The following is a 144,179-nucleotide window of genomic DNA, read 5'->3' as shown; positions in this document are numbered from 1 at the left end:
AATTCTCGCCCTTCTCAGCTCTTACAGTCTTCGTACTTGTGTGGATGAAGGTTTTCCGAAGTTCGTATGGCATATGAGCAGACCTATACAGTCTACAAAACAACGTAAATAGTCGTTTTGTTGTTATTTTCTCCAATGATTTTAGAAATTGTGATGGAGCGTGAAAGCTACAACTTAATGTCTAACCCCTGTCATTCATTCAAGAAAACGGCAGCCGAACCACTGAGAGCGTCAAGACGAGGCGATGGACCACTCAGCAGATCTTATCCTCTGATTCATTTTGAATGTCAACAGTAACCTATGCCTATGATCTGACAGGACACACCAAATCTTGACGGTCCCATGTGATACTTTTAAATCCGGTTTTTAACTCCGTTCGATTGACTCTTTAAGTGATTAAACGTGTAAGGGGAGGCCTATTGCTGTAATGTTTTTGCATTCCACGTGATGTTCTAGTGATGATATCGGTTGAATAATGTAGTTGATGCTTGGTAATGATTATGATTATTGAACTTCGTGTTTAGCCATGGACTGCTTGATGTAAACTTGTAATGGAAGAAAATGTATGGAATGTTATAGTTGACTACAACGGTAAATACAACTAGAATCCGTGAGGTATGATGTAGGTCGGACAGTAGACAAACCATGTACCGTATGTTTATCAATTAGAGCACATCGAATCATTTTTAAATTCGGACATAATTTCACGACTTTCTCTTAGACGTAGAACTGTGCTATCTAGGGAAGAACCGAATGTGGACTACTATACCCCAGTAATTTTATTAAAATCATAAAAGCGATTACTATTAAAATAGACCGAGTGGCTACAATTAAATAGATAGCTACACCTGGAAGTCTAGTGTGGGACTAATTATCGTACGACAGTGAAACTAGGTAGATATACTAATATTCTAATGCAGAACCGATTTAGGCTGAAACATTTAACCGCAGTTTTGGCCACTAGGTCCAAACTGGCCCTGCGTACCACCTTGTCGACGTCTCCGGTGCTCAGACCAAACAAGTTGTGTAACCGGCTATGCTCAGATTGAAGAAGCTGTGTAACCGGCGGTTAATAATATAATCAACGTTATGACTTTCTGGTATACTTGACCTTTTCTGCCCGCGTTCCGATCGTAAGCCATTACATATGGAAACATTTCTATGCATAATTCTCGCATACACAGTGCCATATTTGCACCTGGTGACCAGCCTAAATGTGTCTTGCATTAGCGTATCAGAATGTCTAAACAGGTTTCGCTGCCACAGAACAGTTACTGAACACCCTGGAACTATGTCTGTGAGCAGAATTTTAAAGTTGTATGACGTGTCTGCCGCGGGTTCAGGCCCTTGCACTACTTTGAACATTGATGTATATATCCTGAACATTTCCCTGAAACGTAATATGCACAAGGATTAAAAATAAGTCAGTCTGTAATGTTTTCTAATTCAAACAACTATTTTTAATAGATTAGTAACCAAGATATATATTTCCTACGAAATTTGGATTTTTGTGTGTGACATGCAATTAGAAATAAGAGTGCGGCCGTCTTTCATAAAAACATCAATCACTTATATATTAATTAGGAAACATTTGATTAATATTTTATTTAAATGACCTACATATTCGAAATGAACGAAGAAGGACGAAAGAAAATAACTAACGAAACGAGACCTAAACCAGCAATTACGTTTTTTTTTCCTTCTTTATATACAGTGTTTTAAATTTTACTGAATTGCTGGTAGCAAGCGCTACATTTTCGAAAATTTTGCATCATCTGGGAATCGAACCGAAAACTCCAGCATTGTAACAAGCATTGTACCATACAGCCATTAAGCCTGTCTATACAAGCCGACCTCACATCAAAATGCCACATTTATGACATTTACGTTCTAGTTGAAATTGGGTAACGATTTCCAAAGAAATAAACAGAACAATTATACTGCAATCCCGACTGCAAGTTGTAACACATTAATAAGGAATAGATTAAAAACAGACATTCCTTGTTCATGTGACTGCTCAATGAAATCTGGAAGCATACAAATTAAATTTCGTACTACGCTGCATCATGTCATAATTTGTCTTCATATCCCAAATACAAGCCCGTTTACTTAGTAACATTATTAAAATTACGGTATCTACTTTCTGTATATGTCGAAGATCCATCTTATTAGAAATGTGTAGATGCTAACAGGAAGCAACGAGGTCGTATCAGAGCCTGCTTTCAGGTGTGCCACGCTGACCCTTCGTCGCTCCGTTCGTGTGAACCAGTTATTTCCTGTGGACCGCGGGACCGCAGAACTTACGTTCTGCTGAGTCACTGCGACGTGCCGAAGTCGCTTCGCTCAGCTCTCTGTAGCCTGGTTTTGGCTGCTGGGCGCTGAGTTCATTCCCTGGGCAGCTGCCGCTCTCTTACCATTTCGCTCGAAAGCGCGTGTAGCCGATCTCTACACTCCACGGCTGTGGCCCCTGTATCTCTTCATCGGCGAACAGTACGTGCACGGAAATATGACAAAATTCTATATGTCTATCGAAAGCGTGACATTCGAAGGTCCGAACGTAATGACAAGAAAAATAGTCCATTCGGAAAGGTTCGAGACCCGGTCACCCCAGGATTCTTTCAGTTATTGCAAGGTGCAAAGTACTGAGTTACGCAGTGGTGCGGAATTCAGGTTCAGCTGTAGGATTTTTCCATAACTCGTCAGGATAGTAAGTCCAAATGTCGAAAGAATGCAAGGCTCCTCCTGCAATAGGACTATGCCTAATAAATCACTCAGGTTTAAGAATAATCCGGTCGATAATAGATTTTTTTTAGTTAATATGTGAATAACACACCTATTATTGATGTCATATCCCACGGTGATACACTATGTGATCAAAAGTATCATAAATCTATCAACCAATCAACTGAAGCTCATTCTCCTTTCAGAGGATTTTCTGTAAGTTTCCATTTCGTGTTCTACATTCTTAGCACTCTTCCAGTAAGAAATGCGTCTTTACTTTTCGGTGTTATGTATACGCTGGCGCTTTCCGTGAGAAGATTCCTCGGAGGTCAGATTGTGACCATCGTTTATTGACTCCAGACGTTCCTTTGTCCTAAAAGGATGTCTTTTCGCCTTGTTCCAACCCCTACGCTCTTTCTCCTGGTACGCTACTCTGAAATTTTTTCCACCCTCTAAGGAGCAATCTCCTGACCATTCGGTCTGCACTACGGGGTTCCAGCACCCCCACGATTGTATACCGCCTTCTCTATGGCCTGCTCTCTCACAGGGCACTAAATTTCCGTCCCTGCAGAACATAGTGAGTCTTTTACTAGCCCTTCTTCTGCTGATAGCGGCTTCTGAGGAACATGTTACCCGCTTTGTCCTTTCCGTTAGTGGTCAGTTCTAATTAACGCCCAGACATACAGTACTATATAACGGTTACTATGTGGTGCTCGCCAGTATCAGTCAATGAAATTATTAACAGTAACATTGTGCACTGTCAACAACTATCTAACAGAAATACAAATGTAAAAGAATGTAAAATCTTGCCTCCTTAGAACACCTCTTTCGCCATGCATAGTGGTTTAAGTGTCGTAGAGCAGCTTCTTCATGTGAGCTGTATTTTCCTCGAATTGCGTTTGTGATAAAGAAGCTTATTTATTTGCACTAATTACCAGAAGACTGGTGCAAGTACCTGGTGCATCTGACACCAACGATCGATATAGATTTCCTCTCACCACCTCCTCCTTGTTACAACAAATTTTAACTTTCGTTATACAAATGCAGAGTACCTCACAGCTCATGTCTGCTCGCACGGAACACCAAACACCAGCAAGCCGTCTTATTGCCGCAGTCTACTCAATACAAATTTGTCTTCTTAGGTCTAAGACGCCGAAAAGTAAACAGACACACCTTCGTTATAATGACTTAGAGTTGCCTGATATCCGTGCTTGGAGGCAGCAGTATTTTATTCTATCCATCTGACTCTGGAATTTAGCACATTTTCAATTGCATTTTCAGAAGTTTTGATGCCTGATTTGAGAAGCGTTCTATAACTCAGGCGCTTTATACTTCGACCAACAAACAATCGCCGTTCCATTAAAAACACAATACTCCTTCAATAGTTCTTTACAAGCAGTAACGAAGATTATGAACTATAGAATAAAATTACTTGTTTCTGGGGGAACTTCCTTTTCTCAAAAACCACGTTTAGATATCTTGAAACCATCACGAAATGACTGTTGGATATGAGCAGTCATGAAATGGCTGAGTACCTCCACAACCTGATCCTGCTGAAGGTTTTGCTTGTTTTCAGATAGATATTTCAGTCAGTTAATTACGTAATTAGTTAACCACATACACATGATAAGCTATTTTATCTCAGTCTTCATTGTATATGCATGCAGTGAAGACTGTGATGAAGTAGCCTTTCACGCGTGTGTGATTAACTATTCTCGTAATTAATAGGCTCAAACAGCTACCCGGAGACTCACAAAACCTTAATTAGAATCTAGTTGTAGAGTTACTCAGCCATAACTAAAAGCTATAAACGTTGTCGTGCAGCTGCTTGTATCATTAACCACCACTTTAGTACCTATTCAGTCATGTCGCTTTTCATTACCCTAACTAGCGGTAAGGGATCATTTCTGCGAGCAGCAGTGATTTTGTGGCAGGCTATTTTCACTTCTTTGTTAAACACTACCTAGATATCTCTGCTCCCTGACTGCCCTCTTGGCCATATGCTAGTCTCAGTAGCAATTTGTCTGCTCTATGCTGACTAGCATCTAGGTACGAAAAGGATATCAGATACCTCAGTCGTAAAATAAAATTGGTAATTATTCTCCACAGTGCTTGTCGGTTGCTATCAATATATCTGCTGTACTGATTGTACAGTCATAATGGCTGCATGAGAGGACTCGTTCACTGACAACTTTCACTGTGTGTTGCGCCGCTGGTAAAGTGCATTTCATCTGGAGCAGTCCATTGGCTACATACATAATGGTTTCGGCAGGCCTTTGCGACCAATAAAATCTCATTATTATGTGTCGTGTCTAATGTAAAATACGAACAGATGGGTTTAGATGCACTTTTAGGAATTTCAATGCATTTGCATGTATACGCTTCATACCATGGAGGTGTTACAGCCATGACTGACTGTGATCAAAATCGAGGTACAGGACAAACCACCATTTGGAATTCAGTTAATTCAGCAAGAGAAAAAGGCAAACAGATTTTATATAGCTGACATACAACTTTTTGTACCATACCATCCCATCCCACCAACAAGGTCAGCTGTAGGTGGCATACAACTGTTGTAAGACTAGTAAAAGACGGAATACCGAAATGTCGTACTCTAACAAGGAATACTGAATTTGGAATGTTATCTATGGTAAATACTATCCATTTTGTTATAATAAAATGAATGTTAAAATGCTGTCCTAAGGGAAGGCATTCTCCTGGGTGAACTGGCTAGTCAGCAATTCGATGTCGGAACTATCATTCAACAAGCAAAGTGCACAAACACACAGGGGGGCACCAACGAAATGTCCATTGGGGTGGTGCACTGATGGTGACATATTGCACTAAATAGCATCATATGCTTCTCGACAACCAAATAATACTGCTGCAAAAAAAGTTTGCACACTAAAATACTTTTGTATCTCTGTTTCCAGTGGGTAGAATTCGTCAACTGTGCGATGATATTTTCAAAACTCAGAACGAATTCAGCTGATCATATCTCTTTTACGATAATTCACATTCGCTCAAGTGTATTTACAGCACATGATCTTACTGGATCTCCCCACTGCCCGTAGTAGTCACTCTTAGGATATTCAATAGACATAGAAGAGCTTCTTTTGTTCTTTGCCCATTTGCAGTGAGGTTATGACGTGAATGATGAGACCAGACAGCCTGGACCGAGGTCAACATTATGCAGGTGGATTCTCCTCATCTTGGTAGAATTATATAATTACACTTTCGTGGTGGAAGTGCATTATAGATGGTGATTTTAAAAAAAAATGGTTTCAATTGTTTATTACAGGCACATTGTGAGATGAAGACATACATTGCACATGTCAGTGGGTAGAGGAATGTTCAAATATTTATAGTAGCACAGACATTCTACCATACACCATGTTCACCATGCATTGCTCGAGAATCATCGAAACGGTGGTTCATTTCATTCCAAACACGGATCAACGGGTCTCTGTTTTTTAAATTTAGAGTTTCATCCATTCAGTTTCTCTGTTCTTGAACAGTAGGTTCCATAGGTGGGACAAATGTGAAAGCGGGACTGGGTGCCGCCATGCATCAAAATCAAGTTATCGGAATTTTCATGAAGTTGAGGATACAACCATTTTTGCAGCATGTCCAGGTATGGCACTCTTGTCACAATCTCATTCGCTTAATAGTACGGTCCATAAACTTTGTGAACTGAAACGGCATAAAACACACTCAGTTTCGGCGCCAGTATTTTGTGACCCCAAATTCTTACTTTATGACGATTTACTTTACCCGACAGATGAAACGTCCATTCGTTCGAAAAGACGAGTCGTTCGGAAAAAAAGTTCTCAGCCATACTTGGAGAAATGTAATGGTAAATTCTTACCTTTTGTTACGGTCGCCAGGACTCAATTCCTGCAGTAATTGCAACTTGTAAGCTTCATATGCAGCCGTCGTTCCAGACAACATCAGACTCTTCTATGAGGAAGTTGAAGCGTGGCCTACCCGTCTTACGGGCTTCCGAGGACCCCGTTTGAATGCATCTCGGATACGCTCGACATTCAGATGTATGTGGCCGACGAGTGCTCTTCCTTTGCATATGCAGCCAATATCTAAGAATTTTCTATGCCAGCCATGAATCTGGGTGTGCAGAGGCGGTGTCTTACTGAATCGACGGTGGAATGTCCGTTGCACTTGAACAGTTGATTAATTTCGCGTGAATTCCAACGCACAATATGAATTCTCTTGTGATGTAGTTCATTGGAGTACAAACAAATAACAGCGCAGCTGCATCAAAACGTTGAACCTTCATCTCTCCAGTGACATGCACGATGTTTTCCTGTCTTTTATAATTTGTCTGTATTAAGCGATTAAATACATTCTTTTTCTTGACCACGCTGTGTACTCTTTGGACACCGAACGAAATCTAAGAAGTATGCACCAAACCTTAACGTGCTGGGGAAACTTGGGTGATGAATATTTGAGTATCAGTGCAGTTTCGTTTCTTGAGTCCGGCATTAATTCGTTCGACATTGTTCCTGATCTCCGCTTACCCTCAGTTTCGGCATTTTTCTTGTTGTTCTTTGGGATCAATTTATTGAGGCTTCGACTTGATACGAACGCTTTCCAATATCTGTGTGGTATATTTCAACAATAATATGATATTCGCTGAGTTTTTAACTCTGTACTTATTTAGGCACTTGACGGAATGGTTTTTATGTACTACCAAGGTACCATCGCCAGTTGATTTAGAAGCATTATCAATTCCCTCTGAATAGATTCGAGAATTGATCTCAAATTTATACTTTATCCTGTATATAACATTGAACACAGTACGGTCCAGCGGCGTTGTACGTTGTTCTGTTTGCGTTCTCGTGGAAAGTGAGTGTTATACAGCTTCTGTGATCCACGTGTATCACTTAAGACTGACTGTACAAAATTTGTGTCATTAAGGTCTTAACGATAATAGTAGTTGACACAATGACTATACCTACAAGGAGCGTCTGAAAACGTCGGTGAATGATCTGAGAAAATAAAGGAAATTACCTATATTTACCTTCAAAATATTCGGACACACCACTGACAGGTGTAAGAAACCATCAGCGAATGCTTTGTGTGGAATCGCCCGAAGGACCGTCGTCCTTCGTTGTTGGATATCCTAATCGTTACAGGAGGTGAGACTAGATTCTACCAATACGATCCGAAGGTGAATTTAAGGAGACTGACTAGAGCTGTAGCGGAAAATCTAATGAACAGTATTCTTCTGCAACAGTAGTACAGTGTCAGTTAATAAATGCCCAAAAAAATCACTGAATCTAAATATTCACAACGGGTGTTCAGAACAAGGTAGCCTCATCAAAAGTGTAAAAATCTGTTTACTGATCGATATGGAAGCTAACGTAGAAATCGTACGTTAACTCACACATTAATATCAACACTCACATTCCACACACGTATTCGGGAGCACTCAGCTATTATTACTGTTGCTATAGAATTAATCTGAACAGCGCTTTAAATAAACGTTAATGAACTGGCTGTTGGTATGCAATGTAGATGTGGAATGCGATAATGACATTTGATATAGAAAAAGGTTTCTACAGAATGAACTGGCTACATGCATTAACTAATATTATAGAGACCACAGTCGCATTTGATATCAATTATTACATTACTGGTCCAGTAACAGGAAAGAAAAAAATTATCAATGTGGGTGGGGAGTAAGCATAATGATGAATGCTTTTAAATTTCATTTATCTCAGTATATTTCACAATTATAATGGAACTCTATGTCTAACGACCGGAATCTGGACCTACATTTAGCAGCGGCGGAACAGCGGTGGCAGAAATCCCTAAGTAATTGAAATGGTTGTATCTGTCGTCCCTAACCATAAAAAAATGAGTATATCTGGTCAAAGCAGTTAGCACTGCATAATTCATTCTCATGAGACTAATAACGTCAACAATTACACCAATCACCTCATTTTCTATCTAGCTCCATAGACACTTTTATTTCGTGTTTTAATATTTTTGTGGTATTCAAAAAATTTAAAAATCTCTCTCACACCGGCCTGATTTAGCTTCACTGATCAGGATAGTAAAAAGATGCGTATCTTAAGGGAATTTTCATTGACAAAGCAGGTTTATCACATTCACACAGTTCAATACTGTTCTATCCTGATTAAATTGAGCTTAACTTAAATTCTATGAGGCAGTGAAGAAATTTCTGAGTCTCGGTGGGACGAAAATTGTCAGTCGATTTCCTGAAAACATTTGTAATAATTATTAACTTTCGGTGAACACATGGGGAAGACCGGAGAGCTGCTGGTATGACCGTGTTAGCCTATTTATTTGAAGTAACTGGATATCTTGAGCATACAAAACGGCAGGTTCGTCCAGTGTAATTCAGATTTTCCCCACTGATCCCGTGCAACACAGCGTAGGAAGCAGACACTGTCAATAACAATCAGTTAAATAATACGCGAACACATTTACTTTAGTTTAGTTAATGTATTAAATGCCTTCTCATACAGAATCTCATCAAGATGGCGACTAGCTCAACAATACATACACTTCATTGATCATTATACGGCCTAGGGAATATAGGCCTTAGTGTTTGACATAAATTTCAACTTGATATGTTTAGTCGTTTCTCAGAAAAAGGGGGCTCAACCGATGAATGGACAGTCAGATAACAAATGAATAATAATCGTGTGTACAATAACAGATTCACAACTTTCGAATTCTTCTCTTTGATTGTAGTATGGAACGGTGCTTCTTGTAAAATTTGGTGGTTCTAGGTAAATGTGAAGTACTCTGTAGATTTTGAGTGAGTTTGAGAGCATCAAAATATCTGACATATGGCTGTATCATTTGACTGCATTGACTTAGAGGCTTCGTATTTTTACCCCGTTAAGGAACTGTAGATCTTCATATACGGTATAAGTTTCAATTTCATACGTCAACCTGTTCTTGAGAAAAAGAGTTTTGAACAGTCGGAATGACAGACAGACAAACGGACAACAAACTGAAACTGTAAGACTTCCGTTCTTACCGATCGATGTACGGAACCCTAAAACCTATTCGTTCTTGTAAGGTACCGTTGGAGATTGAATTCACCCACATCTAAATCTATATGCTGCAAGCATCCTTACGGTGCGTGGCGGAGGTCATTCTTGTACGACTGCCACTTTCACCATTTTCTGTTTCGGTCGCGAATAGTTCGCGGGATGAACGACTGCCCGTAAGCTCTCGTGTGATCTCGAATCTCTGATTTTTACCTTCATATTCTATACATAGGAGTAAGAAATTGTTGATTATTCCAGGATCGTAAGCTCTCGGAATTATAACAGCAAACCATACCGTGATGGAGAATACCTTTCTCGCGGCATCTGCTTCTGCAGTTGGCTGAACATCTTCCTGACTCTTTCGCATTTCGTTAATGAGCCCGTAATAGAGAGCACTGCTCTTCTTTGCATGTTCTTTATTTCTTCTACCGATTCCAGACAGGCAAACCAGTATTCAAGCATTGTTCGAGCGAGGATTTTGTTAGCTACCTTTCTAAGGATTCTTCCAATGAATTTCAGCCTAGCATCTGTGTTACCAGATATTAGTTTTAGTTACAGTTTAAATCGCCCCCTTTATCCCAACGAAACCTCACAGTTTTGCACAGCACGAGGCATATTGTACAATACTCAAAAACGTTTCTCGTTGACGACCAAATTTTCAGTCCTGGAGATGTACTTCTTGTGCTGACCTGCAAGGTGGTCTGAAATCCGTTTTTTGTTTCACTTGAGTAGCAGAAATATCTTACTGGATGTCTTTAGATTCCGGTTTACAGGGGTATACAATGATGCTGTAGCGCCCTTGTGATCTCTGATTCCCTGCTCTACGTTGAGTCAAAAATCACTGGCTTGTTAGTGACCAGGAGACCTAATATGTTATTTTCACGATTCGGTTCTCTGATCAGCCGCTGGCGGTAATTTTCTGATGAGGCATGTAGAACAATTTCAAGTGATTCTTTGTCAATACTAACCGCATTAACCATATCAGTCTTTCCGTGTATAGCTAGTAAGTTGAGATACCTGGCTAATACTGTAACATGACGGGGAAATTTACTGGATATCTTCCAGTTTCCCCTCCACTACTGTCCGTGACGCAGAGAGTGTATAAAAGCACCCAATGACCATGTTTGACCCAAATTTAACACTTGACTTCAACCAAACAATTCACAGTCTGAATCTGCAGTAACATCACTAGGTTATATAAATACGCCTTCCCCATCAGCGTTTGAATTATCTTAGTGACATGCATTCCACTGGGATTAAAATTCCTTTACTAATAATATCCGGTTTCAACCACCTTTCTCTCTTTATTACTACGTCGACATTGTTTCCATTTGTAAGTGACTAGTTCCCAGACCTGTCCATAGAGGCTGAGGTAATTAACTAATACTATATTAAAATTTTCTCCGATCCCGTGTGACGCATGCTGTTCTCTTTATTTCATAGGGAAATACTCCTTCGTGTATGAAACCGAAAACATATTGTGGAACTGCGGAGGGATTCCTCTATCCTAACAATCACACATGTGTATGACAAACGTACTCTTCTACCTTAGAAGCCCGTTTTTTAGTGCAGTGCACATCTGACTTATTAAGAGACTCCTACAGTTCTCCACTCGTCAGCGCAGGTCGGGAAAACACGATCCAAGAAGGTCACAGAATGGTTTGAGTCTCTGGGTTAAACCTGTCAGACGGATCCAAGCCAAAGAACCACGGTTGGTTCTGCAAACGCTACTGTAAAACTCACTCTGCTCCCACTTCGTGACCGAAGTTAGTTGTCTACTCCGAAACAACCAGCCGTCAGGGATGGCCTCTGAGTCTATGGATAAGGCTTCATTCGCAGCGACACGAGCCACGATTTGGAGCCGGGTGCACCCAGCGGGCTCAGTCGCTCCTCGTAGAGGAAACAATGTGAACATTGGCCTTCTCTGCCGGCTTGCCATTTATTTTACCAAGGGCCTCCATCACCTGCTCTCGTGACCAAAGAAGCCCTAGATCGGCGCCTATCCCGAACTTCAGACCTAGTCCTACCAGCCACGGAGTTCCCTACTGACTCAGTGATCAGCAGAGAGATATATCTAGAACTTGTTTTCAGGCCACAAAGGGACAGCCGTGCAGCCTATTTCACTGTCTTCCGTTCACACATTCACTACTCCGTCACCTTTGTCATTCACCGTGTAAGTAGGCTGTTTAGGTAGCGCTGTGCATGAAAATCACTGGCTGCGCTGTGTGCAGTCTTTGGCTGGTTGGCATTGCTGTAATACTCACCATTGTAGCGTTGGGCAGTTGGCTGTTAGCGGCGCGTAGCGTTGCGCAGTTGGAGGTGAGCCGCCAGCAGTGGTGGACGTGGGGAGAGAGATGGCGGAGTTTTGTAATTCGTAAGACTGGATGTCATGAAGTACCATATATATTATGACTATTAAGGTAAATACATTGTTTGTTTTCTATTAAAATCTTTCATTTGCTAACTGTGCCTATCAGTAGTTAGTGCCTCCCGTAGTTTAAATTTTTTATTTAGCTGGCAGTAGTGGCACTCGCTGTATTGCAGTAGTTCGAGGTACCAAGATTTTTGTGAGGTAAGTGATTTGTGAAACGTATAGGTTAATGTTAGTCAGGACCATTCTTTTGTAGAGATTTTTGAAAGTCAGATTGTGTTGCGCTAAAAAATATTGTGTGTCAGTTTAAGCACAGTCATGTATAATTGTTCAAAGGGGACGTTTCATAACCGTCATGTACGGCAATATTCATATAATTGGGTGAAGCTCATATCTTACAAGAAATTGCACGTGATAACCGGTAACCAGTTTTATCCGCCAAATTGTTGAATTCTTGGCGGACTTATGTTGCCTTGAGTATGAACAGCACTAGCACGACCCCCTCCAAGTCAGCTGAGTTCTGGAATGTGTAGCAACATCGTTTGCTATTTCTGTTTTCTCCACAGAAGAACTTTGTGTTTGAGTTAAAATGGGCTTTTCCTTTAAGAAGAGAGTTACATAGTTCCTCTTCATGAACATACGAGACATTACTCTTTTGTTGCTGGTGTGGGAAAAATGTAGTATTTCGAGGTTTAGCAGGGCATACTGTGACACTGCTTCCTTGTCTCCAAAGAGCAAATGCAGATATGGATGAAAACGAAGAACCACCCTAGAACTGGCAAATCTCTGCTTAGTACATCTCATCCTCGAGAGACAACTAAGATTTATTGGCTAATGGGATTGAAAGTGACTCTTCAACGCTACTAGATAAGTATCTTCAGTGTGGACAAGAGGCACAAAACCGATTAAAGAAGCAGTTGTTATCACTTGCCATGAAGAAACGCCGGTGGCCATGTGACAAAATATAAAAATCTTGGACCTCCAACGACTGGAAACCTGTGTAAATTCAGTGTTGAGTAGCATTTTATTGTTCAAGGATACAGATCAAGGTTTGTGAGGTGAAGCAGTAAGAAATGAGCATCTTGGACGGAATTTAAAACACACTCCAAAAGATGTTGTGGGTTTTCTTCAGTGCAAGGGGCCTGGAGCACAAGTTACAGTTGATTAATTCAGCCAAATACGTGGAAATCTATAGGCATGTGATTGTGGAATTCTTACGGACCTTTTCAGATGATAGAGGAACATTTAAACATGATCTGGCTCTATGTCACACTTCTAAAGCAGTCAAGACATTCATGGAAGAAAACAACACTAATGTGCTTTGGCGGGTAAAATGGACTTTTCAACAACAACAAAATGCTCATAATTTCTTAGACTTTCCCGGTGGTTCGTTGTCACCTCGTAGAATCGGGTGTACTGCCGGTGGTCCGCACTTTCCCAACACGACATTCCGACGTCTACATTGAGCGTTCACGGATAACGGATATTCAAATGGTTCAATTGGCTCTTAGCAACAGCTGTGGTCATCAGTCCCCTAGAACGTAGAACTACTTAAACCTAACTAACCTAAGGACATCACACAACACCCACTCATCACGAGGCAGAGAAGATCGTTGACCCCGCGCGGAATCGAACCCGGGAACCCGGGCGCGGGAAGCGAGAACGCTACCGCACGACCACGAGCTGCGGACAACGGATATTCAACAAGGGACATCCGCAAATCTTTACATTGCACCATATGACTTGACGGAACGGAAGAGGAACAAGAAGAAGAGCCGAAAAAGACAGCCTTTCTACAATATGCAGGGCTTGTGTCTGCTAAGATCAGTGAAAGTTTGTTCTGCCCGCTCAACAAGATCAGGACGCGCCTCAAGGATGGTGTGGGGCTAAGAAAACCTGGTAGTTACCCCAGACGTTGCGAATGTGGTATGTCTTACATCGGTCATACCACCAGAACAGTGGACGTAAGACGTAATGTGCACCAAAGATATACCACGCAACGGCAGGCCACTAAATCAGCAATAGCAGAACATATCCCGGACCTTGAACACACCATGTATTAAGGCAAAAGCAACATCGTGGCTCATAGCCCCAGATTCTGAGATAGTGCCATCAACGTTTCTGTTGAAATCAACATAGCGGGAAACCTCATCAACCGGAAAGCATGATGCCAGCAGTACGGAGCGGAACAAGATGTAGGAAGTACTACAGAAACACGAGATAAAGTTTCCCTTCTCCAGTAATGAACTTCAGACGACTGGGGACATAATTAACAGGATCACCAAGCAGCAACTGCTTCCTGGAGAGATAGCCACAGCGGTCACGGACAAGATGTCGAACAACATAAACGTCCTGAAACTTCAGGCCCCGTACAGTCTGGGGGCAGACGTAATATGGAACGCCAGACGGTGACTAACGCCATAAGAGATTGCTGCAGCGTGCGCGGACGTTAAATGCAACTCCAACAGTGGTTAGATGCAGCTGGTAGTCCACCTCGCAGGCGCGCACCGAATTCAGAACGCCAGAAGGCTGATTGGGGGCCACGATTGAATGCCATAGCAGTCGCGAGCAGCATAAGGAACGTCGAAGATAGTGATCTAAGCACTCCTGGCGGGCATGGACTCAATACGAAAGGCCGTGGGACGGTCGTCACTGCGGAAGACGGCCACAACGAGAGCGGACGGAAGAGGGACGCTTGGAGACGGGTACGACAGTAGAAAACAGCTGCTGCTAACCACGCAGGGATAAATATGGGACCCGGTCAGCAAAGCGACCAGTCTCACAAAACACCTGATGATAATGCCAAGCAACGACGTCAAACTAGCGTGTCAGCAAGGCACGAGCACCTTAAGTGCAACCGTTTCCGCTATATGGAAAAGTTCTTCATGACGATGAATTACTAAACACTCGCTCTGACCTGGTCCAATCCGTATATCAATATGTTCAGAAGCTCACTGAAGCAAAAGGAGGACACCATTATTTATTAAAATTCTGTAAGCATCATTATTACGCATATAGTAATAAGCGTGCGGTTGTGAAGTTTCATCGTCTAGTCAAAATTATTTTACACTCTACTGTAGAGTGTCGACCGGCCAAGATGAGGGAACAGGAGGACACAGCGTCATTAAGGATATCTAACACGAAGACAAGCAGCCGCTGGACTCAGGATAACTTTCACTGCCACCCTACTTCTGCCTTTTACTACACTCAACTCACACAGTTCAAATGAATTAAAATATCATGCAAAACTTAGAATAAGTTAGTATACGCTTGTCAACACAGTTCAATGCACAGATATAATTCTCACCTTCGCAGAAACACATGACAACAAAAGCTAAACTAAATACAGTGTATCAGCAGAAACTTCTGCTGCTCGAGCTGCGTCCGGTGGGTCCGCTGGGTTTGGTGGTAGACGCTACACTCATACTCTCTTGAGACGATCTACGTGAAAGGCGGCGAGATTAATACACAAAAATCGACATAATAAAAGAAGGCTGTTATAGTTGGACTACATTTGTCTCACTATTGATTCTGGAATCGTAAGCGAGCTAAAGTATAGCTACTGTCTTATATCGTGGCACTTCAAACCAAGTGTAAAATGCTTGTGGCTCGCTTCATGGGAAAAAGTAAATGTCTGTGCTCAACGGAAATTTATAACTATTCATATTAATCAATCTGCTTGCATTTTTAATGAGATAGCTTCAGCGACATGCTAACAACTTTGTCATAATGAAATATCTTTAAGAGTTGTCCTATTCGTGTGGAGAGTTATATGGTAAATGTTGTAATTTAAATACTGAGCTCCTTTTTTCATCGTGAAACGATGTGGATCTGTCTGGGCTGCGTCGCTATTTTCTGTATGCAATTTAGTTGTCGAAGAGTTTGTACGAAATGAGAAAAATCTACAATCGTTTCTTTTATTTTTATCACCCATCGTCACTGTAGTGTGACAGCAGCCGAAACTAGATGCTGTTACCTGTTTCACCAATTCTCAAAATGTTCACGTAGTACCAGATCCTGCAGTCACTGTCTTTAAACTGTTAACTAACCTGTTAGTTCCTAACAAAAGTCGATTTTTTTTGAGTCATCGGTCCGACTGATCGCCACAAATTCCTATTTTAAATAACCTCTTTATTTCAGAGCAGCACTTGCAAGTCATTACTTGGATATATTCCAATGTTCGTCTTCCCCTACAGTTTTTAACCCCTACCGCTCGTTCTAGTACCATGGAAGTAATTTCTTGATGTTTTAACAGATGAACTACCATTCTGTCTGTATTGTTGTCAGCGTTTCCCATATATTCCTTTCCTCGCCGTTTCTTTGGAGAACCTCCTCATTCTTTTCCTTCTCGGTCCACCTACATTCAACATTCTTCTGCAGTACCACATCTCAAACGCGTCGATTCTCTTCTGTTCCTGTTTTCGCCCAGTCCATTTTCCACTACCATACAATGCTGTGCTCCAAACGTATATTCTCAGAAATTTTTTCCCCAAAATAAGGTCTATGTTTGATATTAGTACATTTTTCTTGGCTTGGAAAGCCATTTTTGCCACTGCGGCATTGCTTTATGTATCCTCCTTGCTCCGTCATTGATGGGTTATTTTTCTGTCTAGGTAGCCGAATTCCTGAACTTCATCTACTATGTGATCACCATTTCTGATGTTAAATCTGTCGCATTTCTGCTAATACTCACTGTTTTCAACTTCCTTCGACGTACTTTCAATCCATATTCAGTACTCGTAAGACGGATCCATTAATTCTTCTTAACTTTGACTGATGATAGCAAAGTCATCAGCGAGCCTGAACATAGATTTTAATTCGAGCACCTCTTTCTTGGCCTTAGGCTCATATTGTTCCATCTTGGCTATTATATGTTCCCCGTCTTCCCCATAGGTTACCCCCATTTTCCCAGAGTTTCTAACATCTTGCACTATTTGGTATTTTCCAACGCTTTCTCGAGGTCAACAAAAGCTGTAAACATATCTTGATTTTTGTTCAATCGTGTTAGCATTATCAGTCGCAACGTCAGAACTGCCTGTCTGGAACCGTTACCTTCCCTAAAGCCAAAATGATCATCATCTGATCGATTCTCAGTTTTCTTTTCCAATCTCTGAGCTATTCATTATCGCAATATCTATAGCCTCACAGTACTCCATGCATATCTGTTCATTCCACTTCTTTGCACATTGACTCTTCCTGACTAGTCTCTTAAACCACAGCCGCGCGGGTTTAGCCGAGCGGTCTGAGACGCTGCAATCCTGGACTGTGCGGCTGGTCCCGGCGGAGGTTCGAGACCTCCCTCGGGCATGGGTGTGTGTGTTTGTCCTTAGGATAATTTGGGTTAATTAGTGTGTAAGCTTAGTGACTGATGATCTTAGCAGTTAAGTCCGATAAGATTTCACACACATTTGAACATTCCTTAAGTTTACGTCTACTCTGCATCAATGCTAACATGTGATCTGATATTAAATCTGTCCCTGCGTACACCTCACAATTTAATGTCTGGATTCAGAATCCCTGCTGACCGCAATGTAATCTAATTAAAATATCGCCGTATCTTCTAGCCTTTTCAAGCATCCATCCTTCTCCTCTTGTGATTATTGAACAGCGTACTCTCTATTATTATTGTATTGTACAGTTTTGTGTGGAACTGGGGACCCAGAAACGACGGAGAGTCTTCGTTCCCGCCATACCCCGTAGTGGTTCACAACCCCACAGCAGGCTACAGCAGTGCACTTACCCCACCCTCACCCCACATTGCACCCAAGGTTATTGTGAGGTTCGACCCCCAGCAGAGCCCCAGGGAACCTCTCATACCAGGCTAGTGTGATCCAAATTCTTGCGTGGTGGAGTAACTATGGTGTAAGCGTACGTGGAGAAAGTGTTCGCGCAGCAATCGCCGACATAGTGTAACTGGCTGAATAAGGGGAACCAGCCCCCATTCACCAAGGCAGATGGAAAACCGCCTTAAAAACCATCCACAGACTTAGCGGCACACCGGACCCTGACACTAATCCGCCGGGCGGATTCGTGCAGGGGACCGTCACGTCTTCCCGCCCAGAAAGCTGTGCGTTAGACCGTACGGCTAACCGGACTGGTGGCTATTATTAACCGATATTTGTTGCAGAACTCAATTACTCTTTCTCCTGACTAGTTCCTACTGCCAGTCTCATATTCTTCGCCTACAACTGCATTCCACTCCACTATGACTATTACATTTTCCACTCCCTTCACATACTGAATTAGCCGCTTAATATCGTCATAAACTTTCTCTATCTCTCGTCTTCGCCTTGCGACGTCGGCATGTCTAGCTGAGCTACCGTTGTCGGTGTTGGTTTGCTGCCGATTCTGATGAGAACCACCATATTACTGAACTTCTCACAGTACCTCAATCTCTGCCCTAACTTTCAGTTAACAAAGAATCCCACTCCTGTTATATTATTTTCTGCTGCTGTTGATATTACCCTATACTCACCTGACCATAAATCCTTTCCTAGTTTCCATTTCACTTCAACGAGCGTCCTCTACATCTAGATTGAGTTTTAGTATTTCTGTTTTCTGATTTTCTAGCTTCCCTACCACGTCCAAACATTTGACATTCCACGCCTCTACTCCTAGAACGTTATCCTCTCGTTGGTTGTCCACTCGTTTTCTCATGGTTGCCTCTCCCTTGGCAGTCCCCTCCAGCAGATCTCAATGGGGGACTATTCCGGAATGTTTTGCCAACTGAGAGATCATCATGAGAATTTTCAGTTACAGGCCTAATGTCCTGTGGATACATACTAAGTGTCTTTAATGCAGCTGCCTTCTGCAGCATCATGCCCTTGGTCATTCTTCGTCCTGTAAGGCTTCTCTTGCAGTTGCTGTCGAGTCTCTGTCTCTGCTTCTGGATGTATATCTTTCGGATGGTGTGGTTGGGTAGTGCCCTGATGCTATCGGTGTCGATGACTACTTTTTGCACCACACCTGGTATTGTGACCTAACGATGTATTACACAGGGCTCTTTCCTTACAACTGTCCGTTTATCTCTCGTCTGCGTTTGTTTTCAGATTTCCTTTTGATCCTACTTCACATGCATAAAGTTCGAGTGATCTGCAATGATTAAAATGTAATTAGACATCACAGTTTACCGCAGATACCGTCACCTTACACTGTGTACAGTAAGCAAATAACGTACATTATTTTTGTGTCCTAGACAGCGATCCTCGTAAGCGACGTCTCCCACAAATTTCGATGTTTCCACCAACTTATCGGCAACTTTCGCTTCAGCAACTTGTAATACACTACCTAACTTAAACTTTACTTTACTTACGAGAAGAAGTACAAGTAATTTTCAATGGAAAGAGGATACTAAATGTGATGCGTTTTCCTAATTATTACTTCTTAAACCTTTTTGTGCTAAAGCTTCACACACCAGTTTCTGATTCGCCATTCTGTAAAGCTTCACGGGCCCCAGGGCGGAGGAGGTCTAAGTCACTAAAGGTAAAAGGAAGAAGGAAGATCGATATTTAACACCCTGTCGGAAAGAAGGTCAATCGAGACAGAGCACGAGATCAGAATAGAGAATGCTGAGAAAGGGAATGTCTGATGTTATTTTCCAAGGAACAATCCCAAATTTGCCTTTAGCAATTTAGACAAATCACGGAAATCCTAAATCTGCCGTCCTCCAGAATCTGAGTGCAGTGCCTCAACCACCACGCCACCACATACAGTACCACAGTTTGCATTATCTGAAGAGCACAGACTGGAACTGTCGTGACTGCCTTTAGCTGCGTCTCCTCCCGGTTCCCCATCTCATCTATTGGCTCATATCGACATGGGACGTACCAGAAACTTATTTCGTTATAATTTGCTTACAACGTTATAGAAGCAATACAGGAACACGCCTAGCATTACTTTCTAGTTGTCTTCGTTGCGTCCTACTCTGCACCTCTTTTCCTATTGTGAAATCAGGAGCATCTTAGTGAAGGTCATACTCTAACGACTACCGAATCTTGTTCCAATACAGCAGTGTCAGGCTTCACAAAATAAGCAAATACGGAATGTTTCATCTGTTGGCCTTCCCAATCGGACGACGGGAATTGTTTGAGGTCTTCAATTTTCGTTGTTTCTTTCATGGGAAGCTGGTAATAGATTACAATATTCTTGAGACTTTCGTGCTCCATTGTTGACATACAAAATGGTTCAAATGACCCTAAGCAGTATGGGACTTAACATCTGAGGTAATTGGTCCCCTAGACTTGGAACAAACCTAAATAACCTAAGAACATCACACACATCCATGCCTGAGGCAGGATTCCAACCTGCGACCGTAGCAGCAGCGCAATTCCCCACCGATCGCCTAGAAACGCTCGGCCACAGCCGCCGGCTGTTGACTTATAGTATGATGGCTTCGGTCATGGGATGTTCTAGCGTTGTCTGCCATCAGGAAGAGGGGGTGAACTTTGACATACCCTCACACTTGTGCTGCCGACATTTCAGGGAAGTTGTTAAACGAACGACTCAAGAGGATCCCGAAACAGAAATAAAAAGGCGTCATGGCGCTCTAGTGTTCATATTTGACACATTTGTGTAGAAAATATCACAAATTAACCTAAGGAAATACGTTAGAATCCGTATATTTCGCAAGATAAAGTTAGACGGACTTCTACCATGTCTTTTGTGTGAGAGACCTTGTATCAGGTAAGTCCGATTCAAAATTCTACACCCTAATATCTGACATTTCCTGTCATTTTAGCATAATCGTTGATTGATGGAGTCACAGCTTATATTTAACACAGTATACTGCGTATTTTAGAAATTCCGAGGAAATCTTTCCATCAAATTATGTTGACACATAACCCACATGTGGGACTACCAGTACCTACCATTGTAGTCTCACTTACTTCCTCCACTTCAGTATAAATTTTAGGGTCAATTCTATCTATAGTAATGTGTTCCTCTGTGCCTTGCGGCATTTTATCACATGAACTGATCCACAGTAACTCTGCACACAATTTAACCGGTTATTCCTAATGTTGTCTCTCAGCCCCTCCACATTTAGAAGGAGTGCTGCTTCTAGCAGTGTCCATAACTACGGCGCGTTTCTTATGACTAAATGTGCATACCACCCCTTTATCCAAAACATTTGTAACGTAATTAATATCGTGAGTGTCTATAATAAAAACGTTTTCTGCAGCTACACTGTGCAGGACACCCGAATCTTTGGCACATGTACCTCTATGGAAATGGTCACCCAGCAATTCACCTGCTTCAGAATGGTTAAACATGGGAGGCTGACTATCGATGAGTAGGGAGACTGGCTGAAACATAACGGCGGGGAGAAATTAAATTACGGTGGTAATTGTACTAGAGGAAAAAAGCTAATATACTGTCACCTCCTACAGACTCCACTGCCTCCATATAATACCCATTAACTTCCAGGGAGGAGATACCACTGCAGCTAAATCAAAATCATTCATACTGCTAGTCACACTCTTATTTATCTCATGAGGGAACGAAATGGCAATCGGATTTTTGTACTTTATGAACTGTAAGGTACATCAAATTTAGATGACAAGTGTATATCTTTCAGAGACTATCGACATGAAGTTTTTCGAATAATTTTAGTATGCCATAGTGAGATACATGTTACTCGACAGACAGTTTTCTCCTTGGTAGACTGCAGGCTTACTGTATTGGGTGTGGTGGAGAATTCGGAATAGGGGGGGGGGGGGGAGGTGGGAGTTCTGGGCTCTAATACCTGCAGAATCTAATTTTTGTCAAATGTGCGTGTTCTGTGAGCGTTTACGTGAAGTGTAAAATACCAAAAGATAGGAAAATATTTAATTTGTATTTTTTTAATTATACATTCAGAATTAATTCTCTTTGATATGGGGTTGTTAGTGCGCTTTATGTATTCTACACTTCACGGAAATGCTTGTAGGGCGTACACCCTTGTTTAAAAGTATGATTCGACCTTGAATCGACACAATCGACCCTCCTCCCCCTCTCCCCCTGCGCCCTTCCCAACGACAAGCATTCTGGCACACAGCTACACTGCTTGACATAAATTATATACCTTATTTTAAAACATCAAACGTGCTCAGACAATTTCAATCCTGAGTTCTCAAGAATGTTTCAGAGATACGTCATAATTAAGGAGAGGTATGTTTGAAATCTGATGGTCACGACTACAAATATAAATAAATAAAAAACTCCTGTTGCTGTGTAATCCATTTGTCAGTACAGCACAGCTGGTAATAGAGCCGATTTAAGCTCTGATTTACACAAGATATCAGAGATGCTAATTCCACATCCCCTGCATGTAATAATTCCATTTCACACACTTTAAAGTCCAGATATTAACTTCTTTACCCTGAATATCAGCTCCTGTGCAGGGATTACCCTGTCGTTGTGCTTGAATAGTCAGTCTTCCATAATTAACCACTCGCTTCAGTGTTTTTCCGTATCCTATCTGGGGTTGGCAAGATCAATAGTACGAGGGTCAGTCAAAAAGTAATGCCTCCTTTTTTTTTCTACGTTTAATTGTCAGGAAATTTAAATGCAATTACATAGGTTGAAAACCACAACGTTGAGGATCATTTTGTCATTTTTCAATGTAATCTCCGCCCATCTCTACAGTTTTGGTCCATCTTTGAACAAGGGCATGTATCCCAGCACGGTAAAAATCACAGCTCTGCTTCCTAAGCCATTGACGCACGGATGTTTTGACGGCCTCCTCATCTTCAAAATGAATCCCACGATGAGCTTCTTTTAGTGGCCCGAACAGATGGAAGTCTGATGGTGCCAGGTCAGGGCTGTATGGGGGATGAGGCAAAACTTCCCATCCAATTTTGACAATCTCGTCAGAGGTGTGACGCCTGGTGTGTGGTCTTGCATTGTCATGCAAAAGAAGAACATCTGCCATTGATTTTGTTGGGCAAACTCGCTGAAGACGTGCTTTAAGTTTTTTGAGGGTTGTGACGTATTGAACAGAATTTATTGTGCATCCCTGCTCCAAAAAATCAACCAGAATCACACCCTCTGTATTCCAGAAAATTGTTGCCATAACTTTCCCTGCCGATCGCACAGTTTTGAATTTTTTCTTCCTCGGCGAGCTTGTGTGACGCCACTCCATTGACTGCCTCTTTGATTCGGGTTCAAAAAAATGCACCCATGTTTCGTCCCCGGTCACAATTTTTTTCAGAAACTCATCTCCCTCCAAACGGAAGCGCTGCAAGTGTTGGGAGGCTATTGTTTTCCTTGCCTCTTTATTCTGATCGGTTAACATTCTTGGAACCCACCGTGCACAAACTTTTGAGTACCCCAATTGTTTACTCGTAATAATCGTGATCACACTGCCTTTACTAAGAGAAATAATGCAACACACTTCATCTGCAATCACCCGACGGTCACCACGAATGATGTCATCAACTTGCTGAATGTTGTGTGGAGTCACTGCACTCACCGGCCTGCCCCTCCGCTTCTCGTCAGTCAACGGTGTTTGCCCTTCAGCTTCCTTACAACGACGAACCCATCGTCTAACAGTGCTGACATCCACTGTCACAACACCATACACATTCTTCAGTCTTTCATGAATGCGTATGGGCGTTTCACCTTCTGCATTCAAGAATTCAATCACACAACGCTGTCTCAAACGAACATCGATGTCGGCCATCTTACAAACTTCTGCTGTGCTGCCACCTGTTGACACAGAAAGTTACTACTGCAGTGGATTGCAGAAGAAGGTTTGAGGAATGGCGCCAAATTCAAATTTTTCACTTAACTTAATTTTTTTAAGTAGAAAAAAATGGGAGGCATTACTTTTTGACCGACCCTCGTAGTTGAACTGAAGGCGGAAGCAGCAAAAATGAACGATTCTCTTTTCTCTCTTACAGCAGCTAACTGCTTATGCAGTTCTACATTATCTGTTTTCATCTGAGTTACCTGCTCCAGTAGGGACTGCAAAGCTTTCTACTTGGTTAACCCTTTCGTTCTCGTCTCACACATTGTGATCCCTGTATCCCATAAGAGAACAATAACTGAAGAAAGAACAAAAAAATGAGAAAAACGAATCTAGCTGCACTGCTAAAAAAATGTCGCTTAATCTTTGCGCCTAATCATCAGCCATTTGGATATATGACACTGCCTAGGATTGCGTCCATACCTACAGCATGTGGAACATGTGTTTGGGACTCATTCTGTTCAGGTCACATTACGGCCTAACAGATTATCCTTTCCACACCTTACTGGATGCAAAGGTGCATAGTCTTCTTTCTGTTCTCTCTAAACTGTCTTAAGGTTATTTCCCCATATGGATTAACAGAATTAACCATAAAATTCATATGCTAGACTATGCACTGGGCGGGCTCCAGACAAGCGACCAGCATACAGCATCGGTGATCCCAACAAGTAGACATAGCTACCGCAATTGCGTCAGCTTGTGGTGACAGCCGTCCAGTGGCGCGGCCATTGATTAGAAACGCCAAGCTGCTAATCAGGGGCCCAACAACACCGATGGGTAATCACAGGACAGAGCAAGAGTAGAAAACAGTTAGGAAAGCGATAGGTGAAATATGTACTCTCATATCTAGGATGACCTTATTCTTATTATATGCATCACGGACGTATACAGTATAACTCTTCAGGTTTACGGCAGCATCGACATATCACACCAGCAAATAAGAAATGCATATTCATTCTCACTGTTTAATCTAACTAGCTATGAAATCTTGGTACTGGCAAAACATCATCTCACACCCACAAAGTGACAACCAAAAAAAAAAAAAAACTCAAAACTATGTTGTCAACAGACAAGATTAGAATCACAGCTTCAGCCAGTCAAGGCAGTAACTGTACGGCTAGGATGGATAATTCATGAAAACATAAACATTCACAGTGTGTTATGTAATATCTCTCCGCGATAGTTTCAGAAATTTTATAAATTATGTAACTCAGTACATATCTCGAAATATCTCTTCTTATCTTACCAACTCCTAAACTTTAATATACGATGATTATCAATGCATAGAAGTTTCAAGCCCTATTATTACTTGGAGCGTGCATTTACTCCATTGAATAGCTTCTCTGCTATCTACGTTTTCTCTTATGAAAAGAATGATTCAGATCTTGCCGATTAGCCGTGAAAGAACGAAGATGTATATGTATGTATTGTTGAGGTAGTCGAAATCTTGGTGAGATTCTGTATGAGAAGGAATTTAATACATTAACTAAACTAAAGTAAGTGTGTTCGCGTATTATTTAACTGATTGTTATTGACAATGTCTGCTTACTACGCTGCGTTGCACGGGATCAGTGGGGAACGTCTGATTTACACTGGACGAACCTGCCGTTTTGTACGCTCAAGATATACAGTTTATTACTTTCAATAAATGGGCTAACTTACCAGCAGATCTCCGGTCTTCCCCATGTCAACATCGAAAGTTAATAGTTATTAAAAATGTTTTCAGGAGATCGACTGTCAATTTGCGTCGCACCGAGAATTCGAAATTGGCCTTGCTGCCTTATGGAATTTAAGTTAAGCTCCATTTTAATCAGGATAGAATAGTATTGAACTGTGTGAATGTGATAAGCCTGCTTTGTGAATGAAAATTCCCTTAATATACGCATGTTTTTTTACTATCCTGATCAGTGAAGCTAAATCAGGCCGGTGTGAGACAGGTTTTTAAATTTCAGATCCCACAAAAAAAAAATTATTAAAGTTAGTTCATGTTCAAAATATTTCTCGCAAAAGTACTGGTCTCTATTAAGGAAAATTGTCACTTAGAGAACACTCCATTCCAGAAAATAAGAAAGCATCAGGTAAACATCAAATACAGCTTGCACAGATCCTCCTACGCATCATTCATAACACGCAGTAGACTTCACTGTATAGAAAATAGCCATTCATAAACCGATGTCACAGTTTGATGATCACAAAATTTCATAATCGGCATCCAACTCCATCTCACTAACGAACAGTATTCAATAAATTCAAGTATCACACTATCAAAATTTTTGATCAAAAGCAAATGCAGAAGCATCTGCGACAGAAGAAAGAAACTCAGAACACTATCTTACGCCCATCTAGCAACAGAAACAAACACATTTTACGCTTGAGACAGACTTGAACTGTTTTGAAGCTTTGTCCCTTGTTGACATAGCATTTACAAAATTCCCTTAGTGTTCAACAGAAGCACCCACACAAGGTGTAAACTTACTCCCACTTTTTAACACTTCATTCACTGTTTCCTTAGTTATCGTTAGCTCCTTTTCAGCAATGTCCCTGGAAGGCTCCAAATGCGGTTTATCATCTCTTTTCTCAATCACATTAACGTATATACCACGCTGCACCATTTCTGTAAATAATCTGAAATCAGGTTCATCTCGTCTAATATCTGTTGTGTGGTCAGCAGTTTCAGCCACAAGCACTTCCTGAACAGCTGTGACGCTATCATTAACTATCTTATTTTGATTACATATTTTAGAAACATTGTACTGCCTAAGCTACTTTCTACACTGCTTCAATTAATCTCTTAATCTATGATTCTCTTAAAAGCTTCTTCATACAGGTAGTATGCAATTTAATGCGGAGGTGCACTCAGAGTATGACGCAACAGTCAGTGTATTCCCGCGCTCTTGCTCCATTTTCACACAGCAGAAGAACAATACAATAGACTAGTTTCAGAAAAAAATAGAAATTAAATCAACAATCATGTTAAAAATGAAAACAGACAGTCAATACTGGAAGAAAAACTTTCACAGTTTCAAGAACCAATGCTGAGAAGCACGTCATGCCTAAGTACGCCAATTTTTTTTAAAGTTCAGAATGCTTTTCACTAAATGAATAGAATAAGGAAAATCACTAATACTATTAACCGTAATGTGTTTACCACTGTGAATTTGTGTGAAAATGGGCATGTACTCTACTGTAGATGATTCATAATATCAGAAAGAGAAATACACTCTGCTGTGGAAGGTTCATACTTAAGACCAGCAAGATTTGGGGAGGGGGGGGGGGGAGGGGAAGTTGTGGAAGGTCAAACGACGATCACTTCTCAAACGCTGCCAGAACTGCAATTTCTCTCCACAACCGAACAGAAATGTGGAATTATTACAAAGGCGCCTATTACAAAAGCCCATAAGAGCTCCAGTAGTAAACTTCACTACGAATTTTCAGAACACCAGTTGGTAACAGATATACGGCATAGCTAAAATCTATAATGCAGACAAAGCTCCAGTTAACTGGTAATGAAATTCTCATACGCATCCATAAAGTCAGATGAATAAAAAAACAATTTCGAGGAAAACGTAAACGCTAACTTGCACACCACACTCCAAACCGGAGCTTCAAGCTCCAGTTTCAAAATCAAATGAGCAAAACAATATACCAGTGTAAAGTCAAATTGATATTCACTCCGCCGGCCGATGTGGCCGAGCCGTTCTAGGCACTTTAGTCCGGAACCGCGCTGCTAACACACTGATAGGAACATCAACATGTAGTTTTACTTATGGAATTATCTCAATGTAAATCCATAGAATCTTTTGCATATACCAGACCGCCAATCAATACAGTGTCATTCAAAGTTCCTTTATAAACAAAGACGCATAATACATTGATAATATTTATTAATGTAATGAAGAAAGCATGAAATTTATTATTATTAACATGTGCACGTCACTGTCACTACGAGTCCTTTTCCTGAAAATCCTTCCAAAATCTGCCACTAAAACGTCGGAATACAAAAAATTTCAATTTCTCACCACAATGCTTAAAATACTTAATATTAAGTCTATTGAGTCATGGTGTAAGTCATATTCCTCCTGCAAACATGCAATTCTGTATATCTACTTTGGAACAATATGTGTTCTGTCTGATTACACAATTAATACAAGAGCAGCAAAATATACACAGCCTGAACAACAGAAATTAAGCTCCCAGAAGCCATGGTCAGAAGTTAATGCAACTTCATACACATATACACCAGTGATGTGAACGTAAATGACTTGAGTTGCAGTTCTGTCTAACAATTCGAACGATCACCAGGATCCATTAGTGCTGTTCATGTGTAATGTTGTTACTGGGGTATATAAGGGGTGCAAATAGCGTCAGATCTTGAGCGATCACTGATAAAGACATGAAGATTCTTAAAGATGTGAAAGGCACTGTTATCATTCGGGTGTGACAGCTGCTCAGTGTTAAAAATTTTCAAACGTGTGTGAAATCTTATGGGACTTAGTTGCTACGGTCATCAGTCCCTGAGCTTATACACTACTTAACCTAAATTATCCTAACGACAAACATACACACCCATTCCCGAGAGAAGACTCGAACCTCCGCCAGGACCAGCCGCACAGTCCATGATTGCAGCGCCTCAGATCGCTCGGCTAATCACGAGCGGCTGCTCAGTGTTCGACTGGGCGATGGCACAGGAGCAGGTACACTCGTCATCAAGGTTCTGGTCGATTACGTGTGAGGATCACAAGGAAGGAGCACTGTATTATGCAACAATGACATAACCCCTCCATTGAGCGGATTCTCTACATGTTCTGTGCCATTCCTCACCATTGTTTGTACACAATTAGCAGCCACATTAGGATATTACAATCCCCTACGTACATTACCATTAACAGCACCATACACACTGCTGCAATTTTTACTGGCGCCTTGGCTGGGAAGCGTGGGCTGCTGATGAGTGGTGTCACACTGCAGTCAGAGACGAATTCTAGTTCTGCACTACCATGACCATTTTTGACTAGAACGATTCCAACCTTGGGACATGTCCCATGCTTCCAGTGTTTTCGAGATGCATTATCTTGTGAGGAACCATCTGAGTAAGAGAGCCCAGTTGGCTCAATAGTATGTCACAGGTACACTGATGGTAAGTCTTTCTACGAACTGTCAGCGAGATTTGAAGTCTCACTGTGACCTGCAACTTTCCCAGGTCTGTCCCTGATAGACCATGTGAGTGACCAGCTCGGATGGCAGTGCCATCCCCATTGTCGATACCAAAGATGTAAAGGACCAGTGACACTTGTAGGATAACATGCTTCAGGCTACTACAGCTTTATAACACGGTTCCCAACTGAGTCAGTACAAGCATCTGGGCCAGATGGGGTCGAAAATTCTCCTGACATGTGGAGTTCTAATGTAAATGTTTCCGTACATCTGACGCGCTTTTATATCCACTCAGGAAATGTCACATACCCTCTCAGCCAACTAAATGTCATTCAGTTTTTCTCTCCTTTTCTGAGTGGTTCACGTTTTTGGTCGGGCAAATATGTATCAACTTTTTACTAGGCAATAAAAAATTGATCAGACATTAAACATACGAATACTTGTAGTCGAAGAAACAACACATAACCACATAAAATTTCTTGCACCCAATTCATGCCATGAAAGCAGAAGAAACATTATAAAATAAAGTATAAAAGAAGTATGGTGTGGGCTCAGACCAATAGTTACTTGGAAATAACGCAGGACTCACACAAACGAAATTCAATACTCGTAGTCACAAAACCTTTTCTAGCAAACATAAAGTGCATCTTGTATATAACACGTAAGGTGCTGTATAGTTGTCAAGTTCCCAAGTTCATAAAATAATTTTCTCATTAGCAAGACCAGAACGTACAGAGTAATTCATACATTTAGCAACATTTAAGCACACTAAAGCTTCAATCAGATGAACCAAAATGTTCAGTGTTCTCTACTTTTTTAAGTTAATGAGTTATCTCTTAAATTAATGATGCATAATTTTGAACTGTCATTACATTTAGGACGTTAATATCGTAATGCAGTTAAGAGAAGCATGCCATATGTTCAATTATCAATACATTTAGGAAACAGTATTGGCCTGCGAAGTGATACAAGCACTACACCAATTTTAGACTCTGCTATGTATTTCTCTCTTTCACATTGCTATTCTCAATATAATGTTGTTTGTAATACGATGTGTTACTTGAAGTATGAGTTTTACTAACTCTGTTAAAAATACTCCTCATGGCTACATACACAAGAAAAATATTCATAATTTAACTGGAAATATCATCTAAGGTAGACTGCGTAATACGCTCATCAAGATCCCCAGACACAAGACGTCCTGGCTCAGGATCAACAAATTGTTTGATTAAACTGAATACATAGAAGATTACCTTAAGTTAAAAGGCCCTCAGTATCTCCTTTTTTTGTTTCAGAAATTGGTCCAAGAACGAAACTTAATACTACCTGACTTCTAATTTATGTCTTCCGAAGTACAAAATGATTCCATAGTGCAGTGAAGAATACAAGGGAAGCTCTTACAGTTATTTAAGTCAATTTAATCTTACAACTACAGCACCTACTTTTCTGGCACACCCTTTTGGTGCATTTGTGACCTTTCTTGTATACAGATCACGCGCAGTGAAGATGCGAGACCAACTTCATGAGCAGAAAGACTACCAAAAAAGACCGGGAAACACAGTAGTCATGTCTAACACGATCAGGATCAACAAGATATTTCGAATTTTTCTCCAAAATTGACTTACCTTACTGCCTGTGTTATTCGCTCTAAACATTAAAGGTATTTATGCTCAAGGCAGCTCGTTTCTAATAGTGTTTCCACTGAAGCCAACACCAGTAACGCTTCTGATCAAAGGATACATGCAGCTGAGGGGAATATCTGGTGCATTTCAGAGAAGTGAATTCGGTTTAGAAAGTTGTACTGAGAGCTTGTTGTGTATGTTGGGGTGCGAGATTAAAGCAGTATTACAAAAACCATTGTGTCGTTTCCCTTGTTGTTATGACCCCTGCATTTAGTAAAGAAATCTAGTATACACTTAGTATCTTGTGCCCAGGTGAACTAGTGATTTATGCAAAAACACAAGTGCACGTGGAGACCACAGAGTACATTTTACATGTTTCACTAAGGAGTGTTGGAGAGATATCGATCGAAGACACATTAGAGTAACTACATATTGACACCTTGAAATGTCACCTGATGAAGAGAACGATTCGAATTGTTAAAATATTCTGCATGGATGGCACTGATAACCGGATGAACGCCCGACACGTCATGGCGTCAAAAGGTCGTCGGTAAAGACTGAAGAACTATATTCATTGATGAAAAGAGAGGTAGCAGAACCAAACTGCACCTGTCTCAGAATGGACCATTTCGAGTGCAGCTGGATAAAAAATGAACATTAGAACGATAGGAGACTCCTTACAGTCTAAAATCCCCATATCAATATTTAAAAACTGGGACTTTAATTAATGCTGTACATTAATCATACTTAAGGATAACTGAAATTTGTATATGTTGTGCAGCGAACCCCGCCAGGTTATCCGAGAGCTCGAATGCGCTGCTTCCTGGACTCTGGTAGACACGCTAGCAACGGATCGAGTCCACCCGTCGGATTCAGGGCATGGGCCGGTGTGCGAGCCAGCCTGGATTTCGTTTCCAGGCGGTTTTACAAATCCCACTATGTGAATACCGGTCTGGTGCTCCCACCCGCCTCAGTTATAGAACTCGCACACTTTTGAACGTTCACACTGTTTCATGGTTTACACTAGATGCAGACATCTGGGGTACACTGATTCCGTCCTAGGGGTATGGCGTGGCGGCAGGAAGGGCATCCGGCCACCTCCTTACTTTAACCGTGCCAAATCCGATTGTAACAATGCTGACCCTGCGCAAACTGCGGGTCAAAGGCACAAGCGATAGAAGCGAAGGAAGATATGTTGTTCTGTGAACATGGAACAAACCCCTCTCTTAGAACAACGTATGTTAAGCTTTGATACACCGGAAAATACATATGACACTAACCTTTGCTTGCGTAGCAAAGGTCTCACCATATATTCTTTTTCTTGCTGCAAAGAAATGACCACCGACATGTAAAATCGTCTTAGTACATGCGCTGCCCCCACGATAGATGTGGTGCCAAAGCCTCTGGAAACAAGACGGTCCAGAACAGATTGTAGAGCCAGCACTACGAAAAGTAGGAAACAGTCTTCGTCCAACAGCTTAGAAAGGCACGCTCACTTAGAACTCTGTCATGATAACATGTGTGTGGTCAATAACCTATACCTCCAGTGGTATCGAGTATACACACTGTCCAGTCACATTAATGTGGCCATCTGTCAAAAGCTTGAATAACCTCTCTTTTCTGCGCGGACCACTGCGAGACGTGCACGAAGAGGTCAGTGAGGATCGGAGCGGTACCGACAGGGATATGGAGCCAGTGACGTGTTGATTCCAGTCACATGACAGCATCACTAGGTTTCTTCGTTGAGGATCCATGGTGCAATCATCCGAACTAGGTGGTCCAACATATTATCGATTCGGTTTCAATCCAGCGAGTTTGATGGCCATGAGAGTACGATAAACTCATCCTGGTCGCTTTGCAACCCACACACCTACACTGTCAGCTGTGTGATACATTACATCGTCTACTGGGAGATGTCATCATGACGAGTGAAAACAAATTGCATGTATTGGGTGGCCATGGTCCCGATGGGTATACTTGTGTTGAACCACCGCGGTTTCCAGAACGGCGAAATCACTTTGGGAAAGACACGAAAACATTCCTCGAATCATAAGGCTCCGTCCTTGTTTTCTTGCAGATGTTTCACACCATACACAGCAAATGTCATCTGTCCTCTACAGCATAAAAACTGGTTCATCTGAAAGAGCCACCTGTCACCACTCAGAGGAGGTCCAGTTTGGTACTCGCATGCAGACTCCAGCCTTGATCCCCTGTTAAGAGCAGTCAGCCTGGTTGTATGAACCAGGTGCCTGCTGCGAAGGGCTATACGCAGAAACGTTCAATTGAACGGTCGTTGAGGGTACACTGTAGGTAGCCCATTGGGTAACTCGGGAGGTTAGTTGCTCAGCAGTTCCACGTCTGTTTGGCCATTTACATTTACACAGCCATTGTTCACTCCTGTCATCTACGATCCCTGGTGTCGGTTTAGTGTAGCGGTGTTTTGCTGTGTACAGTATACTTCAAACCGCAACGTGAACGCTTTACAAACATAGGCGTTGCGGGAATGTTTCCGCTCTTCACCCGAAAACCAAAGGCCATGCCCTTTTGGAGTTAGGATAAATTGTTCCATATCCGCATTACGACAAAGACAGCACTGTTTTCTACGTTCCCCCGAGAAGATATACGTACCCTCCATTGCTAGTGCTGGCACCTGCCGTCCGTGAGTGTTTGTTGCACGTTGACGTCGAAAGTAGGAGGCAATCATATCACTTTTACATCTTCATGATGATGGTATGGACACCCAAATTCTCCAACTCGACAACAATCCTGTTCAAAAGGCTCCTTGTCGAACATTCAGACACTTTATCGCATCTCGACTGCCCCTCTAAATTACCGGTTCTTAATCGCATAGTTAGTGTATGGATCTACTGTTCTTGAGTCAATAGCTGGCTTCAGCCACAATTTCTTGGCGAGTAAGAGCCACTATCAACCAACAGATGGTGTTATACAGTATTGGGGTGGTTTGTTCTTATGGCGACTAATCTACTGCCCGATGTGTTTATATGTACCCAATAGGGTAAGACGAGTAAATGTGATCAATAGGATTAGTATAAGAGACCGGTCGCATTAAGGAAGTAATGAAGCAGACATGGAAGTTCATCATCTACTGTGCAACATGCATATCGAAGGATAATCGAAGGAAACAAAAATATGGTCAGAGATAAGATTAAAATTTTAGTTGTAAAGTACACCAATGATAAGATACGCTGATAAGATTGCTACTCACCGATAGAGAGGAAGGAAGAATTACAGGACCTGTTCAATGAAGCGAACTATTGGCCGAAACATGAGGAAGACGAAGATTTTGAGCAATGAGCACCTGAAATTAGAGACAAACTTAACTCTAAAACAGAACATCCTGTAACAGAGGAACTGAAAAGATTCTTCTAGCTTGGATCGACTGATATGGTGTAATGGATGTACACATGACTCGTATTCGGGAAGCTCGCGTTAAAATTCCTGTTCGGCTATGTTTTCCATGATTTTCCTAAATGTCTTACGGTGCTTAGAGAGACTGTTCCTTTGATAGAGGATCATGGATTTTCTCCCGTATCCTTCTCGAATACGAGGCTCTGCTCCGTCTCGAATCACCTCTTCATCATCGGGGAATCTAAAGCTCTTATCTTGTTTACAACTTTGGAAATGAAAGAAAACGTTACGAACGAAACAAGGAGAATACATCAAGCACACTGCACAGGAAAGGAAATTTTAAGTAAAGCCTAACATTGTTGGGGAGGCGTCCGGCGGTCAAAATGCACTTTAAGAAACGAAAATTTACAAACAAAGTCAGTGCTTAGATCACATACGTTTTTCTTAAACAATTTAAGTCTACAAGATGTCTACACCCATCTTAAGATCGTCCAAACATTTGATGACAGGTGAATATGCAGTAGAAACTATCATCGTTAGCTATAATCATTCATTCGTATTATGAGCCAACAAAACTATTATGTTAGGTATTAATAGTTACAAATTTCATCGTGAGCGAACCAGGATGTGAATCATAATGTCCAAGACTACGGTAATGAGGTAAGCAGTTGTCATATGCCTTCCTTGTTACGTCGTCTCGCAAGATTATGGTTTACATCCTGGCACTCTCAAGATGAAGTTTGTAACTACATAATGTCGTAGTTTTGTTGCCCACAGTACGAATGCGTGTAAATGTATAACACTAGCTAATTACGACAGTTTTTATTGCATAAATAGAACTAATGTTTTAATGGTTTTAGAAATCAACCGAAACTAGGTACCGTATTTTAAAAAAGAAATACTCATACATGCGTTCTACGCATTGAAATATTTTTTTATATATTTTTATTCCATGAAGAAATCATACGTCTGTGAAAGAAGTCTACTAGTGTGAAACATAAATCTCAAGCTGAGAAAGAAATTCCTGATAAACAACAAAAGGAGCACAAGATTGAGCGAAAGGAAACCAAGCACGGTAGGAAAATCGTAAAAGTTGACAATGGAAGCTTCTGGAACCTGGCTTTACAAAAGGAAAGGGTACAGAGCGATATTACTTGTGGGAAGTCTTTCCGATGTACGACATGGAGCTATTGACCTCAAAATTTCTAGAAGTGCACTGAGAATGGAACTTCTTCATCAAATAACTGACGAAATTGAGTGTAAATGTTGTTGCAAGATGAAAACACTGATACTGCCACGGTAAATGTTATGCCCAGCCGCATGAAAGCAGTCATAATACTAGTGACCCAAAAGAGCCGAATTATCATAGCTCTGATGAGTTTTACTACTTTTCAAGTATCTCCTCAGCTTTCACTGGTGACTCAGTTGTTACGCTAATCATTCCCAGTTTTCTTATGTTGTTGTTTCGATGTACCTATGCGGTGAATCCCAAATTACGATTTTGAGTTCGGAAGCTCCTTGGAAAGCTACGTGCACGCGCTCTGTCTCCGATGCTTTCCCGTTCTTTCTTCTTCTTGATTCTACTTACTGCTCCCTGAAAAGACAAAGCCAACATCACCCTTGAGGCATTGTTACCCTAACTATGAACACTTCCTGCAACTGACAAACAGTTGTAAGGAATCACGTGCAGCGATATCAAAACAAACTGATATGTTAGTTCCAAATTATGAACACACGAGTAGTTTTGGCTATGTAAAATTACAGAAAAACATTCTAGATCGCAATGGTTACTTTATTTAAACGACCGCTTTCGGTCTAGTCATTGCAATCTACACTGTTTTTCTCTAATTTTATATAGCTTACAAGATCGCTGTTCCGTGAAAATTTATGAAAAGTTTTGTGTAGAACTTTCTATCCTGACGCTAAAGTAACCACCTTATACCTTTCTCCGCACACCGAAGTTAAACCAACACAACTTGCAGGCACAAATACAAAGTAAGCGCAGTACTCAACGCGCATAACAGATCAACTTCGTCCTACTTGGAAACGACCATAACTTGTCAGATACTACAAATAGTTGGACGTACTATCTGTCACGCCTTATGATGGATCTTTCAACCACATATTTATGACGCCTAATGCTAAATAAATGGTTAGCGTGTGGTGAGTATCTGTTACAGAGTGGGCGGATGAAGAGGTACACGAGAATGTTCCTCCGTTGAGAATAAAATTCGAACGTCATCAAGACAATGCACCTGCTGACACGATGAGGTCCCCTAGCATAAAAAATGTGGAATCTAGAGAAATCTCTGTTAAAAGGTCATTGAGCCAAAGTTCACTACACCGAACAACGCTGCACGCAATAACAGAATTTCGAGCCTAGTCGTAATACCATCTTCCTTGACTTCGTATCGTGACAAATGTCAGAAAACTGTCGTTATTTTCCCATATTGGAGCCCCTTATATTACGCCTTATGTGAATTTGGCGCCTTATACATTTTACAACTTTGCATTCCGTTAGTGATACGTATAGTACACTATTAGAAGCTGGTGATATACATTCCCTTCCTACACAGCGACTTCTAACGGCACATGCACTGTCACAGAAAGTATCCTGATTAAGCAGTTACCACTTGTCCGCTGTATAGTTTTTAACGAAGTCTCTTAATTACTTTCTTATGCGGCAATCAAGAAAGTGCAGACTTTCTTTACAAAGGCAAAACTTTGGTACAATATACTTTAGTGTCATGGTAAGTCTCTATGTAAAGGAACTTTAATAACCTTAAATCCTGCTGTCACCAAATCGTTATAGTGCCTCTTCGATTTGCAGTACTTCAGCCTGTCTCCAACTCGCCAATCTTTCTCTCGCAGCAGGGGAATGGAATCGGTACAGAAGTCACGTTCGGAAACCACTCTCCTTGATGCCCTTTGTTGACAGCGAACAAATAGGGCAATATCCTTACGACTACGGAGCTTCATCGTCTAAGTCTCTTCCGACTGTCTCTGCCGTGACAAAGCCTGTGCGGCGCAATACCTCTACAGGTGATTCCGAAACCTCATCTTCTGCAAAGAGAACCTCACCTGTGACTTGACGACCAGACAAACGTTCTTACGATTGTATATCATTTGCTAAATAAATGCTCATGTTCGTATGTTTGTGACTGTCGGAGTGTATTTATATCAAATCTTCCTACGATAGAATGAGCGTTAGAGCCAGAGATCGCGATTCTCTTCTACATTTTAAAATTGAAGTAAGACATCTGGAAATTTATCTCTAACGTAACCAGTAGATTATTTATTGATTCTACAACTTAAGGAAAACACTACTCACACGACACCAACGTGTGCAGGGAGCTATAGAGGGGAGGAACAACAAACATGATGTTGACGGAACTTCTTCATCGGTCACTTTACAGTTGAGAGGCTAGTCGCCGATAACTGCTTTGTATGATACCGACTGTTAACGTATATTTGGCTACGTCTGTATCATGCATTCACACCACCCTGGTAGACTGCTTTAAAGAGGAGAAAACTGTAGGGTCCTGCAGTCGGCAGGAAAGAACTAACGATCAAGTTTGAACACGCTTTATTATAACTGAAACTCCATCTTGGCATTTCCAAACACAAGAACAACAACTAACATAACTATTCCTGTCATGGCAAAAACCAGATAAGAGTACAAGACAATGAAAAGAAAATAATAACCCAAAAACTACTCTACACAATTACAAAGATACAACTTTCTACTGAAGGTTACGCAGAGTATCTTCTACGCTACAGCCGGAGTTGGCATTGGCAAGAGATGTGCTACCTGTAGGTACACACTGCCGGTCTGACGCTGCTGGCGTCCTTATACGCCGATTCGGCAAAGTACTACACGTAGTCACATTAGTTACAATTGGTGGACCTCTGTCACATGGCTTTTCATGAAGTAATTCCGTGTTTAAGCAGAAAGTCTATTGTTGTTTACACGCACTATCTGTGATTAAATCTCAGCTCTTGCGTGTCGGAGATGGGGATGAAATGATGATAAGGATAACACAAGATCCATTCCCTGAGCGAAGAAAATCTCCTGCCCCAGCCAGAAATCGAACCCGGGCCTCTAGGCGTGGCATTCCGCCGCGCCAACTGGGGCAGACGCAACTATCTGTGACTGGTAGCGAGAGCAGACAAGATGCTGCATAAAACTCTAAGAGAAATTGAAACCAAAAATAGACAGGTGTGAATTATGTTACAACAAAGAAATTCTAGAGTGAAGACTTCCAAAACGGAACGCAAGAGTAGTAACATGAAGTGCCTGCATAGAACAAATAGGAGGTACGTACTTCTGGAGGTCCCTTCCTTACAACTCGCTGTTGCAAACTGACGTTACACCACGACACATATACAAATCATAAATTCGAATACAACGTACAAACTCGTCAACGACGGGACAGACAGTTGACAATTTTGAGAAAAAAAGAAAATATATATGTTTATATGGGGCGCAAGGGAGATTTCAACATAGATTTTCGTCCTTTCCGCGAGCTATACGAGACTAGAATAACAGAGGGTAGTGAAGGTTGTTCTATGAACCCTCTGCCAGAAACTTACCCATGTAGATGTACATGTCGATGTAGATCTCCCCCTCCGCTCTCCAAGACCTTAGTCACATAACCACGACGATATGTCTATTCAAAATTGCTCTATGTGGACATCTTCACCTTCGACCATTCACTGTCTTTATTTTGCTTCTTTTTTCACGGTTCAGTACACCTTCTTCCTGTTTTTACGTTTTATGTGTTCAGTTTTCGTCGGGCGGTCAACTGGTCCATCTTACCACTAAATCTGAGTGGGGTGCGAGGGCGAGTTTCCCTATCCAGTAACTCTTGAATTCACTCTTCAAACACTTACTACTTCCCACACGTAGAGTAGATGATATCCACCTATACAGGAGTTTTAGAGGCCATGTACAAAATTTCCAGTAAATTTTATGTGGGTGGTATAGCTGCCTTGCTTCCTCGTCGTCCGGCACCTAAATATAAATGGTTTGAGAGATTATATCTTCTTCCAACAACAACACTAGTACCATGAATAAAATAATTTCCGGCTTCTTCGCACTGTGACAGCAGTAGGTGTCAGCCAAACAGCATTCGGCTGTGGTCGCCAGTGGAAACAGGGTAATTAGTCACAACCAAATTACCGGTTGCCCTGTGTTAGATATAATGCGCGGAACACACAGTACACTGTCTCTGATAGTGTATGAGTACACAAAGATGCCATTTTTACGGTGTCATAAGCTGTATTTAGTGAGAATTGTAGTGCTTACAACAAGTGCAGGTATTTCTGTAACAACCGTACTGCTTTCCAACCGTGTCAACCTTTAGAACTGTAGTCAGTATCACCAACTGCTAGAACATTACATAAACAATCTTTCATTAACCATCATCTTTAATACTGTATTCATAAACAGAACACTAAGTGGTTCGTGACCAAGAGAGAGTGTGTGCTTGTGTAAGGAGACATTGAGAGATATACATCTTATGACAAAAATAATGAAGCACTACGGATGAATTATCCAAATGGGACGGAATTAGCTATATGTGATATACAGGTACAGTCAAACAAGTGATTACAGTTTCAGGAAAACTGGATGATTTATTAAAGAGAAAGAGCTTCAGAAACTGAGCTAGTAAACAACGCGGTGGTCCTCCTCTGGCCCTTACCCGAGCAGTTATTCGGCTTGGTACTAGTTGGCAGAATTATTGGACATCCTCCTGAATGATATAGCACCAAAAATCCGTCCAGTTCCGAGCTGGTTGGAGGATCCTGCCCGTAATTCTTCAAACGTTCTGAAGAGAGGAAAACTCTGGCGGTCTTGCTGGACAAGGTACGAGATTGGCAAGCACGGACCCAGGCAGTGGTATCCCTCGTCTTGCGTGGGCGGGCATTATCCTGCTGAAATGTAGGCCCAGGCGACGAAACGGGCAATACAATATCGTCGACGTACCGATGTGCTGTAATGATGCCGCGGATGACAATGAAATGGATGCTGCTACTAAATGAGATAGCACCCTAATCCATCACTCCTGGTTACTGGGCCGCATGGCAGGCGACAGCCAGATTAGTACACCACCGCTGACCATGGCATCTTTGGACACGTCTTCGCTGGTGATCGGTGCTCAGTTCCAAGCAAGACGAATCAGTGAAGACAACTGTACTCCAAAAACTGAGAATCAAGGCCGAAGAGGTATCTGCAGGTGCGGTGGACAGCGGTTGGATATCAACCTGACTATTGCCCGCCATACGTCCTGAGAACCAGGAACAACCGCGCACATACGACAGTTTGTGGTTGGGGCCCTAGACCTGAGATATAAAGTGTTTTTAATATTTCGGAAGGTAAATGGTGATTTTTAATTAGCTGTAAATAAGTTTCGTTTCTGAACGCATTAAAAAACTGAGCAACAATTTTGGAAAGAAAATACCTGGCTACACTACATGCTTCTGCCTGTCTTCATGCTCGCCAAACGCTATCCTGGTATTAATGTCTCATAATATTATGGCGGCCAGGTGGAACGCCTAAATAGTGTGTGACGATGACGTTATGACCGAGACTCGACACTAATATCATCAATTACAACGCCCGAAAAGTTTACAGGGCCACAAACGCTATCTTGCCCAGTAAGGACGCCGAAGCTCTCCCCAGGTGGTAACATCTGGAGTATTAGGCGCAAGGCCCCTCCAACAGGTTCAGGAGTTTGACCATCTAACGCACCAATTGGACAGAATTTGGCACGATATTCTCCAGGAGCACATACAACAAATCTGTCAATCAGTGCTAAGCTGAATAAATGTTTGCATAATGACCAGAAGCGGACAAACGCATTATTGACTTGCTCACTTTATGAGACTCTTTCTATTGAATAAATTATCGAATTTTTCTGAAATTGTAATTTTATTTTTGTCTGTATCTGCATATCACATCTGCCAATTTACGTCTCATTCGGCTAATTCCGTCGTGGTGTGTCTTTTTTTTTTCTTAGGATGTTATTAACATTCAAAGCTGATACTGCAGTGGACGGATCACACAAGCATCCTCGAGAAATGATGGACTTGGGGGGACTGCACATCGGTAACAGTCGTGAGAGCAAAAGCTAAAGCTTTGGTTATCGTCATCTTCGGTCTGAAGCCTGATTTGATGCAGCTATCCATGAGAAACAAGCCTACGCAAGCCTCATCTTTGCGCAGCTTGTTCAGCGAACATGCATTTGAACCTGCCTACTGTCATCTAGTCTTAGATCTTCCTGATCAGAGTTTGTCCCCCATGTTTCCCTCATGACACAATTCACCATTCCTTCATTTCCCAAGATATTCCTTCCCGCTTTTCCCTTATTTTATCCTGGCTACAGTTATTCGAATGAAACAGTGCCAGTTTCTAGGATGAAGATGTAATAGCTGGAATGAGTAACACAACTAGAAGAACTAGAGATAATATACGTCCTGTGCCATCTACTTTAACTGAGATCACAAAATGGAGATATTAGCATGATGATCAAGTTGGTGGCTGCTGGGTTCTCATTATGTTAGCTTGGATGCACCATGTCAGGCAAGTTCAGCTGTCAGTGTACGTTGGTTAGGTATGCACCTTGGACAATTTGGGATTTATATATGTTGTAAAAAAGCTGTTGTGTCTATCTTTAGGTGATGTTATTTACACGAGTAATACAGCTCATCCAGCATTTGTGTGAGGTGCGTCAAGTGCTGCACTCTGGACGACGGCACTTTTCCATCAACCAGCTTTGAGTTTGTTTGTGACAGGACCAATTTCTCAGAGTTTCGCGAGAAGCTGTTGCAGAAGCTAGATCATAGGGCGACAGGCAGTGGTGAGTGCTTGACGCCCTGAGGAAGCTAGCCAGTTCGCCAGGGGAGGTGAGTACGGCAGGTGAGAAAAACGAGGCATTCATGTGCCTGAGCGCCATGTACGGGCTCTTGCTGAAGGCCAGACTCTGCACAGTGGTTGAAGGAAGGAGACGATCGAGCGACATACAAGACGGAGAAACTGAGAGATTAATATTACATAAATTAGGCGACAGGAACTGCAAACATGATACAGAAAACCAAGTACACAAAAGAATTGCGGTGGTGAAGTGAGCTCAGTATTCCTTGAATCGTGATTCAAGGATGATTGCGAAATCACTATTGTTTTCAGTTTCCTTAGATTATAAAATTAGTAACCATTAGACCACTGTAGTAGTCTGATGATATGTTGTGTCGTATGGAAGCTGGTGATTTCGGTAAACACCTCAAGAAACAACTTTTCAGATTAGACACGTGTGTAAAGAATTACATATGAGTCTTTTATAAGATGATATACACGTGTCCCAATACCGTGAAAGCTCCACTGATCGTGTTGTAAGAATTCCGCAACAGTTTACCAGAGCATTGTGTAATATTCCTAGTGGATTATATTATCTCATAATATATTTTCAACTCGTGAAACTTCATGTAGACATAGTAAATGCACTTCGTTAATAATTTGCGTGGTAGTGTTTTGTTATTGTAATGAGAGTTCACATAAAGAGAGCAACAATTTTCTTTGTAATGTAATGCATTATTTCCATGTTCAATTAGCTTCAAATTTTAATGGTGGTCTGTAGTTGTCTTAGTTGGATTGTGATGTAAGAGAAATTACTTAAGGGGTGGGGGGGGGGGGGGGGAGGGTGAGGGCGGTGCTGTGCACTTCATCTTTATTTTTCCTGGTCGCTATTGTTTTGTGTCAATTGTATCTGGTTGTAGTTTTTAACATTCTTTTCCTGTATGAATGTGCACCTGGGACTTGAACTCATAGCAAGGAGAAAGTGACAGGACAGGCTTTTGTGTGAACGGATGCCTAGGCGCCAGACCCCAGCCAGTCCTTGCATAGGGCAGTGCGATCGGGTGGAGCTACCGTGATAAAAATGCGAATTCAATTAGCACACTCAGCGGACAGCATCAGTTATCCCCATGTGGGTGAGAAAGCCTAAACGACAGCATAGGAACATTCGGAGAACTGTTATCCCCAGAGTGCAGATCAGGATGTAAGTCCGCAGCTAATGGTCGTGCGGTAGCGTTCTCGCTTCCCACGCCCGGGTTCACGGTGAAACGTCCCCTTAGAAAAATTATACAAGACTGTGCTTAAGCTAACACACAATATTTTTAGCGCAACGCAATCTGACTTTCAAAAATCTCTACAAAAAAATGGCCCTGACTAAGATTAACCTATACGTTTCACAAATCGCTTACCTCACAAAAATCTTGGTTACTCGAACTACTGCAATACAGCGAGCGCCACTACTGCCAGCTAAATAAAAGATTCAAACTACTGAAGGCACTAACTACTGACAGGCATAGTTAGCAAATGAAAGGTTTTGATAGAGAACAAACAATGTACTTACCTTAATATTCATAATATATACAGCAGTTCATGACATCCAGTCTTACAAATTACAAAACTCCGCCATCTCTCTCCCCACATCCACCACTGCTGGCGGCTCACCTCCAAATGCACAACGCTACGCGCTGTTAACATCCAGCCGCCCAACACTACAATGGCGAGTATTACAACAATGGCAACCAGCCACAAACTGCGCCCAGCACAGCCAGTGATTTTCATACAGAGCGCTATGTGGCGTTACCAATAAAAAAAACTAAACAGCATACATACATAGCCTCCATGCTCCCCACAAAAATATTTACAAATTTTTTTGGGCCGTGGCCAATACAGATTCGAATTTTTTTTTTTTCATAATCACAATAACAAAGAAATGAAATGCACCCACTTATCGATACAATGTTGGTCAAAAGCTAAAATTTTTCACAGTCCATAAAGACAGTCCTGATCATTCATCACAGTAAAATAGCAGTACTTTTCCCAAAGTCTGAGCAGTAAAAGAAAATGCACACGGAAGTAGTCGATTTCCATGCAGTCAGGAAGAAGTAGTGTTGTCCATACAACGGAAAGACAGTGCTGACTCTTGACATGCAGACAGGTAATGGGCCACAACAGAGCAAACCCACAGCAGAGTCAGGCGAAGGTTTGAAAAATATTGGTAGGTAGGTCATCACAGACCAGACCCACTGTAGTCGTAGTAGAGATTATGGTATTGGTGGGCCGCCAGAGGTGCAGACCCACTGCAGTCCTTGTAGAAATAATGGTATTGGTGGCCCATCAAAGATGCAGACCCATTGTAGTCCATGTAGAGACGGCCAGCAGCCAACTGGTGTCTATACAGTTATCAATTTACAGAATAAGAATACAATTACAAAGGTACAAAATATATCATTAATGAACATAATAGTACAGACAACATTTGCTGTAATACAGGCTTTACAAAAGAATCGAAATAACAAATACATCAGTGTTACAGAAATTATGACATAAGTACATACATAGAAGATCAGAATAACTTTTGAAACATCAACTTCACACATGACCATTAGAACAAAACAGAATAAATAATATGTAAACATCTTTACGAAGTAAATAACATGTTATTAATGCAAATTGTATTTTAGGATAACAGTATTCCTGATCATAGTGAATGTAGCTTAGTATTAGAAGAGAAAAATTCTATGAAACAGTACACAGAGACAGAAAGAAAATAAATACACAAGGGTACACAAACACATAGTGGGATACACAAAAGGAAAGGACAAGGTTTGTTTTCCTTGTAACATTGGTACTGCAGTCCAACCCAAAACTTCATTCCATAGATCTTTCGTCTTATTTCAACATTTGTTTCCACCAAAAAAATCCTATCCAAGCATGCTTTTTGTATTTATATGTTCACATATTTCTTACCTCATTGTTTATTTTCCAGTATCTTACCTCATCATTTATTTCCAAGAAAATCCTACCTATACCTGCTTTCTGTACATTTTTTGTATAACCTCTCAGTGCATTTCTTCCAATTCATCGCAACTCATTCTTTTATATAGGCTACCCCCTCTTAAGCTAACTTAAATCTACTGAGCTCAGATGCTAAACTAAGGGACGAGGCAATGCAGCAGCACAAAACAATTAACACAAACAGCAATGACAAAAAAATGCAAGTAAGCAAAGCAAGCAGCAATAAATGTAATAACTTATACCTAAACATGACAAAGCTCAAGCAGAAAAAATAGTACACTAAAGACAACAACGCAGATAAGGGAAATGTATATTCACACATTAATGTCTATGTAATGAAAGTGGTGCACCACAAAAACGTATTGTAAAAGAAATATTACCATGTACTTGAAAAGCAAATTCTTTATGCAATTCCTCTGAAGGGAAATGTCTTTTTAAGCTCCTTCGTTTTTTTAAGTAGATCATTAAGTTATTATTTACTGAATCTGTAGGCATGAAATATTTATATTAGTACATCCATTAAACTTTATTGTAACCAATGCAGCAGCGCAGCTAGAAACTAGATATTAAACAAAATAGGCAAAGCAAGGCGTTAAACGTCATTCACTAGCCATATGGCGTTTCATAATGCAGTAAACAATCTTTCAACTAGCAAGACAATAGACGTGAAATGTTTCTCGTCGTTTCATTAGGCATTTTAATAAATATCATCAATTAAGAGCTCCACAGTATAATCATATGTTTTCAAGTTTGAGCGTGTCGTATTTGCGATGCTTTCTACAAAGGAATGAATGTCAATAGCGAGGATAATGGCCTTTTTTTCACCTGTGTCTCTGAAAGGCACACACTAATGGCTTTTTCTCCAGGCAGGTGGCACAGCTGGGCCCCACGACACATTACATGCAGGTCACTCAACTTTCTTACCCAAATATTTACGACAGCAGTTTGCACTACAGTGGCAGTCTCATATAAAAATTTCACAGATCGAGAATTTGCGTTTCAAATCTGTAGAAACAAAATCCTATTGATATAACAGTGTCCAAAAATTTTCACCAGCTTAGTGATACATTCAAGCATATACACACATTTCATAACTCTTAAAGTACGATTCTTGGTTTCCAACATCCTTTTCCACAAATCAGAGTCCCTAACCACTACTCATTATTCTTTACCTTATTATACATATACATATTCGTCGACACTTCTTCAATATTTCATCATAAGAAATACGTAGCATAATCAAATTCCTCATATACGGTAGCATCATCTTATTGATCATAAACATATCTCAACAGCATAATACACATCGTCGTCGTAATAATATCATAACATCTCAGTCAATTCTCAAAATCGTAGTAGCTTCCTCCAATAATTTAAAAACCTAAAAAAATTCTCTGCTCATGTCAAAAGTGTCATCTACCTCAAACGTACTTTAAAAATCATGATCCCACACCAAATATGTCATTCAAAGCTCTCATAGTATCACAATGGTTCCGAAAAAAACATGAACAGTTCACAAAGTACAGATAAAATACAATTTCATAAGTGTTAAATTATCCAACTGTGTAATTGCGTAAACATGTGTCACTGAAGATGTAGTAAAAACAAAATTATCTCTCAGTTAAATGATCTGATAGCTGTGTAATTTATGTGTTAGAGAAATATGGTACCGATGTGTAAAGTTGTATAAGCAAATACCATATTAGCTAGGGCCCCTTGTGCTTGCCAAACACATGATACAAAAAGTAAGCGTGTACCCCCCTGAGGATTAATGTAATTATATCCTCAGTGTTACAGATTACAGCAAGGGAATGAAATGTATCGTAGAAAACCTTTGTATCATTGTACTTCAAATATCTTTAAAAATAAATGTTTTAAGTACAAAATTAATCACTCAAATACGTGTACTGTAGCGATAAACTGTGCGGCTTGTTGTAAGATAATCTCTGTGGAAGTGTCATAGTTATCGTCCTCCGAAAGCTAAGTTCTGCAGAAGTCAATATACTTACCTCATGATAAACAAAAGTGAAATGCTTTGCGTATAGATATCGTAGTTACTACGCTTATTGCCGTAATGATGTAATTACTGTACTGTAACATATTGTTGTGCTACAGAAAAGGCTGTCTCATTGTAGCTATACCACAAAGTTACTACTAAAACATGTTTTCCTTTCCAGAAGAATTCAGAAAAACTGTGCACATATAAAAGAGATACACCGCAAAAGCTCAATGTAAATTGTGTCTCACATCAGTAGCGTCGTGATATAATCGTGTAGCTATCAAAGAAACCAAGTGCTAAGTCATCTTTAATTTCACAGAAAGTACTTCAAATAAAGAATGTCTTTTCAACTAAACCAAAATGTTGCATTAAAATCTCATTAACAGTATGTGTTCTAAGTATGTAAGCCTTATAGAGGTTACGTAATCGTGCAACTAATTAGCATGAATGTACAAATAAGAACACTGTGTCGTCTGTTCACTATAACAATGCATCCATAATTTCTGTGTAAATAAGTTCTCTTGGTTCTTGACTATATATTTAACTTCAAATATTGTTGCATATTAACAGACTCTAAGTCTGACAAAGCATACTAGTAATGTAAAGTGAAAAAGTTTATGGCAAAGACAAAAGTTAAAAAGCAGATTATCTTTCAATAAACGGTTTTACCTGTGAAATGTGGTGCCATCATTTACCCTTTCTAGTTCACAGAGTTTTAACTTCAAAGCAATTATCATGTTGTGTACGTCGGTAAGGAATGCTAAAATTGTTCTCAAGGTTAGCGTCTTATGTTATTTTTCTCGGAGCTTGCCGGCGCACGTGGCTGCCTGCGGTGCTAGTCACTGTCTGTTACCTCTTTGTTGGCGCGCGTCGTTACTGGGATTAGGAGACCTAACTTCTACAAATTCACCTTGTCGAGAGGGCCCAGCTCTGTTTGAATCCCGGCAATTCTGATGAAATTCAGGTCTGTCGTTATGATTATATCGTCTGTCGTCATGTTGGTAGTTCTTGTAGTTTCTTTCTTGTCGGTTAAGTGGTGGAGAATTACTCCCTGAATGGTAACTGCGCGCTGGACCGTTGCGTCTTAAGTTATTCTGTCTCCCTTGATAATAATTATTTTAGTTTCCATATTCTCTGATTCTCTGATTGACTCTGTGATAGTCATTACTACGGAAATCGATTTTTGTCTGGAACTATTATTACTCCGCCAGTGGTTGTCATATTGGTGGTGCCTTTTTAGGCCACGGTTTTGCGTTGTAAGAATAGACTTGTCGTGTCCAGTTATTGTTTCTATCGTCACGGAATTGACGGATGTGAACTGTAGTGATTGTTTTCCTGTTTTCGCATCCCGCGACTGTCTGTGTCAATTTCTAATTCTTGTAAGAGTCCCTGAAAAGCTTCAATGTCGTCTTCGCAACGCCCTGCCAAAATAATATTCCTTAAATGTTCAGGTAATTTCATTATGCAAATGCGGATTTGTTCTGAAGGGCTATATGGGTTTGAAAGATATTGATTCTAATGCAACATGTCTTCAAAATATTTGACAAGACTGGAAAATTCAGATCGTTCAAAGTGTTTCATCATCATGATGCTATGTTTTACTCTGCCTTGTGTAGCTTGAGACCAATATGCTGAGAGGAAGGCATGATAAAATTCTCCTTCACTGTGACAATCGTGAATGACCGATCGCATTCTTACAGCTGGTTCATTCTCCAAGTAGCCACACATAAATTCTAATCTGTGCTCTAATGACCAGTTGGGAGGAAAACAATGAGAGAATTGATGGAGCCACGCTTGTGGATGAATGTCTTTGCCAGAATTCTTAAATGTTTTGAATTTACGTGCAGTAATGAACAGCTTATAGTCAAAATCATCGTGTCGGCGAGTAGCATATCGGTCATTGTTACGTCGTGTCGGCGGTTCCATTTCAAAATTCGGTGCACCTTGCCACTTTCTTTCATGATTTCCGAAATGCCCTGTGTTATTATTTTGTGGCTTTTCCGTATTTCTAAGTTCCTCTTCACGTGTAGGAGCGCGAGTGTCCTTTCAAATATGTAATTTTTGTATTCCCTGTGTCAACTGATCTTGTACTTCCCGGATTTCTCTTTTCTATTGCGTATTAATTTGATTCTGATTTTGTTTGAATTTCTTAATTTGTTCATACTCTTCTGTGTCATTCAGATCATCATCTACCTTTGCAGATAAATTAGTGAAGTGATCAGAAAGTTCGGCTACTTTCTCCGATAGTGAACACATTTCCTCAGTGTGTTTTTCTGAACCAAGTTTCAGAGTGTCCATTTGTGTTGAAATCGAATCTTCTGTGTCCTTTAAGTTTTCCTGGGTTCTTGCAAGTTGCGTAACCGAATCGGTGGATGCAACTGAGTCCATTTTAGCTTGCAAGGTGTCGTGATTTTCACGAACAATAGTTTGCAATTCTTTTATGGCTGCTTCGTGATTCTGTAATGCGTTTTCATTCCGCGAAAAAATAGGTTGAAAATGCTCACAAATTTGTGTTTTTACGTCATTACAGATTTTTTGACATTTCGATTCAAGGTTATGTAACTCAGTAGTTAAATCTTCACATCTTTGTTCAAGTGTGGTGTCTAAATTCCGAAGATTTTGTTCCATTGTGTCTAACTTTTGAAGATTATGTTCCATTGTGTCCAAATGTTGCTGTGTTTGTCTCTGGTGTAGTTCCATTGTATCTAACTTTTGAAGCTTTTGCTGTGTTTGTCTCTGATTTTGTTCCATTGTGTCTAACGTTTGAAGATTTTGTTCCATTGTGTATAACTTTTGAAGCTTTTGTCCCATTTGTTGCATTAATTGTAATAACAACGCACTGGTGTCTGGAACTTGTTCCTCAGTACTATTCGGCAATGCATTTGAACCGGCAATATTCGCAGTTTGAAAAACAGAAAATGTGTCTTGACTTATTTGAGAAAACGGTGAGGACGCAAAACCTGAATCTACAGTATTTGCCAGATTGTGTCCTGTCATTTCGGAATCCTGAGGCGAGCTGTTGCCGACCGATCGATCGATAATGCTTCGCTGTTCACAAATTGTTTCACTGCCAACACTATTATTTGCAGCCTGCTCCATTTCCCTATGCACAATTACCAAATTACTACTTTGAACATTAGTTAATTCATTGCATGGTGGCGCTAACACACTGCTTTCGTCTTCACTGTCATTTTTCAGTTTACTTTGGAGCCTAGTATTACGTTTTTCACACGCCATTATTGTCACAATATTTCACAAACAATATAACACAAAAAATCACAATTTGAAGAGCAAAAATAAGAGAACACATTAACATAGCACTGAAAATAATATCTAGTTAATTGCAAGAGCAGCAGCGAAATACTTCGTGCAAAACTACATGCATGCCACAACTATTTTACTGTACAACAATGGATGACTCCAACTACAAAGGAAATTCTCTCTATGATTACGCGCTAGCAATATACAAAAGCTACACTAATTACACAAACTACAAGAAAAAAATCTGAAGATTCCAGTGAGGTATCCTCGGCTAAGGGTCGACATATGAAACGTCCCCTTAGAACAATTATACAAGACTGTGCTTAAGCTGACACACAATATTTTTAGCGCAACGCAATCTGACTTTCAAAAATCTCTACAAAGGAATGGTCCTGACTAAGATTAACCTATACGTTTCACAAATCGCTTACCTCACAAAAATCTTGGTTACTCGAACTACTGCAATACAGCGAGCGCCACTACTGCCAGCTAAATAAAAGATTCAAACTACTGAAGGCACTAACTACTGACAGGCATAGTTAGCAAATGAAAGGTTTTGATAGAGAACAAACAATGTATTTACCTTAGTAGTCATAATATATATAGCAGTTCATGACATCCAGTCTTACAAATTACAAAACTCCGCCATCTCTCTCCCCACATCCACCACTGCTGGCGGCTCACCTCTAACTGCGCAACGCTACGCGCTGTTAACATCCAGCCGCCCAACACTACAATGGCGAGTATTACAACAATGCCAACCAGCCACAAACTGCGCACAGCACAGCCAGTGATTTTCATACAGAGCGCTATGTGGCGTTACCAATAAAAAAACCTAAACACCCTACTTACACCGGGTTCGATTCCCGGTGGGGTCAGAGATTTTCCTTGCCTCGTGATGACTGGGTGTTGTGTGTGCTGCCCTTAGGTTAGTTACGTTTAAGTAGTTCTAAGTTCTAGGGGACTGATGACCATAGATGTTAAGTCCCATAGTGCTCAGAGCCATTTTCCAGGATGTAAAAAATATCTGTACAAAGCTGACCAAAACACACCATAGTCAGTAATGGTGATTGGGGTACTCTAACCCTATGATGAACGAGTGGAACCTGGTACTGCATTTTTGTTTTCGCTTGGTAGGGAAGTGACGCTGCTCATACGTGGATGGACTGTGACATCCGTCCTATGTTTCACTTTTTCAGGAGTGATGAGCGCTAAGGAAGCGATTTGAAGCTCGAGTTGTTAAAAAACTGATGTAGGGAGTACATGACACTCTATAAATTTATAAAATTTGCCAACGTTGGCGGAAAAGCAAGACGCTGGAAATGCTGTAGACCCCCATGGAGGAGGGTACTTCTTTTAGGAGAGAATATAATTCGAAAGTGGAACTCAGAGAAGAATGAAGGTCATTGACATTCGGAAAGTATACATGGAAGAGAGCAGGGATGCATCATTCCTATGGTGGCAGAGGAGATCAGCGTGGGCACACACGATTGGCAGTGACGGAGGGCCACCTACTATTCGATGGCAGCAATCACGGATAATGTTAAGAATTGTGTTGCTCCCGCACCATTCCAATGACCAGTAGGCATAATTATACATTTGTTCAAACAGAAACAGCGGCCTGTAGAACGGTCTTTCTCTCACAGTAGGAGAGGTATCTAAATTCTCTGTCAGTTCCTTACTGTGCCATCAGTGCCTACATACTGAACAACTGCATCTACCACATCCTGATTGACATCCTCATCCTTCTCAGAATCTCGCAAACCGATAAAGATGATTTACAAAGTGAACTTTCATAAATTGTTTGAGATGTGAGTGTGAATTATAGCATTTTTCAAGGGCATCAAATTCGCCATTGAGTAGCAAACATATTTCACAATTGCCATTTTGGCCTTCGGGACATTTTCAAGTAGTAATGCAAAAGAGTTTGCTTCAGCAGAGGTCATAGTTGAAGATCCTTCAAACTATAAACATGCGATCCTAAAAAAATAAGCCTTTTCACTGTAGAAATGTAGTAACATCACACAAGCGCGAGGCTATGCACATCGTGAAATTTAGTAAATTATTTCAAATATTGCTAGTGTCAACATGCTCCATATAAACTGCTAAAAACCAACACACTATTAGCATGTAAACGTGTAAATTACATGAAATGTTGCCATTGGTAACACCCTTCATAGAAATGACGAATATATGACCACAACGCGATGTGTTAAAAACTTCGCAGCGCGGAAAGATGTAGAACATATGAGATTCTGCCCTATGAAGTATCGTTTTCATTCTTCTCTGGTTGCAAGTCACCAAATGTCGAAATAGTAAACGTTAATAATAGTTCTTTTTTATCATATGCTATCCAATGAGTTCCAGGTTCTCCTGCTACATCCAGATCCATAATTCGGCATTCTCCAGATTTTCACACAGCCTTTGGTAGTATATTCTGCGTAAACAAACCTCGAAATTTCGTCATGTTGAATTTCTTCTTAGCAAACTTAAGAAGATCTGTATTTGTAAGCGCCCTGTTTGGTAGGACTGCAAGAGGACTTTTTTCTCGTTTATCAAGAAACATAGTCCTTTCTGGTATGGTTTCAAGTATAGCCCTTTTCCTATGGCTGCTGTCTCCTTCATGCGGCTATGTCTTCGTGTCTCCTGCAGTTGCTCCTGAGAGATTTGTGCATTCTTGACTGTTCAGGTAATAGCCGCAGCACCCCCTGCCAGTGAACTCATAGCTGAGAGACCCGACATCTTCGGTAGTGGCAGAAGCCTGGTTGGTTTAATCGATGTTTTTTGTTCCTCTCTCCTTTCTGCTTCACGTCGCTTTCAGCGAAATACAACACTATCAGGACACAGTTTTTCATGCACCCTTTGGTTATCATCTTCTTCCTTAGCACCTAACATGTAGCCTCATAACTTGGTTGAACTTCTTCACACCCAAGCGCAGCTCAACTTTACCTTGCATAGTTTTTTCAACTGCAGATGTTAAAATGCATTAATCTATACCACTATCCTTTCTCGCACGTATTGCCTTACCTTTATTAGTTAAAATACGATTGGCGCTGTGACGATCTTTATTTGTTGCGTATGTGATGGCGTGTCCCATACACGCTTCTTCGAACAGATTTACTCCTTATCACAATGTGACAATCGATTATGAACGTTTGATCAACATCCACGGTAGTTATATCCAGTAATGTGTAATTCGAAGGGCATTTTGTCGAGAATACCGCCTCCTCCTTTAATGCTTCTCCTCACATTCATGTTACGCTGCTGAGGTGGTTGTGGTTTGCGCACCCTGTTATACAGAAAATCGTCAGTAAAGATCCAGCTGTTTTGTGAGGTGGGAAAACCGAGCCATATAACTAACGCTCTATTCCTTCGACGCCGTATGACCCTCTCCATAAGACGTTCTGGAGAGGTTCTGAGCTCTTCTGTGTAAGAGCATCCTGCAGTTGCAGTACCACTACTGTCCTTTAAGAGGCCGGTTCTAGAATTCGTTCTCTGCACTTTGGAAACACTGATTATCTAAGTTGACCAAGAGTGTGTTATTTCGCAAATCCTGTCTTGTGTTTTGAAATATGCAATAAATCACCTACATTAAATTGCTGTTTGCGAGATGATAATACTGTATACTGTATCTGGAGGTCTGTTATCACAAACATCGTTTGGTTTTAGTTTTATTGAGTGGCGTTCAGTTTGATTATACTGTGTAATTATTTGCGGGATCAGACCAATTCAATGAGCTACCATTATTGAACGGCATCCACATTTGAGCTTTCACTGTTCTTTTCAGACGTTTCATGATGCTCGCCTTCAGGTGGGTGGATGTCGAGTAGTGATGTATTCCATTGTTGTTGTTGTGGTCTTCAGTCCTGAGACTGGTATGATGCAGCTCTCCATGCTACTCTATCCTGAGCAAGCTTCTTCATCTCCCAGTACCTACTGCAGCCTAAATCCTTCTGAATCTATGTCACAGATGTCACAGAACATGTCCTGCCAACCGATCTCTTCTTCCAGTCAAGTTGTGCCACAAGCTCCTCTTCTCCCCAATTCTATTCAATAAATCCTCATTAGTTATGTGATCTACCAATCTAATCTTCAGCATTTTTCTGTAGCACCACATTTCGAAAGCATCTATTCTCTTCGTGTCTAAACTATTTATCGTCCATGTTTCACTTCCATACATGGCTACACTCCATACAAATACTTTCAAAACGACTTCCTGACATTTAAATAAATACTCGAAGTTAACAAATTTTTCTTCTTTAGAAACGCTTTCGTTGCCATTGCCAGTCTACATTTTATATCCTCTCTACTTCGGCCATAATCAGTTATTTTGCTCCCCAAATAGGAAAATTCCTTTACTACGTTAAGTGTCTCATTTCCTAATCTAATTCCCTCAGCATCACCCGACGTAATTCGACTACACTCCATTATCCTCGTTTTGCTTATGTTGATGTTCATCTTTTGCCCTCCTTTCAAGACACTGTCCATTCCGTTCAGCTGCTCTTCCAAGTCCTTTGCTGTCTTTCACAGAATTACAATGTCATCGGCGAACCTCAAAGGTTTTATTTCTTCTCCATGGATTTTAATACCTACTCCGAACTTTTCTTGTGTTTCCTTCACTCCTTGCTCAATATACAGATTGAATAACATAGGGGAGAGGCTACAACCATGTCTCACACCCTTCCCAACCACTGCTTCCCTTTCATACCCTTCGACTCTTATAACTTCCATCTGGTTTCTGTACAAATTGTAAATAGCCTTTCGCTCCCTGTATTTTACCCCCACCACCTTCAGAATTTGAAAGAGAGTATTCCAATCGACATTGCCAAAAGCTTTCTCTAACTCTACAAATGCTAGAAAAGTAGGATTGCCTTTCCTTAACCTTTCTTCTTAAGGTCAGTATTGCCTCACGTGTTCCAACATTTCTACGGAATCCAAACTGATCTTCCCCGGGGTCGGCTTCTACTAGTTTCTCAATTCGTCTGTAAAGAACTCGTGTTAGTATTTTACAGCTGTGACTTATTAAACTGATAGCTCGGTAATTTTCACATCTGTCAACACCTGCTTTCTTTGGGATTGGAATTATTATATTCTTCTTGAAGTCTGAGGGTATTTCGCCTGTCTCATACATCTTGCTCACCAGATGGTACAGTTTTGTCAGGACTGGCTCTCCCAAGGCTATCAGTAGTTCTAAAGGAATATTTTCTACTCCGGGGGCCTTGTTTCGACTCAGGTCTTTCAGTGGTCTGTCAAACTCTTCACGCAGTATCATATCTCCCATTTCATCTTCATTTACATCGTCTTCCAATTCCATAATATTGTCCTCGAGAACATTGTCCATGAATACACCCTCTATATACTCCTTCCGCCCTTCTGCTTTCCCTTCTTTGCTTACAACTGGGTTTCCATCTGAGCTCTTGATGTTCATACAAGTGTTTCTCGTATCTCCAGAGGTCTCTTTAAGTTTCCTGTTGGCAGTATGTATCTTACACCTAGTGAGATAAGCCTCTACATCCTTACATTTGTCTTATAGCCATCCCTGCTTCGCCATTTTGCATACCACTCTATAACAGTCTTGAAATGTGTGTTGCAAAACTCGCTGCTATGACCTGTTTAAAAATTGTTTGGGCTTCGAATCGTCCCTGTCTGCAGTAATAGGTCAAACACAAGTGGGACATGCTGACCTGTTTTCAGTTTCACGGGTTATGCCAAGGCAGATTTAGAATAAGTATCAACGAGCAATGAAATATATTTGAATCCGTTATTCAAGCGTGAATGTTCCCTCATGTCAACAAGATCCACCTGCCACAGATCGTCCACACCTTTAATCATAACGTATCTTCGAGGATATGTTTTTGGTGCTGTTCAGTGCAGCTCTCAAACTACAGTCGCCATACTTATTCGATGATACCTCTCTCTCTCTAAACTCAGAAATTATTGAAATAATTTCATTCGACTGAGCTGTATTGCCAGCAACAGCGGATGTCACGTGCAATCGTAGCCCCCTCCCCCTCTTAACTCACTGTGGTCATATATATTGGAGAAGTCGAAGGCTCACTCTTTTATGTTGAATATCAATACAACCACCACTGCTATTTTTCTGGCGGTTCAATGTAGGCTTTTTTCAAATCTTAAATGAGACATATCACGATATATTTCCAGATCTTTAGGCGAATAATTTACAGTTTTTGTGGGTTCTAGGAAAGTCAGGTTGCGTAGCCCGAGTGTTCTTTGATACTGTCCATGAACGATTTGTATTGTTTTGTCATTTCAAGTTATAGACTGGGTGCCCATCACTGACATCAAATGTTTTGTCTATCCTAGAGTCACTGTGATTGTTAATTAAATCGGTAATAGTGTCACCGACGTTGTTGCATAATTTCTTTGTTTGTTCATCGAGAGATTCAGTAACTGGTTGAAAAGTTTCTCACAGTGTCAGCTCACACTTCAGATGCCCTCACCTCAGCAGCCGTAGCTTCTCTCATATGACCTTCCGTGCCTCAATGACATTATTCTTAATCGACATCTCGTTGTATACTAATTAGACTTCTACACAGTGTGAGGTTTTATATATCCGATCTTCTTCTTCTTATGCTGCTCCCCCCTTCTTGGTAATAACTATTTTCCATTCAGTTAAGTCGCCTGCTTTCTTTTCAATTCCTTGACCCCTTCATACAATGTCCCTTACTGTTAAGTCCTTTACTTTCTTTTCTATTGCATTAATCAAATCAGTGAGTTTGTTGTACAGTCTAAAAAGGGTGTAACAATACGTCTGTAGATCGTCACGTATGCCCTCAACCTTAGTCTCAAAATTTTGATTTTTCGCGTCCAAGTGAATGTTTGCCTAAGCACACCAATCCTATTAGAATGAGCTTCTGGCACGCATGCATATCGATCCATGGTGATACATATACTCATTCAAATAACAAAGATTATTACACAACTTATTCACAAAGTGTATTGGTTAGTCATCCGCTAAGAATATTAGGTAACTATCTGCAACAATGTTGCTGCATTCTTATCACATGCAACTGTGGAGGATTTACAGTATTACAACTTTTAAATCACCTTATAAGTACACTACTGGAAATTGAAATAAGAACACCGTGAATTCATTGTCCCAGGAAAGGAAAACTTTATTGACACATTCCTGGGGTCAGATACATCACATGATCACACTGACAGAACCACAGGCACATAGACACAGGCAACAGAGCATGCACAATGTCGGCACTAGTACAGTGTATATCCACCTTTCGCAGCAATGCAGGCTGCTATTCTCCCATGGAGACGATCGTAGAGATGCTGGATGTACTCCTGTGGAACGGCTTGCCATGCCATTTCCACCTGGCGCCTCAGTTGGACCAGCGTTCGTGCTGGACGTGCAGACCGCGTGAGACGACGCTTCATCCAGTCCCAAACATGCTCAATAGGGGACAGATCCGGAGATCTTGCTAGCCAGGGTAGTTGACTTACACCTTCTAGAGCACCTTGGGTGGCACGGGATACATGCGGACGTGCATTGTCCTGTTGGAACAGGTTCCCTTGCCGGTCTAGGAATGGTAGAACGATGGGTTCGATGACGGTTTGGATGTACCGTGCACTATTCAGTGTCCCCTCCACGATCACCAGAGGTGTACGGCCAGTGTAGGAGATCGCTCCCCACACCATGATGCCGGGTGTTGGCCCTGTGTACCTCGGTCGTATGCAGTCCTGATTGTGGCGCTCACTTACACGGCGCCAAACACGCATACGACCATCATTGACACCAAGGCAGAAGCGACTCTCATCGCTGAAGACGACACGTCTCCATTCGTCCCTCCATTCACGCCTGTCGCGACACCACTGGAGGCGGGCTGCACGATGTTGGGGGCGTGAGCGGAAGACGGCCTAACGGTGTGCGGGACCGTAGCCCAGCTTCATGGAGACAGTTGCGAATGGTCCTCGCCGATACCCCAGGAGCAACAGTGTCCCTAATTTGCTGTGAAGTGGCGGTGCGGTCCCCTACGGCACTGCGTAGGATCCTACGGTCTTGGCGTGCATCCGTGCGTCGCTGCGGTCCGGTCCCAGGTTGACGGGCACGTGCACCTTCCGCCGACCACTGGCGACAACATCGATGTACTGTGGAGACCTCACGCCCCACGTGTTGAGCAATTCGGCGGTACGTCCACCCGGCCTCCCGCATGCCCACTATACGCCCTCGCTCAAGGTCCGTCAACTGCACATACGGTTCACATCCACACTGTCGCGGCATGCTACCAGTGTTAAAGACTGCGATGGAGCTCCGTATGCCACCGCAAACTGGCTGACACTGACGGCGGCGGTGCACAAATGCTGCGCAGCTAGCGCCATTCGACGGCCAACACCGCGGTTCCTGGTGTGTCCGCTGTGCCGTGCGTGTGATCATTGCTTGTACAGCCCTCTCGTAGTGTCCGGAGCAAGTATGGTGGGTCTGACACACCGGTGTCAATGTGTTCTTTTTTCCATTTCCAGGAGTGTATAAATAACTCTCTACACACGTCCCTGATTAGAAAAGTAGTTTCCTATGTTGTGTACTAACATCATCCGCTCTTACACAGTCTTCATAAGCTCACATTGCTCCAATGGTCTAGCAGTTTGGAATTTCGCAATCTACTATAGTTTAAAACAATAGTGACCGTGTAATAATAATCCTAGAATAACGTCACAATGTTTCTGGTGCATCTGGGTTTTCTGTATGATGTTTGTTGGGTCTGTCACATATTTTAGTTGAAAATATATATTTGTCTTTTGTTATGTCCTCTAGCGAACGCAAAACAAAGTTCCGTTCTCACTTAATGACACTAGCACGAGGATTAAGTATCACGTAGAATAATGAGATATACCAGACGGATATGTAGATATATCAATTTAGAAGACTGAGTACTAAGTTGTTATCATAATTCCAAAATTATAACACTGTTCACTGGTTTATTTTGAGTTTAAGCACACTGAAGACTGGTCCTGCGGGAAACTGACTGTAACTGATTATTAATTAACGACTGAAAATAGCTAACAGAATATTAATACTTAAAATAGACTGTCCGACGTTTACTGCAAAATGTCCGACTAAATATAACGTTGAGTGCAGATTTATGTGTTTTGGATGTGACAGACCTACAATCAAGTCGAACAACTGATGCCCAATTGAAAGGATTTCACCAAACAGCTGAAAGCATAATTATTATTATTATGGAGTGATAGCCTTCATATCTGTCCTAAAGGGGCGCCATTTGTGATGGTTATTGAGGAAAGTCTCTTGCTTTCTATTATCCTGCGTACTATATCGGATACCATAAGCCGTTATAGTGAACTGCTTAACAAAGCGATCTTACCCACACATGTTTAATCGCTAAACCACTCCCCAATTTATTAAATTACTATAAAGCAGAGAAGTAGCGTTAAATACAGCATTGTACTGTTATTGCAGGCCAACCTGACATCTTCGTGATGCTTAACGTTGCAAAGTTTCAGGAACGCCATGCTGTCACTGGGCGTCACAGATTAAAGTTTGGAAAGTTTTTAATTATCTGGAGACTGAAGTGACAAACTCACCGCTCGGCACACAATTAACTCTCGTGGCAACAAAGCAAAAAGAAAAGCCGAGAACGGGGCTTAATTTGTTTCCTGCTGCGCCGGCCCCTGACAGCAGACGGCTGCTGACGTGATGCGACGCCATACATCACCTGAACAACAACCTGCTCATTGCTCATTAGGCGTCAACAGGTACGTCAGGGATTGAGTATAATTATATCACCAACTTAAAAGTACTGAAATGTTGTGAAACACATATACTCGTAGGTTTTTTCTTTAAATACACTGGTGAGCAAAACTGAAAGTGAGAAAGTCACTTTCGCATGATCTGTCACTGCGAAGTAACATAGCTCGATGAAACATGGACCACACACAGAAAGAACTGCTACAGTGTGGAACAGGACGTAACTGAAAGGATTATGCAACGAGACGAAGAAGTCTAACACTTCCATTCAAAGACAACAATTACACTGTTGTCACAGCGATTTATGATAGTCCCCTAGGTATTCCAGGAGACGGATGTGTGATCACCACAGACAGTGATGCATGCTCAGCAGCATCCCTCTCTGGTGGCCATAACGTCGGTAAGAGTTTCTGGTGACAGGCCGCCCAATTCCTCTACCATTGCAGTTGCAAGCTGTTGAATGGATGTTGGGGTATGTAGACGTGCTGCAGTACTCTCCCCAAAGCATCCCACACGGACTCGATGAGATTTACGTCGGGGTAACGGGAGTGCAGTCTCTTCTTCTCGTTCTAAGAGCTCCATTTGTGATGTTCGATGAGGTCGCGCATTGTCGTTCATAAAATGAAGCCATGGCCGAATGCACCGCTCAAAAGACACAACTGTCACCATAACACTGACTTGTGAGTGAATCGTGGTGAAAGACTTCGACATCATTACGCCCATGCAATATTATGTCTCGCCACACAAAACATCTTGGCCAATAAAACGATCACGTTCGACAGTAGTTATGGATGCATTGTTTTTACTTACCTCTCACCCTATGAGTGTATCCCTTCAAGGATGCATTTGGCCCTGTCTTCATTCTGGAAGAATATGAGTGTGTCACAGGCGTATGTTTTAGTTTCTTTTTTAGCCTTTTCATTCCGTTGACCGTTAGATTCTACTAAATTACAAGCATTATAAATAGGTAGGTAGCTCTTGACAGGTTCCGATTATACCAGCAGACAAGGTGGTACTAGAGGTATCATATATTCAAATAGCCCTAAATTCTCAGTAAATCATTTATCATAAGCATAATACGTAAAAATTTTTAAAAATTCTCTTCCTGATATACATTACTGCCATCCCCAGTAGTATCAATTACGGAAAAAAAATTCTCTTCCTGAAGATAAAAATATTATAGTGTCAGAGAAAACAAGAATTCTCCTTACAAAGAAAGGAAAATGGACTCTGAGGGAAATTTACAACTGATCTCTAAGCAGCAGAGTTGCTTTGGAAGTAATGAAGAGTACAACTATGAATTTCAGTTTCTAGAGGGAAAATGACCCTGTTAAGTGCGTGTGAAACTTCTATACGGCGTGTAATAATGAAAAACTTCTATTAACGAAATTTGATTCTCAGCTGCAGTGATGTATACACAAAAAGATACTTGCAAACGTCATGACATGATTATGCTATGCCCTAATAGTCATGCCATCAGTCTCTAACAGCCATTGTCTTCTCTTACTTACTGCTCGTATGTACATCAAATTTTCCACGAAACAAATCTACAAAATACGAACACACTGATCAGACTGCAGAAAACGGCCAAAGAATAATAAGCAACTACGGTACTCGTACTAACTGTAAGGATCTGTTCAGAACACTGTGATTTTAACTGCATAGTCTCAGCACATTTGCCAATCAGTTGTACACATAAAAAGTAACGTAATTACCACACAAACGGCTCTGCCCAAGACGAGGTAACGAGATTTAGTCTTAACTTACATTTACCAAGAGAGTCTGGACATAAAGTCTCAAAACAAGATATTATACCTTGGAATAAACTTTACTACAGAATGCCTAAGGAGATTAAAGAAATTAATGCGTTGACTGCAAATTCCTTGAGATCTGCTATGTTACATACAGATCTATTTTCCAGTTGTTCCTTATGAGAATATACGCTGGACTGGGTCTCAAACCCAGATATATCGCTTTTCAAGAGTAGCCACCGTAACCGTTTCGGCTGCCTTTGGAATCTCCGCCGATCGACCCAACTTCCGTGTATCGCACTGTCTACAATCTATGTCGTGGTCCACTAATTGCATTACCTAATGCTCGCAACATCACTTTTACTTCCGAAACACGGACAATGAGACACTGAGGAATCTAGACGAGTAATGTTATCGTCCTCTGACGGCCTACGCTTGTAATAGTTACGTGCGTGTCTAAACGAACAGACTCTGTAGACGATCCACAGCTGAAAGAAATACATCAAATTAATTCGCAGCCAGAGAATTACTTAAAGTCAGTTGTAGGTAAGTCCTAGTACGAAATACTGGCATACGAAAATTAGTGCCAGAGCGGAACTCGAACCGAGATTTCCCGCTTATCTGCAGCAGTTCCCTTAACCACTTTGACCTTCCGTGCACAATCCGGAGACCGACTCAAAATTTCATGTTACATGGTCTGCATGTCATTTTATATATGACACATAAAGCAGTTTAAATTGCAGAACTTCACCATTAGCGTAGGAACATAATTACTATGCGTAACCTGATGCAGTGCCCCTGGGCCCACTGAGGATGAAGAAATAAGTGGAAAGATATAAAAATATAAATACTACGTATGTTGATGTACTTGCATGTAGCATTTTGGCGCCGTCTGGGGTGGCCGAGCGGCTCTAGGCGCTTCAGTCCGGAACTGTGGGACCGCTACGGTCGCAAGTTCAAATCCTGCCTCGGAGATGGATGTGTGTGATGTCCTAGGTTAATTAGGTTTAAGTAGTCCTAATTTCTAGGACACTGATGATCTTAGAAGTGAAGTCCCATAGTGCTCAGAGCCATATAGCGTGTTGGTGGTGAACAGCTGTTCTCAGGAAACATTCTGTTCGGAACTCCTTTAAAGATTAAAATATTTAAGTTATTTTAACTGATTCAACTGTTGGTTTTCGGCGAAGTATTGTATATTGTACGATATAAACGAGACATTTTCTTCTTTGTTTCGGAAGTAAGTTAACGTTTTTATGTCGGCGGCTCATGGTCTTGCGGTAGCGTTCTCGCTTCCCGCGCACGGAGCCTTGGGTTCGATTCCCGGCTGGGTCGGGGATTTTCTCTGCTCCGTGATGACTGGGTGTTGTGTGTCTTTCATCATCATTGACTCGCAAGTCGGCGAAGTGGCGTTAAAGGACTTGCAGTACGACGGCCGAACTTCCCGCATTGGGCCTCCCGGCCAAACAATGCCTTACGATTATTTTATTTCATCGTTTTTCTATGACCATTGCCTGATGTTGTAAGTCCATTTCGTAGTAGACAGTTCAGTCCAAAAAAAAAATTAGAAACCGAAAACAAGTGTGTTATCCTCACATTTACTACTGAATGATCCAATTCATTTCAGTTATTCACCTTTTTTCTCCCCCCAAGAACCATGGACCTTGCCGTTGGTGGGGAGGCTTGCGTGCTTCAGCGATACAGATAGCCGTACCGTAGGTGCAACCACAACGTAGGGGTATCTGTTGAGAGGCCAGACAAACGTTTGGTTCCTGAAGAGAGGCAGCAGCCTTTTCAGTAGTTGCAGGGGCAACAGTCTGGATGATTGACTGATCTGGCCTTGTAACAATAACCAAAACGGCCTTGCTGTGCTGATACTGCAAACGGCTGAAAGCAAGCGGAAACTACGGCCGTAATTTTTCCCGAGGGCATACAGCTTTACTGTATGATTAAATGATGATGGCGTCCTCTTGGGTAAAATGTTCCGGAGGTAAAATAGTCCCCCATTTGGAACTCCGGGAGGGGACTAATCAAGGAGAAAGAAGACTGGCTTTCTACGGATCGGAGCGTAGAATGTCAGATTCCTTAATCGGGCAGGTAGGTTAGGAAATTTAAAAAGTGAAATGGATAGGTTTAAGTTAGATATAGTAGGAATTAGTGAAGTTCGGTGGCAGGAGGAACAAGACTTCTGGTCAGGTGACTACAGCGTTATAAACACAAAATCAAATAGGGGTAATGCAGGAGTAGGTTTAACAATGAATAGGAAAATAGGAATGCGGGTAAGCTACTACAAACAGCATAGTGAACTCATTATTGTGGCCACGATAGATACGAATCCCACACTTGCTACAGTAGTACAAGTTTTTACCAACTATCTCTGCAGATGACGAAGAAATTGAAGAAATGTATGATCAAATAAAAGAAATTATTGAGATAGTGAAGGGAGATGAAAATTTAATAGTCATGGGTGACTGGAATTCGGTAGTAGCAAAAGAGAGAGAAGGAAACGTAGTAGGTGAATATGGACTGGGGCAAAGAAATGAAAGAGGAAGCCGCCTGGTAGAATTTTGCACAGAGCACAACTTAATCAATTGTAAGGCATTTCCAGGGGCAGATGTGGACACTGACCACAATCTATTGATTATGACCTGTAGATTAAAAATGAAGAAACTGCAAAAAGGTGGAAATTTAAGGAGATGGGACATGGATAATCTAAAAGAACCAGAGGTTGTACGGAGTTTCAGGGAGAGCATAAGGGTTCAATTGGCAGGAATGGGGGAAATAAATGCAGTAGAAGAAGAATGGGTAACTTTGAGGGATGAAGTGGTGAAGGCAGCAGAGGATCAAGTAGGTAAAAAGACGAGGGCTAGTAGAAATCAAGAGCTCAGGTGGAAACCCAGTTCTAAGCAAAGAAGAAAAAGAAAGGTGGAAGGAGTATATAGAAGGTCTATACAAGGGCTATGTACTTGAAGACAATATTATTGAATTGGAAGAGGACGTAGTTGAAGATGAAATGGTAGATACGATACTGCTTGTAGAGTTTGACAGAGCACTGAAAGACCTGGGTCGAAACAAGGCCCCCGGAGTAGACAACATTCCATTGGAACTACTGACGGCCTTGGGAGAGCCAGTCCTGACAAAACTCTACTATCTGGTGAGCAAGATGTATGAGACAGGCGAAATATCCTCAGACTTCAAGAAGAATATAATAATTCCAATCCCAAAGAACGCAAGTGTTGACAGATGCGAAAAATACCGAACTATCAGTTTAATAAGTCACAGCTGCAAAATACTAACACGAGTTCTTTACAGACGAATGGAAAAACTGATAGAAGCCTACCCCGGGGAAGATCAGTTAGGATTCCGTAGAAATGTTGGAACACGTGAGGCAATACTGACCCTACGACATATCTTAAAAGAAAGATTAAGGAAAGGCAAATCTACGTTTATAGCATTTGTAGACTTAGAGAAAGATTTTGACAATGTTGACTGGAATACTCTCTTTCAAATTCTGAAGGTGGCGGTGGTAAAATACAGGGAGCGAAAGGCTATTTATAATTTGTACAGAAACCAGATGGCAGTTATAAGAGTCGAGGGACATGAAAGGGAAGCAGTGGTTGGGAAGGGAGTGAGACAGGGTTGTAGTCCCTCCCCGACGTTATTCAATCTGTATATTGAGCAAGCAGTAAAGGAAACAAAAGAAAAATTTGGAGCAGGTATTAAAATCCATGGAGAAGAAATAAAAACTTTGAGGTTCACCGATGACACTGTAATTCTGTCAGAGATAGCAAAGGACTTGGAAGAGCAGTTGAACGGAATGAATAGTGTCTTGAAAGGAGGATATAAAATGAACATCAACAAAAGCAAAACGAGGATAATGGAATGTATTCGAATTACGTCGGGTGATGCTGAGGGAATTAGAATAGGAAATGAGACACTTAAACTAGTAAAGGGGTTTTGGTATTTGGGGAGCAAAATAACTGATGATGGTCGAAGTAGAGAGGATAAAAAATGTAGACTGGCAATGGCAAGGAAAGCGTTTCTGAAGAAGAGAAATTTGTTAACATCGAGTATAGATTTAAGTGTCAGAAAGTCGTTTCTGAAAGTATTTGTATGAAGTGTAGCCATGTATGGAAGTGAAACATGGACGATAAATAGTTTGGATAAGAAGAAAATAGAAGCTTTCGAAATGTGGTGGTAGGGAATAATGCTGAAGATTAGATGGGTAGTTCACATAACTAATGAGGAAGTATTGAATAGGATTGGGGAGAAGAGAAGTTTGTGGCACAACTTGACCAGAAGAAGGGACCGGTTGTTAGGACATGTTCTGAGGCATCAAGGGATCACAAATTTAGTATTGGAGGACAGCGTAGAGGGTAAAAATCGTAGGGGAGACCAAGAGCTGACTTCAGTAAGAAGATTCAGAAGGATGTGGGTTGCAGTGGGTACTGGGAGATGAAGAAGCTTGCACAGGATAGAGTAGCATGGAGAGCTGCATCAAACCAGTCTCAGGACTGAAGACCACAACAAAAACACCTTTTTTAGATAATGGACCAACTTCTACACAGGAGAAGAACCTTGTTGTCTTCGTTCGTAAATTGGTATTCACGAACACCCACTCTTGTGAAAATACGTAGCTCTAATCTAGTGTAAATTTATTCACAGTTGAGGGTAAATTCGGTAGTACTGAATGTCATAAGTTTGTAGAATACAGTTAGTGTAAATTGACTATACAATCGAAAATTCTTAGATTACGAAGGGACATGCGTTTGTGTTTGCTTCATTGTTGTGCACTGGAAAATGTGCTTACAAACTAGGTCAAATTTAGCGATACAAGAGCAAACTTGTTTCATTTAGTTGATACGATATATAAATCACTTAATTTACCCAGGATAGATCTGAATTAGGAGTTAAATCTTAGATAATTAATTCTATGGCTTAGATCTGAGCAGATGTTGCTATAAGGCGATGCAGGAGGGGCGTACACCGCGATCTACAAAAATAATCAAGAAACCAGAACTTCACCATAATTCGTCCACATCTACAAGTCAGAATTTAAATTCCGTCTTAATATACATACAAACGAAGGAAGTCTTAATCTCTGCCGTAAGCTGCATGTATCTTACGCAAATATTTTCTCTTGTGAAGCCTATTGCATGATGTGGTGTAATATGCTCAATACTTCTGAAGAAGGTCTTTCTACAGATATCGAAACCATGGTCAGTGGATAATAAACCTTTATTTGCAACTGGTTCGCTGATTATTCAATCTAGTCTGAATTATACAGCTGCTGATTGACAGCCATGTTTAAAATTCTGAAATGAAGGAAGTATTTTTGAACATGCGAGAGCATCCACTGATCTTACAGCACAGTATACCACGGGGGCACCTTTTGAAAACTTACTCGGCCTTGCGTCCTCAAGGCACCGGTAAGTCAATTACGCTGAACGCGTTGGTCTTGGAGGTCCGAGACCATCTACGACGTTAAAGAGAGTTTCTGTGGCTTTCTTAAATCTCTAACAAGCACCACTTTCAGGAGCAGGAGGTGTAACGAACGAAGTGTAAGAATAATCTTAATAATTAAATTTCAAATCTACAGCTCTGTTACCCTTTTAATAATCCAAACGGAAATGATTCAGTAAAGCGCCTGAGGTTTACAAATGTAAAATTATGGACGTTGGAGCTGCATATGACCTGTTAGGAAGGGACCCGTCAGAAGGGAGGTTTTGATAAGGTGCTGATGAAGCTTGCAAAAGAAGGACATCGAGTTAATGTTGCCAGAATCGCAAAGAATAGCGAACAAACTATTCGACGAGCTCTGAAAGGACGAAAGGCGTACAGTAGTAGATCCATAATGACCAACTTACATCGATTGTTGACGCAATTTGTTGGTAAGTGAAAACTCAAAAACCGTTCCAGGGAATTATTGATAGAAACGACGTATGTCGAGCAATACTATTTTCCTGCACTACAGCTGATGCTGATGAGAACTGCTATTAAAGTACATAGTGTGTCGTACAAGATTGATCGTTGATGTTATTATTAAAAGTCAGCTCTCTGGTATCTATCGTCCTCGCCTGACGTATCCATAGACGTCATGTGACTGACAGACATTAGCTGTCACTTTTGCAGAAGATCATCATATTCTTTCCAAGAAAAAAATAATTTAAATAAGCAATTTAACACTACAGTGAATTACCTGGTTATCTGCCTTGGCTCTGCTATCAATAGAAAACGAAAGAGAGCAATATATACACACTCCTGGAAATGGAAAAAAGAACACATTGTCACCGGTGTGTCAGACCCACCATACTTGCTCCGGACACTGCGAGAGGGCTGTACAAGCAATGATGACAGGCACGGCACAGCGGACACACCAGGCACCGCGGTGTTGGCCATCGAATGGCGCTAGCTGCTCAGCATTTGTGCACCGCCGCCGTCAGTGTCAGCCAGTTTGCGGTGGCATACGGAGCTCCATCGCAGTCTTTAACACTGGTAGCATGCCGCGACAGCGTGGACGTGAACCGTGTGTACTGTTGACGGACTTTGAGCGAGGGAGTATAGTGGGCATGCGGGAGGCCGGGTGGACGACAGGTCGAATTGCTAAACACGTGGGGCGTGAGGTCTCCACAGTACATCGATGTTGTCGCCAGTGGTCGGCGGAAGGTGCACGTGCCCGTCAACCTGGGACCGGACCGCAGCGACGCACGGATGCACGCCAAGACCGTAGGATCCTATGCAGTGCCGTAGGGGACCGCACCGCCACTTCCCAGCAAATTAGGGACACTGTTGCTCCTGGGGTATCGGCGAGGACCATTCGCAACTGTCTCCATGAAGCTGGGCTACGGTCCCGCACACCGTTAGGCCGTCTTCCGCTCACGCCCCAACATCGTGCAGCCCGCCTCCAGTGGTATCGCGACAGGCGTGAATGGAGGGACGAATGGAGATGTGTCGTCTTCAGCGATGAGAGTCGCTTCTGCCTTGGTGCCAATGATGGTCGTATGCGTGTTTGGCGCCGTGCAGGTGAGCGCCACAATCAGGACTGCATACGACCGAGGCACACAGGGCCAACACCCGGCATCATGGTGTGGGGAGCGATCTCCTACACTGGCCGTACACCTCTGGTGATCGTCGAGGGGACACTGAATAGTGCACGGTATATCCAAACCGTCATCGAACCCATCGTTCTACCATTCCTAGACCGGCAAGGGAACTTGCTGTTCCAACAGGACAATGCACGTCCGCATGTATCCCGTGCCACCCTACGTGCTCTAGAAGGTTTAAGTTAACTATCCTGGCCAGCAAGATCTCCGGAACTGTCCCCCATTGAGCATGTTTGGGACTGGATGAAGCGTCGTCTCACGCGGTCTGCACGTCCAGCACGAACGCTGGTCCAACTGAGGCGCCAGGTGGAAATGGCATGGCAAGCCGTTCCACAGGACTACACCCAGCATCTCTACGATCGTCTCCATGGGAGAATAGCAGCCTGCATTGCTGCGAAAGGTGGATATACACTGTACTAGTGCCGACATTGCGCATGCTTTGTTGCCTATGTCTATGTGCCTGTGGTTCTGTCAGTGGTATCAGGAATGTTTCTGACCCCAGGAATGTGTCAATAAAGTTTCCCCTTCCTGGGGCAATGAATTCACGGTGTTCTTATTTCAATTTCCTGGAGTGTATTTTAATTTATATACGTAAAATTTATTACAATAATTAGCTACTTACCTTGCTTAAATTGCTAAGTCAAATCTCTGATTCCGGTTCATGTAAGCTAAGAAGAATTGTTAATGAAGAGCAGGTATTAACAAGTTACAGTATTAATAATGTTCAAATTTCAACTATGCAATGAAGATACCACTTCAAGATTTTTGGTAAAGACCAAAAGCACTTCTTGGTGTGTCTCTTGCTAGCAGGCCATTATAGTGTGTTACATAGGTTGTCTATTAGCTGCGACATAACACTGTGGTTATTAGAGGTAAATGAATACTGACTGAGGCCTTTAACCACAATAAAAGTACTATTTAAAATATATGAAAGTACATTCGGTTGCTTGCCTTAACACATACAGGGTGCTTAATTTTTTTCTGTTATTAACTAATTATGTAAATTCTGAGGCATTTCATAATATAATTTATAAGGCTATTGAACAATATATAACAATTTACTTATGTGTTTTTAGTTTCATTTGTGAAAATATGTGAAATACATAAATGACATACTTAAAAGAAGTGAAATTTATTATCATATTTTACCGTCCTCAGCATACAAGGCAACGTCTAAAATTACTGGATAATTACATTTTTATTGATACCTCTCAATAAAGAAATGCATCTGTCAAACGACAATGTTATTAACTTTATTAGAGATATGGTAAAATACACTCCTGGAAATGGAAAAAAGAACACATTGACACCGGTGTGTCAGACCCACGATACTTGCTCCGGACACTGCCAGAGGGCTGTACAAGCAATGATCACACGCACGGCACAGCGGACACACCAGGAATCTCGGTGTTGGCCGTCGAATGGCGCTAACTGCGCAGCATTTGTGCACCGCCGCCGTCAGTGTCAGCCAGTTTGCCGTGGCATACGGAGCTCCATCGCAGTCTTTAACACTGGTAGCATGCCGCGACAGCGTGGACGTGAACCGTATGTGCAGTTGATGGACCTTGAGCGAGGGCGTATAGTGGGCATGCGGGAGGCCGGGTGGACGTACCACCTAATTGCTCAACACGTGGGGCGTGAGGTCTCCACAGTACATCGATGTTGTCGCCAGTGGTCGGCGGAAGGTGCACGTGCCCGTCGACCTGGGACCGGACCGCAGCGACGCACGGATGCACGCCAAGACCGTAGGATCCTACGCAGTGCCATAGGGGACCGCACCGCCACTTCCCAGCAAATTAGGGACACTGTTGCTCCTGGGGTATCGGCGAGGACCATTCCCAACCGCCTCCATGAAGCTGGGCTACGGTCCCGCACACCGTTAGGACGTCTTTCGCTCACGCCCCAACATCGTGCAGCCCTCCTCCAGTGTTGTCGCGATAGGCGTGAATGGAGGGACGAATGGAGTCGTGTCGTCTTCAGCGATGAGTGTCGCTTCTGCCTTGGTGCCAATGATGGTCGTATGCGTGTTTGGCGCCGTGCAGGTGAGCGCCACAATCAGGACTGCATACGACCGAGGCACACAGGGCCAACACCAGGCATCATGGTGTGTGGAGCGATCTCCTACACTGGCCGTACACCTCTGGTGATCGTCGAGGGGACACTGAATAGTGCACGGTACATCCAAACCGTCATCGTTCTACCATTCCTAGACCGGCAAGGGAACTTGCTGTTCCAACAGGACAATGCACGTCCGCATGTATCCCGTGCCACCCTACGTGCTCTAGAAGGTGTGAGTCAACTACCCTCGCCAGCAAGATCTCCGGATCTGTCCCCCATTGAGCATGTTTGGGACTCGATGAAGCGCCGTCTCACGCGGTCTGCACGTCCAGCACGAACGCTGGTCCAACTGAGGCGCCAGGTGGAAATGGCATGGCAAGCCGTTCCACAGGACTACACCCAGCATCTCTACGATCGTCTCCATGGGAGAATAGCAGCCTGCATTGCTGCGAAAGGTGGATATACACTGTACTAGTGCCGACATTGCGCATGCTTTGTTGCCTATGTCTATGTGCCTGTGGTTCTGTCAGTGGTATCAGGAATGTTTCTGACCCCAGGAATGTGTCAATAAAGTTTCCCCTTCCTGGGGCAATGAATTCACGGTGTTCTTATTTCAATTTCCTGGAGTGTATTTTAATTTATATACGTAAAATTTATTACAATAATTAGCTACTTACCTTGCTTAAATTGCTAAGTCAAATCTCTGATTCCGGTTCATGTAAGCTAAGAAGAATTGTTAATGAAGAGCAGGTATTAACAAGTTACAGTATTAATAATGTTCAAATTTCAACTATGCAATGAAGATACCACTTTAAGATTTTTGGTAAAGACCAAAAGCACTTCTTGGTGTGTCTCTTGCTAGCAGGCCATTATAGTGTGTTACATAGGTTGTCTATTAGCTGCGACATAACACTGTGGTTATTAGAGGTAAATGAATACTGACTGAGGCCTTTAACCACAATAAAAGTACTATTTAAAATATATGAAAGTACATTCGGTTGCTTGCCTTAACACATACAGGGTGCTTAATTTTTTTCTGTTATTAACTAATTATGTAAATTCTGAGGCATTTCATAATATAATTTATAAGGCTATTGAACAATATATAACAATTTACTTATGTGTTTTTAGTTTCATTTGTGAAAATATGTGAAATACATAAATGACATACTTAAAAGAAGTGAAATTTATTATCATATTTTACCGTCCTCAGCATACAAGGCAACGTCTAAAATTACTGGATAATTACATTTTTATTGATACCTCTCAATAAAGAAATGCATCTGTCAAACGACAATGTTATTAACTTTATTAGAGATATGGTAAAATACACTCCTGGAAATGGAAAAAAGAACACATTGACACCGGTGTGTCAGACCCACGATACTTGCTCCGGACACTGCCAGAGGGCTGTACAAGCAATGATCACACGCACGGCACAGCGGACACACCAGGAATCTCGGTGTTGGCCGTCGAATGGCGCTAACTGCGCAGCATTTGTGCACCGCCGCCGTCAGTGTCAGCCAGTTTGCCGTGGCATACGGAGCTCCATCGCAGTCTTTAACACTGGTAGCATGCCGCGACAGCGTGGACGTGAACCGTATGTGCAGTTGATGGACCTTGAGCGAGGGCGTATAGTGGGCATGCGGGAGGCCGGGTGGACGTACCACCTAATTGCTCAACACGTGGGGCGTGAGGTCTCCACAGTACATCGATGTTGTCGCCAGTGGTCGGCGGAAGGTGCACGTGCCCGTCGACCTGGGACCGGACCGCAGCGACGCACGGATGCACGCCAAGACCGTAGGATCCTACGCAGTGCCATAGGGGACCGCACCGCCACTTCCCAGCAAATTAGGGACACTGTTGCTCCTGGGGTATCGGCGAGGACCATTCCCAACCGCCTCCATGAAGCTGGGCTACGGTCCCGCACACCGTTAGGACGTCTTTCGCTCACGCCCCAACATCGTGCAGCCCTCCTCCAGTGTTGTCGCGATAGGCGTGAATGGAGGGACGAATGGAGTCGTGTCGTCTTCAGCGATGAGTGTCGCTTCTGCCTTGGTGCCAATGATGGTCGTATGCGTGTTTGGCGCCGTGCAGGTGAGCGCCACAATCAGGACTGCATACGACCGAGGCACACAGGGCCAACACCAGGCATCATGGTGTGTGGAGCGATCTCCTACACTGGCCGTACACCTCTGGTGATCGTCGAGGGGACACTGAATAGTGCACGGTACATCCAAACCGTCATCGTTCTACCATTCCTAGACCGGCAAGGGAACTTGCTGTTCCAACAGGACAATGCACGTCCGCATGTATCCCGTGCCACCCTACGTGCTCTAGAAGGTGTGAGTCAACTACCCTCGCCAGCAAGATCTCCGGATCTGTCCCCCATTGAGCATGTTTGGGACTCGATGAAGCGCCGTCTCACGCGGTCTGCACGTCCAGCGAGAACGCTTGTCCAACTGAGGCGCCAGGTGGAAATGGCATGGCAAGCCGTTCCACAGGACTACATCCAGCATCTCTACGATCGTCTCCATGGGAGAATAGCAGCCTGCATTGCTGCGAAAGGTGGATATACACTGTACTAGTGCCGATATTGTGCATGCTCTGTTGCCTGTGTCTATGTGCCTGTGGTTCTGTCAGTGTGATCATGTGATGTATCTGACCCCAGGAATGTGTCAATAAAGTTTCCCCTTCCTGGAACAATGAATTCACGGTGTTCTTATTTCAATTTCCAGGAGTGTATACAATCAATGTGAATCGTAGTGACGTTTCCTCTCTTAGTGTATATTTTTATTTGAATTTATTTTATGTACCATATTTAAGAGTGAATTATTGTATTAACCTTACTTGGTCGGTGGTGACGTGCCCCGAATTTCCTATTATGATTTACATACTTGCGCGTTTGGCGTGTGAAAACAATGAAATGAATACAGTGACAAAGCACAGAAAATGGCTTGCTTTTGTCACGGCTAATAATTTGACATTACGTGAACAAATGGTTTTGAAATGTTATTAAAATTAATCTCGGGAACCAATATGTCTGATAAAGCTTCGAGAGTATGGCGTCAAGATTATGAAATTGTTTAAGTTTGTCCGACATACGTCGTATACTACGGAGAGGGATTGTCAATACAAACACGAAAAATTATTGTACTGAAGTAATTGTTATTATTTCAGCACCCAGAATGAAAAACATTCGAGTTTAGTTATCTGTTCTGTATGTGTCTTCCAGTTAATTCTTTGATGGAAGATTCTCTACTATCAGATTCTGTGAAGCGAAATCGATAGATTCACAGCATTTTATTACATAGAGGAAAAAGCTATTTCTGAGCACTCATGTTTTATAGTTACATTAAAAGACTAAATATTCTACTAATTTTTATTCCTGTAATACTATTCAAGAAGAAGGGGAAAGCCCACAAATTGTTACATAAATATAAAGCTATTAGCGGTTTATGACTGCGATCCAGCAATGATCTGCAATGGTTTATGGCCGTTAGAAAACTCTTACGTTTACTTAATAATGCAAGCAGAGGAGATTTTCAGAAAGGGATCAAGTGGTTTAATATTTTAACTATTGAATTATATTCTAAAATTAAGCAGAAGGTAATACATTTATAATACAGCCTCAGTGAGGTTATCACACAACAACGTTCTTCTGGTACAGCGAGAAAAAGACAGTTAGTCCATTATTCTCTCTGGCGGCGCTGTATACTTTTATTACGACAGAGAGATTGCTGGGTTTATTCTTTATACACTTCGTATGTCGCGGACGCACTGTGTCGGCTTTTATTTCTCACTTCACCATGCTTTAGAACGCGACACTATTTACTGCTTTATCGTTGTGGCCCATATAAGACTTACACAGCGATGCACAGCATATATATGGTGACAAGAAGGAATTTAATACATTTTTATGCAAGTGTTTTACGTGGATGAGAGGAATCACAGCCTCTTACTAGTGCTGATTTCGGTTGCAAAGAAAGTTTAGAGGCACTTGTGAGTGTGATACCAGTGTGGGGACGTCATTTATCCACTGCGCCAAAGACAGCGGATGAAAGCTGCAGCTGATAGATATTTATCTTTGCCGTAGTCGGCTTGGTTACGAGTTGTTTATTCTTGTGAGTTTTTGATCTGTGCTTAAAAAATAAAATGTTTTTCTCATCTCATGAAAAAGCTGTTACTTCATAAAATATAAAGGCTCCGATAGTGGCGACCCCGAAAAATCGTAGCAGAAGCATAAAGAAAACATATAAACCGACGAGAATAATGAATTCAGAGACAAAACCTTGGGGCAGTGAAGTCAAGATTGAAGACTACAGTCTGTTTGACCAAGGATCGCGGTCCACGCCCTTTGATTCGCCTCAAAATAGAACGACAGATGTTAACGCAAAAGGTGGGAGCACCTACGCGCGACACGGAAATGTGAAGCTTCCCGCGTTCTGGCCGACGCGCCCCCAGCTTTGGTTTACGCACGCTGAATCCATACTTCGGCAGCGTGGGATGTCTAACAACATTGACAAATTTAATATAGTGGTTTCACATATAAATTTAGAAGTGATAGAGCAAGTAGAAGAAACCTTGTCGCAACAAAATTACTTTGTGCTAAAGGAAGAGCTCATACAGCATTATACGTTGTCACCAGATTTGGGACTACAAAAAATTTTCGCATACGAAGATTTGGGCGACAAGACTCCGTCACAAGTACTCAAAGCCTTACGTACATTAGCCAGCCCGGAACTCCTACCTGAAGAGTCTTTACGTCTAATATGGCTTCGCAAGCTTCCTGCCAACATCCGTGCCGTAATTGCAGCAGAAACAGACTTACCATTGCAAGTCTTAGCAAAAAAGGCAGACACCATGGCAAACACCTTAACCGAAGTTTCTGCGTGTTCCTAATCCAACTACAGCCAGGATAGAGGCCCAAGAACGTGTAGTGTGATGGAATCTAACACCAGTGAGCCAGGAACATGCAAAAATACTTCCCAACAGCAGTGCTCATCGACCGAGCCCACCATACAGCAACTGGCAGCACAAGTGGCAAAACTCAGCGTGCAAGTAACTTCACACCACCAGCAGTTACGAAGTCGCAGTTGGAAAAGACGAAGAAATGCTATCCAACAGGATTTGACAGATCAATGGTGCTGGTACCACAGACGCTTCGGTAACACTGCCCGTCAATGTATTCAACCCTGCGGTTACCCACACTTAAAAGGCGGGCGTTAAAGGGCTCTAACGTTCGTCAAGAACAACATAGGCACCCGAGTCATAGCGTGATTCAAAGAGGTGAAAACGCCACCGTATCTGCAGTCAACCAATCACACCGATTGTTGGTGTTGGACCTCTCTTCAGGTGAGAAGTTTCTCATTGACACAGGTTCAGAAGTCAGTGTTTATCCAAGAAAGAGAGGTGATATACTCACGCGGCAAACAATTCCAGAATATCTACCTATGGTGAGAACCAGTTGGCATTACATCTGAATTCTAACTTCCATACAAAATGGACTTTTGTGGTTGCTGATGTGCCGAGTCCTATAATTGGAGCGGACTTTTTACGGAACTACCAACTTATGCCCGACCTGGTTAACCGTCGTTTGGTGACAGTTCCCACAGAAGGGATATTGCCTACTGCGTCTTACGCGTCGGTTCAAGTGTAGTGCGATGAGCCCGTGTCTTTCCGCATGAAGATTTCCGGCTCCTCTACCGCGTCATCCGCGTCGGGATATGGTGATACGATTTCGTACCCGCAACTAAGCGGGGCGCACACGTGTGCGTCACGCAAGAAGACACCCGACAGTCGTAACGATTCGTATACTGTACGCAATATCAGAGCACTGTCGGAGGAATCACTTTTTCGTAAACTGCTTCAAGACTTTCCAGCTCTTACCGAACCCGTCAACGCAACCAGGAAATGCAGACATAGTACTCAACACCACATCAGCACGACACAAGGTCAACCCGTTGCCTTCCGCCCGCGGCGTCTGCCTCCAGAGAAGCTGCTCGCGGCGCGAGCTGAGTTCGACAGACTTCTAAAAACAGGTATTGTAAGTAGGTCTGATAGTTCATGGGCATCTCCAATTCACATGGTCCGTATTCCCATGGCTCCATCTGACATTAAAAAAACAGCAGTTATCACACCATTCGGTTTGTTTGAGTACAATTTTATGCCATTTGGCCTCAGAAACACTGCCCAAACATGGCAAAGATTCATTCATGAGGTGCTTCGAGAATTACCATTTGTATTTTGTTATATGGACGACATTTTAGTATTCTCTGGTTCTGTATATCAGCATGTCGAACATCTGCGGCAGCTTTTCCGCCGTCTGGCAGAGTGTGGAATAATTATTAACGAAACAAAGTGCACGTTTGGAAAACGCGAGGTTAAGTTCCTGGGATATTTGGTTTTAGCAGCAGGCCTGTCACTTTTGCCTGAGCGGGTTGAAGGAGTACTATAGTTGCCCCTCCCCAAAACTTACAAAGGACTTCGCAGCTTTTTAGGCATGCTCAACTATTACAGACGTCACTTACCTAAATTAGCTGCCGCCAAAGAGCCACTCACAACGTTACTTGTAGGTAAAAATACAACAGGAAATCGTAAAATTCCATGGAGTCCAGATGCTGAAGAAGCTTTCCATGACTTATAGAAAGGTCTTTCTCGGGCAACACTACTGGGACAACCAAGATTGAGCGCTCCTTTAGCGCTCATGGTTGATGCGAGCCAAACAGCAGTGGGTGCAGCGCTACAGCAAGAAGTTGATGGCAGATGGCAGCCTGAAGTAGAGAAATTTGTTAACATCGAGTACAGGTTTAAGTGACAGGAAGTCGTTTCTGAAAGTATTTGTATGGAGTGTAGCCATAGTATGGAAGTGAAACGTGGACGATAAATAGTTTGGACAAGAAGAGAATAGAAGCTTTCGAAATGTGGTGCTACAGAAGAATGCTGAAGATTAGATGGGTAGATCACATAACTAATGAGGAAGTGTTGAATAGGGTTGGGGAGAAGAGAAGTTTGTGGCACAACTTGACCAGAAGAAGGGATCGGTTGGTAGGACATGTTCTGAGGCATCAAGGGATCACCAATTCAGTATTGGAGGGCAGAGTGGAGGGTAAAAATCGTAGAGGGAGACCAAGAGATGAATACACTAAGCAGATTCAGAAGGATGTAGATTGCACTAGGTACTGGGAGATGAAGAAGCTTGCACAGGATAGAGTAGCATGGAGAGCTGCATCAAACCAGTCTCTGGACTGAAGACCACAACAACAACAACATTATGTTCGAGTATAATAACTTTTCTGAAGACTAGAAATCTACTCTGTAGGAATCAGCGTGGGTTTCGAAAAAGATAGTCGTGTGAAACCCAGCTCACGCTATTCGTCCACGAGACTCAGAGGGCCATAGACACGGGTTCACAGGTAGATGCCGTGTTTCTTGACTTCCGCAAGGCGTTCGATACAGTTCTCCACAGTCGTTTAATGAACAAAGTAAGAGCATATTGACTATCAGACCAATTGTGTGATTGGATTGAAGAGTTCCTAGATAACAGAATGCAGCATGAAGAGAAGTCTTCCGAAGTAAGATTGATTTTAGATGTGCCGCAGAGGAGTGTCGTAGGACCGTTGCTATTCACAATATACATAAATGACCTGGTGGATGACATCGGAAGTTCACTGAGGCTTTTTGCAGATGATACTGTGATATATCGAGAGGTTGTAACAATGGAAAATTGTACTGAAATGCAGGAGGATCTGCAGCGAATTGACGCATGGTGCAGGGAATGGCAATTGAATATCAATGCAGACAAGTGTAATGTGCTGCGAATACATACGAAGAAATCCCCTTTATCATTTAGCTACAATATAGCAGGTCAGCAACTGAAAGCAGTTTTTCTCTAAAAATCTGACTCGACAGCAGCTCAAATGGAGTGCTATTGACCGTGAGTTGCTTGCTATTTACTTAGCCATAAAGCATTTTCGCACGTCTGTCGAAGGGAGGCACTTTGCAGTTTTTACCGATCACAAGCCGTTAGTAGCTATATTTCAACGAGACACAGAGCTCAATTCACTACGTCAGTGCAGGCAAGTCGAGTACATTGCACAGTTCACAACTGACGTGCGTCACATTTCAGGAAAAGGCAACCTGGTCGCAGATTGCCTGTCCAGGAATTGTGCCAGTTTAAATTCAGATCGTTGGACCGAGTTAGCGTCTAAACAAAGAGAAGATCCTTTCTTGCGCCGTCTAATAGAGGAACAGAGAACTGTGCTGAAGCTCAGACGTGTGTCTGTCCCAAATGTTCCAGACGGAACTTGGTGTGATGTAGCAAAAGGAAAGGAGCGACCTTACATACCAGAACAATATCGTCGCGAGATTTATAATGCACTACATAACCTATCACATCCAGGAGTACGAGCTAGAGCCAAGTTAGTTTCCTCCAAAGTAGTGTGGCCTGGAATACAAAACGATTGTCGTGCACGGGCGCGTGCATGCCTAACATGCCAGCGTAATAAAATCAGCAGACATGCTTTTGCACCTATTGCTGACTTCCGACGCCATCCGCAAGATTTTCACATATACATGTGGACATTGTGGGCCCACTATCATGCTCTTCAGAACAACGCTATTTGCTCACAGTCATTGATCGTTTTACCAGGTGGCCAGAAGTAGTTGTAATACAAGACATTTCTGTGGAGTCGATTGCAAAAGCACTGTTGCATTCATGGTTCTCCAGGTTTGGCGTTCCGCAAAACATAGCAACAGATCGCGGAAGGCAGTTTGAAAGCCAACTTTTCAAAGAACTTTTACTACTGTACGGGTGCAACCATCTACGCACCATAAGCTATCATCCATCTAGTAATGGAATTGTGGAACGATTACACCACACGCTCAAAGCTGCATTAATGTGTAGTTCCACTTCATTGTCTGAAGCACTACCGCTGGTCCTACTCGGATTGAGAACGGCCGTGAAGGAGGACTTAGAATGCTCTTCCGCAGAATTGGTTTATGGCGAGCAATTGAGGATTCCTGGAGTATTTATCGTTCCAGCCCTTCTCCCCTGAGCTATGCACGCAATTCGCGAGACAACTCAGCGGTAGAATGAGAAACATCAAACCCACTAACAATGTCAGACATGGAGACCGGAGAGTGTTTTTACATAAAGACCTGCAAGCAACGTCCCACGTTTGGCTTAGGGATGATACGGTGCGCCCGCCGCTTGTTTCGCCTTACTCTGGACCATACAGGGTAATCACAAGAGGAAGCCACAGCTTCAAAATCGATAAGGATGGTAAAGAAGAGACAGTCTCAATTGAGCAGCTTAAACCCGCTTACACTGAAGAGAGTACACTCCTTCCTCGGTCTGCAAAATCACCCTCAAACGTGGAGGCCAAATAAACAGCAGATAGTCTCGCCGAGCACTCGGTTTCAGAAGAGGACAATGAAGCAGCAAGTGCAGAACAGGAGCAGCCATTGCCTGCACCAGATGTTTTCACAAGAGCTGGTAGAAAAATCTAGTGCAAGTTTCCCCACATACCTGTTGCACCCGGTTTAAAAAGGAGGGGGGCTGATGTGGCGACGTCATTTATCCACTGCGCCAAAGACAGCGGGTGAAAGCTGCAGCTGATAGATATTTATCTTTGCCGAGGTCGGCTTGGTTACGAGTTGTTTATTCTTGTGAGTTTTTGATCTGTACTTAAAAAATAAAATGTGTCCTCATCTCATGAAAAAGCTGTTACTTCATAAGATATAAAAGCTCCCTTACCAGATAGTTTAATGGTTTTGTATATAGCGGAAGTTGATTAGATGTAACCAAAATGGCTATGTGATAAACATAAAGATACACCATTAGCAGCTGAGAACAAGATTAAAATTTTAATTATATTATATGGCAAAAGTAAGGAAGTTGTTCATTATCAGATTGTCAAAAATATTTATCTGTGATAGTGGGACTAATAAAATTGTGTCATATTCAGAGTATCAAACACTGTATACTACGTAACATATAGTTCTGCTGAGAAAGGTATCATTATTTCCACAAGATGGTAAAAGGTATAAGAAATAGAATAAAATAGATATACTGCCTGGGGTTATCATATTTTACTATGAACTAATCCTCCATGGAATATAAAGCCATACCATCCATGGATTATTATTTATAGTGAGTCTTTATACACTACTGACCATTAAAATTCCTACACTAAGAAGAAACGCAGATGATAAACGGGTATTCATTGGATAAATATATTATACTAGAACTGACGTGTCATTAAAATTTCACGCAATTTGGGTGCATAGATCATCAGAAATCAGTACCCAAAGCAACCATCTCTGGCAGTAATAACGGCTTTGATACGCTTGGGCATTAAGTCAAACAGAACTTATGTGCAGGTGCAGCTGCCCATGCAGCTTCAACATCATACCACTGTTCATCAAGAGTAGTGACTGGCGTAATGCGACGAGACAGTTGCTCGGCCACCATTGACCAGAGGTTCTCAGTTGGTGAAAGATCTGGAGAATGTGCTGGTCAAGTCAGCAGTCGAACATTTTCTGTATCCAGAAAGGACCGTACAGGACCTGCAACATGCGGTCGATCATTTTCCTGCTGAAATGTAAGGTTTCGCAGGGATCGAATGAAAGGTAGAGCCACTGGTCGTAACACACCTGAAATGTAACGTCCACTGTTCAGAGTGCCGTCAATGCGAACAAGAGGTGACCGAGACATGTAACCAATGGCACCCCATACCATCACGCCAGGTGATGCGCCAGTATGGCGACGACGAATACACGGTTCCAACGTGCGTTCACCGCGATAACGCCAAACACGGATGCGACCATCATGATTCCTTAAACAGAACCTGGATTCACCCAAAAAAATTACGTTTTGCCATTCGTGCACCCAGGTTCGTCATTGAGTACACCATCGCAGACGCTCCAGTCTGTGATGCAGCGTCAAGGGTAACCGCAGCCATGGTCTCCGAGCTGATAGCCTATGCTGCTGCAAACGTCGTTGAACAGTTCGTGCACAAGGTTGTTGTCTTGCAAACGTCCACATCTGTTGACTCAGGTATCGAGACGTGGCTGCACGATCCGTTACAGCCATACGGATAAGACGCCTCTCATCTCGACTGCTAGTGATACCAGGCCGTTGGGATCCAGCACGGCTTTTCGTATTACCCTCCTGAACCCACCGATTCCATATTCTGCTGACAGACATTGGATCACGACCAACGTGAGCAGCAATGTCGCGATACGGTGAACTGCAGTCGCGATGGGCTACAATCCTACCTTTATCAAAGTCGGAAACGTGATGGTACGCATTTCTCTTACACGAGGCTTCACAACAACGTTTCACCAGGCAACGCTGGTCAACTACTGTTTGTGTATGAGAAATCGGTAGGAAACTTTACTCATGTCAGCATGCTGTAGGTGTCGCCACCGGCGCAAAGCTTGTGTCAATGCTCTGAAAAGCTAATCATTTGCTTATCATAGCATCTTCTTCCTCGGTTAAATGTCGCGTCTGTAGCACGTCATCTTTGTGGTGTTGTAATTTTAATGGCCAGTAGAGTATTTAACACAACATACAAGACTCTAGGCAGAGTGCCATGTAAGCAAGTGAGAATGTACATAGTATTTGCCCTTATTTCTTGTAGCCTCATTTCCTTGACAAATGTTGCAGAATTCTGTAATAAACATAGTTCAGCTCCCGCATGTTATACTTAGTTCGAGCCAGTGAAACACTTCTGCAACTCTAGATTGCCATGAGCGTTCGATGAATTTCGATTCTCCAGTTCGGTTTCTATGTGGCCTTAATGGGAGACATTGCATCGTCCGTTACTTCTGTAGAATGAAAACAATAATAGGACGAGTTGAATTTGATTCTCTGTCTACTGTGAAGAGAAATCCAAAATTCTCCATTGGAGCCTGTGTCTTTGAGTAAAGTTGATGTGGGTCCAATACCCTTTGACCAGGTACCAAAAGAAAAATTTTGACAGCACGGATGTGTAACAGTGAGCAACATTTTGTTCATAACTAATAATCGTGGTGTGAACTGTTTTCCCTACTGTAGCCCTCATGTGTTAAACTAACGCCAAGTTACTCTAGAAAAAATCCACTGAAGTTACCTCTAGTAAAAAAAATGAAATGAAATGTATATAACGTAAATAGTTTGTAACACGGAATAGAAATTTTAATACAGAAAACGAATATCTGTCTAGTAGGACATCACGATGGAGAAATAGTTGCCTGTGAATACAGCATTTATGCTGAAGAAACAATCGTTCCACTGGTGCATTCAGTTTGGATGGATTAATGAAGGGCCGGCCGCGGTGGTCTCGCGGTTCTAGGCGCGCAGTCCGGAACCGTGCGACTGCTACGGTCGCAGATTCGAATCCTGCCTCGGGCATGGATGTGTGTAACGTCCTTAGGTTAGTTAGATTTAAGTAGTTCTAAGTTCTAGGGGACTGATGACCTCTGAAATTAAGTCCCATAGTGCTCAGAGCCATTTTGAACCATAATTACAGAGCGCGATTCAGCCACCACTATCTATGTTATAAGCTTATATATCTTCAAATTTTATTTATTTTGTAAATTCTATACTTACATACAAATGGCATCCCAGTAGGCATGCAAAAATATCACAGATATACAATATAGATCAAACACACACATTATTATTAATGTGTGAGTAGATTACCCATCAATGTAAGTGGACTTCCATGGATAAAGGAACAACTAAATGGGTGTGTTAAAGGTGCAGGGAGTTTATCATAACTCTTTTATTACTTCAGGCAATTACTCCAGAATTTCTTCCATTAAACCAGTTGATGACCAATTACTTAATTTAAATGTGTAAGATGCACCACTTTTGGAAGGACTAACAATCAGTGCACTTAGCGCTGAACAAACAATGACAGAATTGATGCTAATGATTACAATTTCAATATCTGGCTATTCAAAGGGGATGCTGTCAGAAAATAATAAAATCCCATTTAACAAATTGAGCGCTACACTAATATTAACACTATTACGTTAAAACAGAAATTTCAAACAGGGAAAACAGAAAAGCTTGGTACAGCTGGCCAGGTCAGAGTAAGATGGTTTCAGATAATGGGAACTTCAGAGAAAACTAACGCCCGATTGTTACGAGATAGAAATTAAACTTATGAGAGACGCCATAGCAAGCCAGAGGGCCGCAGTGTCTCAGAGGCGATGGCGAGACCGGAAGCGGCGTGCCAACCACGCGTACATACACAGCCGGCTCAGACAGGCAACGCCAGATGAACCGGTGGGTAACAGATAACACCCAGTAGCAGCGCCTCCAAACACTACAAACTGCTCGGAATACCAGGAGCAGACAAGCAGAAATATAATTCATGTATAATAACCATAGAGGCTGTGAAAATGCTCAAACCAAGCGAAGGAACTCAATGTGAGCGTGCCTGCAAGCCGCAACCAAATCTTATATACTACAACAAGAATATTACAATAGGAATTACATAAACGAGTAATCAGTACATCTTACAATACAATATAACAACAATTTATGTTATAACCAAGATCAGATGGCTACTCTAACATATTAACTTAAGGAGTGGAAAGGTAACAGGCAGATGTTGATGGCTAACACTCAAACAACAACACCAGTAATTTTTTTTAAAACGATAAGTATTAATACTCTTTTGAGAGGGGTAGATATCACCAGAGTTATGGAACTTAATAACCACAATTTTACAGTTGTTACATCAGTCAGGAAGCAAAATTTTTCAATATACATAAGACTTAGTTTCGACCTCAGAGTTTGTTAATAACGTGGCGGCCTAGAACGTAAGAGCCTAGAACGTAAGACACAATTAATTTCAGGCCTGGATGGCAAAATAAGCCGACATTGAACAAATTGCAATTAAGAGAAATTTGGAAATCCCTCATATTTGGCACTCAGATATTTTCAAACAGAGTCAGAAGAAAACAAACTTAATACTTGAGACAGAGTGATGGAGAAGCACAGACAATCCAGTATAGCGTGAGCAACTTCAACACTGGAGCACATATGTCAATCAAATAATGAGCACCTTACCCCTAAATGGTGCAACAGTCAGCACTAGAAACTGGATAGCGCTCCGACACCCACATCAATATTTGTGCCTCCTTAATCCTGGATAAACCGGCTGCGTTGACATTAGGCTAATTATTACGCACTAACACAACTCCACTGACCACCAGACGCTTACATGATCATAAGAGCGTAAGCTCTGTGAACAGCTGACTTCACGTCACATGTTCCTCTAGTCTCTCTCTGCTGACTGCACAAGTTGTCAACAACTGGCTCGAAAAAACTGCTACCAAAGAGTCAACTAACATGTGACTGAAGGGCCACCAGGCAACTACACAGACACAGATCGCGCCAGTAGGCAAGATGTAAGAACATAGAACCAGCTGACAAGCCCCAACCTCCCCCACTAAAGACAAACATCGCGCCTCTGTACAGGCGTCCAACAGCTGGTGCTGATTAGCACTCTGTACTTGGCTAATATGCACCCTCAAATTTCCCTGGTCTGGGGGTGACACACCATAAGGTTTACCAGACTCAAAACCCTCAAAACAGTACAAGAATCCAGAAATCATGGGGTGAGCTTATTAGAGCCAGCCCTTCTCGAGCCTCCAACAGTGGTGAAATTAGGAAGTTGGTCCTGTTAAGTGGCTTAATCTGGAAGGACCTCTTCCCCTGATTGTAACGCTTCTTCAGCTAATTATACGCAAGTTCAGAATTCTTACACGCCCATCCTCCAATTTGATTAAAAACATCGAATCGATAGTTTGGGGAAAAAGACCGTGGACGTTCCAAATGTTGGATAAGGAGGGTTTAAGACGGTTGAAAGGCATCAGAGTGGCCGGGACTACTCTAGAGGCTTTATGCTGAATGTAGTTAAAAGCGAGGTTGTTCCACTGAATGGAACTATCCCACTAGGTTTGAAACCTTGCTTGATATATTATAAGGGCGGCCTTAAGGTTTTTCATTTACCCTTTCCGCATAGAAAGGCTGCAGGTAATAGGGAGTGGTCGGGAGATGCTTGATTTACTGCCAAAACAAAACCGCTTAAAATCACTGGAAATAAAGGTGGGTGCGCTGCCACTGACTAGCACCTTAGGATTGTCAAACAGAAAAAAAATGCTAGTCGAATGGTAGATAGTTACATATGCTTTCATCACCCAGGTAGGAAGAAGCCAAAGAAAACAAAGGGAACGTCCACGACGACTAAAATGTAATGGTTCCCGGCCTTAGTATGGGGCAGGGGACCGACGTAATAAATAAACAGGTGAGCCATGGGTTGTTGTTCTACTTCCCACGTGAACTGGGGCTTGGCTTGGCGATTTTACAAAGCTGCCGCTGACTGAACGACCGATTACAAGTGACTATGTCGTCTAGATAGATATAGACACAGTGGAGCTTTAAATCCCTCACCAATAATCTAATGACCGAGAAAGGACAGCCGCACCATTTGACTGGCCGGAAGAGACCTTGTTGAAGTCATACAGGTTCCAGTCAGTACAGAAAGCGGTGGCCAGATTGGAACCCTCCTTAAGGGGTATCTGATAACATGTTTCGTTTAAATCTAACACCGTGAAATAAGAAGCATCGAAAAACAACGTAAAGAGATTGTGAAGGTCGGGAAGTGGCATGCACTCAAGTACTGCCATCTTATTGAGGGCTTGAGAGTCGATCACTGACCTACAATCATTGTCTCGATCCCTAGGGACCATGTACACACCCCGAAAATTTCTTGTACAGTGAACGTCGGCAAGTACCTGAGACCATCTGCGAACGAGGGCCTCAATTCTTAGGGCTTATATGTGAGCTGACTTGTTGATATTTCAGCAATGACGGCACTCCAAACCTGAAACTCATAGCAGGCATGAGCGGCAGTGCATTGCTATTAGGTCGTTCATTTGCTCTGGTTTCCTTGTTTGGACAGCAGCTCCGTAATCGTGTCAGAACTGTAAGATTTCTGCCTTTCAGAGGCTCTGGTTGGCGTATTCATGTTGTAATTCAACTCAGTAAGTACTGTTGGAGAGTATACTTTCTTGCATAATGGTGTCTGGACTTCAGGCCGCCGCATGCTTCATCCTCTATGAAGTCGTCCTGATGATTATCGACAATCCATAGCCTCTGCAAAGTTGTGGCACGATGAGACATTCGTAGGGTATTCCGACCCGTAGAATGCGTCTGGCAGTGTAAAACGCTGCAAAAATTTCGATATTATGAGAAAAATTCGAGCAAGCACTTGAGCCACGTTGCCTTGTTCTATGTTTCCAAGTCCTTGCTTCCTGGCGCGATCCGTCTCTGTGTACTAGCCTGGTGGCGCTCCAATCACTTATTACTCGACTCTATGGTTGCAGTTTCTCGGAGCCGTTTGTTGACAACATGGGCTGGCAGTCAGAGAGAGACAAGAGGCACATGTGACGTATGGTCAGATGTTCACGGGCTCACGATTGTCTAAGCAGCTGGTAGTCAGTGGAGTTGTGTTGTTCGGCAATACTTGGGCCTAATGTCGACCGAGCCGGTTTACCCTGGATTATACTGATATTGGTGTTGGAGTGCTGTTCAGTCTCTAGTGCTGTCTATTCTGCGCTTTAGAGATAAGGTACTCAACACTTGATTGACGTATGTGCTCCCGTGCTGAATTTGCTCCCGCTATACTGGATTGCCTGTGGTGCTCCATCACTCTGTCTGAAGTATTAAATGTATATTCTTCTGCTCTGTTTGCAACTATCTAAGTGCCATTTATGACGTATTTTAAAATTTCTTTTAATTGGAATTTTTTCATTGTGTGCTTATCTAGTCACTAAGGCTTGAAATTAATTGTATCTTATTTTCTAGGCCGCCACGTTACTTACAATCACTGAGGTCGAAATTGCCACTTTAAAAATTTTCCACTGCCATGGTAAGCAAGAATCTTTGCTCATTTCGGTAGTTAAGTTCCAAACCTCTGGTCAGATTTTATCCCTTTAAAGAATATTATTATTTTTTTCTAAATAAAATCGCTGATGTAGTTGTTTGAGTAGTAGCTCTCAAGACTTGCCAGTTACGTTCTAACGTTAATGTGTTACAGTAGCCCTGTGATTTCATCGTTATTACGTTAACTTCTTGGTTATTACAATTACTTGTTTTCATATTTTATTATAAAGTGTACTCATTAATCCTCTCGGTAATTTCTTTTGTAACATTTTTGATGTGCAAGCAGCGGTGGACGAGCGGTTCTAGGCGCTTCGGTCCGGACGGGGCGACTGCTGCGGTTGAAGGTTCGAATCCTGCATCGGGCATGGATGTGAGTGATGTCCTTAGGTTAGTTAGGTTTAAGCATTCTTAATTTCTAGAGAACTGATGACGCCAGCAGTTAAGTTTCATAGTGCTCAGAGCCATTTTATCATTTTTTGTTGTAGTAAGGTAGGTTTGGTTGCTGCTTGCGGTCACTCTCACAGTGAGTTTCTTCAAAATGGTTCAAATGGCTCTGAGCACTATGGGACTTAACATCTGAGGTCATTAGTCCCTTAGACTTAGAACTACTTAAACCTAACCAACCTAAGGACATCACACACATCGACGCCCAAGGCAGGATTCGAACCTGCGACAGTAGCAGCAGCGCGATTCCGAACTGAAGTGCCTAGAAACCGCACGGCTACAACGGCCGGCTGAGTTTCTTCTCTTTATTCAGAATTTTCGTATGTTCTATGATTATCATATATGAGTTATATGTCTGCGTGTTGGTTCTCGGCTTTTCGGGCTGTTCTTGGCCCTTAGAGGCGCTGCCCGGGGGTGTTAGCGGTTACCGACCGGTTCATCGGGGCATAGCCTGTCCGCTTCGGCTGTGAACATGCACGCAGGCGGGACGCCGCTTCCCGTCTCACCGTACCCTCTGAGATGTTGCGGCCTCCTGGCTTGCAATAGCATCTCTCATAAGTTGAACTTCTATCTTGTAAATTTGAAGTGTCCGTTATTCAAAACCATCTTACTCAGACCTGGCCAGCCTTACCTTCCCCTTTAATGTCTCCCCTGTAATAAGTTTGGTTTTAACATAATACTTTTAATATTGGTGTAATGCATAATCTGATTAATGGATTTTATTTTTATTTTTGCATGGCAGTGTCTTGATTAGACCCAAGAGATTATCAAAGACTGGATATCTGCCTTGAGAATTGTTCGTATGCTCGCTCCATAAAATATTGTTATTTAACGGCCCTCAACTCGTCAAATACCAGTCTGTTCAAATTACATGTTATTCCACTTCTTGTAAGTTATATTCACTAATGTAGGCAATCCCGCTGTCTAGCCAAATCTTGGAATCGTTATCTTTAGCATCATTACTGTTTTTGTCTGCCCAACGCTAAGTGCATGCTGTGATGTATTTGATTACATTACTTGCGTGTTAGTTTTCCTAAACTGGTGCATCCTATTCATTTAAATTAACTAACTATTTATCTGTTGAGATTAAATGAAGAAATTTTGGTGCAGCTGTGTGAATGCCTTTCCTTAATTATTTGACCTATTTTTCTGCTGAAAACTGAGCTGCTGTTAATATATTAAATCTGTTACAAACGCTAATTATTGTCACTCATTAGTTGAGCCTTCTTAATTACATTTATTGCAAGCATCTACTATCATTTCTTTTTTATTAGTGTTTTGAGTATCTGTGCAATGAAAGATTGTTGGACTCTTGTGACATAACAAATGACTCGTGATAAACAGCGTGCACCTTTCCCACACCCGTTTAATTGTTCCTTTATCCTGGAGCGTTCACTGGCATTTCAATGGTAGCAGAGCGAGGTTGTCCTCTGACAAGTAATTACTTGGTGTTTATCTTCTATATTGTGCCTGGTAACCTGCACTGTAGCTGTTCCAGATATGTGTCATCGTGATGGAGAACAGGGCCTCCGTTGGGTTATCTTGCTTTCCTCACGATAAACATCAATGTTCATTACGACTAAGGAATGTAGACGACGGCGGCTGCCCCGAACCCGTGCCTCGTTTCCGATCATGGAGGACACTGTGGGTGACGTAGATGTCGCAATTTCTACCTGTTCTTCCGCCTTCCAGGAACTTGATCGAAATTAGGACTTTCTCAAAGATAGCGACAAAATGTTCAAATGTGTGTGAAATCTTGTGGGACCTAACTCCGAAGGCCATCAGTCCGTAAGCTTACACACTACTTAACCTAAATTATCCCAAGGACAAACACACACACCCATGCTAGAGGGAGGACTCGAACCTCCTCCAGGACCAGTCTCACAGTCCATGACTGCAACGCCATAGACCGCTCGGCTAATCCCGTGCGGCAAAAGATACCTCCCCTGCCCATAAACAATTGCTGAGGATACAAGATCAACTTTGTTATTGGAAGTTAGGCCAAGTCAGTCTTAATGAGTCGCAGTAGGAGGTTGTTGATAAATTGCAGGATGAAGTTCAGAAATTGTTAATTACAACTAGTACCTTAGGGTTGGAAAAAGATAATCTGGTGGCTGGTTCGGCAAAGACTAACTAAGATCGGGAGATTCGACGTGGCGGTTCTCTTGAAAGCCCATGTTTCCTCCACATTCGCCAGTTTCCCTAACCCCACTATGTATTAGTTAAAGGAAGTATCAGAGTTGTCAGTTGATAAATGATATCAGGTCAAGCGTGTGTTGTGGTTAACTGTGCGTTTCGGACGACGGTTATAAGGAATCTGACACCGTTTTCCTTCGTTTTTATACCCACTAGCCCGTTTATGCTAAGGTGAAATTATGACTGAGGCTCTTCAGATTCGAGGCAGTTCAAATGATTCGAGACGGCGTATTCTCCAAGAGATCCTGTTTTCTTTGCAGATCCAAAAGGCAATTGATGCAAGCATGTCCCGTTGATAATCTACCTCGACCTGGTAGTGTACACATTAAGGAGCGTTTAGGGGCCAAACGAGGCATTGCCTCCCTATATAGACCGTGTCCGCCATAGAGATGAGCCGGCCGCGGTGGTCTCGCGGTTCTAGGCGCGCAGTCCGCAACCGTGCGACTGCTACGCTCGTAGGTTCGAATCCTGCCTCGGGCATGGATGTCTGTGATGTCCTTAGGTTAGTTAGGTTTAATTAGTTCTAAGTTCTAGGGGACTAATGACCACAGCAGTTGAGTCCCATAGTGCTCAGATCCATTTGAACCATTTGAGCTATAGAGATGACAGTGTGGAAAAAGGAGATCTTTTCTAGAATCTTAGAACGGATGATAACCGAGGACCAGACACGCGTACTTTTTGCCAGTAGACCTCTATCACCCTTTCCGAATTAAATCTGTTAGTGGGTTCAGCTGAAGCCTTAATTTCTGCTGATGAGAAGCGGGGTCCGGATAAGGGCGAGCGAATTTCATTTCCTCCCTCACTTTCGTCCTTCTTTATTTGGCGCGTTTGCCGAGGTGGTGTTTTCTTTGCAGATCCAAAAAGCTGACACCATCAGAAAATGGTAGGGTGAGATTGAGGGGGGGGGGGGGGGGGCGTCGGCGAAGAGGTCCAGCCGGTGGCGCCCATATCGTTGCTGCTACAGATTCTTCTCTCTCCTTTTTTTGTGCCAGCCTGAACGAAGAACCTGTCTGACCGCGGTTGGATTCTGGTAGCGACGTTCCTCTGCTTGACTGCAGGTGGTATTTGGAGTTCAGGGACCTGTGATAATTTCCTCCCCTGCACTCTCGAACTCAGAGGTGTACTTCTAATTGGCAAGAGTTACCTCTGCTTGGGGAAGTGAAGAGGAAATTGGCTACGAGTGTTATCTTGAATAGTTCGTCTGTTACGGTAATTCTTGAGCGTGATTTCATACGGAGGACTGACCTTTTGTTATACATTTTTCACCTTAGAGGAAATAGCGCTGTGGGGGAGCCGTTATGCCGGGAGAGTTAATACTCTTTATCTTCAGAATCTCAAATTTGACTTTGGCCATCTGACTGTCAATCAAGGGCCGGAACTGTTAAGCGTTTTTTTACGAGTTTTCTGATGTATAGTAATTTGATGAAGTATAAGATCCGGTTCACTGACGACGTTCTGGGGCTAAGGCCTGCTCTGCTGCTAACCAGCTTTCGTGGGTCCTTACTCCCTCCATTGCGCTCCCCCTCCCCCCACCCTCTCATGTGCGCCTATGTCCTCATGTGCGCCATGGGGGCCACAGTTTAAGGACTGCCCATTTTGGTGATGTATGCAGTGACTATGGGGCAGCGAGTTCTCCTGCGTCTGTGCCTGTCACACATTTCTGGTGAGATACATCTGTCGTCATCCCTCTGTGGCCTCGGTGATGCCAGTGCCTATTTGTTGACAGGGCATACTGCCTCCATGGCTGGCAGTTACTGACGTCAGCACACTCTACGTCTTTGACCAACTACAGTATCGTGGGGCGACAGCCTGCCCACTATCTGTCATCCCTTCTCTGTACCTGACAACGGTAAAGGAGTATTACATTCAGGGATGTTGTGCTAACGGCTCACCAAGAGATTCCACTCACAACTACCTCCTCACTCCGCATTTATGGAAGCTAGTGGTGCATCGTACTAACCTACAAACGGCCAATATCTGTTCAACACTGCGCAACAACAATATTCTGGTATCGGAAGTGGCCACTGTGACTTCTACAACCGCCATCCATTGATGAGTTAGAGATGTGCCTGTGCCAACTAATGCAATCTGTTGCGATGTCAATCCTACTACGATATCATATGATACGGAAATTTGCTGTTTCGACGGTACGAATATGATGAGCGAGTTTTACTCTTTTGTGACTTCTTCTGTCCTTGTAGGTGGCCATGGTAAGGAAAATAAATGTGCAAAGGAATCTGCAAATGTGGTTTCTATGGGCCGACGGATCTGTGGTCCTTATCTCGGGTGAAGGGCATTAAAAGAGAGCGCTAACTACAGCAGTTTAATTTGTCATGTCACTGGCCACACGCAGTACTTGCTTAAGTTCTGGGCATGAGGTGCATCAGCATTTGAAATAGATGTAGTTATCGATTGCGTGTAATCATTGAAAGAATTTATTTTTGGCGTGTGATAGTTCTTTTAGTGGCTACGTTCGTTTCTTAAATTTTTGGGTAATTTATGTGCTTTATACCTTCTGGTCGATATAGTTATCCGAAGGTCACAGACATGAGCGACAACTACTGCAAGAGTTATTGAATTTTTTGTAGGGACACGTGATATGCCAATACAGGGTTAATAATACCTTCATGCAGCACTCACACTCCTTCGTTTAATTTTGTGCAGCTTGTCTGGTGACCCCTTTTTCAGGTAAAATACTTATTTAGCCTGGTGTTTATTGATAATTTGAAGACTGCTACCAGTCGGGGTGTTGGTCATACAAATTATGTTTGCATATGGAAAAATTACAGTTAGTGGAAGAGGCAACGATATATATAATGTACTATGATGGTTCAATAAGTCACGTACATTTGAGGTACTCAAACAATAGATTCATTCAGCAGAATTTTAGGAGTATTCGCGAAATAGAATGAATTGGTGGAGATGTTTCCAAATAGGTTTAGGAAGAGGATATTAGGAGTCAAAAAAAATTATGCTGTAAGAAGCAGAACACTGGGTGCTAGACATTTTTTGAGGTGCTTTCCCCCCAGTATGTCGAAAAAGTATGAAAAGAAAACCCAAAGGCTTTGGTTCTGCCATGAGAGTTACGACACAGATAAATTTGATACAGCAGTGTAAGTACCGGTTAAGCGACGTATTCTTTCCTTCGAAATAACATGTTGCCTATGTGGACAAATCAGCCACATTTAGAACAATGCTGCCAGTTACAAAGCTATGACCGTGGGGTGCTTTGTAAGTCGCACACTGTCTAAACATTCATGGTGGTGTCTGTTTGTTCTATATCGTGTCTCCCTACCACTTTCGCGCAACGACGCTCTGAGTGTGTTTTTTAGGGAATTGACTAGTTTGAACCTGGGACCTGTTGCTGGTAAGGAGACGCCAGACCACACATGACATGTAGAATTCAGAAGAGTTCAGTGAGACTAGCGATGATATAACCAAATACTAAATGATCTCAGCGTCAGCTCCACTGCACTCCCTGTAAACTAATCTTAATACTAACTAAATTTAGTGGAAGGGGTTCAAGGCTTTCCTACTTTTAGTTAGCTGGTAAAAAGCAGTTAAGTTTACCATTGGAAATTTTATTCTACTCACAAAACATCGTTTATAAATGCAATATTGATAAAAGGAAATGTTTTAATACAGGATGGTAAAAACCTACTGCGTTCAACAAAAATGTGAACGAATATTCCCTGAATGGGTTTCCAAGTTCTACAATGGATCAAAGGATGACCTATGCCATATCACATCTATAATCTAGGTTTAAATTAAGTTTCACAAAAGAGAAAACTATCAAAATGGTCTACAGTGACGCTCAATTATCTTTACTTACTTATCTAACTTGTCGTAAATTACAGTGGCTGATGTGGCTTCTCAATAACTGTATAACAGAAAAATTATGGAGTTTCAGATTTTTACTTCAAGTGGCAAATGTGAACACCATGAGTTTTAATTAACGAACGACACTAGTATTACACAAAAAGGGGGTGTAACAGATGAGACTTCTCCAGTTCTGAGTGAAGCTTTATGCGCCGTTATACGGCATCGCGTGTGTTCATTACATTGTTGGTGTTCGTCAGCGGCGGCCGCTAGCGCAGCTCCGCTCACCTCACTCTGTCCTAACTTCTCCTTACTACAATTTACCGAAGTTGGCTTAAAAAAAATTATCTGTCTGTGTTTTCATTTGACCAATCAGGGTCTCAATGTCAACCTTAAGCAACACCTACAAAAATTCTGTCTACCCAATGAGAAACGTTATACTTTTCGTGGTGGGGCAATGTTTTTAAAGCTTGCAACGTAACAGAGACGCGTAAAAGTCTCACGCTAAAACCTGCAGCTGGTGTGGTCCTTTTAGCGTTATCATAAGATCTATACTGTCCTTCTGGAAGGCTCTATCTTTTAACATGTGCTAGGGGTGGTCCTAATGTAACAGACACGCGAAAAAGCCTCATGCTAAAACTTGCAGGTGGTAGTGGCCCTTTTTGTGTTATCGTAAGATCTATACTGTTTGTATGGAGGGCTCTAGCTTTTAACATGGGCTGGGAGGTGGTACTTGATGAAACAGACACGCGAGAAAGTCTCACGCTAAAACGTGCGGGTTGTGTGGCCCTAGTGGTTAGCTGGCGACGTTGGTGTCCAGTCCGTCCCTTATCGTAGGGCCTTCTAGCGTAACACGGTACTGCTCTCGGCTTCTGTTGTTGTTTCTCCCCTCGGAACTGCGTCGGTCTCACGGTGGGAAGGTACGACATGCATTTAGGCATTCTTGTGTTAGTCTGTGGTATTCCATTTGCTCACTCGTTACTCGTATTACTTTGGTTAACTTAATGTCACGATTTATTCAGAGTTATGTGACATACTACTACATTTGCTTATTATGTCAGGGTTTTCAGGGAAGGTGTTGGATTTGCCTGATACCTTACATATCACCACCCTTCGAACTTAATTTATGCACTGAAGTTAGGTAATGATTGAATCGTTGTCTAAGTCAGTCAAAAATTATAACGATGTTTAAATTTTGTTGTCTACTGTTCAGCCACGTAATTCTGTTCTATGCTACTTTGTATTACTAATTTATATTTTACATTCTTCCACATTATAATTAAAAATGACAAGAGAAGAATATTTTTATGCTATTATTCATTTTTAATTATTTTCTTTCTTTATTTAAGTGTGAAGTTTTTTTTAAGAAGTTTGTTATCGAAAGTGAGGAGTCTTTCATATCGATTTTCTTAGAAATATTGTTTTTATAAATGTAGTAATTAAGTAAAATCAATTCCTAACGCATTTTCTAAATATCACGTACAAGTAAAAATGTTTTTGTTTCCAGGCACTCATTGTTACACTAACAAATAAGAATTATTTGCAAGAATTGCTTTGACAAAGAAATATACATACACAAGTATTGAGATATTATCCTAACAAATGGTACAAATGTTAATTAAAAAAAGGGAAAACATCCAACAAGATAATGCGGTCGTTTTTCGTTGTAATACTTCTCAGACGACTAGTTTACAATAGGATAGGGATTTGGGAAGGTATGTCGTCTATTCTTCACCCGACTTCTTTCTTGGTTTAAATCTTGCGAATCTTCAACTTTTTCCTGCTTTTTCTCTGCTTCTTACTTGCTTCTTGGTTCTTCTCTGGGCAGGATATGGAAATACACTCCTGGAAATTGAAATAAGAACACCGTGAATTCATTGTCCCAGGAAGGGGAAACTTTATTGACACATTCCTGGGGTCAGATACATCACATGATCACACTGACAGAACCACAGGCTCATAGACACAGGCAACAGAGCATGCACAATGTCGGCACTAGTACAGTGTATATCCACCTTTCGCAGCAATGCAGGCTGCTATTATCCCCTGGAGACGATGGAGAGATGCTGGATGTAGTCCTGCGGAACGGCTTGCCATGCCATTTCCACCTGGCGCCTCAGTTGGATCAGTGTTCATGCTGGACGTGCAGACCGCGTGAGACGACGCTTCATCCAGTCCCAAACATGCTCAATGGGGGACAGATCCGGAGATCTTGCTGGCCAGGGTAGTTGACTTACACCTTCTAGAGCACCTTGGGTGGCACGGGATACGTGCGGACGTGCATTGTCCTGTTGGAACAGCAAGTTCCCTTGCCGGTCTAGGAATGGTAGAACGATGGGTTCGATGACGGTTTGGATGTACCATGCACTATTCAGTGTCCCCTCGATGATCACCAGAGGTGTACGGCCAGTGTAGGAGATCGCTCCCCACACCATGATGCCAGGTGTTGGCCCTGTGTGCCTCGGTCGTATGCAGTCCTGTTTGTGGCGCACACCTGCACAGCGCCAAACACGCATACGACCATCATTGGCACCAAGGCAGAAGCGACTCTCATCGCTGAAGACGACACGTCTCCATTCGTCCCTCCATTCACGCCTGTCGCGACACCACTGGAGGCGGGCTGCACGATGTTGGGGCGTGAGCGGAATACCGCGTAACGGTGTGCAGGACAGTAGCCCAGCTTCATGGAGACGGATGCGAATGGTCCTCGCCAATACCCCAGGAGCAACAGTGTCCCTAATTTGCTGGGAAGTGGCGTTGCGTTCCCCTACGGCACTGCGTAGGATCCTACGGTCTTGGCGTGCATCCGTGCGTCGCTGCGGTCCGGTCCCAGGTCGACGGGCATGTGCACCTTCCGCCGACCACTGGCGACAACATCGTTGTACTGTGGAGACCTGACGCCCCGGGTGTTGAGCAATTCTGCGGTACGTCCACCCGGCCTCCCGCATGCCCACTATACGCCCTCGCTCAAAGTCCGTCAACTGCACATACGGTTCACGTCCACACTGTCGCGGCATGCTACCAGTGTTAAAGACTGCGATGGAGCTCCGTATGCCACGGCAAACTGGCTGACACTGACGGCGGCGGTGCACAAATGCTGCACAGCTAGCACCATTCGACGGCCAGCACCGCGGTTCCTGGTATGTCCGCTGTGCCGTGCGTGTGATCATTGCTTGTACAGCCCTCTCGCAGTGTCCGGATCAAGTATGGTGGGTCTGACACACCGGTGTCAATGTGTTCTTTTTTCCTTTTCCAGGGGTGTATTTATTGATAACTAGTCGTTTTAAAGTTCTCCTCCTAGTAACACTTTGATAAATTGTTTGGGAGTGTCATTTTTTAGTTTGTGGAAGTTTTCATCAGTTTCGTGCATCAGTGTGCTGTTTAATAGCAGTAGCGTGACTTTTACACATATTTTTTGCCAGCAGTGGCTTGCCCAAACGGCCTTCTCGTCGGCCCGTTTTTTGCTCGCTCCGCTGAGTCGGGGCGCTCGGGGTTTACGAGCGGTGAAAACCCGGTGTCCCTGCACCGGTCTCTTCTGGCGTCCTGTGGCGCCTCTGCAGGGCTCTCACTGTATGGCTCCCTGTTCCATCCCAGAAAGGTTCCACCTAGCGGGCAAATTTATTGCCCACTTTCTATACAAGGGCGTTCTGTTGGTCTCGCTGTACTCTTGTCTTGCTAATTACGTCCTTTTCTTTCTTGATACTTCTCACTTTGCAACTTGTGGGTCGTTGCATCTGGTCTTTGTTGGAGTTTTCACAATGGTTCTTACAAAAAGTTTTACTTATCATCTAACATATGTCTAGTAGGTACATTGTTTTCGGCCTTCTTAAAAAGCTTTACAAATTTCGGCACCCTTTCCATGTTACAATTCTAAGATATTTGGAGTCTTAACGTCTACTCAAAAATCCTCAAATTCGTTTTTTATTTTTGTGTAGTGTCGTGGTGTATAGCATTTTAGTATTTCATGCTGTTAGGCTATCTACACTTTATCCCTTCACCTTATTCTATGGTACTATTGGTGTTATTATTGAAACTACTTTCTTTTTCCCACCTTCCTCTCTTTTCATTCTTCTTTCTCCTGAAGATGTTATCTGCAACTTAATCTTGAAATATTGTGCTGATTATTTACCAGTAATAAAATTCATCTTCAAACTTTTTGATATGGCTCACATGGTGAAGTCCTAAGGTTTTGCCTGTTTTTGGGTTCATTAGTTCCACAGCATTATCATGAGCAATTCGGCTAATTATGACAGGTGTATGCAGCGTAAAACTTGTGTATTTTGTGTTTCTGTTCGCTGGAGAGATGGTGTGTTTTTACAAATACTTTCTGGCCTACTGAGAATGTGCTTTTAATTGCTGTTCTATCACCTCTTTCTTTTCTTTTAATGGCTGCCTTTCTGGTGTTGGAGAGTGCTGTTGCTATGACTTGTTTGTGCTGTCTACGTGGTACAATACGAAATCTAACATTTTCTCTGGTTATGTTTGGGGGTTCAATATTTTTAAATACAGTAACTGGAGGTAGTAGTGTAGTGCTATGTAGCATTTCATTTATTACTTGTTGAAAATCTTTAAGGTATATATCCCAAGTGTTATATCTTTTGCCAGCATATAATCGGCATAAAGTGCCTGTGTCCTTCATAGATCGTTCTGCTGGATTTACGCTGGGTTTGTACTTAGATATGTAGATTGGTTTTATTTTGTGTTGTTTTAACGTGCTCTGCCATTGCACTGATTTGTATTGTGGGCCATTATCAGAAATTATTCGTTCCACTCGACCTACTTGTCTGAGAAAATCTTGTCTAAATGCTTTACTTATAGCAATACCTGTTGCCCGTTTTAATGGTGTCAAGGTAACAGATTTAAAAGTAAGTTCCAAAACGACAAATATGAAAATGTATCCATTTTTTGTGCGTGGGAGGGGCCCCATCAAATCTGTTGCAGCTATTTGTTTTAATCTTTTAGGGATTATTGGAAACATAGGTGGTTTGGTTTGGAAAGTGACGTCTTTGGCCCTCATATACTTTTTGCATTTGACTAATACTGTTCTAATTCGTCTTTCCATATTAGGAAAATGGCTTGTTTGTTTTATTTTTAAAAAGCATTTGTTTGGTCCAAAGTGGCCATTACTTCAATGTGTATACCATATGTACTTATTAATTAGTTCATCTGCGATGTAAATTAACCATTCATTCGTTGCAACATTTCGTCTAAAAAATAAAACATTGTTTTTTACGAGAAAGTGCTGTCGAATGTCTGGAAAATCCTTAATTTTCCACTTGAGTTTGATTCCTAGTATTTTGGGATCCTTGTCCTGTTTTTGCCTATATATTTTAATGCTGTCGTAATGTAGTTTTCGAAAGGTACTTGTTTCATATAGTACATTGTAAACTGGTCTTCTACTGCTTCGAAACCTGTGTTATTGGATGCACCCTGTGCACATCGTGATAAAGCATCTGCCAATACATTCGCTGGTCCTGGTATGTGTGTAATAGTGAAGTCAAATTCTTGTAGTATTAACATCCATCTGGCTAATCTCCCATGAGTTAGTTTGGCGTTTAACAGAAATTCTAATGCTTTATGGTCAGTATATACTTTTGTTTTTCTTCCGAATAGGAAGTATCGAAAACGTTGGAAGCCCCATACAATGGCCAATGATTCCAGCTCCGTGACTGAATAGTTTTTCTCGCTTTTTGTGCGTATCCGACTGGCAAAGGCAATTGTTATATACGATCTTAGCCCTGTTTGTTCGTATTCTTGGAATAACACAATTCCTAAACCTGTTTTCGCGCTATCAGTGGCCATACAAAAATGTTGTTAGATCAGGGTGTGCATTGTTTTATCGAAAGTAAATATCACAGTACCTTTTCGTGGAAGACACGTGGAAACTATGGTAGCCATAGCGAAGCGTCCGACGCTGCAGCAAATAGACGAACGCAAACCGACAGTAAAGGCGGAGTGGAAGCGCTACGACTCACTCGGCAGACAGAACGACACTAACGAGGAAAACACACAAGCGACACTGTGGCACGTGAAATAAACAAGAACCTTCCTAGCTGCCCCTGATAGCTTTCACCACTTTCTCTGTTAAACTTTGATTATAAGACTGTGTCGATGGCAGTTAACAGTAGGATGTCGGCTCTGATGCAGACGATTGTTGCAAAACATCAAAGTGGCGTACCTGGTCGCACCATTCTTAACCCTATAGTCGAGTGTCGTGACTTGGTTTCGGTTGCTGCTGAAACTCCGTTCCTTGTGCTCTTGCTTCTCTAGACTTCGATGAGGCATTTTATCGGATTCTGGAGGCAGTTGGGTTCACTGTTAACACACGGTGAGTGCTCTCAAATCTGTTTATGGGTATTTCGGCTTCGATGGTTGTTAATGGCCAACTGACACCTCCAATAAATGTCCGTAGGGGAGTGCGTCAAGGAAGTCCGCTGCAAATGACTTTGTTGTCTCTGGGGCCTCTACTTCGGATGCTAGAACCCCAGCTGACAGGTTGGACGCTTTCCGGCGGGACTATAACTGTTGGTGCACACGTGGATGACGTGATGGTTCTACTTCGCAATCCTGCTACCACGACTGAAGTCTGTAATCGATGATTTTTTCGGAGTTCTGCCCTTGCACGGTTTTGATGACTCTGTTGTTCCATGGGCTACTGCGGTGCATCGGCATACGTCTTCCGTATCATCATTGATCGTTGTCCGCTCAAAATGGCAATGCTCAACTGGAAGTCCGTTCCGGACAAAATTCAGGGAGCGATAGTAGAGTATGAAAGCCGTTCTCTTACTATGCTACAGGAGGTCTGAATACTGGATACCTATGTACTATGCAAAAATTATCACGTGGCCCAAGTTTATCTGCTTCCCTCGCTGATGGCAAAGAAACTACAATTGTCTGGCCGTTTCTTATGGAAGAGACATATATTTCGCTTACCGTAGGAGGAGATTACGAAGCCTCGTTCCTGTGGGAGAATGGGCCTGACTGATATACAGAGGAAGACGCAGATGCTATATATGTGGCCTACTGCACATTCACGTCTCATTTATTTCTCTGCGTCCGTCCTGCTAGTCTTGATCCCCCTATTGTTGTCGGTCGCATAAATTATGAGATAAAGCACATTCGTGACTTCTGTCTTGAGGTGAGCTATTTAGGGGCTGACATCTTACGGAGACCCGTCCTCACCATGAAATTCCTAAAGACTCGATTGGAAGGAATCCCTTGCCTGAACCTCGTTGAAAGAGAATCACCGCTTACAACCTGGACGACAGTTTGGTTCAGTATCAGTCTCCCGATTTGGACGATGCGCATAGCGTCATCGTGGTATAAGGTACTAATTAACTCGATTCCAACGAACGAGCAAGTGACACGGATTTATGTAGTCTTTGTACGTCTCCAAGTACGATACGACATCGTTCTACTTGTGGAGGTCATACGGCAAACTGGTCTTGGGTCAGAACACAATTGGCCTTCCTTACGCGATCTTCTGAGACTGCAGACACTACGGACATAATATTGCGCCCATATTCTTCTTTCTTTCCACAGTCGAAAACCCATACCATTATGTGGTTGCTGGGAGACATTGTTCATTATCCTGTAGAAGGCTAGGGGGAAGATTACATGAACTTCATGCACGACATGATCACTACCTATTGGACATGCTTGCGAAAGCCACGATATCAAGACCTCTTCGACAACATGTTGAATCTTGTTTTCCGTCGGCAAGGTATTGGTTAATTAATTTTTTCTGATAATTGTCTTTCTTTGTTATGTATGTTCCCATCTGATTTGCTTCGGCTTGTCCTCCCCTGGTTTCCCTCTTCGTTTTGTTTTGTGTATTGACTCGGCATCGGTCCAGTTCAACTGAAAATGTGTATATATGAGATATAGATACACATGAGCGTTGATAATCGTTTCAATCAAATTGTGACGTTTCATCGTTTTCTGTTTCCAATGTAATCTGGTTTCTTTTTCCTTCTACTTCTATTACAAACTATAAAAATAAATAAAACACACAACATAAAAAAATTAAAAATTACTAAAAACCCATATAAAAATAATTGTTGATATATATCGTGTGAGCTTGGTGGTGGTTTGTCGACTATGTTTTCTGTTTTCTTTCTTTTATTTCTATTTTTTTGTATTATCCTGTTATTATAATTATTTTTTCCCCATTTGCAGCTTATATAACATGAGGATTTGACTATGGTCTACTGAAGTGTCATGATAGAACCAAGTCATTCTAATAATAAAAAAAGGGGATAGCGTCTTTGATTCATAATCAAAACGCCTCCGGTGCCAGGTTCGAATCCAGCTGCTGCTTAAATTTTAATTAATAATCAGCAGTGGCGGCCGAACTCTTCCGGTATAAGAAGTTACCCCTCATTCTCCCAACGGCCTTGTCAAAGAGGGTGGAGGAGTGGACAGAGGTTCAGGGCACTCTCTTGTCCTAGGGGCGGCAAACTGCACTTAAAGGCGGAACAATATCCAATTGTCAACGGCATGAGTATGGAGAAGGCAAAGGAAACCACAGCATTAATGACACATAACGTGGATCCACAGGACATGTGGCCTGTAACTGAAGAAGCGCCATTGGCAAAAGTTTCTCGAATAGCCCCCATTTGGGAGAGGACTGCCAAGGGAGAGTTACCGTAAGAAACAGATTCAATAATCAACGGAAGGATAACTTTTTACTAGTCGGTGTATGGAATATCAATAGCTGGAACGTGTCAGGGAAACTAGAAAATCTGAAAAGTTAAATGCAAAGGCTCAGTCTAGATATAGCTGAGGTCAGTGAAGTGAAGTGGAAAGAAGACAAGGATATCTGGTCAGATGAGTAGTATAGGGTTATATCAACAGCAGCAGCAAATGATATAACGGGAGTAGGATCCGTTATGAACACGAAGGTAGGGCAGAGAGTGTGTTACTCTGAACAGTTCAGTGATAGGGTAGCTCTTATCAGAAATGACAGCAAACCAATCCCGACAACGATAGTTCAGGTACACATGCCGACGTCGCATGCTGAAGATGAAAAGTTAGAGAAAGTTGTGAGGATATTGAAAGGGTAATACAGTATGTAAATGGAGATGAAAATCTAATAGTCATGGGAGAATGGAATGCAGTTGTAGAACAAGGAGTAGAAGAAACGATTACAGGAGAATATGGGCTTGGGACAAGAAATGAGAGAGAAGAAAGACTAATTGAATTCTGTAACACGGTTCGGCAAGTAATACGGGATACTCTGTTCAGGAATCGCAAGAGGAGGAGGTATACTTGGAACAGGCCGAGTGATACGGGAAGATTTCATTCACATTTTATCATGGCCAGACAGACATAGACTCAGAGCAGACATACCCTAAGATCACAATATAGTAGAAATGAAGAGTAGGCTGAAGTAGAAGACATTAGTCAGAAAGAAGTGGGATACGAGAGTACTAAGGAATGACGAGATACAGCTGAATTTCTTTAAGGCTATAGATACAGCTCAGTGGCAGTACAGTTGAAGAGGAATGGACATCTGTGAAAAGGCCCATTACATAATTGGGGAAGGAAAACATAGGTACTAAGAAGGTAACTGTGAAGAAATAAATGTTCAAATGTGTGTGAATTCCTAAGGGACCTGTTAATTAATGGGTCCCAGGACTTACACACCACAAACTAACTCATGCTAAGAACAACACGCTCACCCATGCCCGAGGGATGACTTCGAACCTCCGGCAGGAGGTGTCGCTCAGTCCATGACATGACACCTGAAACCTCGCGGCCACTCCGCGCGGCTTCAAAGAAACTATGGCTAACAGAAGAAATACTTCAATTGATCGTTGAAAGGAGGAAGTACAACAATATTCCGGGAAAATCAGGAATGCAGAAATACAAGTTGCTGAGGAATGAAATAAATAGAAAGTGCAGGAAAGGTAAGACGAAATGGCTGCAGGAAAAATATGAAGACATCGAAAAAGAAATGATTGTCGGAAGGACTGACTCAGCATACAGGAAAGTCAAAACAACCTTAGGTGATATTAAAAGCAAGGATCATAATATTAACAGTGTAACAGGAGATCCACCGTAAAATGCAGAAGAGAGAGCGGATAGGTGGAAAGAATACATTGAAAGCCTCTATGAGGAGGAAGATTTATATAATGTGATAGAAGGAGAAACAGGAGTAGATATAGAAGAAACAGGGGATCCAGTATTAGACTCACAATTAAAAAGAGCTTTGGAGGACTGAATACCAAATGAGGCATAAGAGATAGATAACATTCCATCAGCATTTCTAAAATCATTGGGGGAAATGGCAACAAAACGACTATTCACGTTGGCGTGTAGAATGCATGATTCTGGCGGACATATCATATGACATTCGCAAAAGCAGGATCCATCTACATCTACATGATTACTCTGAAATTCCCATTTAAGTGGATGGCACATGGTTCATCGAACCACGATCATACTATCTCTCTACAATTCCACTGCCGAACAGTGCGCGGGAAAAACGAACACCCAAACATTTCTGTTCGAGCTCTGATTTCGTATCTTATTTTGATGATAATTCCTATCTATGTAGGTTGGGCTCAACAAAATATTTTCGCATTCGGAAGATAAAGTTGGCGACTGAAATTTCGTAAATAGATCTCGCCGCGACGAAAAACGTCTTTGCTTTAATGACTTCCATCCTAACTCGCGTATCATATCTGCCACACTCTCTCCCCTATTACGTGATAAAACAAAACGAGCTGCCCTTTTTTAGACCCTTTAGATGTCCTCCGGCAATCCCATCTGGTAAGGATCCCACACCGCGTAGCAATATTCTAACAGAGGACGAACGAGTGTAGTGTAAGCTTTCTCTTTAGTGGACTTTTTACATCTTCTAAGTGTCCTACCAATGAAACGCAACCTTTGACTCGCCTTCCCCACAATATGTGGTCTTTCTAACTGAAGTTGTTCGTAATTTTAACACCCATGTACTTAGATAAATGGACAGCCTTGAGAATTGAACTATTTATCGAGTTATCGAATTCCAATGGATTTCTTTTGGAACTCACGTGGATCACCTCACACTTTTCGTTATTTAGCGTCAACTGCCACCTGCCACACATACAGCAATCTTTTCTAAATCGCTTTGCAACTGATACTGGTCTTCGGATGACCTTACTAGACGGTAAATTACAGCATCATCTGTGAACAACCTAAGAGAACTGCTCAGATTGTCACCCAGGTCATTTATATAAATCAGGAACAGCATAGGTCCCAGGACGCTTCCCTGGGGAACACCTGATATCACATCAGTTTTACTCTATGATTTGTCGTCTATTACTACGAACTGCGACCTTCCTGACCGTAAATCATGAATCCAGTCGCACAACTGAGTAGATACCCCATAGGTCCGCAGCTTGATTAGAATTCGCTTGTGAGGAACGGTTTCAAAACCTTTCCGAAAATCTAGAAATACGGAATCAACTTGAGATCCCCTGTCGATAGCGGCCATTACTTCGTGTGAATAAAGAGGTAGCTGCGTTGCACAAGAACGATGTTTTCTGAAGCCATACTGATTACTTATCAATAGATCGTTCCATTCGAGGTGATTCATAACGTTTGAATACAGTATATGCTCCAAATCCCTATTGCAAACCGACGTCAATGATATAGGTCTGTAGTTCGATGGATTACTCCTACTACCCTTCTGAAACAGTGGTGCGACCTGCGCAATTTTCCTGTCTGTAGGTACAGATCTATCGGTGAGCGAGCGGTTGTATATGATTGCTAAGTAGGGAGCTATTGTATCTGAAAGGAACCTAATCGGTATACAATCTGGACCTGAAGACTTGCCCGTATCAAGCGATTTGAGTTGCTTCGCAACCCCTGAGGTATCTACTTCTAAGAAACTCATGCTAGCAACTGTTCGTGTTTAAAATTCTGAAATATTCCATTAGTCTTCCCTGGTGAAGGAATTTCGGAAAACTGCGTTCTATAACTCCGCTTTAGCGGCACAGTCGTCGGTAACAGTACCATCGGCACTGCGCAGAGAAGGTTTTGACTGCGTCTTGCCGCTTGTGTACTTTACATACGACCAGAATGTCTTCGGATTTTCTGCCAAATTTCAAGACAATGTTTCCTTGTGGAACCTATTAAAGGCATTTCGCATTGACTTCTGTGCCAAATTTCGCGCGTCTGTATATTTTAGCCAATCTTCGGGATTTCGCGCTCTTCTGAACTTCGCATGCTTTTTACGTTGCCTCTGCAACAGCGTTCGCATCTGTTTTGTGTACCATGGGGATTCAGTTCCATCTCTTACCTATTTATGAGATATGAATCTCTCAATTGCTGTTGCTACTATATCTTTGAATTTGTGCCACATCTCGTCTACATTTGCATAGTCAGTTCGTAAGGAATGGAGATTGTCTCTTAGGAAGGCTTCTAGTGACACTTTATCCGCTTTTTTAAATAAAATTATTTTGCGTTTGTTTCTGGTGGATTTGGAATAAACGGTATTGAGCCCAGCTACAACGACCTAGTGATCACTAATTCCTTTATCAGTCAAGATGCTCTCTATTAGCCCTATTAGCTCTTCCGAAGACGGCAAGAGCTAACAAGTGCTAGAATTACCGCACAATCTACTTAACAGCTCATTCATCCACGTTGCTTACAAGAACAATATACGGAAGAATGGAATAGAAAACTGAGGATGCGCTAGCTGACGATCAATTTGGCTTTAGAAAAAGTAAAGGTACCAAAGAGGCAATTCGGCGTTGCAGTTAATAATAGAATAAAGATCAAAGACAATTCAAGACATGTTCATAGGCTTTTGTCGACCAGGAAAAAGTGTTCGGCAATGTAAAATGGTGCAAGATATTCGTAATGCTGAGAAAAGTAGGGGTAAGCTATAGGCAGAGACAGGTTATATACAACATGTACGTACGACAGCCAAGAACCAATGAAAAGAGTGGACGACCAAGAACGAAGTGTTCTTATTAAAAAGGGTGTGGGGCAAGGGTGTAGCCTTTCGCTCCTACCGTTCGATCTGTACATAGAGGAACCAATGATGGAAATATATGAAAGGTTCATGAGTAGAACTAAAATTCAAGGTGAATGGATATCAATGATATTCGCGGATGATATTACTATCCTGAGTGAAAGTGAAGAAGAATTACATGATCTTCTGAACAGAAAGGACAGTCTAATGCGTACAGAGTATGGAGAGAAAGTAAAGCGAAGAAAGACGAAAGTAGTGAGAAGTAGTAGAAATGAGAAAAGGGAGAAACTAAACATCAGGATTGATGGACACGAGGCAGATGAAGTTAAGGAATTCTGGTAGCTACGTTGTAAAATAACCCATGACGGACGGAGTATGGAGGACATCAGAAGCAGACTAGCACTGGCAAAAAGGAAATTCCGAGCCAAGGGAAGTCTACCAATATCAAAAATCGTCCCTAATTTGAGAAAGAAATTTTTGAGAATGCATGTCTGGATTGCAGCATTGCATGATAGTGAAACATGGACTGTGGGAAAACTGGAACAGAAGAGAGTCAAAACAATTGAGATATGGTGCTACAGAAGAATGTTTAAAATTAGGTGGACTGATAAGGCAGGGAATAAGGAGGTTATGTGCAGAATCGGAGAGGAAAGGAATATGTGGGAAACACTGATAAGGAGAAGGAAGTGGTTATTGCAGGGACAATCCTCAACGAGATTCGAAAGGTTGCAAGTGTTACTCTGAGATGAAGAGATTAGCACAGGAGAGGAAATAGCCGTAGGCCATATCAAATCAGTCAGAAGATTTATGAAAAAATCCATTGTTAAACTGAGTATATTGCTTATAGTAGTGCTTTCATTTATGTCCTGCTGTTAGCTTGTCTGTAGCCCCCTGAGTTAAGTGCTTGCCTTAATTTGGCGTTCCACATTTCAGATTGATGCGATACTGGCGAAGGGGCCTTTGTATTTATAGTTGATCTTCCTTGCGATTTGCTGTAGCTGATTCTTTCTAAGTTCTGTTTAAGTAAATCTGAGCAACACCATCTAGAGTTTATGCCTTGTAACTGGTGGTTTTGATCGGCCATAGCGTCATAAGGCTCACTGTGGTTATAAGCCTAATAACTTGCCTTTGCATACAGGCCTTTTTATGTATAAACTTAGGGCGCTGTGCATCAAGGGAAGATTTAAATTTCAGGAGAGCACTTTTTAGGAAGAGTCGGATAATATATTACTTCGCCCCGCAAACGACTCGCGTAATGACCAAGAGGAGAAAATTCAAAAAATTAGAGCCAATACAGAGGTATAACAATAACCGTTCTTCGCATGTGCTGTTGAATAGTGGAACAGGGAAGAAGGGCTGAGTAAGTGGTACAAAAAGTACTTCCCTCCACACACCATTAGGGGGCTCACGGAGTGTGATGTAGTGTCATGTATTCTTAAGCCAATTTCGTGTAAATCCTTAATCACCCTCGACCTCTCTGCACCTTGCCAGCATGGCCACCAACTACTGATAGTGTTGTTCTGTATTATTCTTAAATGTTTTTGAAGGTTTTTTAACAGTGAAATTTTGTTCACTTAAGAGTGATCAGTGTTGCGGCAAACAGCTCTATAGGAGCATGGCGTCTCGTTCTTTGTTGCTTTGGACGTTCGACAGCTTATGTGGTTTCAGCATAACGGTTGCCTAGCACCTTACGTAGTTGAGGGACAGGATATATTAGACCGTGTTTACACTGTCCGTGGATCGGCAGAAATGGCCCTATTAACTGGCCTGATAGATCGCCACATTTTACGTCGCCGTATTTCTTCCCATGGTAATATTTAAAAGATAAGGTTGAAACGGTACAGTAGTTTCCGCTCTATAAGCAGCAGGTTTCGCTGCTCACTCGTACCGGGAAACAGAAACAGAGGCGGCTCCGCAGCCAATTTTCTTACACAACGCGGCCGGCCGCGGCTGCAACAGAACCCACGTGGACGGGTGGAAAGAAATGTGTCAGGCTTCATAATACGTATTTTTATGTGTCGTGTATTATGCATTTCTTGTACGTGAATGTGAATCTATAAATGAACTTTCCTAATCCTCCTCACACCTTTCCGTAAAGCGTTGCCAAATCTTTGTTGGGAAGTAGTTCTGTAGTGTAGTAGTGCCAACCTTACTCCTGTCTAGGGGATCAGAGAGACAGCACAGGCAGGTAAAAGTCAAAGACTTTTCAGTGTCACAAGATTTGGGATGGAGAGGTTGGTCACGGACAAGTGGTTCGACCACCCCCTCCACCTGGGCCCAGGAAAACATCCGGGTGGCCGCCATATTCTGGTAGTGTTACAGAAGACGGGTAAGTGAGCAGACGTTCCCTCAGTGCGCCTGTCTCCATATTCACGCATGGAAGAGAGGTATTTGAATATTTGTACTAATTCTTTGGTTTCCAGCTTCGGAGTGTGTAAGGTAATGAATGATGTCGTTTATTTAGGAAATTTGACCCCCTGTGTTAAAGTATCTGGTCCCCAGTTTGGCCGTTATCCTCCTCACCTAGTGAATGTCCTATGTAGAATACTGGGAGACTTTGGTGGTATGCATTTGGCCAACGCAATTCTGTCTTGCCCGTAGAAAATTGCGTGCAGAGTCCTATATAATATACTCGAGCTATAAGTCGTAAAATTGTAATGTCTGTAAACTGAAACAATTGCTGCTATGGGTGTAAAGTCGAGTGATAATGTTTAAAATAAATAGGTAATCAACTGTCATCAATCTTTAACATACCTTAAAAATCACAAAGAAGTGAAGTTAAAGGAATTAATTTAAAATAATAGCTATACAATGCAGGGACCCACACATCAGTGTGTGAGCCCTCCAGCCCCTTGCCTAGTATCGTACAGAAAGGACACACTCTCTAGGTAGCGCTCTCAAGCTCCTCTCCCAAGTTATCCGTTGCGCAATTTTGACTCAGGGTTTGACGACATTAACTTTCGTCTGGCGTCCCTAGGCAAGGGGGTTAGACGGTAAACTTTCAAGGTGTACCAACAAGCGCCAACAAGCCGTGAACACGTGCTCGACTGCATCAGAAACGTCCGTTGTGATATATCCGCTGATACACATCTGTCCATTGCAGTGTCATTTGAAAAGTGTATCACTGTATGTATTAAAGTTGGTGGTAACACGTCTGAACACTTACTCTAATTGGACATGTAGAGTAGACTTCGCCTCGAGACACAGCCACAGTGGCGCATAGAGTTGCCCCAGTTCTATGTCAGATAACTACAACGTTACGACTGGGGTTCTAATAGAAGTTATCAAATACTGACCTGCTCTATCCTCATAGCATGAAGGTGGGGTCCCACGTGCCATCGGATATTCAAGGGCCATTGACTAACGTCTGGTAAATTAAGATTGTGTACCCCTTTGTATTCATCCATTTACAGCACCATCTGTGGCGAAACTAAGAAAATGCTTCAGAGAAAAAGAATGTAGATTTTGTCGTAGAATCGTAATCTGCAATAAGAAACGGGGATTCCCGTTGAAGATTTCGACGATACCCCTGCCACCTACACACGCGGTGGGATGGTAGGTCGAGTATGGTATCATTGGATGTCCCCGCTGAGACAAATATACTTTCAATGATAGTGAACAGTTTCGAAAAAAAGGTCTTTTCATCCATTCAAATGTAATAGCGAAACCAATATCTATCTTAAAATATATGTTTTGTAGTCTATTTCTCCAATATCTGCTGCTAATGGCGAAGTCACACAAAGTTATACAGACTGAATACAAACCGTTTTCCGACCTTCGGTTGAACACAAAAGTGTACTAAGCTCTGCGAAGGATCCATTGAAACCACACATACTAGAAGCGTATGTGCAGCATCATGTATGACCGTCGCTTCCAATTCATGTGGCAGACAATGAGTCTGCTCCTCTCTTCCGTCCTGGTGCCTTCACTCAGGGCAGATGAGGCGGGCACCAATCACTTGTCAGTTTGGAAATATCCGCAATGTCTCGACTGTAACATGACACGACAGTCGAATGCCACGATATTTTTTCACTGTCACCCAACTGGAAACTCTTGAGCTTTTTAACAACATTTTCAACAACTGATTCAACATAGTACGTTTAGTGTAACCGAGCGAGGTGGCACAGTGGTTAGCACACTGGTCTCACATTCGGGAGGACGTCGGTTGGAACCCACCTACGGCCATCCTGGTTTATGTTTTCGATAATTTTCCTAAATCGATTCCAGAAAATGCCGGATTGGTTCCTCTGAAATCGAACGACCGATTTCCTTCCTCAACCATCCCTAATCCACACCTGTGTTCCGTTTCTAAGGCCCACGTTATCGACGGGACGTTAAACACTAATCGCCTCCTCCTCTTCATTTTTGCTGTCAGATAGCGTTTATTGGTTGATTGGTTGTTTTGGGGAAGGAGACCAGACAGCGAGGTCATCGGTATCATCGGATTAGGGAAGGACGGGGAAGGAAGTCGGCCGTGCCCTTTGAAAGAAACCATCCCGTCATTTGCCTGGAGCGGTTTAGGGAAATCACGGAAAACCTAAATCAGGATGGCCGGACTCGGGATTGAACCGTCGTCCTCCCGAATGCGAGTCCAGTGTCTAACCACTGCGCCACCTCGCTCGGTAGCGTTTATTATTCAGTGATGGTTTTAACGAAAATTTCTTAAAGGATTAGGATGATGTGATGTTCGTGTGGCTAGGGTCTCTCGTCGGGTACATCGGTCGCCTGGTGCAAGTCCTTTTAGTTTACGTCACTTGCGATCGATGAGGATGAAATGATGGTGAAGGCAACACCGAGTCTCAGAGAGCTGAAAATTGAAAATCTTCATCCCTTCCAGCAATCGAATCCGGCTCCTCCAATAGCATTTTGCCGCGCTGACTACGTAGCTATGGAGGCGTACAAAGGAATCTGGTAAGAAAATTGATTCAGAGATTTCCTTAGTAACTTACAGTTTTGTATCAGTCACAAATTTCGCTACTCGAGTAGCGTGACAGTTATTGATCTGAATTGAAGAAACGTAAATTAATTACAAACTGCGGCGTGCACACACTTTATTCAACATGTGAACGTCGCTATATATACGAGGATTTAGGTTATGACATGTTCTATATGGCTACCCTAATTGGTGATGATGTGGCGCAGACGAATAGCGAAATTCTGCATGACCCACTGAAGTGTCGGGACATTGATGCTGTCGATGACCTTCTCAGAGGCTGTTCTCAGCTTAGCAATGATTTGGAGGTTATTGCTGTCCACCTTGTTTTCAATATAGCCCCGCGAAATGAAGTCGTATGTGTTCAGATATGGAGAATAAGGCGGCCAATCGAGATCAATGCCAGTGGCCTCTCGGTACCCCAGACCCAGAATGCGGTTCCCAAATGTTCCTCCAGCACATGAAACACTCCCCTGCTTCGATGGGGTCGAGCTCTGTCTCGCATGAACCACATTTTGTCGAAACAGTTTTGACAATGGTGATGAAATCATCTTCCAAAACGTTCACTCAACATTCGATAGTCACCGTGCCATCAAGGAATGCACAAGGATTTGCACACTAGACAGTCACACATACAGCGTGAAGAAATTTCTCGGTCGGAAATGCCGATTCTCAATCACCCAAATGCGCCAATTTTGCTTACTGATGTACCCATCCAAATGAAACTGGGTTTTGTCACTAAACCAAACCAGTTTCACATCAAAGTCCTGTTTGTCGATTCTGTGGTGAAACACAACCACTGTTCAATGGCCCTGGAGCTTAATCTATGATTGGTTTGTGTTTTGTATAGGAAGAGCTGTAGGAATTCAAAAATTCATCTCAGTGTCTCCCGGGTGATTCCCACCTGTTGTGCAGCTCGTCTATAGGTTTCCTGGAGCTGGTTTGAAACACAGCTCTTGTCTTCTCGATGTTTTTAGGCGTTTTCACCCTTTTTGGACGACTAACATTGCCAACACTATCATCACCAACACTACCCGCTCTCACAACTTGTGAATCAAACGGTTGATTGTTAGCACCCTTGGACGGGTTGTCTTCAGCTTGATCAAGGCCTTCCTCTGAGCCGCGGTTGGGCTGATATTGGTTGAATCGTAGGCCTTCACAAGCACTATACGCTCAGACACGCTGTACCGTGACATTTTCACGTGCAAATCTGACATCAAGGCACGTGCACATGCGCATACTAATTCCCATCAAGCCGCGCACCAGCCGTGCAGTTCGAACGTCCTAACGCAAACCGTTTAGGTGTTACGACGACTTTATTTCATATAGTTCAATAATTGTCACCCTGTAACAAGTAAGAGTTAAAAAAACGCATATGCCTTTATGCAGAGCCCTGTTTTACGATAGCGACTGGAGTCTCTTCTTCTGCAGGATACCTCATTTTGCTGACAAATTGCGCTATACGTTCCTTTGTCGTTGTGTGCTGAACGAAAATTGAATCGCCGCTGACAACTCACTACTCTAGCTCCCACGTTATTGGTCCTCAGATGAGCTATCACGAATATCCATTTCAGTTCCCAGTACGTGGTGTACTGACTGTGTGTCAAGCCATGCAGACTATCGACGAGACAGTGCTCGCGAACAGAGTGCTACGGCTACCTACTGAGGAGATACAAACGGACCACTTCACCTAGTCAAGAATGTGACAGTTATTGAAACTGCTATTTCGTTGGATATCGAAGTCTGGATGCTGATGTATGGTTACACTTTGAAATACGGCTTGGCTCGTAAACAGTGCCAAAATAAAATGTTTCTAACATCTGTTGTTGCTTGTGCACTGGGTTACATCTACCAACATCGTTATTCATTTACGAACAAAGTAACTAGATAAGTAGTTCCCGTCAACTCCTTGATTTGTTTTCAATATGCTGCGATGAAATAATTGCCATAATGTGTTTGCGATCTTTAAGAGATGTGTTTTCTTTATTTTGTTACACATAATGTAGTTCATACAGCATGACTGGATAGTGTAGTACCATTCTGCTAATTGTTATCTTACGTCAGTATACTGTCGATAACACTATCCATATTCTGTGATTCTCCCAGTGCACGACTATGACGATGCCCGTGAACACTGTTAGTCCACTTCTGCGTTTCAGATTCAGCGAGGAATACTGTGAAACGCTTTCCCGGCGTTTGTCCCAGTTCTGTTGAATTGTCTCGCAAGGTGTGGTGCTCATTACACATTAAGAGATACAGGTCTGGGACTTATAATAGAGCGTCTCCTGCTGTATTGGTGGAGGAGACATAAGAAATATGAAATACTTCTGCCTATGACGGTGAACGATGGCGCTATTTGGACAACATCGAAAACGAAGATGAAGAACTAAGTCACAGAGAGCCTCAGAACCTCGATGGCTTGTAACACACCTTGCTCTAAGAGCAGAGTGAGAAGTTTCTTGCATAGACTGAATAACTAGACGTTTCCATATGTGTTCACGCTAGGCTGAGTTATGATTATTGGCTTCTGGGACTGCAAAAGAAATATTGGTAATGGTTTATAAGAGAAACGGTAAAAACCACTTTTTTATGGATAGTTCCAGTCTTCTTTTAACACAATACATCAGGTTTGAAAATGGTTCAAATGGTTCTGAGCACTATGGGACTTACCTTCTGAGGTCATCAGTCCCCCAGAACTTAGAACTATTTAAACCTAACTAACCTAAGGACAGCACAGACATCCTTCCCCGAGGCAGGATTCGAACCTGCGACCGTAGCGGTCTCGCGGTTCCACATTGCAGAGCCCAGAACTGCACGGCCACAGTGGAAAAATGGTTTGTATTTCTTGTCAATGAGACCATCAACCATGAATGCAATTTGTCTTAAGAATTTTTAATTAGATATTGTCTCTTAATATGATTCTTCCAATTTTTATAATACACTCCTGGAAATGGAAAAAAACAACACATTGACACCGGTGTGTCAGACCCACCATACTTGCTCCGGACACTGCGAGAGGGCTGTACAAGCAATGATCACACGCACAGCACAGCGGACACACCAGGAACCGCGGTGTTGGCCGTCGAATGGCGGTAGCTGCGCAGCATTTGTGCACCGCCGCCGTCAGAGTCAGCCAGTTTGCCGTGGCATACGGAGCTCCATCGCAGTCTTTAACACTGGTAGCATGCCGCGACAGCGTGGACGTGAACCGTATGTGCAGTTGACGGACTTTGAGCGAGGGCGTATAGTGGGCATACGGGAGACCAGGTGACGTACCGCCGAATTGCTCAACAGGTGGGGCGTGAGGTCTCCACAGTACGTCGATGTTGTCGCCAGTGGTCGGCGGAAGGTGCACGTGCCCGTCGACCTGGGACCGGACCGCAGCGACGCACAGATGCACGCCAAGACCGTAGGATCCTACGCAGTGCCGTAGGGGACCGCACCGCACCTTCCCAGCAAATTAGGGACACTGTTGCTCCTGGGGTATCGGCGAGGACCATTCTCAACCGTCTCCATGAAGCTGGGCTACGGTCCCGCACACCGTTAGGCTGTCTTCCAATCAAGCCCCAACATCGTGCAGCCCGCCTCCAGTGGTGTCCCGAAAGGCGTGAATGGAGGGACGAATGGAGACGTGTCGTCTTCAGCGATGAGAGTCGCTTCTGCCTTGGTGCCAATGATAGTCGTATGCGTGTTTGGCGCCGTGCATGTGAGCGCCACAATCAGGACTGCAAACGACCAAGGCACACAGGGCAACACCCGGCATCATAGTGTGGGGAGCGATCTCCTACACTGGCCGTACACCTCTGGTGATCGTCGAGGGGACACTGAATAGTGCACGGTACATCCAAACCGTCATCGAACCCATCGTTCTACCATTCCTAGACCGGCAAGGGAAGTTGCTGCTCCAACAGGACAATGCACGTCCGCATGTATCCCGTGCCACCCAACGTGCTCTAGAAGGTGTAAGTCAACTACCCTGGCCAGCAAGATCTCCGGATCTGTCCCCTATTGAGCATGTTTGGGACTGGATGAAGCGTCGTCTCACGCGGTCTGCACGTCCAGCACGAACGCTGCTCCAACTGAGGCGCCAGGTGGAGATGGCATGGCAAGCCGTTCCGCAGGACTACATCCAGCATCTCTACGATCGTCTCCATGGGAGAACAGCAGCCTGCATTGCTGCGAAAGGTGGATATACACTGTATTAGTGCCGACATTGTGCATGCCTTGTTGCCTGTGTCTATGTGCCTGTGGTTCTGTCAGTGTGATCATGTGATGTATCTGACCCCAGGAATGTGTCAATAAAGTTTCCCCTTCCTGGGACAATGAATTCACGGTGTTCTTATTTCAATTTCCAGGAGTGTATTTTAGTTAGATTTTTCGATCTAGGCCTTCAGTTGTCAAATTATTTTGAGTAATTACTATTGGGGCCTTCAGACAACAAATAATTTCAATTTCTTGTCCATAAGTCATTTAGCCATGAATACAATTTGTCTTAAGAGTTTTTAAGTAGATACTGTCTCTTAATATGATTATTCCTTTTCTTATATTTTAGTAAGAATTTGCTGTCCGGCCTTCATCCATCAAATTGTTTTGAGTAATTACTATTGAGGCTTTCAGCTGACAAATAATTTGAATGTCTTGTCAATAAAGCCTTCAGCCATGAATGAAATTTGTCTTCAGAATTTTTAGTTACATATTGTCTCTTAATATGAATGTCTTTCTTTATAATATTTTATTAAGAATTTACTATCTATGCTTTCAACCATGAAATTATTTTTTGGGTTATTACTATTGGGATCTTCAGATAACAATTTGAATTTCTGGTCAACAAGGCCTTCAGCTCTGAATGCAATTTTTCTAAACAATTTTTAATTACATATTATCTTAAGAGTAAAATTTGATAATTTTTCCATATTGTCAAGCTTATATACAGTTGGTTCCATATAAAGTGTACGTGATTTTTTTTAAAAAAAACTGAGCAACCAACAGTAACTGAATAAAGCCCCATCCACACCGAAATTTGCATTTCCTTAAGTTCCACGTTTCACTTGAGATTTCAATATACGTGTTGGACCTTCTGGTAAATTTTGCTACAACAGTCTTTTCAGGACTGAACCTTAGAACCTGTTTCCTGCGCCAATTTTGCACAATTTTCAGTGTTCCTTGTGTCACAGCTCTGACTGTACTTTAAAATTTGTCAAGTAGTACTATGACAAGGTCGCCTTGGTATCCTTGGCAAAAGTACTGCCTAGAGTTTAATTCTACATTAAGTTCATTCACCACAAGGTTCCACAGTAGATGGGACAGGACCCCTCCTTGTGGACAGTCTCTGGTGGTGTTGATTTCTTCTTGCATCATGGTGGCTTCTACCTTTCTATCACGAAGCATGGCTCTAATCTGCCTGCAAAGGACGGTCTCCAAGCCAGGCACCCCGGCTACGTTAACCATGGGTTCGAAGGTCGTGTTGCCAAAAGCCTTTTCGATGTCCAAGAAATGCTTTCTCCACCTTCCCAACAAATTGGCGGAGTGCAGTTTCACATGATTCTCCCAGTTGGTATGCGTGTTGGTTTATCTGTAGAGGCACCTTAGTTAACTTCCTCTCCCTAACAAGCACAATGACCAGTTCTTCTCATGTTTTGAGAAGAAAGGAGGACAGGGTTATTGGTCTCATGTCCTTGTCCTTGGTAAGATCAGTTCTCTCTGGCTCTGGAATGAAGTCAATCTTAACTGCACTCCAGACATTAGCAATGATTCCTGCTGCTAGGCTATCCCTAAATAACCTGCATAGGAATCTCATTGAGTTGACTCGTGCTTGTTGGTGGAGCATTGAAAAAATTCCATCTGGTCTAAGTGGCTCAAACTGTTGGAATGTTCCTATGGCCCATAAGATTATGCTATGGTCAAAACTGACACATTCCCAGTTCTACCTTCGAATACCAGAAAACTGATATCTCACTGGGAACTCATCCTGGTCCATGTTGTCTGTCAGAGTACATTGAGGAAAATGAGCCTTGAGGAGTAGTTCCAATTGTTTCATATGCTGTCCTTGTACACTCAACATCCTCTTTCCTTAAAGTTCCTCCTGGATTAGTTGCTATGCTAGTGAGGAGTTTTTTTAAGTCTGGCCTGAACTTCCGTACCTTGTACATCCTCACAGAATATCTTCCTGGACTCCGTCTTTGCCTGCTAAATTTGCATGACTGTATTTGCCAGGGGCCTCCTGATATTCTACCCACTATCCTTCCCATATCTCAAAGTCAAACAGTCTTTGTACCTGTTACCTCTGTGATTCCAGGTTGTTTTTCCACCAGTATACATTCCTATTCGTGCACTTGTTGGTGATTGAGCTGTTGTCATGGTACAAGGTCCTGATGTCATGATGGTTGAGGACACTGGCTCTGTTACCACCTGAAACTCTACTGGATTCCTTATCAGAGTTCTGTCTTCTATAAACCTCCCAGTCCGTCTTCCTGGGAGTCTTATAGGTCATGGTCTGTCCAATGTGCATTTCAACCTCCAAGTTAATATACATGTGGTCTGATGAGGGTAGCTCTAAAGCCGCATGCCATTGTTTGACATAACCACCCATCAAAGTGGAACTGAACGCTGTTCCAATTACCTCTTTCCTTCTTATATTCCTAAGTATAGGTTCCTTGCCCCTATTCAGGATCTCTAAGTTATTAGCAAGAAGAAATTCTATAATGTTCTCGCCTCTGCTGTTGGTGTCTGTGCTGCCCCATGCTAAGTTGTGGGCATCAGCATCACATCCAACCAATAGCTGGTCGCCCTGTTGAGCACAGTTTCCTCACTTCCAGAGAAGGAGGAGCACTGTCCTCATGAGGAAGATATGCCGAGGCCATTACAAACTCCGTGGTGATACCTTCCTCACATTGCCGCATCCTAATGTTCACTAAGTCCCTAGAACAAAAGTCCGCCATTAGCTTGATTAAATTTTTCATATTTGTGCACGTTCTGGGGTTTCTTATACTTCTAGCATAAACCAGCTAACCTCCATTGCAGCTGAGGCCCAATACACCCCCGTTATTTGCAGCACATTCAGTCTCCATCTTGCCGCCATTGTCTCTTCTGATGTCTTTCATCACCCCGACAGCAACCTGTAAGAACCCCAAGAATAGTATCAAGTCCGGTTCCCACACTGCCCTCAGCGACTTCTCTCTGATTCCATCAGAAGGGCTTGGCCGTATTTGCAACTTTCCAGCTGATTACCTTCCAATCCTGTTTCGAGACAACCGGGTTTTGAGAGCCTATTTTTTGTAATGAAAATCTCTGGATAGGAATTCTTAAGGAGATATGGCACCTGAATTAATATCTTTGCAGTCTTGAAGAGCTCAGCTGCTGTCTTCGCCAGTAGCTTTGCATCCACCCTTGGTGATATTAGGGGCACCATTTCCTTAAACCAGTCCACTTTACCCGCCCCCTCACAGACAAAGATAAGAGCAGCGTGATCCAGACAGACTTTCCTGAATTTGAGTCCTGGATCAGCTTCCTCCCCCCCCCCCCCCCCACTCCACCGCGCCCACCACGAGTCTCCTCAAAGAGAGTCATCTGCAATTGCTCCTACTGCTGCAAAGTGATCTTGACCAGTGGACAGCCTTGCTGGATACCCGCCGTCTTATAAACCGACTATAGGTCTGTTTCCCTATTTCTTAGCTCTACTTTTTCTGGATACGCTTATCCTGAGAAATGGGAGTCTTAGATTCCTGCCTTGTTCTCTTACTGCCTGCCCTCGATGTAGAAGGTGTTTGTAGAACCCCTTCGCCTGGGATACTCTTTTGTTGAGGATCTTGGGCTCGAGCCCTTTTAGTTCTCTCCACTATGGTTTAAGAATCCACTACTTTCCTTCCTTTAGCTTTTATTATCTAAGAAGTTTCATCCTCTGAGCCCCAAACAAGTCTTTCGTCTTAATCTAGTCCAACTCCTTAGTATCAATTCCCACTTCTTGAACAGGTATGTCCCCCTGTTTAGATGAGGGGATGTTTTCTATCTGTTTCAGCCCCAATGTTTGGGTATCTGAGGTCTCAACTTGCCCCTCATTATAGCTATTTTTTTTCGTGTCAGTTTTGGTCCCACGAGAGTTGGAGATCTAGTTGGTCCCACACAGTGCAAGGCCAATTACTCAGGAAGGTCGCCTGGTATCCCTGAAGCACCATTCACGACACATTTTCCGATGAGCAACGCACCCCTTGGCATGGATAGCACCACACCTTGGGTTGGGTATTGAGGAATTCAGAAAGGACCATGGAAATGGGATGACAGCTCGTTGTGGGACAAACTTAGTTTCGTCCATCAGCCAAGACCCCACTGACAGTAGGTTCCCACAGCCAGCACATACAAGGATCCCCACCTGCACAGTCAGTACTACTTCAAGGTGGTGTACCCCAGAGAGGCCCAGCAGCTTACCTTCCCACAGACACGTGGCTGACGACACGCCCGACCTTCTAAGCCGCCCAGTATAATGTCAACGTGTGGCCAGACTCCTAATCAGTGCTGCTGCAATGGCATGCGCGTGCCTTCGTCGCTAGGCAGGAAAACAACTCAATGCGGGCTAGGAGGGATAGGGGCGGGCTGCCGTGGAAGGGGGCAGGGCGCTAGAAATAAGCATCAGGCGTTACAGGTAAGCACAGTCGATGAGTCGATGGGAGGCGTTCAGCGACAGAGCGACAGAGCTAAGAGGATGGGGTCAACTTAAATCTCGTAGACGCTGGACACATTCCGTGGAGTCGAGTTTCGACAGCACCAGGCTGTCCGTAGCATCCACAGATGCCTCAGGCCGACACCAAATCGTCATGAGGTGTGCTAATAGCGCCCCCTACTAGCAGTAGTGCTGTGCCAGCTACAGCAGGCCGCCGCTGCATTTCGTGAGCGCGAAGTCTCAGCAGTGGGTGTGACTTTCAGATACAGCCGCCTTCGATACACTGGTATGGAAACTAGTGTGCAGATTTATGAGACTTAAGACTTTTCGAATAACGTTAACAAAACAAAACTCAATACAGCAGTGGTGGATAAGCGCGACAATTACCAAAGAAACTTTTTGTAAGTTCACGTACCAGTATCGCTCAGAAAGAATGGAGAAGATATTTCAGTATCTTATACATGACAACACTTTCAGCCTTATTTAAGGTGAAGGCAGCAGGGGATTTTGGACGATAGCCCTTGAAAATGGATGCAAACATATTCAAAAAGCGAGAAACTTGTATAATATTTGTAGACTTAGAAAAACCGCGTATGTATCGTGTTCAAAAGCGTTAGAAATCCTCGTATCAATGGATACAAATCAAAGAGAAAGACAGAGGTAAAAGATATGTACAAGAAACGTGACTAAAAACTATTATCTTCTTCTGTACATCTCAACCTGTAGATCAATGATGAAAGACTGAAAAATAAATAAATGTTCGGGAATGACGTTCAAGTTTATACTGAAACATCAAATATTAAGTTTCACTGATAACATTGCTGACCTTCGTGCAATGCGTAGGATTTAAGGTTCTTAGAAAGTAATGAAAAACCTACTAAATAAACTATATGGAATGAGTAAAAACAAAATAATGACGAAAATGTTGAGATGGAGCAGAAGGGAGAACAGTGAGATCAAACTTCAATTGTGGAAGCCCATGTAGTGGACTAATTGTTGAACTACGGTAACCCACAGGCAAAATAACTAATGATATGCGGAGCTGTGATATAAGCAGCAGAGCACTAAATGTGAAAAGAGCCATCCACATTGTCGCTGTTTGTGTAAAACATGTTCTTTAAACAAAAAGGAACTTCTGAGAACACGGTTCTGGAGGATGATATTGTAATGCATGTAAGAGAATTGTGGACTGTGGAAGAACTGGAGAAGAAGAGGAAGGCATAGTCTGATTTGTGGCAACATAAGGATTCCTCAAATCAAGTGGACTGATCAGATATGAGGAGATTATGGATATGATGATGAGAAATATGGCAACACATCAAAAGTAGGGCAGAGCCGATTCTGGGATAATTTTGATATCATATTGATATGCTAATTCGGTAAATTGTGATAACTGATTGATTTATAACTTGCTAAGTGGATTTTCATGTAACCCTACGCCCTCCCTCACCCTCTGCCATATTTTCTGTTAATTGATTTATGACCCTCTGGAGTTGATCTATGAACCCCTACAGATAATCTATCCTTCTAAGAAACCGCTTCCCCCTCCCCCTTCCCCTCCCTCCAACTTCCCAACCCATCTTCCCCCTCAGCCACACAAGCTCACTTCTGATATCAAATTAATTGAGTAATTAATTATATCGATAAATTAATTAAACCCTTCCATCTGGGAAGTCCCCCAGCTCTTCCCTTTCCCTTCTCCACTACCCCTTCCCAACACCACATGGAAACGGAGAAGAAAAAGGCTCGGTATGTGGTGGACTGGAAGCATCCCACACCAGGAAATTCAATTACATAACAAAGGTTTCACTGTTAATCTATAAATTTGAATTGGCAGGGGTTGGATCTCTCATTTTATGAGAAAAGCTCATCATTCTCTGCTGGTTCGGAAGGTGCAGGTCTTGTAAAACACAGGTTGTATCATAAGTAATCATCTGATTTAAAAATTATAACTATGATGTCCTTTGAGAGATGTGTCTGAACAAAGTTCTGTTGAAAAGAGCAATCTCTCGAGTCTTACATGGTTCCCATCATGTATCAGCAGTATGCATCAACTTCAGTTCTCGTAAAAATGGTGTCGGGACAACAGAAGCCGTTATCTGTTCTACATTCTGCTCAGTGCAGGTCAGTAATAACTGTTCACCATGACTTTCGTACTACGTATGGTGTGGATCTCCCTACAGCCCAGAGCATTATAGGATGTCATAAACAATTCTGAGAAACAGGTTGTTTATGTAAAGGCAAATCGCCTGTGCATCTCCAGGTGCCTGATACAGATGTAGAAAGCATCTGCCGCAGTTTCAGAAGGTGTGCCCAGAAACCTGTTCCCTGTACACCTCAGTAGGACATTACGCACCCGATGTCCCTCTGGTGTGTGCTGCGTCGACGTTTGCAAGTGAAATAATACAAAATTCAGATGCTGCAAGCTCTCTGTGGAGATTACAGACGACATGTGGAGTTCTGCAATTTATTTCTTGGCAAGATAGAGGATGACAGTCTTGTTCCATACTGAGTAGACGCAACATTCCATTAAAATGGAAATTTGAACCGTTATAATGTGAAAATATGGTGTACAGAACAACCACATGGAGTTCTACAGCATAAAAGGGACCCTCCATAATTTAATGTGTTCTGTGCAGTTTCGTGGGAAAAATTGTATGGTCCATTTTTCTTTATTACTTTTACAGGAAGCTCGTATCTCGATATGCTCGAGAACTTTCTTTTCCTGGAGTTGGAGACTGATTCAAATGACCTCATTTACCAATAGGATGGGGCACCGCCACACTGGCATATGGAAGTGGTAAATTTTTAAATCAAAAGGATTACTGAATAGTGGATCAGTCACACTGGACCAAATGATTCAGACTTACACTACTGGCATCCAATGTCATCGGACCTGACTGTCTGTGGTCATTTCTTGTGGGATCTATAAAAGGACTGTGTTTATGTGCTTCCGTTACCAACAAAGACGAATGAACTTAGACATTACCTAACTGCAGCTGTGGAAGCTGCAACTCAAGTCATGCTCACTACAGTGTGGGAACAGTTTGAATACTTCATAGACACAGGCAGCGCATCTCAAGTGCGGCCTATGAAAAGGTATGAAAAAAAAACTTTTTCAATTTCCCGTTCACCAAATGTACACACGACAAATCGGATGATTCTTTTTTATACACCCTGTGCTTTGAAAGGAAGTAACCAAAAATAGTACGTTTTCCGATTGCACAAGGAATAGTCACTACACGAAATTACAGTGTTGAAAATTTTCCAATTGCAACTTCGCACCGACAGCAGTGCAGACATGCTGGCTGCCTCACATTCCCACGCCTGCAGGTCAGGAGAGATGCCTGCACACAGGGCCAGCTCATGCAGAACATAGACCAGGAGTCTTGCTTATCCCTGAACAAAGCATTACGTGACGGCAGCTCTTTCCGCAGTTGTGATGACAGCTAAGAGGTGGTAGGAAACACTAGTTTTCTGCTGACAGGAACATCACACATGATATCCGGCACTGAATACAGTGCTGCAGATTGACTGTGGGAATAAAAAAAAATTCTAAACATTCGACAAAATTTCGAAGAAAATAGTAAATGGACTCTACAAAACGTGCACCTGCTAACAACTCCAACAAAATTGGTGCTACAAAAATAACTCCGTTACCTCACTTCTTGGGACCATCATAACAACATGTCTGCTTCCCATGGTGTCCAGAAGTCTTGTGCCCATTACTGTGGACCACTAGTGAGCGATCCGAACGACCTCTAACGACGTCACTGGGAACTACTTAGTGGAGATCACACCAGAAAGAGTGATGTGGACCATCCCTACTTGTGCAGATAATCGAAAGCCAATAAAACAATTAAAACTAGAGAACGCTTGCCATATATCCGGGGTTTGACTCCTGGGAAAATAGCTCCGATCTCTTTCAAGTGGCTACTTACTGTTTCTGCAGAACAAATATGCCCAAACATGGAGATGGAGTTTTTCATCTCCATCAGAAGCTAAAGCTGAGGACAAAGGGAGAGCTGATGCATCTTGATTATCAAAATTAGAGGGAAATAGTCTGTTTCTACTAGCCTATCAAATTGATTGTTCAACAATTTAGAGAATTCGAACAGATCACTTAAAACACTCATCCCCACCTTATGATACATAAAATGACATTTTCAAAGTTTGAGAATCGCAAATAAATACTTTATAAATGAAGTAATTAAATTTCCACCAGAAATAGATTGTAGTCCTAAATGTATCTCAGGTATGCACCAACGTTTGACAAACAAGCACCCTCCTCACCACAGCATTTGTACTAAAGATACATGGTGAAGAAGTCATACTGATCCCACACACCTGCGATAGTGAAGAGTACACCGTCCACTGATTGCTGAGAGCCATCGGTACGCTGCCAGCTGGTACACTGTGAAGTTCCAAGGGCACCAGGCAGGAGGCCTGCACTTTCATCGGCAGTGCACACCCACACGGCATCCACACGGCGGCCCTACTGAACGCTCAGAGATAGCAGTCAATTTATCAGTTTACAATTGTGTGTGTGTGTGTGTGTGTGTGTGTGTGTGTGTGTGTGTGTGTGTGTGTGGAGGGGAGGGGGGTGTAACCGTCCACTGCAAACATCAGTCGTATTGAATCTTCACACGCAGAATACACATCTGCTTCTGTCGCGGCTCGCCCAGCAAACTGATCACTTCATTGGTTAGTCATTCAGAGAGCGCTGCCACTGCGACTTGTAGCCACACCACTGAGCAAGTCAGTAGGTCAGAGAATTCTTTCTAATTGCCCATTAGTGGCTAAGCTAATCTGTGACTTCCAGTTAGCCAAAACCTCATGCCTACATACGTCACCAGTTGTGGTGATCTGTGAGACGAGAAGGTATGGCTTGGTCATGTAATTGCAATTCCAAACCAACATAGACCTTCTGCAGTTTAAAAAGTCCACATTACACTATGCAAGAGAGGAAAATGTATATTTATTCCTTTTTATGAAGTTTTTTCGAAGACAGAGAAAAATAGGGGCAAAAACGCGCTTTCATGTCAGTAAAGTGACTTACTTATTTTGAAAATTCTGTAACAGGATGGCATGGGCTATATTTCATCTAAGTATTCTCTCATCAGGTAGAAAAATCTATTCTCCTGACCCTGATAATTGTTAAATCCTTCATCACAGATCTAGAATATTTAGCCCATATTTGGCTCTCTCCCTCTACCTCTTTTTCCCCTCATCATTTCTATAACATCCACTGGAGTAAAACTACGCTAACATCATGTGGTAGAGAACTCAATAAAATATTACACTGTCATTGTCCCTCTCATATATCATACACAAATACCATCTACATCTTGTCATCAAGCTTTGGAGTAGGTGGCCAGTATCAAAGTGTCTTGCACAGACCTGTGTAAAGTACTGCAGCCCACAATGTAGAAGGACCATATCCCACAGACCATCATTGGGCAGTGAGGGTTCCTGTATTGTTCTGTAATAATCAGTTTCATAAATTTTTTTCTTCTGCAACACATCCAAGCAGTGTAGGAGTACAGCTTTGTACACTTCCATACATTTCGTTTTTTCACCATGACTCTGAGGTATGTGCTAAGTGCTGACCCAGCATTAACTTGTTTCGATCCATCAGTTGTCACAGAAAGCTGGACATCACATGGCATAAATGAAGCTGCTCAAACCCACACACAAGATAGTTGAAATAAGAGACAGAGGTGGTGTTTCTTATTGAAAAAAATGTGGAATACATCTCAATATATGGAAACTGGGAAAGTTTGCAGCGCTGTGAAGCACCTCCAAACAGCTATTTAAACGTGATGATTTATACATTTAATCTGACGTTCCACAGTTATGGGGTAGCTGATATCTTGATGCTCGCTTTTTGAAGAGACCCAGAGTAATGACCCTTCATATTGGTGGTACATATTTGTACCCATGTATGTCATCATTGATTTGGAGTCCTAGGTGGTGGTCATTCTGGTCTTCAGATCTTGGGACACTGTGTGTTGCATTTTTATGACTTACAATGCATAATCACATGTGGAACAAGGAGACATTCAGCAGTACTGTTACGCATAGAGCACAGGTAGTAGGCACCACCATTAATCAGTCCCTCTGATGGAGGAATGAAATAATTTTCATACAACCAAGCGAGTATGCAAATACCCTTATCGTTTCAAATTTTTGGTCATATTTTCAGCAAAGTTAGGTATTTCCCAAGAATTGTCTCAATTTTACCAGGTTTTCTGGAATCACAATGCATTTCACTCAATTACTAGAGGTCCAAACTATCACTCTTAATGAGCTGCCAAGACAACAAAATGTTGGATATGACATTGTACCATGGTTTTCAATTTCTGTATCATTGCTAAATCACCTCCTCGATTACTTTATGAGCGTCATATATATGTGAACAAATTGAGAACTGTGTTACTCTGCCTACATCACATGACACAAAAACTGTTTCTTAGTGTAGAAAAAACCCATCAGCAGAGAGGAGGTGCAAAACTACATTCCTTAGCTTAAACTTTTTTTAATAAAAATCGGTAAGATTTTATTACGATTTGTCTCTCCCTCTACGTGGATGGGAGTCACAAACTATTTTCCCATTTTTAGGATAAAGTTGATTCAAAGATCGAGCCCTCTGCCATCTATTTCAAAACAAGCTACCACTTCCTTGAACCTATCAGCTAAGGATACTGAGCAAAATTCTAGATGGTCTCTCTCTCTCTCTCTAAGCACTTCTTCCTCTGTCTTTAACCAACTCTTCCTGCAGCATTCTCTGATTTAATTTCTAACTGACCAAGAACAGAACGGTACTATACTTGCAGTATTCGGTGTCTTGTGTAGGAACAGATCAAGCTGAGTTGGATGTAATCAATACACTTCGATATTTTGCTTCTGCAAAGAGTATAACACGTACTCCAAAGTTCCACTGACTGATACTAGTGATAAACACAAGTATTTTCATTCCAATACTGTAACTGCAAATTTCGAAGTCTGTTCAATACCAAAATTACTCACATCACCCTGTAACACCAATAATTGATAGATGCATGTACATTCATAGAAGTGCTCTTCTGACATTGTACATTAGTCTACATGTGTAATCAAACCCACTTGTTTTTGTAAATAGGTAATAATTATATCAAATATTTAGGCATTTTAAGAAATTGTATTGTTACTGCACCTCTAATACTTTGTAGAAAGTCTTACATTTTGCTGGTCCATAAGTACGGAAGCTAAATATATGTGAACAAATTGAGAACCGTGTTACACTGCCTACATCAGAAGAGACAAATACTGTTTCTTAGTGTAGGAAATAGCCGTCAGTACCTGTATTACCAGCAGCAAAGCCCCACCATTACAGAAGTACTTTGGCGGGACTGGCAAAAGTGCACTTGGAGCTGGATGCTTGGTTCTTTGTGGAGAGTGGAATACTGGACTTCTGACTGTGATACTGAGTGGTCAGTGGCAGCCTTGGTCAGCTATAGTAATTAACTTTGATTTATAAACTGAGGCAACATGAGCTTGCTAGCAATAAATTAGCCTCAGATGGAACGTAAAGTGACTTTTACAGCGCCATCTATCACAAAGCGAAAAAAGCCGCCAACTAAAACATTCGTATTTATTTACGTGCTACACGAATATTTACTAAAAATGGGGGTTTCTATTTTAAAAAAAAACGCAGTTGATGTCCGTTTGACCTATGACAGCGCCATCTAGCGGGCCAACGATAGCGCTGTCTGTTTTCCCCCTTGAAGGTAGACGAAGTTCTCCGTAGTTTTTTCGTTTGATGCTAATTTCGTGAGATATGTGGCCTGGTCACTATCAATGGACCACCCTATATATATATATATATATATATATATATATATATATATATATATATATATATATATATATATATATATAACTCGTTGGAAGTAGAAAGTATCCCTCACAATGCCGCCTACTACCTAGTATAACCGCAATCAAAGAATACCCTGGACGTTCGTAACATAGCAGATCTTCATTTATATGTCCGCAGAACTGAATAAGATACCTACATTCAGAAACATGTCTGGAAATAAACTATCCCATCTCAAAAGATTTGTACGTATTCTGTAATATTCATATTGCTCTTCACTGTATCTTGTCACCATCATTATACTGTTGTAAAGTTATAGTTACCACTTTAAAACTGCTCAAGTGTTTTTGTAAGTTTCTTATTATAAATATTGTTTATACATGAAATAACCTGTTGAAATGACTATCACTTCAAACTGTGCTGCAGGTAAGAAAGAAAATTTGTATTGCCAAAAGCCAATGAAATGGGCAGCATAAAGTCCTTAACAAATAAATGGGGCACGTAAATAACATGTAACATTGACTGCCTTAATACCGAGTGGGCAGCCAAGTGTTTGAATTGTATTGTTAAGAAAAAAATATAAGAAAAGTGAAAAATGGACTGTCTGGTTTAACAGTCAGTGAGAAAGTAGTATGTTTATTTTACATAGATTTTTGTGTTTAATTTTGCCTTTAAAAATTGACTGCCCAATTTAAAATGGAGGCAGTGAAATACCCTATGTTAATTCTAAATTTTGTATGGACATTATGCCTTGATTAATGGGCTACTTTACAGTCAAAGCAGTCTCGTATGTCTTCATTAACAAAACTTTAGAAGCTTAAAACCTGTAGAGACTTAATGATGTCATAACAAAGTAATTAAACAATGTTTGGGTCCTTTCAACAGTTGTGGCAGTCGAAAACAATTTATACCTTACTTATGTACAGGTATGCAATGTAAACTACCCTGTTAGTATGGTATGATGTGTATGTATGTGCCGTACCCTAAGTTATTCAAAATCGTTTGTAATATAGATGTGTAAATAATATGATGCTTGAGGGAAAGATATGCCAAAATTATTTCTTGTTCTCCATGGATATGTATGGAAAGTTTACATTGGTTTAATGTGAGGCGGCTGACATGTCTACCATAAGGTTATTGCGTAGGCGTTATCGGAAAATTTGTATCAGTGTAACTAAGTGCATTGAGTGCTTCATGACGTGTTCCTTGCACAATACGAAAAAGGGCGATCTATTTAATTACTTCTTCTAGACGTGTTTTACAAGAAAGTTATTTTCCAAAAGAGCAGAGACTGATGAGCTCAAGTGAAAGAGAGATTTAGCCCCTGAAAATGGAATTTTGTGAATAAACAGTATGTCCTTTGCCATACAACTCAACTTTCTGTTGTAGGATCTTTCCGATCTACACAGAACGAGCCTCTTCTTCACCTGTTTTCTCGTGGTAGAGGAGAGTGGAATGGAGAGCTTGGAGATTTCTCAGATGGGTTAGTTAATTTGATGATTTAATTAATTAGTCAATTAATTTGATATCATAAGTATGGTCGTTCCGGTGAGCAGTTAGGGGTGTGTTGGGGATTTCCCAGAGGATGGAGAACGTGGAGTAGGAAGGGGTGGTGTGGAGGGTTTCTTAGAAGTATTGATTATCTGCAGGAATCATAAATCAACCCCAGCTGAGCATAAATCAATTAACAGAACAATAGGTTAAGGAGACGGGAGGGGCAACATGAAAAACCAGTTAGCAGACCTGTAGGTTAAGTTCATAAATAAACCATTTGCCACAACTGAATGAATTTCGAATTTGATATCAAAAGGGTCCCCACAATGGCCTTGCCCCCTGCACTCACATCCAGAAGTTACTGCTGTAGCTCTACCGGATCCAGGTGACTTAGAAACTGTGAGTAGGCAAAGATGTAGGAAAATATGCAGTAACTTGCGTTACTGTGAGATCAAAACGTCGACTGGACTATGAAATCGGTCTCAATGAAAAGCAGAAATAATCATGCAGCGTGTCATCCTAAGAGGCACTTAGGACACAGTCAAGGGATTTCCAAACTGGGGTTCACTATTCTGTTACCTACTACTCCCATAGGAAGTCCTGTACTCGTCATGTACAAACGGAACACACAAACCAATTAAAGTGGAGGAAAACAATTACATTCCAGTTGTTCTCGTCTTTCAAAAAGTGTTGTCTTCCATCCGTGATACGATTCTCCAAGGCAACTGGAGCAAAAAAGGGGGAAAAGACATCGCGCCACTCTGGGAAGTCCACCCCGCCGTTCCGTTTCCTCTGCGGATGACGACAATAAGAGCCGCGTCAGCTGTAATTACACCCTGTCGGAGACAGGCTACCGAGAGATCGTTTCTCCGTTCTGTAAGGCCATCCGTCGGCCCAGACGACGCTACCACCAGCACTGGAGCGCCCCTGTAAACACAAGGGGGGAAAAGTTTTGCTCGAGATGGAGAGCGCTGGGGGGCAATGCTTATCAGCCACCTCGTTATAGAAAACGGCATGAGTTACGTTGCCCCGTCTGCCAGTGTATAAACACAGTTATACGATTTGTTGTTTCAGTATTAACAATTACTGCACTTATTATACAGGAAAGCTACGTAAATGATGTAAAACACGAACGTTTACTTAACAGATGCGTATTTATAGTCTGTCAATATCACACAACCTTCTCTTTTATCTTAAATGAATTCAGCGGTGCTGTATCAATACCAAATACGTTTTCTGACAAAATATTCCTTAACACTAGTAACCCTTACTACATGACAATTGTGCTGAGGTGACAAATGTTATTGGACAGCGATATGCACCTGTACGGAGGGCAATAGTGCCGCATATAAAGTTATAAAAGGGCAGTGCATTGCGACATCTGCCATTTTTACTCATATGATTCATTTGAAGAGGTTCCCGATATGACTATGGCTGCACGACGGTAATCAACAGGCTCTGGATGCGGAATGATAGTTGGAGACATTTCGGAATTCGTAATGAATTCAAAATTCCAAGATCAATAGCGTCAATATTGTGCCGAGAATTCGAAAGTTCATGTATTATTCTCATGACGGAGAACCCCAGTGGCCCATGGCAAGCACTTAGCGACCGAGGGAAGGGGTGTTTGCGTAGTGTTGTCAGTGCTAATACACAAGCAACAATCCATGCAATAACAGCGGAAATAAAAGTAAGACCTATGACGAACGGATCATTTACAACAGTGCATCAAAATTTGGAATTAATGGGCTATGGCAGCAAACGACCGATGCGAGTGCCTTTGCTAATCGCACGACATTGCCTGCAGCGCCTCTTTTGAGCTTGTGACCGTGTCGGTGAGACCCTAGGCTACTGGAAAACAGTGGCCTAGTCCACTGAGTCTAGGCTTTCGGTAGCAAGAGCCGATGACAGGATTCGAGCATGGCGCACCTCCCACGAAGCCATGGAACCAAGTTGTCAACAAGGCAAAGTGCAAGCTAGTGATGGCTCTATAACGGCGTGAGCTATGTTTACAGAAGCTCTCCTACGAATCTTGGGTAGCTCAGTTGGTAGACCACATGCCCGCGAAAGGCAAAGGTCCCGAGTTCGAGCCTCGGTTCTGTACATAGTTTTGATTTACTAGGAAGTTTCATCAATACATGACATTACTGTGAATATGTGAAAAATTTTGAGAAATTTAAAAAACCAGTTATCTTAATTTAAAAACTGAAGGAATGTCCTGTAAGTAAACTGTTTGTTGTGTTAGCTTGTTTTTTTATCATTTTTGTTGCTGTCCAGCTTTCTTTCCGTGACAGTTGAAACACTATTACGGAGCCCAACTCTTCTTACCGTTGTGTACGAAGTCGTATACAATATCCGGCGACAATTTATCGACTGACAAATATTCTTATTTCTTGGCCTTGGTGGGAGTTCATAGATCTTGCACCGAAATTTCTCCCACCTACCGCCCTGAACTAGTAACTCCTACAGGCACCTAGGTTACAAGAGGCGGTTGCCTGTTACGAACTGTTCAGGTTGCATAAGCAGCAATGGCAGACATACCATCAGTGGGTGACTGAAGTGGAAGGTCTTACTAGGCAATGTAGATTCAAATCTGAGTATGGCAATTATTATAGATATACAAGGGTTCATGAAGCCGTCATACATAGTATTGCTGACATTCGAATTCGGAAACAGATTCTTAAATACCTGCACTATTCCCTGCAATAGGTTCTGCAGATTCTAGTCCATTAGGATCACTGCGAAAGTGGATCAGACAATTTTGAGACAGCGTCTGGTTGTTCTGTAGACCGCTGCGACAAAAAAGCTTCGCGGTCTGCTCACAAACATTGGTCGGGCTGGCCCGAACCACAGCACTCAAGGCAACACGTGTCGCGTCCGGCATCATGTGTGAAGTCGATGATGATGATTGGGTTGTGGGGCGCTCAACTGCGCGGTCATTAGTGCCCGTACTAAGTCCGAATTTTTAGGCAGTCCAATTTTTACACAGTCCGGTTTAGCCACTGTCCAGTGTGATGATTATGAGGATGAAATGATGATGCCAACACAAACACCCAGTTGCCGGCCAGAGGAAAACCCCCAATCCGGCCGGGAATCGAAGCCGGGACCCCGTGATGCAGAGCGAACAACGCTAGCCAATAGACTACGAGCTGTGAACAAGGTGTGATGTCATGCCCTAGCTACAATGCGACCCTTGCTCGTCGATCATGCCCCTCGCGTGAAGAGAGTTGCTTCCTTTCCAGCAAGCGATTACATGTACACCCTGTGTGATCAGAGAAGTATAAGGCACCCATTCTGCTTCTCCTTCACTGAAGTCTGAGTCACAAACCGTATATAGTGTATTTTCAATGCTCTGAAGCGTCGTTGGTGCGAAACTACACTCAAATAGCCATTCAGGGAAGGCTTCCAACACATCTGCAACGCTACCTGAGGATAACAAGCTCTACTGTGTCTCTTATTATAGCTGCTTAACACTGGAGCCTCAGTGACTGCTCACTTACGAATTATTTTCAAATCTAACTTGTGCACATAGCGCGACACTCTGATGGCGTAAGACGGCCAAGCCACTCCTTTCCTATGTACTTGTAGCCGTCTTGCAACTTTCCGAAATTAGATGAGGACATACTTCCCGAGACTGTGCTCCTATGTTTGGTCTAGGCCCTTTTGGTATGTTTTGGTTAAGCATTCAGTATAATGTACATTTTGTATCTTTTTTTGATCCTCGAGACAATGTTGCTATGTTACGTGCAGAATTTCATGATTTGTTTTATGGGGTTGTGTACGAAGCCAATAATTTTATTCTCCATGTCACAATTAAAAACAATGCTGAGTCGAGTTTTGTTAAAGCTCCTCTGTCTCTCAGGCACTTCGGGAACAGGTGGCTCAGGAACTCACAGCTTCTTGCAAGACGTTGGGATCATAGCACTCATTACTGCTAGTCAATGGGCGTCCTCTCTTACTGTTCTGAATAAGCCGTCCGCCAGACTCTGGTTTTGCCCTGTAAAAGTTCTGTTTTGTTCAAATTATTTAGATGACACTGTCGCCTCAGGTCGCACTCTCGAAGAACACATCACGAATCTTTGCACTCTGTTTCAAGTGTTGTCTCCAGCTGGTCTCATATGTAACAGAGACAAATGTGTGTGTTTTTAGCTGAACTTGAGTACTTTGGATATGTCATAAATAGCCAGAGTGTTCACCCACTGCAGTCACATCTGCTTGCTATCCATAGCCTTCCACCAACACCCAATGTTCGGGAATTACAGTCTACGTTAGGTGAGCTAAAGTATTACATTCGATTTATTGCTAACGCTACTGAAATCGCGGCTCCCTTGCATCGCATGAGCAGGAAGAGCTTTCCTTTTTCTTGGACGCAAGTGTATCACTCTGCTTTTCAGAAGCTGAAAGATACTTTGCTTAGTGATTGATGCCTTGTTCATTTCGATCCAGCCAAACCTGCGGTCTTGGTTACGGATGCTTCCTCTTACGGCATCGGAGCAGTTTTGTCTCTTAAATTTGGTTTGGTTAGTGAACTGAGTGCCTTTCCCTCGAACTTGTTGAACAAAGCTGATTGTAATTATTCTAAAATTCAAAAGGAGGCTCTCGCCACTGTGTGTGGTGTCACTAAGTTTCACCAGTATCTTTTTGGCAGGAAATGTTACTTGGTGATTGACTGACCATAAGTCACTACAACGTTTGGTTGGCTAGTCCCAACTCGCACAGTGCTGTATGGTGATATCTTCTTTTATTAAATTGCCAGTATGTGGTTGTGTGTCGGCCCACTTCTAAGCACGCCAATGCAGACCCCTTTTCTCACCTCCTCGTTGGCCCAGATTCTGCACACGACGACTCCTCTGCTTCTTGTTGCTACAGTCATGCACAAGACACGGACGCTCCTCATACCTTTCCTTTTATCACCGGAAAATTGCCCATCCAGCAACAGCAAATACTGATACGTAAATTCTGTTGCACTGCCTCATCATTGATTCGCTACGTTCGCCAGACGGATTTATAGCTCTATGGTTCGCCCATCTTTTTCCCGTCAATAAACTCTTGCAGTTCACCAAGGTGTCATTTTGCTTCGCAGCAGTAATGATCTGTCACGTTTTGTGACTCCCCAGGCTCTGCAGCTTGACGTGATTCGCTTGCTACACCTATGTCACTGACGTATTGTTCACACCAAGCAGTTGGTGCGACGTCATTGTACGGCACGATCCGGATGCGTAAACTGGACACTTGAATCTCAGTGACAAGCCTGTGTTAAACATCATTCTGCCCCGCAGCAGCAGTTCTTTGAACGGCCACACCTCGAGAACATTGACAACGTTATCACTCGGAATTCGCAGGTCCTTACTGGAACACATTGGCTCATCGCCGCTGCCTTCACAATATTTCCGTTTCTGACTCTTTGCACTCTACCAGGCTCGCTCTTCAATCCAGGCGCTGTTGTCGATCTTTTTCCTCGAGGGCTTGGTTGAAGTGATTGTGACTGACAACGAACCTCAATTTGTTGGCACCGAGTTTGAACAGTTTTTCACCACCTGCGGCATTAAGCACACCACGAGTGCACCTTTCCACCGCAGTCCAGTGGCGAAACTGAACGCTTTGTAAGAATATTAAGGGGAGGTTTACCACGTTTGGCCCGAAATGAGCATGTTCTTTGAGAATTTTGGTCTCGGTATGTGTTATAGATATCAATGTCAAATTTGGTGAAATTGTTTATCGATATTGCCTCTACAAACTGAAATTTTGTCGAGCGGAAATGTCGAAGAGCAAAGGCGGAAGTGCCGTCGGAACGAAACAAGATTTCGACATAGACCTCCACGCCTGGTATGTCACAGGTCAGCAGGCTGGTCTGACGTGAAAACTGAGTTGACGATAGCGAAGTATATAAGATTATTTACGAGTTGTACCTCGTTTAAGTTGTTTAGACCACAGGAAACAAAATGGCAGCCATTTGATAAAAATAGTGTTTCTTTCATCGATTTTTCCACTTCGTTGGCCAAGTGCAAATATTTATAGTTGATGGATCGGGATAAAACTGGTACTCTCCTAGACAATTTAGTTAGCTTCGTCGGAAACAAAGAATCATGGCAATCGTTTCAGTATATTTGAAGTTACCAAATAGCGCGATAAAAAAATAAAAAAAATAAAAGAACGTCATTTGGAGAAAAACGCGTTCGGAGTTTTCACTACATACAAATGCAATATTATGCAACTTACGTTCGATCTGCTGTTCCGGGTCCATAAACTAGTCCTTCGTCTTCCTCATAGAGGGCGTTCAGCTCGGTCTGGGCCATTCTGCGCTGCTCCAGGGCCGCTTGTACTGCCGGTGACAAGCGGTTTTCGGCCGCTTGAATCCGGTGGTCGTCCGAATGCTTGGTGAACGGGGTCGAATAGAGTTCCATGGTGACGTCCATCGTTATCATGGTCTTCAGAAATGCCGAATGTCCTTCGCTGAAGCTGCTCACTACCAGGAAATTCGCAATCTCAACAGTCTTCGCACCAGAATTCAAATGCTTGGGGGCTAACTTCCAAACGCACGCGTTCAAATTTACATTTGAATTTAGTGTTGACACACTCAGTGGTTACGGTTACTACAAGCCACGCGACAAGTTGGGAAACGGGGCCAGATTTCTTGTAGTTTACTGTGGAGTTGAGATTTCAACACACAAGTGTTTTATTCATATCTTACAGAAACTAACAGTACGGCAATAAACAACCATAAAACATGCAGCTAACGGCAATCAAATCATTTGTAGCAATACAACAATTTAAAAAAATTCTTTTTTAAAAAAGAAGTATCACTACGGCAATCGACAACCTTTCAAAACACGCCGCTAACGGCAATCAAGTCATTTACAGCAATGCAACAGTTTAAATATTACTTTTAAAAACGGCAATCAAGTCATATATAGCAATACAACAGTTAAAATAATTTAAAGAACATTAGTAAACAGAATACCAAAGTAAATACAGTTAATAAAGTACGGTGAGGTAGTGAAGCTACCAACATCGCCATTAAAAAGAAATTCAAAGGTCTCAGCAAACACACGATTACGGGCAATAAAGGTATGGAGGCACTTAAAAAGTATTTGGACAAAAGTATCCTGGAATATCATTAAAACATAACAAATATGACGGACGTGTAAGGTGGCCACAAATCACCCACTCAGAGATGCTCAGGCTAATCACAATACTGACCAATTTAAATACGCCCGTAAACACAACTGCCACTCTCAGGAAGGTCACTGCACCGACTTTTAGCCAGCGAAAACTTGTAATAAGATGGCTTAACTTGCTGACAGAATTAGAGCTAACCTCGTGCAAGGAAACATTACGCCACACAGTCCTGAATGAGCGACCACATGATCAACCAACAAGAAGCATGAATCTACTCATAACACAGGAAAGAGTAGTGAAACAATGAAACTGCCAAAACCACACCTCCCATCGGGCACTAACGAGAGGAGGAGGAAAGATCACTGTCTTCAATTACACCGGTGCCGGGGACTGGAAACCCGATCGCCGGAGGCCACAAGGCTGAAGAGACACTGGTCAAGCAAACTTATTACTTACTGATTAAACATTCCACTAAGTTAAGTTACAATTATGCTCGAACATGCAGTACACGACCTCCGATGGCAAGGCTCCACACATCCGACCGCGCACGCGTCGCCAGTGTACCCAACACGCCACGGTCACGCGACAACACGCTCTGTCACTTGAGTTCACGTCTTCTCTGCAACGTGGGCGGATAGTGACCGCTCCTTCGTGTTATGTGTCTTCTTTTGAACTCCAGTGTTGAAACGGAGTACTTAAAGAAGCTTGTTAACGTCCCACCAAGCTGAAATGACCAACAACTACTCGTGGGGCGATTCTGTATACATCCAACCCGCGGGGAGCTCTTCCGTCAACTCCACCCGCTCGTTACACACAACCGACATACATCACGGGGCGACTCGGTGCAACCCACCACACCTGGTGCGCGCTGGGGAGCCACACTGCCCTCCCGTGTCCACCAATCTCTCCGCGCACCTCCCTACTTCCGCGCCACCATACGAAGTTAGAACCGCTCAAAGACCTCACTTCCTCCATACCAGTTTCCGGGAAGCAAGCGCAGATATCGATAGCGGAGGGAAAAGACAACCAATCAGCCACTTAATGACAGACAACATATCAAACAAACATGTCAGGGGAAGAAAAGGAAAGCCAATGCAATCTAAATACACTCCTGGAAATGGAAAAAGGAACACATTGACACCGGTGTGTCAGACCCACCATACTTGCTCCGGACACTGCGAGAGGGCTGTACAACCAATGATCACACGCACGGCTCAGCGGACACACCAGGAACCGCGGTGTTGGCCGTCGAATGGCGCTAGCTGCGCAGCATTTGTGCACCGCCGCCGTCAGTGTCAGCCAGTTTGCCGTGGCATACGGAGCTCCATCGCAGTCTTTAACACTGGTAGCATGCCGCGACAGCGTGGACGTGAACCGTATGTGCAGTTGACGGACTTTGAGCGAGGGTGTATAGTGGGCATGCGGGAGGCCGGGTGGACGTACCGCCGAATTGCTCAACACGTGGGGCGTGAGGTCTCCACAGTACATCGATGTTGTCGCCAGTGGTCGGCGGAAGGTGCACGTGCCCGTCGTCCTGGGACCGGACCGCAGCGACGCACGGATGCACGCCAAGACCGTAGGATCCTACGCAGGGCCGTAGGGGACCGCACCGCCACTTCCCAGCAAATTAGGGACACTGTTGCTCCTGCGGTATCGGCGAGGACTATTCGCAACCGTCTCCATGAAGCTGGGCTACGGTCCCGCACACCGTTAAGCCGTCTTCCGCTCACACCCCAACATCGTGCAGCCCGCCTCCAGTGGTGTCGCGACAGGCGTGAATGGAGGGACGAATGGAGATGTGTCGTCTTCAGCGATGAGAGCCGCTTCTGCCTTGGTGCCAATGATGGTCGTATGCGTGTTTGGCGCCGTGCAAGTGAGCGCCACAATCAGGACTGCATACGACCGAGGCACACAGGGCCAACACCCGGCATCATGGTGTGGGGAGCGATCTCCTACACTGGCCGTACACCTCTGGTGATCGTCGAGGGGACACTGAATAGTGCACGGTACATCCAAACCGTCATCGAACCCATCGTTCTGCCATTCCTAGACCGGCAAGGGAACTTGCTGTTCCAACAGGACAATGCACGTCCGCATGTATCCCGTGCCACCCAACGTGCTCTAGAAGGTGTAAGTCAACTACTCTTGCCAGCAAGATCTCCGGATCTGTCCCCCACTGAGCATGTTTGGGACTGGATGAAGCGTCGTCTCACGCGGTCTGCACGTCGAGCACGAACGCTGGTCCAACTGAGGCGCCAGGTGGAAATGGCATGGCAAGCCGTTCCACAGGACTACATCCAGCATCTCTACGATCGTCTCCATGGGAGAATAGCAGCCTGCATTGCTGCGAAAGGTGGATATACACTGTACTAGTGCCGACATTGCGCATGCTCTGTTGCCTGTGTCTATGTGCCTGTGGTTCTGTCATTGTGATCATGTGATGTATCTGACCCCAGGAATGTGTCAATAAAGTTTCCCCTTCCTGGGACAATGAATTCACGGTGTTCTTATTTCAATTTCCAGGAGTGTACAAGGTGTAGCACGAGTCGACACATGGCTCAAGGGAATTCCCTCCCAAGCACTGGTACGATAACTCGTCCTCCTAAAGAAAAAAAGTGGTGCGTGAAAATGGCCTATGTCAGACAGGTGCATTTTTGGTTCAACTGTGAATAAGAAACATTTCCTTCCGTATTCGGAAAAATCGTTTCAGTGATGGATTCTAAACACTTTTATGGATGCAAAAATGCTATTAAAAATGAGTTTTTGAACAATAGATACTAAACCTCTCTTTAAAACAGCAGATGGACTAACTTGGTCCCACACCTGAGGTGGAGCTCTGTGGCACTGCTTGCGTTCTTACAGCTCCTAGTGCCTCGCCGGACCATCGCCGGTGGAGTTGTTACATGAGCGACACCATTGCACATTGGCTCAGTTGCTGCAACTGCCATGGCGGACGGCGCCTGCTCTTCCCCAACAGGGAAAGCGTCACACTAACGATTTGGTCTTTAGCAGATCGTGTGGCGGCTCCACGAGCGCTGGGGACACTGTAAAGGAGGAGTGTAAACGTCTGCTGTGGAATAGCAGCCCTTTGTTCCTCAAGAGACGTTACCAGATAATGTAACGATTTTAGGCTTGGGGTCTGGAAAGGAGTCGCAGTTCTAATTCATCCCAAAGGTGTGTCTTAGTCTTTAGGTCGGGGTTCTGAGCAGTCTACTCCATTTCAGGAGTGTTACTGTGCAGTGAGCACCTGGAGATGACGAGCAGCTGCCTCGTCGAAATAATGTGTTGCTTCCACAACATTATTCAATGCGACACCCGTGTGACCAATGAAGCAGTAATGTTATTGTCCACAAACCACCACCTCGCACACGCTGCTTGAGGACACGTGGCTTTATCATGTTGATGCAGCCAGCGCATCCGAACTGTTCCACTACGCGGGAGAGATTGCTGTAAAATGGGTTCATTTCCTCCAGCATTAACTTTTTCTTACACATACCAAAACGTCTCACCTGCAGTTCAATGTTAGCACTACATATGATGGGATAAATCGTTCTGTAGGAATTCACCAAACCAAAACCCTTCCACCAGATTGTCACAGGGTATTGAGTGATTCGTCACACCGAATCACTCTTCTCCAGTCGCCCACTGCGAGGCAGCATCCCTCTTTATATCCCTCCTTACACATCTACATTTATACTCCGTAAGCCACACAACAGTGTGTGGCGGAGGGCACTTTCCGTGCCACTGTCATTACCTCCATTTCCTGTTTCAGTCGCGTATGTTTCGCGGGAAGAACGACTGCCGGAAAGCCTCTGTGTGCGCTCGAATCTCTCTAATTTTACATTCGTGATCTCCTCGGGAGGTATAAGTAGCGGGAAGCAGTATATTCGGTACCTCATCCAGAAACGCATCTTCTCGAAACCTGGACAACAAGCTACACCGCGATGCAGAGCGCCTCTCTTGCAGAGTCTGCCACTTGACTTTGCTAAACATCTCCGTAACGCTATCACGCTTACCAGATAACCCTGTGACGAAACGCGCCGCTCTTCTTTGGATCTTCCCTATCTCTTCTGTCTACCCGACCTGGTACGGATCCCACACTGAAGAGCAATACTCAAGTATAGGTCGAACGAATGTTTTGTAAGCCACCTCCTTTGTTGATGGACTACATTTGCTAAGGCCTCTCCCAATGAATTTCAACCTGGCATCAGCCTTACCAAAAATTAATCTTATATGATCATTCCACTTCAAATCGTTGCGTACGCATACTCCAAGATATTTTACAGAAGTAACTACTACGAGTGTTTGTTCCGCTATCATATAATCATACAATAAAGGATCCTTCTTCCTATGTATTCGCAATACCTTACATCTGTCTCAGTTGCCACTCCTTGCACCAAGTGCCTATCCACTGCAGATCTTCCTGAATTTCGCTGCAATTTGCTAATGCTGCAACTTCTCTGTATACTACAGCATCATCTGACAAAAGTCGCATGGAACTACCGACACTACCTACTAGGTCATTTATATATATTGTGAAAGCAATGATCCCATAACACTCCCCTGTGGCACGCCAGAGGTTCCTTAAACGTCTGTAGACGTCTCTCCATTGAGATTAACATGCTGTGTTCTGTTTCCTGAAAACTCTTCAATGAAGCCACACAGCTGGTCTGATATTCCGTAGGCTCTTACTTTATCGGACGACAGTGTGGAACTGTATTGAATGCCTTCCGGAAGTCAAGGAAAATGGAATCTACCTGGGAGCCTGTATCTAATGATTTCTGAGTCTCATGAACAAATAAAGCGAGTTGGGTCTCACACGATCGCTGTTTCCGGAATCCTTGTTGATTCCTACAGAGTAGATTCTGGGTTTCCAGAAATGACATGATACGCGAGCGAAAAACATGTTCTAAAATTCTACAGCAGATCGATGTCAGAGATATAAGCCTATAGTTTTGCGCATCTGCTCGACGACCCTTCTTGAAAACTGGAACTATCTGTGCTCTTTTCCAATCATTTGTAACGTTTCGTTCCTCTAGAGACTTGCGGTACATGGCTGATATAAGGGGGGGGGGGGGGGGGGGAGCCAGTTCTTTCACGTACTCTGTGTAGAATCGAGTTCGTATCACGTCAGGTCCAGTGGATTTTCCCCTGTTGAGTAATTTCAGTTGCTTTTTTATTCCTTGGACACTTATTTCGATGTCAGCCATTTTTTCGTTCGTGCGAGGAATGTCTCTTCGCATTCACCACAGAAACGTGTGGCTTACGAGGAGCCGCTGAACGACTGTACTCCATTTGTGGCGGCGGCGAAGAAGTTGTCGAATGAGTTGTTTGAATGTTCATTTCACGTAACAGACTATTGCCGATGCAACATATGTGGGACGGCGAAGAAGTCGTTGTTTAATGTTGAATGAAAGTTGAACATTGCCACCTTAAATCACGCGAGCCTGGCAACTAATTTGGTGGCCAGTCAGAAAGCGAAGGGAAACTTACTGACCTTAGTTCCCAGTCTGAACGGCCACATTCCTGTACAGCCCAGCTAAACGAAAAATATCCATAGTTCTTCACGGGATTAGGGCTGCTTCAATAAAATTTAAAGTTCCAAACAAGATTTTATTATCTTAAAGGCTCACACAAATTACTCGAAACTTTTGAAAATGCTAAAGACATTAAATATTGTTAATTCAGCCAATCGTTTAATAGTTCAGAGGCGACTTCTACAGCAAGTTCCTCCCGAATAGTTCATTACTCTAACTAACGGTGCTCTATTAATAGTTCGCAATAATGTTAAAAAAAAAGATTAATGCTCGCCTTAAAAGTGGAGTTAGTCACCACTTGCCACGCGGAATTATACTTCACACGGACGGCACAATAACAGTTTGTTACCGAAGTCTAAACGATCCAGGACGGTGTACAGTCCTCGCGATTTTCAATGTCCGTTTACATTGCTAAGTACGCGCATGTCACAGCCCGCTATGACGTCACCCGAGGCGAGGCGCGATCGGACGTTAAGCTCGCGTGGACTAGGCGTTGGTCTAATGCGGAGTGAGCTTACTACTGCCTCTGCCGCTCTTTTTATATAGCTCCGGCGCGTACCGCCAAGAGAGCATCTGTTCTTTCCGTTCCTATGCAGATGCCTGCAGCCTCCAAATGATCGCTATCTCAGGCACATAATCTTAAATATCACATTTAATAATAGCTTTACAAACTTCTCAATTTTTGTATACATACATCTGAGCAGTACAGAAGCACGTAGAAAATCTCAGCCCGCTAAAATTAAAACTTTACTCTCTAGAATTTTTACAATGGAACTAACGGTAGATTGTTACCTCTGAACCATAGCTTTATCAAGACTTGTATCAGCTGTTAATTATGCTACAAGACTAAAACTTGGTGTAGCTTTGTTAATTGTCCTATCTGATCATTGGTCTTAAAGAATTTGTTTTATCATAAAATTTAAAGTACTTAATCTATAATGCTTATGTACATTTTACTCACAAAAGTAGTTTTTACTAAATTACTAAAAAACTAGAAGAGGTAACTGATTGTGGTATTTCCATTATTATTATTAGGGTGAACTGAAGCATCCTACCAATTTTCAATATTGTAGCTCTATTATTTCGCGCCTCTGATTTTTCCGAAAAACGCGGATTCTGGAGTCAATTTTAGTTTTATGGTTTTGGAAACCAGCACCACTCATTAATGACTTCTTACTGCACCTTCTCACCAAATTTTGGCTTCCTAGCGTCATTATTTAGCGCCTCCTATTTTTCTTTCAAAACGTGAATTTTATGTAAACTACTAATTTTATAACATTAAGATTTGTTACCTGAAACATTATTACATAGAACTATACTTTAACAAAGTTTTACACACAAATCTTAATTTTTACTTTTATGTTAAATGTGGTGCAATACTATATGCAGGCGCGTTACGATGACGTGACGCTACTAGCAGTGAACTAGGGTAAG

Source organism: Schistocerca gregaria, chromosome 3, assembly GCF_023897955.1.
Source record: "Schistocerca gregaria isolate iqSchGreg1 chromosome 3, iqSchGreg1.2, whole genome shotgun sequence".
Taxonomy (NCBI): Eukaryota; Metazoa; Arthropoda; class Insecta; order Orthoptera; family Acrididae; genus Schistocerca; species Schistocerca gregaria.
This window is presented reverse-complemented; position numbering follows the sequence as displayed.